General features: G+C 31.9%; 12 protein-coding genes across 18 annotated transcripts; 6 read left to right on the top strand and 6 right to left on the bottom strand.

The window, feature by feature from the left end:
• The first annotated feature begins 6,393 nt into the window (after positions 1–6,393).
• On the top strand, positions 6,394–11,775 carry LOC124834692 (U-box domain-containing protein 4-like). 2 transcript variants are annotated; one of them, XM_047309449.2, is made up of 4 exons: positions 6,394–6,499; positions 8,332–8,617; positions 8,939–10,921; positions 11,375–11,775. In XM_047309449.2, the coding sequence occupies exons 2-4, from the start codon at positions 8,342–8,344 to the stop codon at positions 11,432–11,434; spliced, it is 2,319 nt and encodes a 772-aa protein (XP_047165405.2). In that variant the 5' UTR covers positions 6,394–6,499; positions 8,332–8,341; the 3' UTR covers positions 11,435–11,775. The 2 variants fall into 2 exon arrangements, with proteins under 2 accessions (XP_047165405.2, XP_087948352.1); XM_088092226.1 differs by having other exon boundaries at positions 6,399–6,531.
• Positions 11,776–13,973: 2,198 nt separating this feature from the next.
• On the bottom strand, positions 13,974–17,257 carry LOC124834694 (peroxidase 4-like). Its single transcript, XM_047309452.2, has 4 exons — positions 16,979–17,257; positions 15,761–15,943; positions 15,261–15,429; positions 13,974–14,648 (listed from the first exon to the last, which is right to left on the bottom strand). The coding sequence occupies exons 1-4, from the start codon at positions 17,201–17,203 to the stop codon at positions 14,251–14,253; spliced, it is 975 nt and encodes a 324-aa protein (XP_047165408.1). The 5' UTR covers positions 17,204–17,257; the 3' UTR covers positions 13,974–14,250.
• Positions 17,258–26,750: 9,493 nt separating this feature from the next.
• BLOS1 (GCN5L1 family protein) lies at positions 26,751–33,629 on the top strand. 3 transcript variants are annotated; one of them, XM_088092223.1, is made up of 4 exons: positions 26,751–26,966; positions 27,051–27,256; positions 28,389–28,509; positions 33,375–33,629. In XM_088092223.1, the coding sequence occupies exons 1-3, from the start codon at positions 26,852–26,854 to the stop codon at positions 28,476–28,478; spliced, it is 411 nt and encodes a 136-aa protein (XP_087948349.1). In that variant the 5' UTR covers positions 26,751–26,851; the 3' UTR covers positions 28,479–28,509; positions 33,375–33,629. The 3 variants fall into 3 exon arrangements, with proteins under 3 accessions (XP_087948349.1, XP_087948346.1, XP_087948343.1); XM_088092220.1 differs by lacking the exon at positions 33,375–33,629 and adding an exon at positions 30,054–30,198; XM_088092217.1 differs by lacking the exon at positions 33,375–33,629 and having other exon boundaries at positions 28,389–28,699.
• LOC148204457 (phytochrome E-like) lies at positions 30,258–33,365 on the bottom strand. Of its 2 annotated transcripts, XM_088092206.1 has the most exons (2): positions 31,099–33,365; positions 30,258–30,919 (listed from the first exon to the last, which is right to left on the bottom strand). In XM_088092206.1, exons 1-2 carry the CDS (start codon positions 32,006–32,008, stop codon positions 30,852–30,854), a joined length of 978 nt encoding a protein of 325 aa, XP_087948332.1. In that variant the 5' UTR covers positions 32,009–33,365; the 3' UTR covers positions 30,258–30,851. The 2 variants fall into 2 exon arrangements, with proteins under 2 accessions (XP_087948332.1, XP_087948326.1); XM_088092200.1 differs by having other exon boundaries at positions 30,258–33,365.
• Positions 33,630–37,488: 3,859 nt separating the features above from the next.
• LOC124836925 (peroxidase RIP1-like) lies at positions 37,489–40,733 on the top strand. Its single transcript, XM_047312172.2, has 3 exons — positions 37,489–37,982; positions 39,694–39,888; positions 39,983–40,733. The coding sequence occupies exons 1-3, from the start codon at positions 37,740–37,742 to the stop codon at positions 40,541–40,543; spliced, it is 999 nt and encodes a 332-aa protein (XP_047168128.2). The 5' UTR covers positions 37,489–37,739; the 3' UTR covers positions 40,544–40,733.
• A 4,416-nt stretch (positions 40,734–45,149) lies between these two features.
• LOC124836923 (peroxidase RIP1-like) lies at positions 45,150–48,349 on the top strand. Its single transcript, XM_047312169.2, has 3 exons — positions 45,150–45,381; positions 47,046–47,240; positions 47,412–48,349. Exons 1-3 carry the CDS (start codon positions 45,163–45,165, stop codon positions 47,970–47,972), a joined length of 975 nt encoding a protein of 324 aa, XP_047168125.1. The 5' UTR covers positions 45,150–45,162; the 3' UTR covers positions 47,973–48,349.
• A 1,660-nt stretch (positions 48,350–50,009) lies between these two features.
• LOC124836924 (cationic peroxidase 1-like) lies at positions 50,010–51,982 on the bottom strand. The gene is made up of 4 exons (XM_047312171.2): positions 51,748–51,982; positions 51,242–51,433; positions 50,837–51,002; positions 50,010–50,711 (listed from the first exon to the last, which is right to left on the bottom strand). Exons 1-4 carry the CDS (start codon positions 51,958–51,960, stop codon positions 50,326–50,328), a joined length of 957 nt encoding a protein of 318 aa, XP_047168127.1. The 5' UTR covers positions 51,961–51,982; the 3' UTR covers positions 50,010–50,325.
• A 3,510-nt stretch (positions 51,983–55,492) lies between these two features.
• On the bottom strand, positions 55,493–62,519 carry TIC110 (translocon at the inner envelope membrane of chloroplasts 110). The gene is made up of 15 exons (XM_088092225.1): positions 61,932–62,519; positions 61,778–61,837; positions 61,454–61,577; positions 61,282–61,350; positions 61,071–61,169; positions 60,713–60,779; positions 60,298–60,362; positions 60,064–60,158; positions 59,735–59,862; positions 59,543–59,643; positions 58,921–59,137; positions 58,559–58,713; positions 57,386–57,511; positions 56,319–57,296; positions 55,493–55,951 (listed from the first exon to the last, which is right to left on the bottom strand). The coding sequence occupies exons 1-15, from the start codon at positions 62,387–62,389 to the stop codon at positions 55,709–55,711; spliced, it is 2,985 nt and encodes a 994-aa protein (XP_087948351.1). The 5' UTR covers positions 62,390–62,519; the 3' UTR covers positions 55,493–55,708.
• Positions 62,520–66,627: 4,108 nt separating this feature from the next.
• On the top strand, positions 66,628–71,043 carry LOC124836927 (putative tRNA pseudouridine synthase). 2 transcript variants are annotated; one of them, XM_088092196.1, is made up of 7 exons: positions 66,628–66,934; positions 67,064–67,099; positions 67,624–67,736; positions 67,835–67,983; positions 68,141–68,285; positions 68,965–69,402; positions 69,933–71,043. In XM_088092196.1, the coding sequence occupies exons 1-7, from the start codon at positions 66,724–66,726 to the stop codon at positions 70,338–70,340; spliced, it is 1,500 nt and encodes a 499-aa protein (XP_087948322.1). In that variant the 5' UTR covers positions 66,628–66,723; the 3' UTR covers positions 70,341–71,043. The 2 variants fall into 2 exon arrangements, with proteins under 2 accessions (XP_087948322.1, XP_087948324.1); XM_088092198.1 differs by having other exon boundaries at positions 66,732–66,894.
• A 3,240-nt stretch (positions 71,044–74,283) lies between these two features.
• LOC124820910 (putative tRNA pseudouridine synthase) lies at positions 74,284–81,246 on the top strand. Of its 2 annotated transcripts, XM_088092190.1 has the most exons (9): positions 74,291–74,651; positions 74,735–74,770; positions 75,108–75,220; positions 75,334–75,482; positions 76,136–76,280; positions 77,233–77,655; positions 78,076–78,514; positions 78,758–78,814; positions 80,798–81,236. In XM_088092190.1, the coding sequence occupies exons 1-8, from the start codon at positions 74,399–74,401 to the stop codon at positions 78,760–78,762; spliced, it is 1,563 nt and encodes a 520-aa protein (XP_087948316.1). In that variant the 5' UTR covers positions 74,291–74,398; the 3' UTR covers positions 78,763–78,814; positions 80,798–81,236. The 2 variants fall into 2 exon arrangements, with proteins under 2 accessions (XP_087948320.1, XP_087948316.1); XM_088092194.1 differs by lacking the exon at positions 78,076–78,514 and having other exon boundaries at positions 74,284–74,651; positions 80,798–81,246.
• A 21,667-nt stretch (positions 81,247–102,913) lies between these two features.
• On the bottom strand, positions 102,914–104,213 carry LOC124837773 (uncharacterized). The gene is made up of 4 exons (XM_047313237.2): positions 104,064–104,213; positions 103,703–103,831; positions 103,462–103,632; positions 102,914–103,233 (listed from the first exon to the last, which is right to left on the bottom strand). The coding sequence occupies exons 1-4, from the start codon at positions 104,139–104,141 to the stop codon at positions 103,141–103,143; spliced, it is 471 nt and encodes a 156-aa protein (XP_047169193.2). The 5' UTR covers positions 104,142–104,213; the 3' UTR covers positions 102,914–103,140.
• Positions 104,214–118,367: 14,154 nt separating this feature from the next.
• Positions 118,368–125,006, bottom strand: LOC148204455 (uncharacterized). The gene is made up of 2 exons (XM_088112770.1): positions 124,579–125,006; positions 118,368–118,574 (listed from the first exon to the last, which is right to left on the bottom strand). Exons 1-2 carry the CDS (start codon positions 124,973–124,975, stop codon positions 118,543–118,545), a joined length of 429 nt encoding a protein of 142 aa, XP_087968896.1. The 5' UTR covers positions 124,976–125,006; the 3' UTR covers positions 118,368–118,542.
• Between the last annotated feature and the right edge of the window lie 19,173 nt (positions 125,007–144,179).

Raw genomic sequence — 144,179 nt, 5'->3', positions numbered from 1 at the left:
GGAGTTTTTTTTTTTCCAAATTTAAGACTTGCTCGAATTCTTCCACTGGTGGCACTAGTTGGAAATCTTGGAAAGTGAAGCACCTCAATGGTGGTTCATAAGACTGGGCTAAAAGAGTAATGGCCGGTGTTTGAACTTCCACCTCTAACAGGCTCAACAAATTCCCATACTCCTTCCTGAATGCATCCTTTTGGGTTGTCTCCATTTTCTTCAGCAGTTCTCTCAGGCCATCCATATTACCCTCCCTTACCTCAATGGCTAACCTTTCCTTTAAACTGTCTGAACTTGAACCCCCCTTGACTTCAGATCTCATGTTAATTTCCATTTTATCTCAAAGGCTTAGTCACAAATTTATAATTTTCTGACTAGAACCAGTGACAAGACCATAAAAATGCATGAGAAAAAGAAAGAAAATAAAGAAAGAAAGAAAAGTATCAAAAGACATAGTGATATGTACAAGGTGTTGGATTTTATTAAGCAAAAATGAGGGTTATAAGACTGCACACATCTCCCTTTGTGCCCTAATAAAGGTTCAGCGCTTCAGATTGAAGGTCAAGTATATGGAATCTCACAAGGATGGTTACCTGAACCTAAAGATCAACGGTCACTAGAGCTATGGCCCACTTCATAGCATTTCCACAACAGTCGAGTAATCAACTAGGTGCGGAAACACATATGAAGAGAACAGACTCTAGCTGGAGTTCTCACGATAGCCAAACAGGAAGTACATCCCAGAGTGACACCGCTACACAACTCCTCTAATTCTAAGCTACGCTCAGACCCGGGTATAGGGCCCCACTCATGATATGCCGAAAGTGCGTGTGTGAAGGGAGAATCCAATGCATACCCAAACCCTCACCTGCAAAACAACCAGAAAAATTCCCAGGCAGATATAAACATGGTTTCTACCCTAGGGTTCAATATTCAACAGTTATTGCAGTTATTCCAAATATCAAGCATAAAATAGAAAAAAGGGAAAGAAAAACACAAAGCAAAACCACATCGAATTCGCGCATCTAATTAAATGGCTCGACTCTCTAGCAGTCCCCAGTGAAGTCGCCATCTGTCGCAACCGGAATCGCGACGGGACGACGATCCAAAAAAGAAACGGGTTTTAAAAAGAGATTTGGAGTCGCCACCATAGTTTATTATGGAAAACTATGGAAAAACCTCAAAACGATAAAGCACGGTCCACGAAAACCAAAGATTGGGTTCGGGAGTCGGTTACGCGTGGGGAAGGTGTTAGCACCCCACAACGCCTGCCCTAAGGCAGTACCTTTAACTAAATGCACGAATATGATGTGGTTTTTCAAAATGTTTAATTATCCCCTAAAATAAAATTCTAAATAAACAAAACATATTTTTTTTAGTTTTTTGGGCCCGACAAGGATTGACCTTGCTCCTACGTATTCTCATTCAAAATGAGAAATCAGGGTTACGTAGTTCTAGCTAAAAGATTGTTTGTTGTTTGGAAAAGCATATGTTTTTAATTTTTGGAGATTTTTATGTTTTTAATATTTTCGAGAAAGTAATGAGTACTAGGCTGACGCGAACGGTCGCACGAGTACTCATACCTTTAAAATGATATTTAAATATTTTTAATTATTTTTGAAAAGAGAGATAACGATATTAAGCACTAGGCCGATGCGAACGATCACACGAGCACTCATACCGTTATCTACTTATTTAGGAAGACTTAAAAGTATTGAGTGCTAGGCTGATGCGGATGATCGCACGAGCACTCATACCATTATTTAATTTTTTAGATTGAAGATATTAAGTACTAGGCTGATGCGGACGATCGCACGAGTACTTATATCATTATTTAATTATTTAGATAAGACCTGAGAGTATTGAGTGCTAGGCTGATGCGGACGATCGCACGAGCACTCATACCCTCGTTTAATAATACGTAAATAAGAGAGAAAGGTATTGAACACTAGGACGATGCGAGCGATCACACGAGTGTTCAACCTTTAAAACATATTTTTGTAATTTTTATTTAAGAAAAAGAAAAGGTTTTTAGCACAAGGACGACGCGAGCGGTCACACGTGTGCTTAAACCTTTTCAAAATATTTTTATTTGATTTTTAACTTTTGTAAAAGAAAAGGAAAAGATTTTCAGCACAAGGCCTACGCGAGCGGTCGCACGTGTGCTTAAACCTTTTCAAAATATTTTTATTTGATTTTTAACTTTTTGTAAAAGAAAAGGAAAAGATTTTCAGCACAAGGCCTACGCGAGCGGTCGCACGTGTGCTTAAACCTTTTCAAAATATTTTTATTTGATTTTTAACTTTTGTAAAAGAAAAGGAAAAGATTTTCAGCACAAGGCCTACGCGAGCGGTCGCACGTGTGCTTAAACCTTTTCAAAATACTTTTATTTGATAAAAATAAAAGACAAGATCTAGGAGTGGGGTTATCATACAAGGGGTTACATACAGTAAAAACTAATAACCAAACAAATACTAATAAAAACAAAAGCATAAAAATGAAGCAAGAGAAACAGCCCAACAAAACTAGGGGTGTAGAGATCAAAAACCAGAGGTGCGGAGTAAAGTTGAGGTCCTCTGGTTTGGGTCAAAGTCCTTTTTCTCCAACTTTGAATCTGCCAAGGTGTAAAGATGAAAATGGAGGTGTATCCAGTGTCCAGGTCCAATTCTTTTTACTTGCAGAAACAGAATGGGTTTCAGCCCATATGGCAGGGGGGTGCGAATGGAGTTGCGCGTGTGGCAGGGAGTAAAAGGAAGCAACCCACACCAGGCCCAAGGCCTCTTAACCCTAATCAGAAACCCATTAGGGGTTCCTCCAACTTCATCTCATTTGTGAGAGCAGCACCAAGACCCAGGGTCTTCTCCTCTGAAAGACAGAAAACAGAGACGCTCATCTCTGCCACCCACGGCCATGACTCAGCCTCCACACAAACCGGCCACCGCTAGCCGCGGTTCGCGGTGTCGTCAACGACGACACCCGCCACTGGAACCATCGCCGGCCACAACACCAGGTTCCACTTCTTCTTCTCTTCGCGCATGAGAGAAAAACGCTCCCATTCATCGCCGACCAACGCTTCCACCGAAACCAGCCACTGCGCCACCACCTCTTCCAGTCTTGGCGTCGGCGACAACCCCAAACGCCACCGGAACGTCTCCAACCGCGGCGCCATTGCCTCTCTCTCGTCCCTCTTCGAAAACGACGACCCAGGGAGGGGTTCGCCTTCGTCGCGCATGCACATGGGTCGCCTCCTTCGATCAGACCACCGCGAACCTCCTTCGTGGCGTCGCCAGTAATCACGCGCACCGCCAGAACCCGTGTCGGCCCAAGTTCCGCTCCGCCAACTCCTTCTCTTCTCCGCCTCTTCGCGTGCGAGAGAGAGACTCTCGCCCCTCGATGCCACCCTCAGTGAGGTCAACCACCGCAGGCCGTCGCGGCATCATTCCTTCTTCCCCTCCTTTTTATCAATTATTGATTGGTTCAGTATTGTTTGATATTTTGTCTACTGGATTGGGAACAATTATTGTGTGTTGTGCGCATATGGGTCCATTCTGCTCTGTGTATTGATTGAGTGCTTGGATTGATTCTCTTTTCTTTGCAGGAAAAAGGTATTTGGGGGATTTTGGTATTAGAAGTCAAGGCTGATGATGATAATGGGATTGGAGGTGATAAGGGGTTCTTTCGGTGTTGACAGAGTATGGGGAAGGGTAGAGAGGAGTTTGAAATTAGGCCATGGTTGGGGAATTTCCAGCAGCCGTGAGTGATGATAAATGAAGGAGAAAAAAGATCAAAAAAATGATCCGTGAGGTAATAAGGATGATGTGATGGATATGGGCTGTGAGTGTGAGTATGGAGGATGGGTGTTTGGCCATAGGTGAATGATGATGGTCATGGGGTGAGGGAATGAGGATGAAGGTTGGGGTGGTTACGGGTGTGTGTAGAGCAGAGAGGTGGTTACGGGTGTGTGTATAGCAGAGGGGTGGTTACGGGTGTGTGTGAATGATGGTGGTGTTAGAAAACGTGATGGAGTGAAAGGGAAAATGTGGTTAGGGTCGTTACGGGTCCCAGGAGCAGAGGAGTGGTGGAGAGCCAAAAAGGGATCTCTCTTGCTTCTTTTTTTTCTTTTAAAATACTGAAAATCAAATGAAATAATAAAAAAAAACACGAAATAAAATAATAATAAAAAAAATACGAAATAAAATAATAATAAAAACAGAATTAAAATCATAAAAAAACATAAAATAAAATAAAATACAATAAAAAAGAAAGACCCATATTATTTAGTTAACCGGACGAAATTGGGTGTTGACACCAAGCATTCGTTCTAAATAGCGCTCGGTCTTATACCAAGCATTCGTTCTAAATAGCGCCCAGTCTTATACCAAGCGTTCGTTCTAAATAGCGCTCGGTCTTATACCAAGCGTTCGTCATAATTGGTGCTTGGTCTCATATCAAGCGCTCGTATTATTGAATAATCACTTGGATAAATTAGCGTTCGTTCAATTGCTAAATATTCATTTTCTTACGTTCGTCAATTACTGGCATCGGTTTCCATATGCACAATTCTACAAAAAATAATTCTAAGTATTCTTGACCCTCCTTTTTACATTATATCTGGTCCAAGTCTTTATCACGAAAATTTTCTAAGTACCAGTATACTTCCAATTGAGTCAGTTCATTTCACTAACCAAACAGAAAATTACGTTCGTTATATATATTCCCTGTTTATCCAGTATCTTATCTGGACGTTCGTCCTAATTCTTCAGAGGACTGAACGTTCGTCATTTTATGCACTTCAATCTAAAGATGTAAATGATAATGATGATAACTTAAAGTGTGAATACTATATGGATCGATATTATGATATTGGATTTTGGACGAGCGTTCCAGGGAGGAACGTCTCATATATATTAAATATTGGATTGGTAAAGTATGACTGTGGATAAGTTAAGACTCGCTGTCCATCCTGATGTTCCGTGATACTCATCTTCATGTAGAAGAGGGTAGTCATGTGTGGGAACGGCAGGAGGTCCTTAGTCCATAAGTTAACATGGGCGACATAAGAACGGACTAACCTCGAGTGGCAGCTGTTTGGTGTATCCCAGTTACTACATCACTCGGGTGCAAGGACGCTTGTAACTACACAGATTCATACAGTCCGGACGGTTGGTCTAGTATATATATATATATATATATATATATATATTTCTATGTTATCTTTCGTTAAGTTACATGCTGTATATGTGGATTGTAATGTTGGATGAATATGTTGATTGTATGAATTAAATTATATAAACTTACCCTTTCGTTTTTCCTTGTGTTGTCAAACTGTCTATGTACGTTCGTCCTGTCTTGCAATGATCATCCGTGTGGATGTGAGCAGAAGGCGAGGCCACTCTGGAGGACGTCATTGAAGAAGAAAATCTTGTCGAGGTGGAAGTCAAGGCCGAGCCCTAGAGCGCTTGTTTAGATTAGGGTTGTAAATGTTAGTTTCAGTTTTGACGTTCGGTTAAATATTTTGTAAAACCGTTCGTTCCAGTTTATCCCTGTTTCTGTTTAGCGCTTGTTATTTTGTATCCAAGCTGTTCGGCTTTTGAACCTTGATCCATTATTGTAAAGACTGCACTGTTTTACTGTTTTAATGTAATTAATTCTGATTATGGTAATTACTGTAATTTGGGATGTTACAAAAATTAATAATTTGTATAATTTTTATCATTATATAATTAATTATTAAACATATTTAAATTTAAAGAAGTATTTATTAAAAAGATAAAGTGATAAAATAATTATTTTAGTTTAAAATAACAATTGCTTAAAAGATAAAATTAATATATATAATTCTTACACACGCTCTTGAGCAATTGCTGGTCATAACAAGTACATAGGAAATCTCTTAGAAGAAATGTACAAGTTTTAAAGTTGTTCTGGTTCAAGAAAAAACTAATATTCAAATGTAACAACTCTGACCATTACTAAATATTAGTTAAGTAATACTAAAATTCAAATACCTCACTGTTCCATCAAAAGAAAATTCAAAATCTGATTTTTATTTTTAAACACAGTTTTATTTTTTAAATTCCTTTATACGAAAGTATTTTTAATGAATTAAAATTAATTTATGTACAATTTAAGATATATATATATATATATATATATATATATATAAAAGTTTGAAAAATTACATAATTTTTATAAATAAATTTATATATAAAAAAATTAATATGCAAATTTTTATTTTTAATCATAGAAGTTCCTTGGAAGATATAATGCAAACATGTTCTTATCTTCATAACTATAATAGGTGACTTTTCACACGTTTTATTCCTACAAGTCCAAGCGTAGCTTAGAAGAATACAAATTCCCCAAAATTCTCTACATTTATTTTAGCACCACCACTGCCCATCCCAGCTCCTCCCATTCCAACGGTAGCCGGAGAGCGCATTTCTGCGGTGCTGTCAACCAATTCTTCTCCTTCTGTCACTTTCAACTGGGAACTATTTTCCTTATAGTACTTCTCCTCTCAATCTCCTTTTTTTTTTGGTAAAACCCATGTTTCTTAACTCTCAATGTTATTTTTTATATATGATTTTGAGTTTGGCACCTTATTTCGCCAGTTTGTGCTTTCATTCGGACAAAAGGTTGCATTTTTACCAAAATGGTTAGTGCTTGTGTTGAGTTTCTAATTGTGCTCTTCGACCATATGTTGCTGCGTTTGCTTTGTGTTGGTTATTGGTTGCTCCTTTCCTGTAGCATTTTATTCATTTTTTATTCTGGAAATTGGTTGGTCTTGCTTGGTTTGGTTCACTGTTGTGCAATGATTTTTTTTTTCTGCTTGAAACTCAGAACTTTTGACTGGTTTTATATTCCCAACTGCACTGTACTTGAGCTCAAGTAAACTACTCTGGTTATCAGTAATTTGGAGTGAAGCTGTGTTTGCATGCCTTTTTTTCTTCCTCCGATTGAGTTGAATTGAGCCTAACTTTGCATATGTTGTGCTTGGTTGTTGACGAGTGTTACATAGCATGTGTCTTGCCTTAGTACAAGAGGTTGGCTGTGTTGCCTAATCAATTGTTAGCATACAACTTTTTTGAGATTTTATGACAACAGATGATGTAGACAAGATAAAAAAAAATGTGATATAGCACTTGCTAAGGAAAAGATTACGATCTTGCCATATCTGATTTAGTCATTTGTTGGAGAAGACCAATAAATGCCCCAATGATGAAATGTTTAGTTGATAGAGCCATGGGTGATAATCTAATGAATAAAAGAAGAGAAAAAAAAAACAAGGAATACTATAAAGAGAAACCGTTAATAACGATAGGGATCTAATTAGATTTTCAAAGAACACAATGTTGTTGTTTTATCCATATCATTAGTGTGGGAAAAAGATTTTGTTAATATTATTATTGGAATTGTGTTAAGTTCATCCTAATGTACTTTTAGCTTAACTTAGCTAGCATTTCAAGTTCTATTGTTTCCCAATGATAACAGACATTTGCTTCATGTGCACAAGAGTGAAATACTTCATGGTGGGAAAATGCATTATAAATTATTTAATTATCTGTGTTTTGTAAAACCCAATGGTCCATTTGATCAACACTACAATTTGCAATCTTTTAGAGTGGCAATCTTATGCATTGATTCTCATTTTCATTGAATTTCTTTCATCTTTTCATTGGCTATTTAGACTCTATTTGTAATGTTCTAATGGTTCCATACTGATTAATTTTACTCTCTAATAACACTTCTTTCCCTGCCTTTGCCGCAATTTGATTTTTCCTCTTCTAAAATTGTTTTTCTAAATTTACATGTAATTGCATCATTAGGTCATGTAGAGTCCAATAACACATGATTAGGTCTTCACACAATCAGTTCGCTAATACAGTTCTCTAGTGTTAAAGGCTTGTCAGTTTGTTATTATGTTAGGTCTTAGAGTTTCCTCAAATCTGATGTTATCCTATATAATTTAATTGCCGGAGCTGTTAAATTGTTGTCCATTCAAATTTACATACGTTAAAGATTTCAAATACTAATAATTTCAAATTAGTTACAATAAATGGCCAGGCCAATTAGTTAGTCAGTTAATTAAAGAGGATGGAAAGACATAGATTTAACTTAAACAGTGTAGATAGAATAGAAGGGGGTTGCATTCTTTTTTGTATCAACTGGTAACTTAGTATTAGATCTGTCATAGAAAGGGGATACCTTGGATGAGAGACCTTTCTCCTTGGCTTGTTCATTTTCAAATGAGAAATTAAGTTTTTTTATTTATTTTTTTCTTTTTTCCAGTGTCTGGTCTCCTAATGTAATACAACTGAACAATTTTTCTGTTAATAGTGCAGGTATTATGGAGATATCTTTATTGAAGGTCCTATCTGATGCAATATCCTCATTTTTGCATTTATCATTTTCTGAAAAGATGAAGTTAGTACCTGTATCAAAATGTTACCAAAAGGCAGAGAAGATGCTTAAGCTGTTGAAGCCTATTGTTGATACTAATGTTTTTTCAGATATAGCTTCTAATGAAGTACATAGGAAACTATTTGAGGAACTTGGTCTGGCAGTTGATGAGTTGACAGAGCTTATTCTGAACTGGCATCCGTTATCTAGCAAATTTTACTTTGTAAGTTTCGTTATGTCTCTATATTATAATCAAGGGTTTCCCCTCCATTATTCTTTATGCCGTTTCACTCAGTGCCTAGACAAAGCTCTGCTTTGTACTAGATGTTCACCCAAGTTCTAGTTTTTATTGAGTCTAACTACATATCATTATCCTTGTACGAGATGTGCTGAGGTTAGAAGTATATTTATTTAACATGGGATTTCCATCTGGTATAGAAGTATATTATGTACAAGTTTTTTTTTTTTTCAGGCCTGCATATCACAGATGTTATTTGGGTTAACTATTGTATATTAACATGCTTTCCTCTTTTCTAATCTCTAGGTTAATCAAGTTGATGCCATAATATCAACAATTCAGGCATTGGGTCTAAGCATTTTACAACAGCTGGAGGTTTCACAGCAAGTTCTCCCTGATAATTTGGGAAATGAAATATCATCAGCCATTAAAAAAGCTATTATGGAACAACAGGAAGGTTTAGTATCAAGTTTAGAGGTCCTGGAAAACATTGCTGACAACCTGGGTCTAAGGTCTAATCAAGAGGTCCTGATTGAGGCTGTAGCCCTTGACAAGCTGAAGGAGAAGGCTGAACAAATTGAAAACACTTCAGAAGTTGAATATGTTGATAAAATGATCTCAATTGTAAATCGAATGCATGAGCATATTGTTATGCTTAAGCAAGCTCAGAGTTCTATCCCAGTGTCAGTACCTGCTGATTTTTGCTGTCCTCTGTCTTTGGAATTGATGACGGATCCGGTCATTGTGGCATCTGGTCAAACATATGAGCGGGCTTTCATCAAGAACTGGATTGACGTAGGTCTTACTGTCTGTCCAAAGACACGCCAGACTCTTGTCCACACCAATCTAATACCTAACTACACTGTAAAAGCATTAATTGCTAACTGGTGTGAAACACATGATGTAAAGCTTCCTGATCCCATTAAGTCCAAAAGCTTAAATCAACCATCTCCCTTTCATGTGTCTATGGAGTCTGGTTTGACCAAGGATTTGCCTGGTATAACTAGTGGTGAACCCCACCAAGAACAAACATCAACATTGCATCCCTCTTCTATTCCAGGTGGTTCTTTGAATGGCACGGTTCATGAGCCATATGTGGATCTTGAAAGAATATCACACACAGGTTCAGATGATGGATCTGCCAGCTCAAATGAAGGGAGTGTCGATTCATTTGGTGAATCATTAACATCACCATCCAGAAATGCCTTGAGCTCAGAACAATCTCGTAATGATGTTAGAACTACTTCTGATGTCAACAATACTCTGCTGTCAACCAGTTCAGTCCACAATCGCGATGCTTCTTCTGGGGAATTGAATTCAGGGCAAGATGCTGTTCGCTTGCCAACTCGGCATAGAGAATCTGAGTTTTCTTCCCAATTAGCAGTGCCAAGGTCTCAAAGCCAAACTATATGGCAACGATCATCTGAGTGGCTTGTTCCTAGGGTAGTGTCTACTATTGAAACAAGAGCTGATCTTTCTGCTGCTGAAACCCAGGTTCTGAAATTAGTGGAGCAGTTAAAGATTGATTCTCTTGATGCTAAGAGAGAGGCAACATCAGAACTTCGCCTTCTTGCTAAGCACAATATGGATAACCGAATTGTGATTTCAAATTGTGGAGCCATTAGCTTATTAGTTGATTTACTGCAATCAACTGATTCTATGATCCAGGAAAATTCTGTTACAGCTCTCCTTAACTTATCAATCAATGATAACAACAAGGCTGCTATTGCAAATGCTGGTGCAATTGAACCTTTGATTCATGTCCTCAAGACAGGGAGTGCAGAAGCCAAGGAAAATTCAGCTGCCACTCTTTTCAGCCTCTCAGTAACTGAGGAAAACAAAATCAGGATAGGGAGGTCTGGGGCTATTGGACCACTTGTTGATTTGTTGGGAAACGGAACCCCAAGGGGGAAGAAAGATGCTGCCACTGCCTTGTTTAATTTGTCCATATTTCACGAAAACAAGGACCGGATTGTGCAAGCAGGTGCTGTGAAACACCTTGTAGAGTTAATGGACCCAGCAGCTGGAATGGTGGACAAGGCTGTGGCTGTTTTAGCAAATCTTGCTACAATACCAGAAGGGAAAGCAGCCATTGGTGATCAAGGTGGGATTCCTGTTTTGGTTGAGGTTATTGAGTTGGGCTCTGTGAGAGGAAAGGAGAATGCTGCAGCGGCTCTTCTACATCTATGCTCAGACAACCACAGATATTTAAACAGTGTGCTCCAAGAAGGAGCTGTGCCACCTTTAGTAGCATTATCACAATCAGGCACCCCAAGGGCCAAAGAAAAGGTATGGCTTCTTTATCTTTTCATAATGGAAAAAGGTTCTTTGACATCATTTGGCAACCTTTATACGGATAAAATGGTCTTCACAAAAGTTAACTTTTGTATTTCTAAAGAAAAAGACCGAGTGAAGGATAGTGTCAAAGGATTTTAAAAAAATTCTAGTATTAAAGTGTTAGGTTTATCAAGGGAGAGGGTTTACCAGGGAGACCCAACAACAATGAGACTTGAACCTAACCATATAAGAAAATGATACCACTCTCAATCCAAAACCTTAAGACAATGGATTAATGGGTTTTCACCCTTATATGGCGTTCAAATTTTTCATTTCTAATCGATGTGAGATTTAGACTCATACTTGGATTCCCAACATAAAATATCATTGTTCTTTCAAAATTTAATTATCTTATTTTATTTCATTTGATACTAATGGAGATGATGGATTTCTTTTACTTTTTAGGCCCTTGCGCTCCTTAATCAATTTAGAAGCCAAAGACATGGTAGTGGTGGGAGAGGTTGATCTCAATTTTGCAACCAGGTAGGCCATCCAAAGTTTTTGAACCAGTTGGCAGAATATGTAGGATTATACGCTCCATTGTGCACATAATATTTTTTTCTTCCACATGCTTGTAAAGGCGTGAGGGGGCTAATATGTATGTATGAGGAGGATTGATTGTGTCTCTCATGTGGCACACCTCTCTTTGATGCAAGTGTAACTTTTGTATTTGGCTTGTTTGCCGATGTCCTAACTATCTCTTTTTCAATGAGATGTCTTCTGCCTTTGATGAAAGCACTTAGCAGGCGTTTTAAGAAAAAATAATTGATACTGGTGTGGTTGGTTGTTTTTTGTTACCAGATTCATATTCTTTGTCTATTACATTCTCTTGAATATTGTTTTTTTTTGGAGTGCATAAACTAATTAGAAGTGACAAAAAGGATTAGTTTGGTGACTGCCAAACCAACCTATTATAAATGGGTTGTTGCTTCTTGCACTCCCACAATACTGAAAAAGACTCAAACACCCTTAACCATTGCATCAGACATACCACTATTGTATGTGTTTTGGAAAGATCTTTCCGAAATGAAATTTATGTATTAGTATTCTGGAAAACTCATTTTGGAAAGCATTTTATAAATTCTGGAATTTTTTTCAAAAATGTTATTCTGGAAAATTTATTTCAAACATTATTTGTTTCGGAAATTATGTTCTGAAAATTGTTTCAGAAATGTTTTGAAAATTAAAAAAAGCTTGTTCGGAAAGCTTCCAAAATATGTAATGGGATGTTACTTTTCCAAAAGAAATAAAGTCATTTTGAAAGTTTGAGGGGGTGCGAGAAGAAATTGTGGGGAGTACAGGAAGTAAAATCCTTACAAATGACAGATTAAGTTACATGAGATCATAAGACAAGTTGATCTGTCAACCCAGTTTTGACATTTCATTTTCTATTTGAAAACTTAATATCCAACTTGTATATTTTCTATGCTTGTTATCACCACTATTTTTTTATCCTTCTGAAAAGAATCACCACTACTTTATTAAGAAATAAAATAGAAAGAGAAGTTGTAAAATAAGCATCAACAGTTAAAGCGATATATAAGTTGCATTCTTATGCTAAACTGATTATATTGCTTGCAATACGCAGTTGAGAATCTCATAATTTTATTCTTCAGCAGTAATAAATTGAAGCTTTTGGCTGGGGTTTGAGTGCATTTTTAAGGAGGAAGATATACTTTACTTTATATGGATTATTTTACTTACTTTTACCATACTCAATAATCTTATACTCAATAATTTTATTCTCAATAATCTTATTTAAATTAAGGTTAAACATAATTTAAATATTCATTTTTTTTATCTTTTATGTTTTTAAAGACAAAACTGTAATAAAATTTCAAACTTTAAAATAAATAATATTTCGAAAATATGATTATTAATTCAAAACGATGTCGAACTTGTCATCCCTAACATTACTAATAGTAAACCTTTTTATTAATAAAATAAAAATTTGAAAATAGAAATAGAAAGAACTTTAAAAGCAGACTTTTATTTCGGTTTTAGAGTTTATCGCAAATTATTCTATAATATTTATCCAAGTTACTTAGAATCAACAGACATTGGGTTTGATAAGAGACATCAAACTAAACTAATATTGAATAACATTTATTTAGCTTTATGAAATTAGGGTATCTATAAAAATTAATCTTCCTTTTTAAAGTGAGCGATGATAAAGTAAGCAATTTCATATAAAAAAAATTAAGATTTAAAGTTTTAACATGTTCATGATTTGTTATGTATGTTTATACATAATATCAGTCATTTATTTTCCTATCAACTAATAAAATTATTTACTTTATCCCTCTTTTATGTCACATATTCTTATGTCATTGAATGTCAAATCTTTTTAGCTAGGGTTTGATGGATTAGAATTAATTAGATTGTAATGTCGTTGACTAGTACTCTTAATCCAACCTTTTTGTTTATAGTTTGCCAGCAACCTTTATTAACTATTTGAATGAAGTAGTTAGTTATGACTATGAAATTGGAAAATATAGTTTTGGACCATGCTTCCTTCAAATATATTGGGACCATAACCATAGATATAATTTAGTATGCTGGACCACAGGCCTCATCAATCTTATGGAATAAAATAAGAAAAACATTTTTTCTATTATATGAATTTATTAAATTTTTTTTAAATATCTTTTTAACTTTTAAAACAAAAATCAAAACATATTTTCTTCTCTCTTCCACTTAAGCTAATACAAAATTTTAATTATGGGATTATTAATCTGAGAGTTTGAGAGAAATTAGAATAGCGAGTTATTTTAAAAAACTTCATTTCTAATCACAAATGAAATGCTGTAATTAAATATATCTTAACTACTAATCCATATCAGTTTGGTGAAACCTAACCATAACATAATGATTTTTGTCATTCGAGAAAACTCTTTGCATTCCTCTGTTCTTATACTTTTGTTTAGTCGAACAACTTTATTGAATTTAAAATTCTCTTCAATCTTCAATAGCTTTAATTCAGTAAACTAATACACACCAAAAGTAATTCTTATAAAAAGCAACATTCCACTTTATTTTTCTGAAACAGTTACAATTGTCTGTATACATCCTTAAACTGAAATTACATGTAAGAAACATGCTTTAATTACAATTGATTCCTTACAGAAACTGAAAACTGAAATTGAACTCAACAAACAAAAACAAAAGTACATTTGAAGGCACATGAAAACACCTTAAGAAGAACTGATAAAAGAACTACCCCACTTTTAGGGTGTATACATATAAAAAACACACTTTATAATTTATTTGTTGTTTCTCCTCTAATTAGGTCTACTGCAATGCCTCCTTATCTCCCCATTTGAGCCGGTTAAAGGTTTGATGTTTCCCATCTTGATCATTGCAGTGACAAAATCAGACTCGAATGCCCTCTGATTGTTGCTGTAATCTCTAACAAGTGAATCTGTGGATCCTCCATCGAAGAGAACTTGATCAGAATGAAGAAGGCCCTTTTTGTTGATGAGATTCTTGTAGTAGCTGTTGTCAAAATGGTTAGGATTTTTGAAATCTAGTGGTGCTACATTGTTGTCCTTTGGTGTCCCACTGCTGTCTCTCGGACAGTTCTTTTGCCTTGCCTTCGCAAACAAACTGTCAATGTTTTTTTCATTGTATATGCGACTTCCATAAATTGCACACCTTGCCTTCCCAATTGTGTGTGCTCCTGAAAAACCACACAAAAAATAAATCAAATTAAAATCATTACTCTATATGGGTCATTTTTTTCTTTTTCAACTGATATTTTATATCAGATATTATTTGAGTATATATATATATCATGAATATACTTTTTTTTCGTAGCTGTGCAAACATTTAAACATTACCAATCGATAATGATGTATATATCTTTTCGCAGTTAGTTAAACAAGCTTTTCTTTTAACTTGACTCTTCTATGTTCAGAAGTCACACATGGCTTTTAGCCTAGAGGAAGAGCATGACATGCATGCACGTAGTTGTTTAAATGTCACATCTGGTCCATGTATATCCACTATATGTAATTATTAAGTAAAGAGATACCGTATTATACAATGAAATTTGTTTTCTTTACTTTGCTTTGTCAAAGTACTCATCTATATATTAATATTATTCACATTTCTAACGTTTATTTCTTGTAAGCGTTGTAAAAGTACTGTATAGATAAAGAAAATTTCTTCTTATCAGTATAGTACACTGTGGTCTTGAAAAGTCCGAATGGTATTAGCAATAATGCAGATTGTGTCACGCAATTGGAAGAGAAATAAGGGCAAAACTAGATAAAGAGAAAAGGACGTATACCAGATAAGGCTACCATGTCCGTGGCAGAGAGGCCTTGATCTTTGAAGTTTGAGATAAGGGTGCTGAGGGAAGAAGATGGAGATGGGAGAACACCACTGCTTGCAAGTTGGAGGAATCCAGTCTTGGAATCCCTTCTACCAAGTTTAACCTTCCAAAATGGCCCTCCAAGCTGCATAAACCATAAATTAATCCTTATATTTTCTTATTCACATATCATTTTACTCATACCTATGTTCTTTCCTTTCTGTTTTTTCCCTATATGTAGGTGTTGAATAACCCAGAGTCTATTGAAAACTTTTCATGTAGGTGATGTATTATATATTATGAGAAATGGAAGGAATATATCATCATAATATATAATCATGCACGATTTGTGAAAATTAAAACATAACTACTGATCAGTTATAAAATGTGTAAGAGTTTTTCTTTTTAATTTTAAATTTGAATATGATTTGGTTTCTCATAACAAATTAACATATATATGTTGGTTTAGTACTCACAATAGTGACAGAATCACGAGCAGCAATGGCTGTTATATCAGCACACGAGACTATTCCGGGGCAAATTGCCTCCACCTTTGACTTGATGTCGTCAATGACTTCATAGCCTCTCAAAGAATTAGCGTTGGGTGGTGCAGTCTTCTCTGAGGAAGGCCCATCAAGTAGTACTGATGCATCACAACCCTATTTCCAGTTAACAACACACAATATATCACCAATTAGTTCTATATATATGTAATCATGAAGCCTTTTTAAACTAATAAAACGCATGTTTAAAGAGCTACAAAGTTTAATTATAAGGATGCTATCAATGTTTGTAACTTAGTTCGACAAATTATTGTAATTTTGATATTGTATATAAATAAACTATTTCTATATATTTACTTAAACAAAATAACATGAAGTTTTCAAAAGTTCACGTAATGATGTGTGACAGAACAATGTTTAATAAATCATAGAATTTACAAAAATTAGCGGATTAAAAGTATAACTTAAACCAATTCATTTTTACAGATTAAATAAGTTTACTTCAATTTAATCCATTTTGAAATCCATGGGTGTTGGCAAATAGTGCTTCTAATTGATTGTCTTTTCCTTCTGGTTGGAAATACTAATGAAACTTTACTTTACATAATCTAATCAGTGTGTTGTTTTTAATTAATATATTATTCAAAGGAGATATTCTGTGTATTATATTATATTACATTACATGATGATTCTAATTGATTAAGAGTATTAAATATGCTCAAATATTTTATCAGAGATTTTCGGACCTATGGCCTGTGGGCGGAATAACCAAAACCCCTATGTTTTAAAAAGAAGTGGTTTACATGCCATGAAAACATTGGATAAGAACATTTTCACTTAATTTTTTTATGCTTTGAACGTGTCATATTATTGGTGATGTCACATCATCGAATACGACCTTTGAAAGTGATAGAAACTTAGAAAGAAAGAAAAACAAATACGTATGATTTGTCAATAACGTACGTAACACAAAAACAACATAGTATATTACACTATGAAATACTTGTATTTTAGTGTTACAATTATCCATGCTCAACGTCCATTATATCCTTCATGAAGGAATACGTACGTGAAACATAGAAAAACATAACTTGGAAATTTTTGTTGCTAAATATAAGGAGCAGATAAAGTATTACAGTATATATAACTATGATAAATAAAAAGTAAAGATTTTAGGTTAGAGTAATTTACATTGACAAAGCAGTCATGAAAGAAGAGGCGAAGGAGAGAAGCTCCCATGCGAGGTTCTTTAGCCACAGCAGATAGAACCACAGATTTTACAGCAGATGAAAGCTTGGGACATGTTTTTGCGTAGAAGTTCTCAGAGAGTTGAGCTGAACAACTTCCAATAAGAAAAAGCGTGAACAAAGCTATAGCAAAAGTGGTTGAAGAAGAAGAAGAAGAAGAAAGTGCCATTTTAATTGCAAAGTAAGGCTCAGAAAGATGGATAAATGAGTTTATAGATGATGAAAGGAAAAGGCTACAACATATAAATAGGGTGACAGAGGTATGTGAGAGTTTTGAGATGGCAACTCACCTAATCATCAAGAACTTGACAAATGAATGCATGGCACATAAAATTTGTCTGAGTCTGGAAAATGAGGATTGAATTGACCAGTTGAATTGAAAAGAACGAAACTATTTACTTAATACCTTTTCTTTTACTTACTTTTTTTATTTCAATTTGGAAAGTTAAACATAAGCTTGTGGTGAAATGAACTTGGTCGATGCATTGCCTATGCATATTTGTCCTTATTATCATTGGAACTTAGGGTCTGTATATTCCCAAGGTTGACTATTCAAAAATTGCAAAAAAGCACATTCTAGCTGTTGTTTTACTATTATATAACAAAGAGAAATGCTACTTGAATAAGTATTGATGTAGATGCTGATTAATATATATTATATTATGAAACGAATGATTAATGAAAACTGATTAATATATTTAATCTTAACCAGTTATATATATATGTACCCCACATACTGGCAAGTTGATGAAGATCATGCAGTTCAGCAGTGAGAGCTAGAAAATTTGTTACCCAATCAAAATTGCCTGCATTTATATATATAAGAATTTAAGTGTTTATCTTTTTTTTTTTTTTGGTTGTATCATCGTCAATCATCATCGTTACTTAACCATATTTTTCATTTTATCTAAAAACACTTAGAAAGCAGTGGTGGAGCTTTAATCAAAATTTTAAGGGCATAAGTTGGCAGAAAAGATAATGGAAATTTCGATGCTTGTTTGCTAGCTTTTGTTTCAGTATACTGATATCACTGCACCACCAACTACAAGATGTCTATGGTGCAAATTTAGCCACAACATATGAATATCCCTTCAACACGAAGCTACATATAGCATTATATAGTTTCCATTATTCACTTTTGCTGTGTACAGCTTGTTACCACAAGAATTTCAGAATTAGAGCATAAATTTCACTGTTGCATACCATAATATCACCCAATTTTAAAGTATTTTTAATCTTCAAATGAATCCAAGATCGATTGATTTATAGTATATAAATAACCTGCTTAAGTTAAATTTTAAAGTTACTTCTTAATATATTAATATGATATATGAGTTATGTTATGATAAAGTTTATCTTTATAATTTGTTTTTATTATATCTATTTCTCTATTTTATAGATATTTAATTCAATGTTTAATATGTAATAAAAAAATTGCATTAAATTTAAAATCTATTTGTTAATATTAATAATATTAAGAAAAATAATTTAAGGTCAAATATGAATTATAAGAAACTAATAATTTTTTTACGAGATTATAATTTTTTAAAAATGTTTGTCTTATATTTTTATGTAAGAAATGGTGACTAACTTTTCACTGCCAGATCTTGATTTCCTGTTGTTCATTCTTTCAGCAAAGGTTATTTTCTCAGGCAACACATGTAAGAGCTCGTAATATATAATATATTAAAAAATATTTCATTTTTTTTTTTTCAAGTCACTTTATTGTTCCAAACATGACGTGTTGGATTTGGGTTTATGCAAAGACTTTATCTAAATGCTTTAAAACATGTGAAAGATGTCATATTATACTTCTCATCTATTTTTACACACTGGTAGTATCACATGAGATAAAAGAGTATGTGAAAAATATCAAATTTACTGTGTATATATTTAGTATTTGCTTATATTTATTATTGTAAATATTTTAATATTTATTTATAAATGAATTAAGTATGGTATTATATTATTAGTATTTATGAGTATCTATTGTTTGTAAAAGTTAAAACAACAATTTAATTTATATTTTATTTAATTAAAATTAAAATCAATATACATTTTAATAGATTAAATTTAATTAATTAAAATTTAATTTATATTTTATTTAATATTTATTATATTTTATATTTTTTTATAATTTTACTTTAAAAATTTATAAAATATTTTTTTTAAATATTTAGAATAGTCTTAAATTTTAAAATATTTATAAATAGTTTTTAAATAAATATTCGATGAATAATGAAATAAATAAAGAATATATATTTTGTTTGGCAGATTGGATTTTGGATAGAGACTAGGTCTAATCCAACCTTTGTCATCCCTAAGAGTAATATACTGTTTATTAACATGGTTTTTTGTTATAAAGAAAATTAAAATGATACGAATCACATTATAATTCATGTTATAAATTGAAGTAATAAAGAATCTCTGTACATGGAATTATCTTTTAAGACTATTCATATGTCAGTTATCATTATGAGAGACACACCTTCCAAATTCCACCATCTTCCTAATTAAGCTACAATGACACCAATCTCTTAGGCATCATCTTCTTCTTTTTCTAGATTGATATGGAATAACTTTAACAACTTTCAGAAAAAAATAAAATTTGCAAATAATAATAAGAGCATTTCTACTGATTGATTATTATAAGGAAGGCATCAGAATTCTTAATTTAGGTAGGATTTATTATATCACATCATTTTTAAAGTAACTCATAATAAATTTTTACATACAACCGAAAAATCTCAATCCCAAACCAAGATCAAAACAGACCTAACATATGCCAAAATGTACAAAATTTCTTCAGTGGGCTGGCCTCAAGAACAATGCCAAAATCTACAAAATTTCACAGATCTAACATGGTTAAACTTCTGCAACGAACAAGATATGAAGAAGAGGCAGACGAACAAGAGTAGATGGACGGCGGTGGATCTGGAGCGGTAGATGGATTGTCGGTCTTGGGCGGCGGCTCGCGGTGGATCTGGAGCGGTGGATCAGATCTGGGCCAGGCGTGAAGAGCGAGGTCCTCCCTCGCACGCGAGAAAGGAAGAGTTGGAGCGGCAGAGCAGATCTGGGCGGCAGAGCAGATCTGGGCCAGGCGTGAAGAGCGAGGTCCTCCCTCGCACGCGAGAAAGGAAGAGCTGGAGCGGCTGCCGGCGATGGTCTCGTCCGAGGTTGTTGGAGATGGCGATGTTTCTGGCTGGTGCGCGGTGGCCGTTTCTGGTTGGAACTCTTATTTTAATAGATAGATTTTATAAATACTCATATTTTTATAATTTTTTAGTTACAGTTCACCTTTTAATAAATTAGCAATGATTTAATTATTCCTTTTTTTTTTCATTTTTCTTGCTAAATACCATTTTTTGTAAAACTAACACTGTTAATATTTTAAAAACTCTTGTTGTAATGTAAATCAATTTTACTGTAATCTTTTATAACATGCTTCTATTTTTTGTTAAACAACATATTATACCCTCTATGATGTATTTTTAATAGCACTTAATCATACTAATACGTACAGTTTAATTAATTATATATTAACCTAAAGTTACAGCCAAAGTGGGTTATATTTTATCTACGGCAGAAGAGTCATCCTTAGATGACATATTTTAACATTGTTTATTTTTATTTTTCCAATGATGTTAGCTTGGAATCTCTCTTTCCTTTTGTCGGATATGTTATTTTATTCTTTGCTTTTAGACTTTTATTCTTCTAACTGTGTGATGTTATCTTGTTGTTTAGTTTCCAATCAACACAGTGACATGTATATAATCTCCATTACCTAAAGAAATTATGGTGGTATTTGCTTGGTCCTTTGCATTGCATGATAAGAGTACACAAATGGAACAAAAGGTTAAATAATAAAGCCAAAAATTAAACTTTCATGCTAATGGAATGTTTGACATGAAGAGATTAAAATAAGTTTGTACATATATAGCATTAATTTCATAATTATCACCTTTACTTTGTCAAATTTTCAAAATCAATAGGAATATATCTTTTTCCTTGACGTGCGCCATTAAGTTTATAATCTATAATTAACTGTTAAGAAAAATAGAAAAATAAGACCAACGAAAAGCAATATATGATGGCTATCTCCAACCCTCTCCAAAGAATATAAACAACATGTAAAATTAGAACAACATGACCTTATGTACTAATATTGTTTTTACAATATCTGATTGGACTATTCTACCCTTTGTAACGTACCAGTCAAATGATTGGTTGTTGGCTGAAATAGCAGCCAGCTTTGAAGTTCTTTTATAATAAAAAAATATACTCTTTCTTTAGTGAACATCATACTTATTAATTAATTATAATTATAACTTTTCTTACAATGGTAAATAAGACTTTCATGTGAAAATAAATGTAGTAAATATACGATCAATGAATTATATATATATATATATATATATATATATATATATATATATATATATATATATATATATATATCGGAATTACAACCTCATCATACTAAGGAGTGTTTTTTATCAATATAGATTTTGGGTAAATATATAACCTTCGCTTAATCAAACAATCAAATTACATGTTTAAATGTTCATTACTATACTTCATCAACATAATCAAGTTCAAGACATTACTAATTTATAAATATTGCTGAAAGACTTAATAGACCGATAATATCTTAATTTATTGTTGATTTTTTTTCTCAGCAAAGAAAAATATAACAGGAGCACTAGAGATGTTTAAGTTTTTATGTAAGTATATATTATATTTATCATTTATATACATGAATCTCTTAGTAAATTTAGTAAATATATATTTATTAAGAGTTCTAGGATGCGTTTGTTTCTTTTGAATATATACAGCAAATTTGTTTTACTTTCCAGAAAACGTAAAAAAATGGATGGTAAAAAGTGAGAAAAAACCTTAGTCTTTGTTGGTTTATGGAGAATAAATAGTAATTAATAATTATAAATATATATATATATATATATATATATATATATATATATATATATATATATATATATATATAAGTGATGTATAACAAGGAAAATAAATCTAGTTCGGATTTTTCATTAAAAGCTTTGTACTGCTTTCTTTTTCTTTTTCTGTTGTGTAAGAGAGATTTGAGTGAGAAATATTCTACTAAAATGTATAATTAGTTCGACTGGGTAATTTTAACCTCGTTTTATATTACGAAGGTTGTTAGAATTAAAAAATACAAGATTATATATAATATTCTACAGTGATATATTTTCTTAAAACCAGTGATACGACCACATGGTATTTTCCTACTTTAATAACATTTGTTAACTATCGTAATCATATATGTATTATTTAAGAAAAATTTCAGCATGCAAATTAGTCAAAGAAAAGGTAATCGGGAAATGATAACTAATCATGACTTTAAGAGATACGTACCATGCATTGCTAATATTTAGGTAGAGACTGGGCGAAATTTAATTTAATTTATTTGCATGTTGGTGTCTTTTACATATAACTATACCTCCATAATTTCTTACGTGGGTGCTTGTGTATAAGAGCTTATACGCAGCTTAAGTTATATTTATTACTCAATGATTAATTATCGTGGTTAACACAAACTTAATTTGACATTTGCCTATATATATTCATATGAAGAAAAAAGATTGAAAATCTTCATAAGCAAATTAATGTTGTTACATGTTGGGAACAATATTATGGGTGTAGTTTAATAACCTAAAGCTTCATTAATAATATAAAATATTACATGTTAAGAAATGAATTTTAAATATAAATTAACATTATATACACTCTAACTGTTTTTTTCACTTCATTAATCCCAGTTTATCGTTCCCATTATTATCCTTGCTAAGTGGTCAATTTTGGGTTCATGTAGTTGGTAAATTATAATATTACGTAGAGAATAATTGTTAGGTATATCTTCCATGTTTAGAGACATTAAACAATTAATAAACTTCAACATTTGAAGAAGAAACTGGATAAACAAAATAAAAGAATTCAATAAATTAAACTCAACTCTCCTATTAAATTACACTTAAATATATTTGTCCAACTCAGAAACTATTAGGTTTATCTCATTGTTAGTTGTTAATTAGTGACGTTGATAGTATATAGTGCCTCTCTTTGAATCTCATGTGTGGCACGCAGAACAAGACACCCGAAGTTTGAAAAAAATAAGAAAGGTATGGCTGCAAAAATAAGGCCATATATATGGTAATGCTAAAACTTACGTGGGATTTGAAAAAGACAACTTGGTAAAGTTCAAGTCAGATACTTCATCATCAACCAACCATGGATACCATACATAATTGTTTAAGAAAAACAAATGATAATAATGCCACGTATATATATATATATATATATATATATATATATATATATATATATATATATATATATATGAATAAACATTAATAAATAATTTAATAATTTATAAAGTAATAAGCTTAACAAATATAAATAATAAATTTATAAATATATTTGTTCTATATATTATAAATTTGATCTTATCAATCTTATTTAATTGATAGGAAACTTCCAATAATAATATAAGAGTTATTATGTTTCAAAAGGTGAGAAATATCATCGTTGAAGCCAAAAGAGGCTGCTTCAATCACATACCAACATTTGCTTTTGTTCCTCAATGCCCCTCAAACTTGAACCAGAATTAAGAAAAAGGTGGCATGCTTTCAACGTCGAATTAGTTAACTTATAATTCCATAACACAATCATTGTTCTGCTACAAACATATTGATTAGAAGAGACTTAACATTATAACGAATTAGGTTGAATGCGAGAAAAAAAAATAGAAAATTAATTTTTGCACGTGTATGACTAATGCGTAATGGTTCTTTATAAAATTCACCATTAATATTCATATCTTGTTTTGAAGTCTAGCTTTTAAAATTCGTCGTATTCCGGCGGGATGCATATATTCTCTCCATTGACAGTGATAAAGGTTTTTGGAAGAGAAGCAATTGGTAGCTATCGATCACATCGTTTTGCAACTCTCTTTCTCATTTTCCAAATAGTAATATGACAAATCATTGAATTAAAGTGATGAATGTACTGTTGTTCTAATCACTCATTTTCAATCGCTTATTTTTGGACCCAAAAAACTAAGTCTTTTTCGTTTTTATCATTTTCATAGAAGAAAGAGAGAGAGAAAAAACAAATACAATGTCTATGTCTCCATAATTGCTATACGTGATAATCTTAACTTTAATGTTAATTGAAAATTGATAACAATTCCAATAAAGTGGTTATAAAAAGCTTGACCTCTTCCACTCTACGTACCAAGTACCACCAACTCCTACATTACCATCTTGTATAAAATAGAGCTTTTTGAACTTTGGAAGATGAAATAATTGTTCATTCAGCAGGCATATATCAAACCTGTTAGGCTAAGTTTATCTTTCAAGTTTAAGACTTGTAAAATGTAAATACGTGAAAGATTCCATTCAAAACAACTAATTAGGTGTGATTTTTTTTCTTAATATTTTAATTTAACATGATATATTCATACTTAACTTCAGTTCATTATGTGCTATATATTGATATATATGCGATGGAATTTTTGTAAAAATAATCTGAGTTATCCTTAAATATTGTAATTAAAATATTGCAAAAAGAGAGAAAAAAAATTCTTTAAAATATAGTATAAGTTGTCTTCTTTATTTTTTTGATTGGAAAATAGAAGTTCAACAGAGTTGGCGCAGAAAAATTGGTTCTTATGTGTCTTATACATGCACAAAGTATTTATACTTAATGCTAAATTTAGAAAAATAATTGTTACATGAAAGAATGTCATTGTGGATTATTATATATGGCACTGATTTATATCTTAAAAATAAAAATGAGCTTTTTCAGCCTTAACATTACTACTAAATGAATACGAGTGTTACTCCGTGTCCCTTTCCACTTTTTTCCTTATGTTCTCGTATTCCAAAAATATCATTCTTCAATTAATTTCAAAATCTACTGAAGTTTTCAAAAAAATTTAACAGATTTTGAAATCCGTTTAAGAAAATAAATTCTTCAACACAGGTCAAAATCTGTTAAAGAATTTTTAGAAAGTTTCAACGAATTTTGAAGTTTGTTAAAGTTTTTGAAAAATTCTTTCAATAAATTTTAAAATCTGTTAAAATTTTTTTAAAAAGTTTCAACGAATATTGAAATTTGTTGAAAGCTTAAAAAAATTTTCAACAAATTTTAAAATTCGTTGAAGGAATTTTTCTTCAACAAATTTTAAAATTTGTTGAAGAAAAAAAAATGAGTGTAAGGTTTTTTTTGAAATATAGAGACAATTTTAAAATTTAAAAAAATATAGGAATGCATAGAGAAACGTAGAGTGGTGTAGGATGTAACACTTAAGGAATATACGTGACAAAAGTGATCTGTGATGAAGCCAACATGATTCCTTTTGGTTACAGCTTTTGTAGGCCGAATGAAAATGGAAGGCCTTTGCTATTTACACTCTTGAAACTTCAATCGTGTCCTGGATGCTTATTCATGCACCTCTCTGTTTTTCTTTATGCACCCCATAAATGAAAGTGGTACTTCCCAAACTATCTTCTGTTTAAAAATATAATAAAAATCCCATATTTTTAATATTTTCCACATTGGATGTTTAAGAAGATATTTTTAGATTTAGAAAATGTCTTTTAAAATAATTGATCCGAATATAAGAAGGAAATTTCTGAATGACTGCCCTCTAAGGCAATTTTGCATCCTAATCTTTTTATATGAAACCAATATTTTGAAAAGTGTTTTCAGATTTAAAAATGTCTTTTAAAACATTCATTTTGAAATTATTTTTATATTTTATATCGACTATTTCAGATTTAAATATACATTTTACAACCGTCGTTCTAAATACAAGAAGAAGTGTTGCAAAATATATTTCTAAATTCAGAAATATTTTTTAGAACACCTATTTCATAAACTTTTATTGCATTTTGGAATGTATTTCTAAGTCTAAAATATATATGTGAAAATATAACTGTGTTTTCAGTTCTTTAAATTTCAGCGAAATTAAAATTAGTTAACTTTCAAATTTTTTTAATTTAATTTCTAAATTATATATAAATGTGTAAATTTAATTTTTTAATTAAATTTGGTTAAGTTTATTTATAAAAAATAGATTAATTTGTAAAAAATAAAAAAATATAATATTTCTGCTATATTGAATAGACTTATCATATAAAAGTAATCGAAATCAAACATAATTTAAATTTTGTTTTTCTTTGATTGTAGGCGCAAAACCAAAAGTCTGATATAGCAAAACCGATTGATGTGGTTAGGGAAGACCCAAATCGATAGTTTATGTGACTTTCACAGTAACTAACCAGTGCCAAACGTAATCTTAAAACAACACATTTGTTCTACGTTTAAATAATCTTAAAAGTAATCTTAAATATATGACTTTGATTTTCCAAATTTAAGAATTATTTCTATCACTTAAATTTAAAAAGATATGATTTTAATTTTTTAATTTTATCGTCAAGATTGAAAACAATTTAAAAAAAAAACGTTTTTATTTAACAAAAGGAACTAAATATTTTTTAAATTTGATGAATCAAAATATTTTTCTTTTTAATTTCAGAAGCAAAGTTCGTTAAAAATTCTACTTCCATAAAGATAATTAAACCTAAAATAATAATGATAATAATAATTTTTTTAATCTAAAAATATTAATTTATTCTCCTATTCTTTTTTGTCTTGTGGGTTACTTTCTTCTATTTTGCTTTTGAAGCAAAAACAGGGCGAAACCAATACTGCATTGGGAAATTTGCAGGGAAAGTTCTTGCGACGAACCGGAAGAAAAGGGGCTCAGAATCGAATGAATGGAAAAGGGTCTGTGGGAATGGAGGGAGAACCAAAAGGGTTAGAAGCTTCACTGCACCATTTGCTCGAACTCCACCATCACAAATCTCTCGTCCTTACCCAACGCACAGGTATCTCTCTTTCCCCCTTCTTCTCCTTCCATCAAAATCCAATCTTGTTTCGCTAGCACCAACTTTCTTCATCTGGGTATGCAGAGAAAGCCAAAAAGGACGCCATCAGGAAAACTGCGCGCGTTTCTGATCTGTTGGTGGAAGCAGTCAATGGCGGGGTGCATGAGTCCTTCATCAACCAGAAGCGAATTGAGCTCGAAATTCGAGCCCTTGCTGTCACCATCACAAGGTTCATGAAGCAAACTGATCAGTGGCTCGCTACCACTCATGCCCTCAACACTGCTCTCAAGGTGCCACAACTTACTTTCTTGCATTCATCGTTTTTAACATCGATCAATGTGCTGCTTTTTGTTGAAATTTGGGATGGGTGCTTTTTAAATTTGTTGTTATCGTTGTTACTTGCAATCAACGTTTTAAATTTATGTTAGTGCCATAATTGTGATCTTAGAATCTCTAAAAGCCTTGACAATGCCGATGTAGACAGTATTCTAAAACATTTTTTGTAATGTAGTTATTATTGTTCTGTTTTGCATTGGACACAGCTCTGGCTAATTTGTGTGGATAAGAATTAGAAGGGACATGTAACAAAACAACCTTGGTTGTTATTATTGATGTGTTTTAGACAGTTCTATTTGTAAAAGATTGTTTTGTTACCGTCATCATCTAATTTCAAATGAGGATATAAATTTAGGGGTGTGATTGACATGCCTGCTCTTGAAATTACTGGGCAGGGTTTTAAATTACAGTGGTTGCAGTTTTATCATAATCTTTTATATTTCAGAAGAATTGTAGACAGTGACTAATGGGTCACAAACTATGGCCACATTGCGCATGTGAAGACCACAAAATCATTGGTCTGCAGTTGCTGTTGCTGACTGTTTTCTAAACAACCTTTGTTATTGAGTTTTTAATTGGGCTGGTAAAAAAATTAAGTAATCCTAGACTGTGATGATGTTTCTTCCTGCCGGATGTTCATTGTGCTTTAGATAGATGACACCATTTTTGAGTTTCTCTTTTGGCAGTTTTTGACTTATGAAAGAATTGAGAGGTTTGGTTCTACATCTATGGTTAGGGATATCCCAATTATTAAGATGGTTGTAATTTTAAGATAAGTGCAGGAGTTTAATTCTGGCAATAGGCATCCATCAAGTTTAAGGTAGCCGTGGGGTGGGATAAATGATTTAGTACCTAGAATCCCCTTTTATTTTTAGAGACTCCTTATACAAAATTATAGAATGGAGTATAAAGAGGGAATTGAAGGAGAGGATTAATGTATAGTTTCTTCTCATAAATTTGGCTCATGTTCTATGTATTGTATATTTTTGTTTGGATTGCAATGCTAATTGTGCTTAACTTATTATTTAATTTTTGACTTTTATGAAGTGTGGTTAACTTGCTGTGAACTTTCATCTGAATTCATAGGAAATTGGGGACTTTGAGAACTGGATGAAGATCATGGAATATGATTGTAAAAATATCACCACAGCTATACAGAATATTCACCAAGAGTGATACTACTGCAATTGTTCGTGCATGTCACCATGTAATTCTAATTATCTAATCCCTTTTCATTAGTTTTTTTTCTATTCTAAGCATAATACCAAATATCATGCATTAGTTTTAGATAACCATTTGCCTTTATTTTCAGTGTAGTAATTTCCTTGAAGAAGGAAAGATTGATTATCACCCTTATTCTTAATAAGTTATGTGCTGCTATCATTTGCCTTTGTAAATGTTCAAATTTGAAATTTTCTTCTCTACTAACTATAAAGCTTTTGAGTGTATAAAGGAACAAAAGAAAAAATAATGATGCTTTGTCTTTGTGATTTTGTCATAGAGCATTGTGTATTTGGATATAATAGATAAATAGAGCAAAGTTCCCGAAATTTTAGCAATAATCATCTCCCGTCAGCAATTCTGCTGAACAGTCTTGTATTCCAGTTGTTTTGCGGGCCTTTGCCCGTGAATATATTTTTGCAAATTTTATCTATACATTTTCTAGTAGTTTTTTTAAGTCATACTTGCAGAGGGATTTGAGCTATTTATTCACTCTTTCCCCTGTTTCTGCTTTCTTGTAGCACTTGAAACATGTTTGTCAAATTTAAAAGTCTATGCATACTCATGGAGTGTCAATGGACTCTACTAATATACTCACATCACATAAACTCACAAGTGTTTGTGATATAAAATCATTCCTAAAAACCAGGTGGGAAATATTACTTCAGTTTAGAAATGGCAAATGAATCCTTCTTCGTGGTATTGTCTGAAGCAATCCTAATTTTGACAGAAATTTCCGATTGATTGAATATAGATATGAGTAATATTTGATTTTGTAAATTAGATATTTGGACAAGGATGTTTATATACATATCCTCGTTTCTTTGTCCTCGTTTTGGTATCCGTCTTTGTTTTAAATTACTAAAATATTTTTAGTTTATAAGGTAACTTAAAAAACTTATATTAACTTCTGGGCCTTAGTTTCCTAACTTAGTTTTAAGATACAGATTTGATCATTTTTATTCTTTTCTATAATTATTTGATTTTTATTTCATTGTTATTTGATACTATGAATTGATATTTATGTAATTAGAATTATTTATTGAGATTTTGAAATTATATTCTTGATAGTATCATGTTTATTTTATTGAATTTTTTAAAATTATTTAATAAATATTTGGAATAGGAGCCTGTTTGAGTATACCTGATATTTGATTAAAAATAGGAATAAGACAAAACTTTCAAATCGGCAGATAAATATTTATTTCAGAATAGTGATGGAAAAGTGAAATCCACAACTGAAACGTCCCTTTGTAAATAATATGTGAAGTCATTTGATGAACTAAACTTCTAGATAAATCCCAAGTTCACAAAATTTAAAAACATGTAAATATAAAGACAATCGACCTAACAGAATCATGCAAATAATTTAAGCAATGACTGAGCGGTTTAAAGAATAGAATGCATAAGTAAGTGATATAACAGTTTGCTGATAGCATTGATAACATAGCAGATTAGTGAAACAATATTTGAATTTTTGTCTGGGTTCATTGCCACTATCTAGTTTGCAATGAAATGCTGGTTTTGCAGAATAACGTTTGTATGTTGAATGCTGGATCACAAGCGTGCTGCTTTGTTGGGTCAGAGCTTACTAAGCCATGAGTTGGCTGTTATAATTGTGCAACAAGCTTGCTGTGTTACTATAAGCAGAAACAGTGAATGTGTTAGGTTCTTTTGTTCAGGAAACCAAACAGAATACTCTCTTCTCACAATAACGCTCGAAACAGCAAGAGATGAAAGTATACGTATGTATATTATTAAATCTGTAATGTATATAAAGAGAAATACAATTATAAGTCCCAAGGAAGCCTTCCTTCCTCCACTAGAAAATGTCCAGTCTATACCTACAAGGAAAATATCTGATAATCCTCTCTCCACCTATTCTGTTATTATTTATACCCTCTCTCTACTAACAACTAACTTCTTTTATTCCTAACATTACTCTACCCCTCAAAATCAACATTGTCCTCAGGGTTGAAGTCAGGGAACTGTTATTTGAGGTAATGCTCCTCTTTCCAGGTGGCGCCCTCCAAATTCTGGTCTGGAGGCTTGGGTGGTGGCAAATCCTCCTCCAATGTCTTTCATTCTTCTCCGATTCTATTGACTTCCCACATTCTGGTCACCTCTTTTCCAAAACTATAAGTCCGGAGAAGATGATCTTTGATGTCCTTAAATGCTTCTAGCAGCTCTCTCCCCTCTACAGGTCCCTCTTTATTGGGAGTTAAGTCACCCTCTTTTGTCTCCCCCTCCACAAATTCCGCTTGGCTCAAGCTCCAAGTCAGAGTCATGGTTTCAATCTCTTGTAGTATATAAGCTAACTCTTTGGATTCAAAAATGTTTTCTCTGCCTATTGGCTTGTGTTCTTCGGAGAACTGATTCAGATCTGGCGTTACAACCTGCAAGAAGCAAAAACAACCAATTATATTCCCACCAACATCAATTCTCTTGTTTGTTGTTATAGAACTCTCAACAAATTCTCCATTTCTATCAAAAAATTCAAATGGTAACTTCTTAGAATCTTGGCCACTTATTCCACGGTATATTAAAATCATAAAATTAGTCAGGGTATCTTGACCTTTTAGTCGACAAAAACTTCCAAATATTTCACCAGGAAGCAATTTTCCTATGACTTCATCTCTTTTCCAACCAGTTAGCCTTTCCATGGCTGCATTCCATTCAGAACAGCAGGCACTCTCATTAGAATAAAATATGGGTGGAATCAGTAGACTGAGACTCTGCACGATTTCTTTGTAATCACCTCCCAACTTGATGAATTTATCTTGAACCATTTTCTCATAAGTGATGTCTTGACCTACAAAGCATACCCCGACATCAGAATCTGTGTAGTCCCTACTAGTGCAAGTATTGACCATGAGATATACAACTTTCTGTTGTTGTTGAAGCCCAAAGTGCTTTATTTTAAACTCTACACGTTTGTCCTCATCTCCTTGCAAGGCTCTGCTTAGAGTATTTTTAAAAGTGTCACATGAGTCCACATGTATAATTTCATTTACCATGGATTTCCCCATAACTTCACTGCCTTGTAGACCTGTCAATTCAACAATCTTTGAATTCCATCCATTGATTACCCCACCTGAATCAACCCCAAAAATCGGAACTGTTGCATTTTCGATTAATCTCACCATTTCAAGTGCTACTGAACTGAGTTCATCCATCACTCCAGTTGAAGTGTGAGTTTTCTGCATATAGTTTGAAGTCTTTGGACCGGTGATCTTAGTGTCTTGGAAAGAATCTCTTATCATTAGTTGTAATGAGTGAATAACATTGATTTCTGACACTTCCCAAGGCAAAATTTTGCTTTTGACTACTTCAATAAAAGCTTTGAATGATGATCTTGGGTTCATTTTTCCTCCATCATTCCTATCCTCTGGATGGTGCTCGGCTCCTCCCCATTTGACTTCCTTAGCAGTGTGAGACATGAACCAGAACAAAAAATGTTTTGAATTGATTCTTGTCGTGGCCATGCCACAAACGACATCACCCAGTGAAGCAGCACCTTGATAACCAGCATTAGCTAGACTATCAGTTATCAAACCTGTTGAATCCCCATGATTACTAAGTAGTCATTCTGCAATGTCTTTTACCTGTGCTTCAGTTGGGGATGTACTTAACAACCAACAATTTCCATCATAAGACAAGGCAACCCCATCACCTAAATATACATCATAAGGGAGCGTATCCTCACTTTTCAGCCATAATTCCTCCATAAATCTGGTGGAAATAAGGCTATGACTCGCCCCATTGTCAATCAACACCAATACCTTTCTCCCTTGCACCAAACCTTGCAGTTTCATTGTTTTAAATTGTGTTACACCACCTGCAGATAATACAGACAACTCCATGGTCTTTTGTTTGATTTCGGGACTCTCCTCTATCTCATCTTCTTCGTCTTCCTGCCCTCCGCCAGCGTTGGCAGACCCCTCCGACGATCCCCGATACGTCTCCGTCCCCGCAACTGTCCCCGAGCTTGAGTTACATCTTCCCCATGCCGTACCTCCTTTCCCCACCATTCCGCCAAACCTCCGCGTCAGATCGTTGGTGAACGTCTTCCAAGTCGGGTGTCTGGTTTTCTTCCGCCAGAAGCGGAACCAATAACTCGCCAAACCTCCCTCCATGCATCTATAGACGAACTTCATCTTCTCTTTCTGGAGGTTGAAGATTTTCTCCGCCTTTGCGATCCAGCTCATGGGATCCGTACCTTCAAAAGTAGGTAGTTAAAAGTGCTTCCTCCAACTGTGTCGAACTTCTCCTCTGTCTTCTTCCGATTCCTCCTTCGAGTTTTCCAGCGGTCGTCATTCGCGTCCAACATTGACGGACTCACGACTTCCTTCGAAGCTCTGATGCTGGTTCCAGATTCGTCGTTCTCGAGCGCGACCAAACGCTTGGAATTTCCGAGTTACCGCTCTCATCTCCGCTTTCAACTCTTCTACTGTTGATTCAATCGCGACCATCTGTCCCTCTATCCTTCCTTCTAGTGCGTTTAGTTTCCCCTCCATTCTTCTTCTTCACACGCTCTGATTGCTCCTCCGATACCGATCCGGCAGGTCGGACCAACTTGTTAGGTTCTTTTGTTCAGGAAACCAAACAAAACACTCTCTTCTCACAATAACGCTCGAAACAAGAAATGAAAGTATGTGTATGTATATTATTAAATCTGTAATGTATATAAAGAGAAATACAATTATACGTTCCAAGGAAGCCTCCCTTCCTCCATTGAAAAATGTCTAGTCTATACCCATAAGGAAAATATATGATAATCCTCTCTCCACTTATTTTGTTATTATTTATACTCTCTCTCTACTAACAATTAACTTCTTTTATTCCTAACCGTATGTGTGAGGGTTCAATCTACATTGTGTTCAGTTGATGCAGAACAACGCTTTCAAAGAGAACCAAAGCATGACCCTTTTAGAAAGTTGGCAGCATATATTGATTAAAAACTGTCTAGTTAACTCAGTTGTGACCTTAAAATTCAGTGAGTTAGAAAGAGTTTGATTGTCTTTACTTCATTCTACTAACAAATGTATTATCCTCCTGCATTATGCACACCTTTTGTGGAAGATGGAATATCGATTAATTTTCCAATTGCTTAGAATTTCGTAGACTCAATTTAGTTTATAATAATTTTAAAGTATAATGATAGAATTAATAAGATTTACTTCTGATGAAAAAAATGTTTTTGAAAGTATGGTTTACTTCACATAACAAAAAGTCCTTTATAATAATATTTCATTAGTAATTTGGTTTTTATGTTTAATTTGTTTTCCTCCTATATTATTTTTTTGACTCAATTGAAACTTAATTTTTGTTAAATAGAGTTAATGTGATATTTTCTGTTAAATTGGTTTGTTTGAAAGTAATCACATATCATTTTAATAAAATGTTTAATTAGTAATTTGGTTTATATATTTACTTCTCATTCAATTGAGTTTTTCTATTTTTGATATAGAAATAATATGGTCTTTTTTTTTTTTCAGTTAATGTTGTCCTTAAAGAATTTAAAGAATGAAATCAAAAAATCAAAGTTTTTAGATAGGTAACTTTGGATATAAAAGAGGTAATTTTGGGAGATGATTGCGAAGAAATTGTGTTGTGGGAGGAAAAGGATTTAGAGAGGAAGAACAAAATTTAGACATATATACATGATAACTTCCTAATAATGTTAATTATGATTTAGAAAAGAACCGATTGTAATAAAAATACAAGAATCACATTAACTTCCTAAATGTAAAAATTAATTTATTAATTAAGTCTAGTAATCACTTTTCAAAGAATGATCAGATAAGAAATCACATTGTCTTTATTTAATAAAAAACGAAACTTAATTAAACCAAATAATAATATAAAATTAAAATAAATTAAAAAGGTAAATATAACAGCCAATTTTCTCTATGCTAACCTCTTTTATAATTTATAAAGGGTCCCAATTGATTATGTAATACACAATTATGCAGATGCTAACTTTACTATCAACACTTTCTATAGAACAAAATGTAAAAGATGGTCAACTTGATTTTATTATCTATTAAAAAAAACATAGTTTTGGTAGGACTGAATGATGTTGTCGGTTGGAGAATTTAACAGACTTCATTGACTAGAACATGGGTCCTTGTCGTTGTTCTGTAATTGATCACTTTTAGATATTCCCCAAAAAATAAAAGGCCTCTCTGCAACAACTTTTGGGAATATTAGCTGTTCCCTTCATAATTTCTAAACAAAATAATACAATACATGGTGTGCGATGAATCCGCGAGTTAGGTTTATGTAGCCATGCTATGCTAATCTAATCTCTTTTACTTATCATCCACGTAAGTTGGTGCTTCAAATCGCGGTAAAACTTATCTATAATGTCGAATATGATTGCATCTCATTCATTTCTCAAACTTTTAATAATCAACCATCTTAATTATTCAAGCATCTTCAAAAAGCTATTCTTCAACAAAGATCCCCTATTTAACTATTTTCTTTTAGGGTAATAAGATCATTACTAATTTATAAATTAGTTTAATCAACACAAAAATATTTGATAAATACTTAAATTATCTTATTTTAAGAGTTTTTACTTTATAAATTATGTTATTTCGTATAATTTATAGTTTGTAACTTGTAACTTATTTAATTTAATTTAATTATTATTTTTATATTTTTTATTTTTAATATTTTTTTTTGGTTTAATCATTGAAATATTAAATGTTTTATTACGTGATGTTATATGAAAAATTTAACAAGAGGAAATTTAATGTAACAATAGTTTAAAATGGAAAGACAAATAAAAAACATATAGTTTGGAAAAAGAAAGTATTAAAAAACTTAACAAGAACTTAATTATTTAATAAAATATAAAACTATAATTACATAATAATATGTATCCTAGAACCATAAATTTATCCTTTTTATATCATAATTTATCAATTAACTTACCAAACACTTTTCTTAACTCAAAACTCTTAAATTAGGAACTTAATAAACACTCTTATTCATGTAATAGTTTCAGAATCAAGGTCAATGACCTTTTAAAGATCATTCCCTTTTTTCATTTTTTGAAGACGTTTTTTAAAGATAAAAACATGAGAGTACTCAAACTCCAAAATGGATAATACCTTGAATGTGGTGATTGACTCTAATGATGCTATCTTATTAGACTTGGGATTAAACCATTGATGTCATTTATGGGAAACGAAAGCGATTTTCCTTAACCACTAGTACATATTTGACTTTTCAATTTGAGTGATATGCTTATTTTGGCTTCTATTATTAAAGAATCGAAACAAAAGGTGCACGGAATTTTTAAAACTTTTCAAAAATTTTGCTATTTTTTAATCATTTTATCTGAGAGAGAAGATTTGACTTTGATTTTTAAATAATCGAAGCCAAAAGATGTGTTCAAATTTTCAAAAATCCATTTATTTATTTAAATATTTTATCTAAGAAATGAGATTTGGCCTCGATTGCCAAAAGTATACCTATATGACTTTAGATTTCGAGACTCAAGTTCAAAAAGTTGAAAATTTCAAAATCGTAATTATTTTTATTTAAATATTTTATCTAAGAAAGGGGATTTGGTCTTGGTTGTCAGAGAACTGAGGTTGTATACCTTTATGGCTTCGATTTTTCCAAACTCAAGACCAAAAAGTTGAATTTCTTTTCAAATTTTCCACAAAAATTAATATTTTGTAATTTTATTTGCAAACATTAGGCTTCAACTTCTAATAGAACCAAAGCTATACAAGTATTATTGCTTCAGTTTTGTAAATAACTTGAAACCAAAAGTCTGCTTAGGATAAATTCTTAAAAAGTTATCATTGTTCTCTTGTCTCTAATGTTGTGTAAGTTCAATATACGCACATATTTATAAATTTCCACAGATTTGTTTTTGGTACCACTCCAAAAGACTTCTTATCAAGGGATGTATCTTATGTGTATATAAACTCATGTCTATTTATTATTTTATTCAATGTAAGACTTTGTTTATACCCAACATCTACAACGCCGTTTTCCAACATCTTTTGCTCCATTCACCACTGTTTACTACTATTAACATTGTTTCTTCCAAACTTCGGCTACTCTCCTTTCTCTCTCTTCCCTTCCCTTTTCCATTATGAATTCCCCCATTTTCCATTTCCCCCTTTCATTTTTTTTTTCGATGCGCCATTATCTTTGCTACTACCATTGCACCATTCGCCCATTTTTTCGTTCTATTATCCTCAAATCCCTTCTCTTAATCTCTTCGTTGTCGTTATTGTCACCCACCATTCTCCTCACTACTTTTTCTTTCCATTGCGAAAGTGAAAGATCTATATGATATTTTTTTTCCTTATTTTTTGGTATCTAATATTGCAACGTTTTTTGGATTTTTTTCCAGGTTTTAGTTGATCACTTCATACTATAAACATGTGAAAGTCTGGTTACAACTAATTTTGCTTTTCCAAGTTCATAAAAATTTAAATTTGTATATATGTTTTTAATATTTTTTTAGCATATTTATATTAAAGCAATTCTTTTATATTTAATGTATTTTTTTTGAAGTTTATGTTTAGATTAACAATCGAGACCAAAAAATTACCCTTTTTATCTTGTCAGATATGTCTCGATTGTTAAATGGAGGTACAATATCTCAAATAATATGTGGTGTCCGTCCAACTCATTACCATCTCTACTTGCACCTATTTACCAAACATATTTACAATGTTAGACCCGAAGAATGGTACAATGTTCAATACAAATCATTAGGAGATGAAAAGAAAAAGTAAAGGTCGAAAACCAACAAAGATCCAATAATGGCATATTTCTTTCCATTGTCATTAATTTTATTTGTTAAATATATTATATAGCTGTATACATATGTCTTACTACATGAGTTATTACAAGCATGACAAATAGTTATGTACACTAACAAGCACGGTGTGTAAGAAATATGATACAGATATAAAAGTTGGAGGCGATGGCAGTCTACTGTATTTGAATCAACTGGTTTTAATGCTGAAGAGAATATATTAGCTGTGGGCTTCTTCCTCCTTTTCTATTTCATGTTTTATATTTTGGTCAAAGGTAGCAGACAGAATATATATTGAAAAAAGATACAATAATGTTGTTGACAGTAAAATTGATTAAAGTAATGAAAAAATGAGAGCATGAGGCTTGTGGTTAGCATGCTCCTTCCGTCTATATAAGTCATTTTGTTTTGGTAGGAAAGGTATGATTGAGAGGTTGAAGATGGGTTCTTCCGATGATGGTGTTCAATCATTGGTTGTGTTTGTGGTTATTGGCATGGTGACATTAATGATCCCTGTCAATGCAAACCTCTCTCCTCATTTCTATGATAAAGTTTGCCCTCAAGCATTACCTGTCATAAGATCAGTGGTTCAAAGAGCTATTAACAGAGAACCTCGCATTGGAGCTTCTCTTCTGCGCTTGCATTTCCATGACTGCTTCGTCAATGTAAGTCACTGCTACTGTCATATTAAACATTCTTAGTACATGCTATGCTACTATCACACCAACAATATTAATATTTATCTTAGATTTCAACATGTCTGCAAATATACTTTGGCAAACAAAGCTTATTCCTTAAACATGTGCTGTGCTGGAAGTTTGACCTATTTTGTGCATACAGAGAAAAACATTGTTAAAAAACATCGACTTTCAAGTGATTTCAAAGTAATTTATATTGTATTTTCTCGAATTATCTTGAATTATATTTATATATTTGTTGGAGATCATCGATTATAAGATCAATTTAAAAATAAATGGATATCTTAGAAATTTAATATGTAACATTGAATTAGATTTATTTTTTACTTTTTAAAACGGTGTTAGAGTAACTGCTTTTTGTTAAATTTAAGTGGTATGAATGTAATGGAAAAAAATACTTCATTGTAAAATATTCAGCAATATTATTTCAACTATATGAATAAAAGAGATTATTTTTTCTTTTCTAAACTATCTGTTAAAAAGTTAAACTTTAAATTTAATTTAATTTTCACAAAACCAACTTACTTGTACATAGAATTTGTATGTATTTATATATTCTAAAATTAATTTTATTTTTAATTGATTGTATTGGAACTTTGGCCGGTATCCGTTTGCGAGAACTATTTTAGTGATGCATATGCGATATTCATTCGATTGTATGGGATCTGAGATTTCTTAATCTAAGAACAAGTAAAATATTTACATTATGTTGGAAGAATGCGAATGTGGGTGGTTTAATTTTGTAAAGGAAATCATTGCAATCTTGGTTCCAATAATATGAAGATTAAATAAAAATATTACTTCTTCCTTTGGTTCTATTCACTTTTTTACATTATCATTTAATTATAAATTATGGTTGATGTAATTTTAAAATATTTATTGTAAATTTTTTTATTATAGATGATGATGTGTGATTAAATCATAATATAAAAATGCGTTTCACAATGTTAATACGTAACTTTTCTTCAACTTTTGATGTGTCTCCACAGCAATTTTATTTAAATTTATTTATTTTTCTATTGTGATTTTTTAAGAGTAACTTTTACACTTATTTTATATGATTCTGTTTTTCCTATCATATCACCTTTATTATCTTTCAAGATTCTCTTTCTTCCCTTTTAAAATTGTATAAATCCACAAGAGTCTGAAATTTTCTTTTGCACATTTTTTTAAAGGTTTGCATGCATACATTGAAAGGAACTTTATAACAAATAGCACGTAGAAATGCTTTCATATATATTTTACACTCTCCTTTTTCAATCATTGTTCCTATACCACTTTCAATCTTATCATCCACGAACCAGAACAGTGGACCGGCAAGCAATAATTAACTGAACTCTATTATTCTGTACGCTAGACAAACTGACAGAAACCATGTTATCATATGAAACTATACAGAATAATTTAATTGCATGGAGAATAATGCACACCTAACTCATGGCTGCTAGCCTCCATTCATTTTTCAAATAAAAACAGTACCTTACTGTAATCACAATTTAAATTTTCATGATGTCCAACACTATTTAAAGACTTTTACGGCTTGTGTGCTGTAAAATGGGGTATAGATAAAAATATTATATTCCAAAGATCAAAGATAATACTAATCACCATGTCATTTCTGCTACAGTGCTATGATTTAATTTACTGAAACGTAAGACAACTGCATTTGAAACAACAGGGTTGTGATGGATCAATTCTGCTAGACGACACCAGAAACTTCATTGGCGAGAAGACAGCTTTTCCAAATAATAATTCAGCAAGAGGGTTTTCTGTGGTTGATGAAATCAAAGCAGCAGTTGACAAGGCCTGCAAACGCCCTGTGGTGTCATGTGCAGATATTTTAGCCATAGCAGCTCGTGATTCCGTTGCCATTGTAAGTGTTACACAAACATTTCACAGAAAGTTCGTATACTACATTTCATGAGAGTTATTTCAAACTGTAATATGCTTCTCTTTGCTGTTAACAGTACGGGGGAAAACACTTTTGGTACCAAGTGTTGTTGGGTAGAAGAGATGCAAGAACTGCAAGCAGGGATGCTGCAAATTCCAATCTTCCTCCACCAACCTTCAGCTTCTCTCAGCTTGTTTCCAACTTCCAATCTCACGGATTGAATGTGAAGGACCTTGTGGCTCTCTCTGGAGGCCACACCATTGGCTTTGCAAGGTGCACTACCTTCAGAAACAGAATCTACAATGAATCCAACATTGACCCCAAGTTTGCAGCATCCTTGAGGAACATATGTCCTCGAAGTGGTGGAGACAATAACTTAGAAAAATTAGATGCTACTCCTGCAAGAGCTGACAGCAGATACTTCACAGATTTGCTGCAGAAAAAGGGTCTCCTCCATTCTGATCAAGAACTGTTCAAGGGACAAGGCAGAGAAAGTGACAAGCTGGTGCAGCTATACAGTAGAAGCCCTGTATCTTTTGCTAGAGATTTCAAAGCTTCAATGATCAAAATGGGTAACTTGAAGCCTCTTACTGGGAGTAAGGGAGAGATCAGATGTCACTGCAGAAGGGTGAATTAGAATCACAAATTACAAGGTGTGAATTTCAATAATGGTATGCAGTGGAAAGAATAAGAAGCTGTATGTATTGTACCATATTGTATAATATGCTTGGTCATGTCTGCGTTGTTCAATGAAACATTTTGCGTGTTCTATGTGTTGTTTTAAGCAACTCCAATGGTAATCTAAAACCTGAGATCTTTTACACTTATATTTATGTTATGCATTTCAAGCCAATACTTTCTTAATTATACGTTTATTAAATACTTGAAGGTAAATAAAATGAAACAATATACGAAATGAATCCTTTCAATGCTCTAAGAAAATACTATAATTTGTGTCTTTCATATAATCAGTGATGGTGATGTACAAACCTTGCTCAGATTATTATGCACAAACAATTCAATAGAAGGATTTATGATGTATGGAATGGTTTGAACTATCCAATCAGAAGCATACACTTGTTAAATTTACATATATATAATTTATAATATCTCGTGAATTGTATCAGAGAATAAGAAAATAGTTATTTATGCAATTGCATTTTATTCTTTTACTTGGTGAAAAAAACTCCCGTTTTTTCTTCAAAGTTTTTCCGTGCAGCAGATCAGTATTTGAAGCCCAGTATGACAATTACAAGGCCCAACTTCAATTTAATTCAGCTACTATTTTAATTCATTAATATTCTGGTAAGGTTTGAAAGCACATTAATTCTTGTATGTCGGGTTAGATAAATAAGGTTGGGTAAAATAGATAATAATAATAATAATAATAATTAAGTTTGAGTAACAGTTATTTTTTAATATTTATAGATATATTTTAAATTTTAAATATTATTTTTAATATGATATGTTTTTGGTTAAAATGTAATAGCTAATTATAACAATACTTATTAAAATTATAGATATGATTTTTAAGAAGATTCAGTATATTTATTGTATTTATTTAAAAATAATATAAAAACTATTTTGAAATTGATACAATATGAATTGGCAACTGACCTACTCAAATTTGGCTCAATCTCAAAGAACCCCTATCCGGCTTATTCGATAACTTAAATGACCAAATATAAATTTTGAAATATTAAATTCAAGTTATTCTAAATTGATCAAATTGAATCTGAATTTGATGTAACCCAACCGATCTTCATGCCTCTCAATTAATTAACCAATAATTAAACTTTATCAATTAGTATAATTTTAATATTTAAACATATTTTATTAAACATATATATATATATATATATATATATATATATATATATATATATATATATTTAAGATCATGATTTATTAATTATTGGCTCTGTTGAAATTAAGAATGAAATATAGAAAGTGGAGAAGTGACATGAATTATGATCCGATTCAGTGAGGTCCAATTCTTTAATTAGGAGCAACAATTAAAAAAGAAGTGAGTTTTTTCAGCGATTAAAGAGAGAAAAGAAATAAACATATTCAATCACAAAACTTCTTTGTCTTTATTTATTTTCTCTGTGTGATAATAATTTATAATAAGCATCATAATTGTTTAGATCCCAACCCAATTAGATAATGTTGTTTTTTATACGTTGAAAACTAAAGTCAAACTTGTGAAACAATCAAAATAAAAAAACCAATTTTAATCATTACAGCAATCTCTTATATTTTTTATTATAATTTTGGTCTTTCAAAGTAGTTTAAACTTCTCTATTTGGAAATTTTTAAATAGCATTTATCATTTAATATAAATAGTTTTAGATATTGACTTGCTAATGCTCTTCATTTTCACTCTGACTTCATAATGAATCTAGAACAGTTCTTCCATACAATAATTATCTATTGCCATTACAGTAGTGCAATTTACATTTTCCATGACACTTTTTTATGTTTTATTTTTATTTTTATTTTTATTATGTGAATTAAAGTATGATGAAGGTATTGATAGATTGTCAGCTTTAGTGCCGTTTTAATTTATTAATATTGTTATGTTCAATAGTAATTATTTTAAAATTATATCTTAAAACATTTGCATTATTTTTTTTTCATATTATGACTGTTTCTCCTGCCTTTTATTTATTCTCACAGAAAAATTTATAAATTGTATTAAATCTTCACTTGTCTATATCCTAATCATCTTCCCTCTGTGTATATGAAAAAAAAAATATGATTTGATTACCAATAATCTAAACTAACAAAGATCACAAAGCAACACGACAATGTTAAAACATAATTTAATAACAACCCGAGATGAAAACAACTTATTAAGAAAATAAATAAAACAAGTTATAACTATTTGAATATATTTTTAATTCTTCTATCAACTTAAGGTGCCGAAAGACAAATAAATATGCATTTTTAGATATTCTGTCAATATCTGTCGATATTGACGGAAAATAACCAAATTAATTAAACACAACTATTAATAATATTTTACTTTATAAATTAGATAGAAGTAGAGGGGATAAGTAAGTATTTATTAGTTTTCATTTTTTTTTCACCTCAGATTTAAATTATTAAAATACTTATAACTTATTTTGGTATTATTTTTCTAAATTTTTATAATTATAAATTTTCAATATTATTTGGTATTGGTGAGGAGAAAACGTGTTTTATTTACATTCTACTTTAGCTTATTTAAGTTTTAAGTATTTTATAAAAAGTGAGTATTTTTAATTGAGTTTTTATTAAAAAAACTTATTATTCTTACTGTTTAAATATATATATATATATATATATATATATATATATTAATTTAAATATCTTATCATTTGATTTTTTTCTGTTAAGATGTAATTGTTGTTTATATTGTTTTTTTTTTTATCAAACTCAGTCTTTTTCTTCTGCAAACTCTTCCTACTCTTTACTTATTTCGTTTTTTACTTTCAAAGAACGCGTTGACTAACGAGTTAGAGAGAGAGTTAGAAAAAGAAAATGTGAGAGTTGATAAACAAGATAGAAACCAGAAAATAGAAGTAATGACAAGTTATATGAACCCACTTAAACAAAAAATAAAAAAATATTTTGAATCAATAGAGTAAAATATTTTAATATGATTCAACTGGATTGAAAGTTTTTTAAATTTAAATATTAAACTTTACTTTTATAATATCATGATTCATTTGGTTAACTTTTTTATTTTTTACAAAAAAATATTTAATAATTACTTAATCACGTGTATTAATATATTGGCACGACAATGATGAAACACAAGAAGCGGGATGATTAGAATCGTTTACTTCGAAATCTCTCCATGATGTATAAATTTTCTAACATAAAGGATATTGTTGTGTTTATCTTTATTTTAATTTTTTTTCTAATGTATCGTATTATGATTACATAAGAAGTGTTTGGGGGACTTTCCTTTTCCAACAACTGCTTAGAAGTTTAGGTGTCCCTTTTAACTTTTCAACTTATATATAATACATATCCTTCTGTATAGTTAATTAAGAAAACGTGTTGGGTAATTAGCCATCTAATTAGTGTGTTTTGTCATGCCACTTTATTAATTATATGTTCTTAATAATTATCACCCTCAACAACTACCCATATCTAAAGAGGCTTAGCTAGACCAATTTCTAGATTCGAATTTTCATTTTATATGCCATCAAATTTCATTTTAAGTAGTGCTTTAATTCAAGAGATTAATTTAAGCATTTTAGCTAATTTGAAGTTCAAGATTTTTGAGTGAACTTGTTTTGAGTTTAACTGCTAGAAGGGACTCGTAGGATTCAAACCCTAATTAATTCTATTAGTTGTCATCACTTAATTAAAAAATCATAGTAAAATTAACTAGTTTTTCATTGTTCTTAGTCATTATATTTAATTTCATACTTAATAATACAAACGGGTAGTAATTAGAGGCTTAGTTTCTCACTTAAACTTTCCACTTGCCAACTTTCACAATTTGAGACGAGATATTTAGTTCTCAAAAGTTATATTTTTGTTTTTTTAATTGCAAAGATATCATATTATTTTATTTGTATTCCCTATTTTTTAAAGTTTATTTTTTGACGAAACAATAATAAAATACATTTTCCACTATTTCTTATACAAATATTTAACACTAATATATAAATAGTCTTCAACCAAACAATATTCTATAATTAATATAAAACCATACAAAAAGGGCAGTTTTGTTACTAAAGGGCAAATTTTAAAATAATATCGTATTTAAAAAAAAAAAACATAAGGGATTTTTCTATTTAAAAAAAAAGACAGAAAAATGTTTTCTTTAAAATAAACACAAACCATAAAAAACTGAAACCAAGAAACACATTTTTTTTATAAAAAAAAAATGCAACAAACTCATCCAAAATTATATATGCTATTTCCCAAATATTACAAGGTGTAGACCTCCCAAATTTGATCAGAACCAAAGTTTTTATGAACAGTGATATTCTTTTCTGCAATAGTATATAATTGCAACATATATGTATCTATATATTATATATGTCTGCATCTAAGAGTTGGTGAAGCAGTGCTTGAAGAATTGTAATGGGATAGTGGTGAATGGCACTGAGAAGAAAATCACTTGGTCTACTATGACCTACAATATTATATATGTTGGTAACTAAAACAAGTTTCTCTACATCATTCCCTCTTATATATAAATCCTATGCACTTTTGTTAGCTACACTCACAAAGCAATATCTTATCAGCACAATGATTTTTCATCTTCAATCTCTTCTTCTGATTTTTATGGCCACTTTGGTGCCAACATTTATGATCCCTACCTTTGCTCAGCTAAGTCATGATTATTATGACCAAGTTTGCCCTCAGGCATTGCCAATCATATACTCACTTGTAAAGGAGGCAATTCTTCATGAAAAACGCATCGGAGCATCCTTGCTGCGTTTGCATTTCCATGACTGCTTTGTTAATGTAAGTTCCACATTATTTTATCCTCAAACTATTCTTACATAATTAAAATTAATTTTCATTCCACCAAAATTTCGGTCACACGTAGACCTGTCAAAATAGATTAAAACTAGTGAATCAATCCAGTCTATTAGGAGTTCAAGCTTGATTGGATTAACAATAAATTACAAATTTTGATATGGGTAAAAAATGAACTTAATCTATTAAAAATCTAGTTTCATAAATCATAAATATTAAATTATATTAAAAAAAGAAAAATCCTAAATATACTATCTTATCTTTAAATGTATTTGAATTATATTCTATTTTTGTGATTTTAGATTGTATTTGAAGTTTAACATCATTTTGGATTGAAATTAAGTTAGATTTCAATTAATTTTTTTAAAATTTTTGTTGGTATTGAAAAAAATTATAATTAAGTGTGTCAATCTATTTAACTTATCAATCTATGATAAATCGAGTCAGATTTAAAATTTTTAGACTCTCTGAGTAAGTAAAATTAGGTTGTCTCATCAAATGACTAGTCTAGTTGAATAGGATGACCGGATTTAATAACTTTATATGATCTAGTATAAAATTTAACACTAAAATATGTTATGTTAATTTCATTTTGGAAATCACACAATAAAAAAATAAAAATATAAAGCATATCCACATATCAAATTTTCATATAATTGCAAACCTTGTCATATATTTTGAATAAAAATTTCAAACTTTCTTATATGATTTTTTCTTGGAAAAAATTACAAACTTTCAACACACAATTACCAAATTATTTTGTGGTGAAAACTCTAAAAACATATGTTTATTTATTGTAATACTTTACGTTTACTAATCTACCCATAAATCATAAATATAAAATTATATTAAAAAAGATTCTAAATGGTCTTTTATCTCTAAATGTATTTAGATTATATTTTTTTTTTTTGATTTTGAATTGTATTTGAAGTTTAACATAATTTTAAATTTGGATTGAACTTTATTTAAATTTTAATTAGGATTTTTTTTAATTTTTGTTGGTGTTAAACAAAAACTTATAATTAAGTAAGTCAATTTATTTAACCTATTAATTTGTGATAAATCGGACTATATTTGAAGTTTTTGAACTCTTTAATTTAAGGTCGATTAATTCACTAAACGTTCAACTCACGATAAATAGGATAATATGTATTAACACCTTTATATGATTCATTATAAAATATAAGACTGAAATACCTTATGTTATAGTTTATTTTGGAAATCACGCAATAAAAAGAATAAAAGAAAAGAATATCCACATATCAAATTTTCATATAATTGTAAACCTCGTCGTATATTTGTCATAAAAATTTCAAACTTTCTTATATAATTTTTGTTTTTCCAAAAATTACAAACCTTCTGCACACAATTACCAAATTATCCAAATGAGTTATTATGTTATGGCGAAAACACTAAAAACAAATATTTATTTATTGTAGTACTTTAATATTAATTACTTCCTTTTTTTTCTTATAAGTTGATGTGAGACTTAGATTAATTAATATCTATTTTAACAGCAAAAGGAAACAACTATTTGTGATGTATATGATGCGTAGGGTACAAGTCAGAAGCTAATAGCAAAATTTGAAGCATTATAGTATTAAACAAACGTAGGATGAACCTAAAATATCCACGTGGGAAAACTGCAGGGCTGTGATGGATCAGTGCTGCTAGATGACACACCTTTCTTCTTGGGGGAGAAGACTGCATTCGCAAATCTGAATTCAATCAGAGGATTCGAGGTGGTTGATAAAATCAAAGCAGCAGTGGATAAGGCTTGCAAACATCCTGTAGTATCATGCGCAGATATCTTGGCTGTAGCTGCTCGTGACTCTGTAGCCATAGTGAGTGCAATCCAAATCTTTCATCAATTCTCCTTCTGCAAGAAATCATTCTGTGGTTAAAACCATGTTCACAGTGATATCTATCCAACTTCTATATACATATATAGCAAAATAATAAATGATTTTTGTTTTGCATACACATATTTTGCTTGATGTGTTGATTGTTAACAGTTGGGTGGTCCACAATATTGGTACCAAGTGTTACTAGGCAGAAGAGATGCAAGAAATGCAAGCAGGGATGCTGCGAATGACAATCTTCCAGCTCCATTTTTCAACTTTCAACAGCTTCTTGCTAATTTCCAAACTCATGGACTAAACCTCAAGGATTTGGTGGTCCTCTCCGGTGGCCATAGCATTGGATTAGCAAGGTGCATTAACTTCAGGGACAGGATCTTCAATGACACCAACATAGACCCCAAATTTGCTGCCACTTTGCGTGAGTCATGCCCTCGAAGAGGAGGAGACAATAGCTTAGCACCCCTTGATGCCACTCCTTCAAAATTTGACACCACATACTATAAATCTTTGTTGTACAAAAAGGGTCTCCTCCATTCTGATCAAGAGCTGTTCAAGGGTGATGGTTGTGAAAGTGACAGTTTGGTGAAACTATACAGCAATGAACCTTATGCTTTTGCCAAAGATTTTGGAGTTTCCATGATTAAGATGGGTAACTTGAAGCCTCTTACAGGGTCCTACGGAGAGATCAGATACAATTGCAGAAAAGTCAATTAGCACTGCATATTATTTCAATGCCTTGGTCACAACAGGAGAAGGATAACGGTTTGAGCAACTGTTTGATATAAAGTCGTATATTTGTGCAAATTTTTATACTCTATACATCACCTTGAATACTGTTTATCAATGTTGATAATAAGACTCTTGGTTCAAAACTTCAGATAATGAACCCCATAGAGTTAAGAAAGTGCGAGATGCGTTGCTTGCTGTTACTATTAATATTTTTCTTTGGTTCTTTTGTGAGACCAATTGCCTTGTTTCTTGGAAATGTTTATATTAATTAAAATTTCATGTGGTTACTAATGTGTAATGGTTTACTGAACTTTCTTTCATCAGGAAACCATTGACAATGTGCTGATTACTTTTCGAAGCATTATTTATATTTTGACCAAGCTCTTTCAGTTTATTAATGTTCATTTCCTTTTGTAGTTCAGTATTCCGTATGCATCAACTGTTTGACCAATCTTTTGATATTTATTATGTGACAAACCAAATGTTGAATGATTCATTTTAATGATAACTAAGATGGGTATTCTGTGTTTTGCCCCTACATTTTGGACTGCAGTGACCATAAAAGAACAAATGGTTGTAATGCAAATTAAGTATGAAAGACAATGAAACCAAATCCATCGTATTTAGACTTATTAATTACATATTCTTTATTGTTCACTGTGTTAAATATGTTAAAGTTCGATACAACTAAAAAAAAATATTGAAGCATTTATGACATATTCGAGTATTCAAAATTTAATTTGGGTATTTTAGTCCAAAGGATTTATATTATATCTCTAATAGTTATGAAAACGTAATGTTTGTCAACACAGAGCTATGTTCTAAATTATAAGAGTGATTCTCCCTGCACCTCACGGTCTTCCTCCTGCACCTCCAAAACATATTTTAATTCCAATGATACCCTTCACAGAGAAACCGCATTTCGAACTGCGGCAATTTCCTCCTGCACACCGCATTTCGAACTGCGACAACTTCCTCCTGCACCTCCAAAAGCGAAAAGCACAAACCCACCGCATTTCGATCTTCGGCTGAGACAAACCGCACTTCGAAGTGCGTTAGATTTTTAGGGTTTAGTTTTTTAATTTTTTTATTAGGTTAGTATATATTTATTTTATTAGGTTTTATTTTTATTAGGTTAGTATAATAAATTTAATTTTTTATGTTAGTTGTTAAATAAAATGTTTTGTTTTAATATATTTTGAATTATTTTATTTGTTTGTTAAATTTTGTTGAATTTTTTATTTTTCAACATATTATTATTTTCTTAATATATTATTTATTATGTATTTAATTTTATTTAAGTTTTTTAATTTTTTATGAAATTGAAATAATTATTAAATTGTTTATTGAATTAAATAATAATTATTATATGTAATGTTAAATATTATTTTGGATTTTAATTGCAACAATTAATTAAAACGCACTTCGAAGTGCGGTTATTAAAATAGGAAACGCACTTCGAAGTGCGGTTAAGAAACAATTAAATAGATAGGAAACGCACTTCGAAGTGCGGTTAGGAAAGAAACAATTAATTAAAATAGGAAACGCACTTCGAAGTGCGGTTAGGAAAGAAACAATTAATTATAGGAAACGCACTTTGAAGTGCGGTTAGAAAAAAATTAATTAAAACGCACTTCGAAATGCGGTATTAATTTTTAACTTTTTGTTAATAAAGGGTAAAAAGGTAAAATTGGGGGTGCAGGATGAAGGCAGTGAGGTGTAAGAAGAATCACTCAAATTATAATGGACCAGTCACTCCCCTTACTTAACTCAACAACCCCACTAACCAAAATGTTGATTGGAGAGTAACAAACAAACAATTTATGAATTATTGACAAAGGCAGCGTTTCATGTTCTGATATAGATGATATAGTTTATTGCATTTCAGATAATTACCAGGAACTGACCAAATTTAGTTTAAAAAGAATGACATAATAAGCTGTTCTGCATTTTCAGCTGGTTGAAACGATTGTCTAATCAAACTTCTCTGTTTTTCACTGGTATATAGTTAGCCACTATTAATGCATTATGGTAATTATAGTAGTAAATTGCAAAAATACACTAATCTGATACCAGTGAAATTTTCAGCTTGTTAATGTGATACATTGATGCAAAGACTTCAATTAACAAGCCATAGAATTTCAATACACCACTTTCCTTTATTCCCCTCTATTTTGAGAGGACTGAAGCTTCTAATCACAACGCCTTACACTTAAATTCTTAGAGTATTATCTCCAAACATACACAAGGAAATACAATAATACATGAAAGATCACATATATTGTGACTGCATGAGCATTGTTTTTTTCTTTTGCTCATCTTATTTTCTTGGTAACTTTTAATTAACCTTGTGGCAGTTAGTACGAATTTGGCCACTTTTCCCTGTTAAGGGGCTAAGATTTCCCATTTTGACCATGGCACTAGCAAAGTCTGCATAGAAAGCTGAAGGGTCATTGCTATAGGCAGTGACCTGAGAATCTGTAGAACCACCACTAAACAACTGTTGATCAGAATGCAGAAGCCCCTTTTGGTTGATGAGATTCTTGAAATAAGCATTGTCAAATAGAACACTTGTGGTGACATCTAGTGGGGAAAGGTTGGTGTCTCCACCAGTGCTTGGACAGTTTGACTTGAGTGATGTTGCAAAGTTTGACTCAATGCTTGTTTCATTATAAACCCTGCCTCTAAATAGCTGACACCTGGCTAGCCCTGTTGTATGAGCTCCTATATGTACATCAAGATTTGAAAGATGAAAAAACTTAGATTACTCAAGATTCATCACATCTGATAATGTTGCATACATAATCTTACTTTGATGCATAGTTAACTAGAGAGTAGTTCTAATTTACCTGACAGTGCTACCATTTCCTTGGTGTTAAATCCCTTGTTTGCAAAAGCAGATATAAGGGCACTAAGATCCATAAGTGGGGATGGAATATCCTTAGTGGCAGCATCTTTACTTGCCGTGGTTGAATCTCTTCTGCCTAACCCAACATTCCACGATGGACCTCCCAACTGAGAAAAAATCCATACAATAACAACAGTTTTATACTATCATATTCATATCATCATAAACAATTCTATATCATAAATTTATGTACTTTTATGATAACTATTTTAGTTGTAGCAACGACAAAAGTTTAAGAGTGTAACAAGCAAACAAATATATGAATAGAATTACACTATATATTGTCTTTGTCTTGTTTATCATTATATCATAGATATTCATATTTATTATATGGTATTAAACTTACTGCAACAACAGAATCACGAGCAGCAACAGCTACAATATCTGCACAAGAAACAACTCCGGGACAAACAGCCTCCACTTTAGTTTTGATGTCATCAATTACTTCAAAACCTCTCAAAGAATTCACATTTGCACCAGCTGATTTTTCTCCAGTAAAGCTTGAAGTGTCATCTAGCAGAACAGAAGCGTCACATCCCTACACAAGTTGTATCTTAACAAATTAGTTCGCAATACCAACAAGGATAAAACTGCAACCTCGTACTTCTAATGTGTATTAAACGTATAATCATTAGTTATTGTTCAAGATCGGCCACTAGATGCATGCTACTTACATACGTTTTACAAGAGTTTGTAATATTTCAGAATGATGTATAATTTGTGCAAGAATGCTACTATGAAAGAATTCTGTATGAAAAGTTCATGAGAGTTGATGAATTTTGAATGATATATGCATGAGATTAGTTGAAAGTGAGAAAGAAAGAGGAAGGTAGGAAGGAAGAGAAAACATGCATTGACGAAACAGTCATGGAAATGAAGACGGAGCAATGAGGCTCCCATGCGATGCTCTTTGGCAACTGCAGTGATAACTGAGGATCTGATGATGGAGAGGGCTTGGGGACACGTTGATTCATAGCAACTTGAAGTTAGCTGAGAAGTAACCATGGCAAACATGCAAAACAAAATGGAGAAAGAAAAACTATGACCATAAGAATGAAATGCCATTGTTTAGTAACGATGCTTCTGTCTTTGCACTTTGCACTTATGAAGCAAACACTGCTTCTCAAGCTCTATTTATAGTCAGGCATGAGCACTCCATTTTGGACCCTATGCATGGACAAATTAGTTATCTACGCTCAATTATGATCCACTTTAATTTTGGTATGATTACTGTGTACTAAAAATACATAATAATTACTTTTTAGCATAATTGGTGTTAAAAAATTATTATAAGTCTCATGGTGTGATATTGATTGGTACTATGATTCTTATATTATGTTACGAAATAAATTTAAGATGAGATTTGCGTTCAGTTTTTTATTATGAAATTATTTTTATCTTTAATGGATGTAATAGGTCTAATACTTTTTAACATTAATGTAAAAAAATCCTTTAAAATATGATGATGAAGAATTATAAGTCTCAAAATTAGATTTTCATGATTTGCTGGAGAGCATACCGATAATTAGTTGAGTAGCCATATTATCAACTTTAAGACTTTATAACTGCATAGTAATACTGTTTAATTATCTTATGTAAGACATAGTTCTACTAAGATTAAATAGAACTACAATATGAAACGTAGAATTCTTCGTTCTAAATACTTCACTCAGAACTTAAACTCTAAAAATTAATTACTGATTGTAACATACTAAAACAATCCTGGTTAGAAACTCAATGCCTTATATTATTAACTTTTCAAATTATTTTATATCTTTTGAAACCTCAAAGTTAATAATCAAGGTGTGCAAAACTAAAATCTAATATCATTTATCTCATTTATTTTCACCCTGTTTGAGTAATCATTTATCTCATTTATTTTCACCCTGTTTGAGTAACTGAAAATTACAGATAAAACCCATAAAGATATTAACCAATGATTGAATTTTTTATTTACAATACAATAAAAAAAACCTTAAATGTATAATATTGTGGATAAAGAAGGCAAAACGTTTTCCAAAAACAATCATAGCAAAATGTTTGACAAAAAGAGAAAAGAGTTTTTGGAATGGTGAAGCAAGTTGGTCCATCACGCTTGGACTATATTGCCTATAATCTTCATGAATGCTGCTTAGTAGTTACAAATGCTACCAAATTTCCTTTCTGGTCAAATATTCTTTCACTTTTCCCTCCATTGTCATAAGAGTCGACTTTTATGCCAAAATGCTCGATTAGGTTGTAAGCTCTATTACTTTCTATATTCTTATTACTAAAAACTAAATCCTAAAATAATAAGTGATCTTTTAACCCAAAATATCGATGGAGGGACGATTCTCATATATCTTTAATGAATTTATATATTAAGAAAAAGTTATATATATATTATCGAGTCATTTAACATTTCTTTTAATTAAAAACTTATGAGATATTAGGTTTATGAGTTTTTTTTACATTGTCATTTCTATTTTTAGATTTGTACTTGAATTATTCTCAAAACAATAAATTAAGTTGAAAATACAATGTTTTTACACGTTTCAAGAAATATTTTGTAACCATGCAGAAAACTAAAGTGTATGTGGTATTAAAATGCTTGGTGTAAGTTGGTGGTGTTTAAGAAAGTATATGTGATTCTTATATTGAAAACAGTGAAACTATACATGAATTCGGAAGCCTAAAAGGACAAACTCAAACATTTTATCCTTTCTTTGATAATTATAACTATGCAACATCAGTATTGTCATATAGTATTCAAAAAAATAGATAAGATTGAAATAATTCTGAGTCGTCTCTCAATGGAGACGGAATTGTTTTTCAATATTTGACTCTTAAGAATAAAAAGAAGAAAATATGCTAATGGAATTAATGTTTAAAGAACAAATAGAAAACTTGGAAATAATTATAATAAAATAGGCTTATTCCAATGTTTTTCAAGATAAATTCATCATCGATTATTCAGATATCATTATTTAATTAATTATTGTTCAAGTCTCAAATTAATTAAAATAGAACTTTCTTCCTTTTTTATGTGAATTATACAGCTTTCCATTTCAGAAATAAATAGTTTGTTTGGAGTGTGAACAGATGATAAAAGGAATCAAACTATAGTCAACAAAATTATTTGAGAAAGTTAAAGAAATAAAGTTTTGCAAACCCGCCAAACCTTGCAACTCTCGAGTGTTGGCTTCAACTATGACTTCCAAGTGACTATTGCCTGTCTTCAAACGATGAACATAATAATAATAAATAATAACAATTCCCAAAAGTAAACAGAACATATTTAAATTTGGTTTGTGAGAGTAAGTGAAGAACTTAGAAGCAGGTAAAAAGTGTATTGGGTGATAAGTCAATTCTAAAGCAAAAGTTGGAGATAATGTCACCAATTTGTACTTAATCATTTTTTTTAATAATAGTAGTAATTAGAGTATGTTTGAATAAATTGCTTTATAAATACTTGAATAAAATAAAATAAAATCATTGTCAAATATTGGATACATTGTGCTGAGAATAGACTTCTGGGAATTGAGACCTTTTCATTAAAATTGACTTACAGAAATAAAAATAGTCATTCATTTTTTCATCATATCATTCAATCTACTATAATAACTTTTATTAATAGAGAAATTTGTTCCAACTTATAATTTTTAAAAATATTTAGGAAGAGTTTATATGAAAGAAATAAAAAAGACTAATGAATGGCATATATTTGTAAGAGATATGTGGTTAATGCTTAGAGTGAAGCCATTAAGGCGAGCTTTGACTATTTTGAACAGTTAGATGCTACATTTTCATTAGAATTTGGCTATATGCAATAATACCTACTCCAAGTACTTTTAATTCCATTTTGCTAACACCCCACTAATTCTTATTTGAAACCATTAATCACTTTTCAAATTCCAATGCATGCACTTTTAAAACAAAAATATCATTCAAAGCAAAAACAAATTGTTGCTAACTTTGGATAAGGTTCAGTTTGACTATTTAGTATAAGTATTGTAAGTATCACTGTCACTATCCTAAGGAAATTTAACTTATGATATAATAATAATGTGCATGCTATTATTAGTTAAGTTTTAATTAATTTTTTCTTATCTTAAGTACTTTCAATTTTTTTAGTAATTAGATGATACGAGTGTTATCTTTCATGTCTAAAAAAATATAAAATTTTATGATTAATATAAATAGGTTAACCTAAAACAACAAATAATTTTCTTATTTAATTATCAAATACATTCGATTAGCACTCTATTTTTAACTTATCTGCTTTTATTTTCTCTTTTACCTTATGTTTTCTCCATTTTCTTCTTCTCTATCAAACACATTTTAAAGTATATATTATTATTTAAACTATATATTACATTTTATAATCCAAACACGTCTTAAACTATATATTATAATGTAACATATAGAAGTCTGGCGCAATTGGATGGAGTAAACACAGGATGAAAAAGAATTCCTTTTCCAAACATATGAAGCGGGGATGGCGTATACGTTCCCTATCACGATCTCATACTTTGCAACTTAAATGTGGAATTAGAGTTGAGCTGAGTCATAAACTTGGAAACAACCAATGGTTCACAACTCTGAAAAAACTTGTCTATGCAAGATAATGACAACTTATTTTCATTCATACACAATAAACTCAACTGTCTCAAAAAAAAATCATCTAAGATTTTTCAAGACTGCACTCATCTCTAATCCAAAGATTATACATCGTGATATTCTGTTTCTGCTACCGATAAAAAATGGCAAAATGAAGAGGACTTGCGGCCACTCCAGTATGTATGCCTAATGACAAAAACATTTAATGAGGAACCTAGAAGACAAAGTTTTCTTCCTCCGCAGTAGAATTGAGCAATCTATCTCCCATCTGCCCAATAGCAGCAGCTGTGGAATCATTTATACCCAACAGATACTGCAAGCGAGAAAGATTCTCAGGAGCCGGATCACTGTTCAAGTATATGCTGTATAGATCGGCAAGCTCTTCTGGCACTTCCCATGAAACTGGTTGTGAGGGTACTGCTTTGTCACAAGCCAGCAAGTCATTCAGTGAAGAAACCTGCACCAAAAGGCAAGAAGCAATCACACCTGGTTAATCATTCATGACAACCAAACCAAAAAATCTGTTTTAATCAACATTTGCAAAATTGATTTTGAATCAGGTTGATTTTGCAAATTCATTTTGGATAAAATTTATTTTAAAGTGAAATGTTTTATTCTGAAATAAAGTATTACTAAAATTTAGTATGGAATCTTCTACAAGTGCAAAAACTACTAAAACTTGATCAAGTCATAATACCGTTTTAGACACAATAAATTTCTTATAGTGTGAAACCTAAAGACGTAATCATCTACTTAAGATCTGTTACCAAGACATTCCAACTTGATTTTAGATAATCCAACATGAAGCTTTGAGTATTACTTACCACTCCCCCACGATTTCTCTGTCTCAGTAGAGACACTGCCTGAACGAGCGAGTTGGACAGTCTACCTCTTGCAAGCTCGTGAACAACCCCTCTTGCTTTCTCTTTGTTAATGTTGAGATCTGATGGAATTTTTTCAAATACCTCCTCGTCATCAAACTCTCCAGTACCAGATGAGAAAATATCATCAATAGTTTTTTTGAAGAGGATCTCTCTCAAGTTCTCAGATACCATACTGTCTAAATCAACATCGGCTTCCTTAAGTTCCCTTATCTGCTTTATATTGAGCCTCCCTTGGGTTACAGCAGTTTCAATGGCAGCTGCCATTTTTGTAGTGGTTATAGTCTTGATTATTTTCTGAGCATATTCTTGAGGTAAGCCTACCTGCTTCTGGAGGTTACTAAGCTGCTCCACCCTGGCCTTTGTCAACTGTCCATCAGCTAAAATTACCTCAGCTTGTTGCCTAAAAGCTTGCTCAGCTAGACCCCTGTGCACTTCCACTATTTCATTACCACTCAATCCCAGGATCCCACCAAGCTGATTTAGAAGAAGATACTCAGAATCATCCTTCTTTGTAGTGATCTGAGCACCAAATGGAACCCTTGTCACTTCACCAGTAAGACAGAAAAGTAAGTATGTCTTGTAAAGATCAGTCCTATCCCTTTCAGGAAGATCATCTTTAAGATTAATTTCTGTCTGACCAGGTTTGCCCAACTTTTCCATAAGATCTTCATTAGGTCTTATTTTCTTCAGTGTCTCAAGCGTCTCCCATTCGTCATCGTCATCCTCATTTAGTGTAATTTCCTCCTCTTTCACAGGTTCTTCAGCTGAAATCTCACTTGGCTCCCCTTTAATGTCCTCCACCAACTTAGTTACGACTAAGGTGTTGAAAGCTATCATCTTCTTTAGTTCTTTTGCAGACTCTGTACGATTTCCAGCTGCTCGGGCACGTTTTATGTAATTAATAAATATCTTCCTTACCTGTAATGCCAAAAAAACACCATAGTAAATTTCAAGCCTACTCAAATCTTGATAAAGAGTATTGGGTTTCTTTGTAACTTGATACTCACTGCCTTGCTCGCAATAGACATAGCAACCTCCCTAGTAAGTCGCAAGCCATGTGCTGCTTTTCTTACTGCTTTCTGGATTTCAGCGTCATATCCATCAACCCCTGATGCAATTGCCTCCTTGACAACCTATCAAAGAAACATGAATTAGTAATAACTGGAAAAGCTTTTGAACATTCTGGCAGAGATTGAAACATATGTCATGCTAAAACAGAATGAAAAGAACAAACCCATTTCCTTCACATCATTGTCATTAACTAAGTAATTTAGACTTGTGCAAATTGAAAACACGGCCTAAGTAACAGCAATGTATCTTTCATATACGTTATAAAAGGTTAATCACCACATTGAAATGTAACAGTTGTAACTTCTCATGCAGTAATAGACCGACCCTCCAAAGTGAAAACACATCCCCAAATTTCTCTTTCTTTTTTGTTTCATTCTCTATTTCTTTCCTCCTTGACAAGCATATCCTGAATGAACCCCCTGCATACGTCCTACAACCGGGGTTTTATTAAATATTATGCTTTAGAGGAGTGGAAGGGCTCAAAGAAGCCCTGCTACCTCCAGGGGCTGGCACAGCAAAGCAGTTAGTTACAGCCGTAGCAGACCAAATAGCTGGCTGAACAACAGCTGTAGTGGCATTTTGTTTCAATTCAAAATAAGCCCTCTGAACAAAGAAGTTAGGGCTATTGCGGGATTTCAATATCTAAAATGGAAATCTCCAACTGTAATACTAGTGAGAATTTTAAAAAGGTTGTGGATTTAGATGATTGATGATTTTTTTTTCTACAAAACTAGTATTTCACTTTTGATGGCATTTAGGCAAATGTTTTGTTCAGGACACGTTTTTTTCCAATAATTATGAATGTAATTCATTTTTAAGTAATGTTTATCATAACTATATAAAAAAATCCAAAATAGTGGATGTATAACATTTTTGGGTCGGACCAAGCCTCGATCCAGGATTTAAAATATTGTACAAACAGCAAACCACTCCACTTGACATGTCAACTATTGTTGACAGTACCATTAACAAGATTAGATTGTATTGTCAGCCTGTATAATTCATGGATTAATCCTACTTCTTCATAGGAGGAAATATGTAACAACTTCACTAATTTGACACCCATGGAGGACCAAGAAATTCGAGAGGGAAAAAGAAACATTAACTACCTTTTCAAACAGACTGCCACAGATATCCGAGTGAGCTGCTTCAACAGTCTGTTGAGGTATGCATAGCATTACACGTAATCTCAACAATGAAGCAACATCCTCCTCACTGAGCTCCCCATCAACCACAAATTTCTGAAGCTTTTGCCGGTAAATTTCTTAAGAATAACAAACTAGCATTAGATTGTGTTATAATCTAATAAATATGTGATATTAAAAATAGACAACTACGCTATGTAAAATGTTAACCACCTTGAGAAAGCAGAAACAGAATTGAATATTGCATCACAAGTTTTACAATCTTAAGATTTAAGAATTGCACATAAATATAAACTGACAGAACATAAAAACATGATGATTTTTACCTTCATGAAGTTCACTAGCCTTTTGTGGATCAAAATGAAGTTCATCACATAGATTTTGAAGGAAAGCTGCTTTGCTATCTGCCATTTCTAGTTCACCTTCTGCAGCAGCCTGTACAAGTCGTTTGCGATATGCCTTCGATGTAATATCAAGTGAAATGGCCTCTGCTTCCCGTTTACCCAGTCCAAATATATTTCTTAGCTGGTTTAGTGCAGCAAGCTGAAACATAAAATCAATATATTCAAAATATAATTTTTATGTTAAAACAACAGTGTTCTCAAGGTCAAGTTTCACATCTTATATCAATAACAACTCTTTAGAGACAAATATCATGGTTTTCAACATTGTTGCGTCTTTGTTCATCTGAATGGTAACTCATGAAACGAAGATTAGGAAACATATCTATTTCGAAGGGGAATATTAACCTTGTACATAACAGTCAACAAATCCAACCAACTAACCCAAAATCTAAGTTGTTAGTTGTTAGAAAATAAATTACTCAAACAGAGGGCAGAACATAAATCTGGAAAACACTAGCACAACCAAAACTTCAAAATAAATTAGTTTATTGAGAAAAGAATTGAACAAGTTCACACTTAATATCCAATTGTAATGGTCATTTACCTTACTATCTTCCAGGCGACCACCAGACAAAGCATCTGAAACATAGGCCTTGTAAAGGAGTTTCAAGTCTTCTATCTTTCTGTCACCATCATACTCACCGCCTATGTCAAAAATGAATTGGAAAACATCAAGAATTTAGATTAAAAACAGAGAAGAACATACACACAGACACTGAATAATCACATCACTTACCAACTAAAGAAACTGGACCAACACCACGGGCAAAGCGATCCACATTTGGATGATTCTTAAATGAGATAAGTGAGTTATTAAATTCCAGTACCCTATCAAGCTCTGCAACTGCTTGGCTAACTCCAGGACTGAAAAACTTAAAGATGATCAGATATTGAAAATCCTATTTTTGCGTCATTTGTAAAAGTTATTAGTAACTCTAATGAAAAAAATGTCCAGAATTATAATTTTTATGTGGAACCACCTTTGGTTCAGCAAGTGATGAAAACTGGCAATGAACTGATCCCTCAAAAAAGAATATTTTAAAGCAGAAGAATCATGAATCTTACACTGCTCTGGTGCGAGATTTAAGTATGCCAATTGCCACTGAAATATTTTCCTCAACCAATTTCCTTGCTTGCTCTCTAAACAGGTTCTCAGCAAGCTTCAATGGAAATTTTCCTTTAATTAATAAAAAGATTACACCACACCAAGGAACTATTTTATAGCAAGATAAAGGGGTTTACCCCATACAAGTTGAAAACTATCTATGACTTATGAAAGAAGAAATAATGAAAATGAACCTCATCAGAGAGGCGACATAAACGTTGTGCTTCTCTCAGTGCAACAAGTTGTTCTGCATCAATATCTGGCAAGAAATTATTGGTTAGCACTTATGAAGCAAACCTAATTTAAAATTTCTACAAAATTGCTATAAAAAGAATTCATTAATTTGGATAGCAGTAATTCTAGAGAATTACAGAATAAATACAAAGTTTAAAGGCAAAACTTAATAAGAAATAGATGCACTATAATAAAAAAGGGGTACCATTTACAGTCAGTTATCCACTACTATATACATATGACTGTTAAAAGTGTGCAAGACGAACTTGCATTAATAAGAAAAATTTTAAAGCATAAAATTGTGACTTCAGAGAGTTAGTTCATCAATTTTGATACAGTAGTAGTAAAAAGAGGAATCACTGACTACACACTTACCTCTGCCAACTGATTTCAGCTTGGAAGCATACAAACGCTGTGCATTGTCACGTACAGCAACTTCAATCTGGTAAATAGATTATAACCAGCTAGTCAAATGAAAAATAACAAAAACACTGCAATTGAAAAAATGACAATGAGGACAAATAAAAATTATTTGAGAAATGTGATCACATTCATCTCAGCGTGCCACTGTTCACAAACATGGCAAAAAGCATTTTGTGAAGCAAATTAGTTCTTGCCTTTTAAGCAAATGCCTAAAAACAACTATAAGCCTATGCTCCAAATCTTACTACAATTGCATAATAATATCACACTGCACAAACCAGCATACCATTACCACATAAGTAACAAATACCTGGGAATCGGTGACCTTGAATACACGCTTCCAAGGTAAAAGGAAAGTCGATGCATCTCCAAATACAAGATTTGACACATATATCAACTTTTGAAATGCCTGCACTGAAGACTCTAACAATGGTCAAGCTCCAAGTATCCATTATTCATCTAAACCCCTGATCGTATTGCCACCACCCCTTTAAGATAACATTACAACACAACAAACGTACCCGGCGTTGTTCAACATCAGCTTCACGATCCCCAACTTCCAGCCTTTGCCTGAAAATTTTCCTCCCGATCTAGGTAATCAACAAGCACCAAACCAGTAAGAAACATAGCGCTTTCACTCTCACAATACACACTCAATCTCCACCGATGCCCATAAAATAAACTCAAAAATACCTCCATGTGCATAGCAGCAGCATCCGGGTCATCAATTCCCAAAGAATTTTTGAAACCAACAATCCTATCAACCTCGTCACCTTTAAGTTCCTCACCACCAGGAGGAAGCACAGAAGAAACAAACCTGAATAACACGTTATAAACAAATTAATCATTCAGTGAAAAAATCAAACAGCCAAATATCATAACTCAATATCCCTACACGGACTACATATTATCAAATGTAACTCATTAACAATTAACAATGACAATCATAACTTGTCAATTTTTTGAATAAATCACAAATTTCAACTTAAATAACAACAACACTAATTTGTCACTCACTCAGCATATATATCACAAATCTCAGCTTTGAATGCCTCGTCTTGTTTGCTCACACCATACCTGAGAAATTAACCAATTTTAAATCAAAAACCCAACCATCAACAAGATTACCAAAGAAAAATAGAACGGTCAATTATTAGAAATGGAAACTAACTTCGACGCAATGGCATCAATATCTTCCTTCTTCAACTTCGAAGGGTCGTCGAACGCGGCGACATAGTTGTGCAAATTCACTGCGGCGACTTGCGGAGCCGAGGCGTTGAGAGCGTACGCCGCAGCTCCGCCAGCCGCTCCGAGAGCGACAGCTCCACCGAGCGCAGCATAGCGATTACCGCTGAAGCGGGAGCCGAGGCCATAGCCGGCAGCCACAGCGCCAGCGACGATGACGGCGGAGGTGGCGAGTCTGGCGGGCGGCGAGAGCTTGTCAACGAGGACCTCGATTCCCTTGAGGTCCTTGGGCGGGCTCTGCTGCTGCGTGGAAGGAGGAGCGGAGGCAGTGTCGGAGGAACAGCGAGGAAGGGAGACTCTGAAACGACGTCGTCTGGAGTGGAAGGGAGAGGGTAAGAGGAGGGGACGTTGGTTGTGGGAAGAGGTGAGGGTGGAGAGGTTCATGTTTTTTCCCTCTTAAACGACGTCGTAAGGAGAAGAGGGGAGAGTGAAGTGCAGTGGTGATTATAGGGTTTAACGAAAAGAGGAGAAATGGAGATAGAAAGAGGGAAGGCTAGATTGTTTTGAAGATAACGTCCTTATTGGGTTGGGTTGGGCTATTCCTATTTTATATCATCTTATGAAGAATGCAAATCGTACACGTGGCTCAATAAGAATTATTCAAAAGTTTTTTCGACCCTTCAATTTCACATTTCTTCCTAATTCAATAGAATACATTCCTAGAGTGTGTGGAAAAGTGTGTTTTTAACATTTTTTAAATATTATTATTAGTGTTACACGGATAAACTTTATATGAGAGAATGAAAGTTCAAACTACAATCAAAAAGTTTTTGCTTTGAAACTAAGAGTGAAATTTTAATATTGAATGAGTTTGGAATTTGAGAAACTCTATAAGTTTCACTGAAAAATGAAAATGAGTTTAGTGATATATTTCACACTAAAAATTGTTCACTAGTGTTTCCGAATAAAAGATGACGAAATTTTATCGGGAAGAAGGTGAATATTATCCTGTTTCCCTTTTTAATATTTTTCATATAGTTATAGATCATTGAATTCATAAAGTGGTAAATAAATGTTACTTATAAATAGTTTTTTTATATAACTAAAAATATGAGTAATTTTTATTCTGATTCATTTAGAATCCCGTGATCTTGTGCATAAGTATTGGGATTTCTAGATGTCTTTGGTTATGAAGTTGATTTTGTGGTCTCGATCACAAAAAAAGATACTAACAAAGCATTTGGGAAATTATTTTTGTTACTTGGTAATTGATGTATTTGAGTATCGAAATAGGATGGAGGAGACTAACAATATTTATATTACTTTGATTTCCTAGAAAGTAGAGATAACCTTTGATAAAAAAATATATTTGTTAATTTTTGTATATTACAATGTTATTATTCGAAGATTGTGTTTATGGTTTGACAAATTGGTTGAGTATTTTAATATAATTGGGAAAATGTTAGAGTGGCTCAATAGAAGCTAATAAGTGAATATGAAGAATAAAACACATCAATTTAATTAATTCAATTTCGTAATACATTTGGTTGTTGTGGATGATAGAGTTTTAGGTGAACTTGACCTTTTAACTATATCTGTGAAGGAATATTTTTCCCGATGAGTTTTAGGAGTGTTCTATTTCTAGTTGGGTTTTTTTGGTGATGTTATTTGTTTAAGTTAATGAAGGTACCGTGGAAGGAAAAGAGATTAGGATGGAAGATATGAGTGAGCTAAGGTGGTGGAGGAATTAATCCCTCATTTCAAAACTCTTTATTAAATAAACTAGAGTCACCTCTATAGGTTAATTATTTAAATAATATTAATAAAAAAATAAATTAAAGAAAATTAAGATTTAATTAAATAAAAAATAATATTAAAACGGAAGTGAAAAAAATTCAAAAAAGTAAAGACTAAATTAATATTTAAAAATAAGGAAAAAAATAAAATTTATAATATATAAAGAGAAAGATCATAAATTTAATGTATAAAGTTGTGAGTTGAAAGTAATATTTCTAGTATATTATTTCTCTCACGGGAGAGACCTCACATTACAAAGTATAATTGATCTTTTAAATAAAAACAATTCTCTAGGTAACATTCCATTTTAATAGTATAAAATTATCAAAATGAAACATTACATAGATGCTAAAAGAACAACTAGGTAAAACAAACCTCCTTCAAAGAAGAGATATACTTTTGTACATGTATCTAACAACTCACCTGCTTCTCCCTCACCTTTAGCTGGAACAACTGAAAAGTTGAATCCCTAAGCTCACACCATTAGGTGATCATAGCAAAAGAGAAACAACATATAAAGACAAGCAACAAAAAAGCAAGGGTAAGCTAGTTTACAATTGAGGATCGATATATATATATATATATATATATATATATATATATATATATATATATATATAAACTCATTTAAAACATGTTACATACAACAAACATATCATTACACAATCATCAAACACTTTATGCATGATACTTATTATGAATGGACTGTTCGGACTTAGAATGATTGTCGAGCTATGGCGGGTTGTACACTTGTGGTGACTTATCTTGCTTTGCAAAGTCATTGCCAACGGGTTTTATCCTACCACACTCACAAGATTAGTCTGTTCCAGGCCTTGGAGCATGCTGGAAGCCCCCAAGACTAAGACCTCATGTTACTCCTCACGACATGGATCAATCCTCTGTGTGAGAATGAAAGATCATTGGAGTTTCAAGATAACCTCCAAGAGTGAGCTCCTGCATTCATTCTAAACGTACTTCAACCTCACCAAGAAGTTCCACCTTGGAACTTACTTTTATCACTTTGAAACCACATACTTTCACGTTAAATCACAACACATAATTTTGAACACCTTTGAAACCATGTACATATGTCACTTTACTTTTACATTGAATACCAACATATATCATGTTTAATCATACATCAAACACATACATAACTTCAAGAATAAACCATCATAGAATACTATAGATATTTCTACACCATCCTCAAAGTCAAAACATAGCTTAAAGTTATCATAAAATAAAGAAAGAAATACTTAAAACAGATTCTGGACTAGTCGCTCAGCGCACCAAACTCGTTGTGCGAAAACAGAAACAGTGGGTTCTGCTCACTCACCTCTTGCTCAGCGCACCAAATCAGTTTGCTCAGCTAAAGCCCATTCGCTCAACGCACCAAGTCTGTTCGCTCAACGAGACTGCATAATTCTACAACACCAAAACTGCAGAATCTGTGCATCTCAACCACTCCTGACCAATTTTATGCACCTTTCCCAACTTCTAACACTCCTAGATTGTATTATACCATCAATTAGACTTAAACAACTTCATACAAACCATCCTCAACTCATTTTTAAGTGACTATTACAAGGATATACTCCATAACTTACCAAAATATCATTTTATAGACCCAACTTGGATTCTACTAGTTTTAGCTTGTTTTTAAACAAGTTAGGGACTCTAACAAGTCCCAAAAGACTCAATAACATAAACCAAAATGACCAATTACTTACAGAACCCCCAATTCAAGTTTTCACTAGTCCAATCCCAAAAATTTAGTTCTAAACCAACATTTACTCTACCTAGTTACCACCACATACTCATAACTCAGATTCTTTCCACTTTAAATGTTTGAGCAAATCACAAAACAGCTCCTAAACACTCCCAACTGCATCAAACTAGTTCACCACCCCTTCCTCACAATTTCACTACCTAAAACCTCTTTTTTCCTTCAAAACACTACTAAACTTCAACTATAAACTTCACTTTCACTATAGCTCAAATTTCAATCCCCAATATACATTCAACAAGTCCCAATCTACCTCATGACAGTACCTAAACAATGCTTCACTCCCAAAAGCCTCACTCATGCAAGCCCCTCATCTTAAACTTAAAACTCAAAGATGTAGCCATTTCTCATCACAATCACCTTGAATTTAGTTTCTAATACAACACATCTTCATCAACCACATTCACAACAGTATAACATATCAAGAGCATACAATTACAACTACACTCAACATCATACCATCCAAATTAACAGTTAAACATACTTATAAAACACCCAATCACAGTAAATTCTTCAAAATCAACAACAATTCATAGAAATATCAAATTATTAATATAACCATACTAAAGCAAGAATTCTAGCTTCCCTTACCTCTAAACCAACTGTCAAACTTCTCAAAACGCTCCGCCAATTACTTAAACCGCAAAGAATACCTAGACGAACCTACGAAACAACAAATTGGAAATGGACAGAGTTTGTAGAACTCTAGATGAATCAAGAACGTGTAAGAGAGACATGATTACACATGCAACAATACTAAATTCCTCTAAAACAGATTTAGGAACAAAAGGGGAAAAATGAGTCGAAACTTATTTGCTCTATTGAAGAAACTGATCAAACGTAGAATTCTGTTTTAATCAATTAAGTACCTCCTGATCGTCAAATAAATAACTCAGGAATTAGAACTCTTACAAAAAAGATAAAAAACTCTAGAAAAGTGATTTCTAGAAATATAGTAGATTTTAAAATAGTAAACTCAAGTTTATAACAAAATTATTTATAATAAAATAATTTAATATTAAAATAATCTAGTCTCAGTATTTTTATACCACCACCTCTAAAAATACCATTTTCTTACTAGAGTTTTACAAGACAATAATCAGATATCAATTTTTTGCAAAGATACCAAGAATATAATTTTTGTCAAAAATATTTTAACAATGTTGTTAGAGCACTGCTCATAATTTACTCTGAGATGTGGAGTGCGAAGATGGCTAGTTGGTTGCGAGTGCCATTGTTTCCTTTGCTCAGGAAAGCTCCCTTTAGAGTATCACCCGCTTTTGGGAAGAATAAGAGAAGGACACGATTCCATGCTTGTTGTTGTTCTACTTCTTCCCAGTCATGGCAACCTTCTCGGAAAAAAAAGGTTGTAATGCGCGTTGCATATGTTGGCACCAATTACCGAGGTCCAATTTCCCATCACCCCCTGTTGTTCTTGCCTGTTTAAATCACCAACATTCTCGTACTAGGATGCCCTTTTGTCTCATGTTTAATTGTCTAATTTCTTGTTTGTTTGTTTGTTTTACACTCTTCAGGTCTCCAAATGCAACACGATGAACATTTTCTCTCCAGTATGCTTCTTTGGCCTGTCCTAATTGCTCTATGCATATGGGTTGAAAAGAGAAAGAACAATACTTGTTTTTTTTTGTGTCCAAGATGTTTGTAGAAATGCTCTACCCGTGGGGGGAATACAATTTATTTAAAGTTTATATTTTTTTTAATTTGCATGATTCTTGGAAATTTAGTAAAAACTTTTTACTTTTAAATCTTTGAATATTCGTGAAACAGTTTGTTTGGTGTCAACGCATTAGTGACTGGGAGTACCGTGTGTTCCAGGAGTACTAATAATAACATCTACAAAATCATGAACAAAGAGTGAAATCATACAGTTTACTGATTTGATTTTCAATATATTTTTGCTAATAACAAAGGAGACGCTTAAGAGTGTAAGTTAAAGAGTGTGTTATTAGCATTTCTCTTATCTGTATTGGCTGCATATTATGAATTTGTAGAGTACATGTGTGGTTCAATCCACCTAGCTAGTTGGGTCGACCGTTTGTTTCTAAAGTGTCATGATTTAAAAAAAAAAATGTAGCTATTGAGAAAGAACTAGAAACTGCCGTATTCAAGGCTGGTGGCATTCGCGAAAGTAATTTTGGGGATCTGCAGAAGATTAGATGGGCTAGAAGCAGCCGGACTGACAAAGGAGTAATTTGTGAATTGTCATTTTGATTTGTATTGTTCACTATTTTAATTTTGGTGCATATGTAGCCTGATTTTTCTATTTGATGCTGCCCATATATTAGGTTCACTCTCTTGCAACGATCGTATCCTTTAAAATGGAAGTCCCGGAAAATGCTTGGAATGGAGACCCCCATGGCTTTGCCCTTGCAAATTATGTTAACTCTTATCTTCCCTTTGATATAAAAGTTTTAAGCATTTTGCCCTCACAAAGGTAAGGCTTGGAATGAATATCATTATTCAGTATTCATAATATGGAGTAATCTCTCGACTGATATCTGTTGTGAAAATTTTATATAATGATAGCCTTGTGAGGTCCTGCTGCTCTTTGGTCCTGTTCTCTAATTATTAGATTTATGCCTTGGACCTAGGAGCTTTGATCCCAGGAAGGAATGTGTTTTGCGAAAGTACTCCTACCTTCTTCCTGCTGAAATTGTTGGTATTCAAAGCCATTCCAGCAATGATGAAATTGATTACCACATATCAGAGTTCCATGATATTCTCAATGTATTTGAGGTGTGGTATTCTAGTCTCACTCCCCCCATCCCCCCTTGTCTACAATGAAAGCCTCCATTTATTTTTGTTCTTAATTACTGATGTTACTCCATGTGTTTCCTTTTAAGTGTAGTTTAAATTTATTTTGGAGAAACCATAAAATGTAATAAATGTTATCTTACTACATTTTTTATAAGATTTTCTATTTTAACCTTTTCGTTTTTACGTCACAATAAATACATATGCAAAAGATTAGGTGAAGAGTAAGAGATTACAGATGACAGCAAAGTAATTAATGCTGTGATGAATTTTAAAAATGACAGTTAAACAGAATAAAAAATCTTTCAAAAGTCTGTCACTTAAAAGAGAAAAAAGATAGTTATGAATCTTTTTTCCCTTGTTATTAGTTAATTTCTGATAGTTTATACATGTATTAATGTATTGCATTATTGTCTCCTTCCTTGCCCAACATTTTGTACGGACCCAACAGTTAGTTTAAAAGCTAACATAAACAAGACATTCATTAGTTATTCCTCTTTCTGTTATCAGTTTTTTTAGTTGGGACATGGATGCCGGATGACTGTGTTTCCTGAAAGTGTGCTAGAAATTTTACATTTATGACTAAGTTAGGGTCAGCCTTTCTGATATTTTATGTTGTTTCTCTAATATTACTATTTCTATCTATAATTGCTTTTCATAGGGGGAACATCCTTTCCATAACTACACGGCTAGGTCAAAGTACAGGAAACATTCTCCAAAAAGGCAATTGTCATCAAAGAGTGTAGAGAGGTTGCCACTGAATGAGTCTGAATGTGAGTACAGTGATGAGGAAGAAAATTTTGAAAATGACAAGGCATTTACAGAAAATATGGAGTGTCAAAGCCAGAAGTGTTCAGAAGCTCATAATTTTGGTAAACCTGTTGGTGGCTCTAACAATAAGAATGGAAATAGATTGCCTGGCCAAGACTCTAGATTGGTTGCTCGTGCTAGATGGTTATATGAACCTGATGAAGCAGACAGATTAACTGCTTCCCATTTCAGAAAAGTTTTTCAGTGTTCTTGTGGAAAGCTGGAAACATCACTGGGACATAATTACATAGAGATATCCATACAGGGAGAGTCCTTCATGTTGCATCAGGTATTTCTTTTTCTTTTTTTTCCCATATTATTCTTTAATATTTTTATTCTTAGAGAATACCCCGGGATTAAGGTTCAAATGCATAGACACTAGTATGCATTTTTTTTTGTCATAAACCTTTTATGCTTTACTTATATTGAGTTATGAAAATTCTAGATAACTTAGTCCCCTTTGATCTAAACAATTTATACCCACAGTATTTAGTTAAGTTGAATTTATTTCCTAGTTGAGGATTTCAATCATGCTATTTGATTACTTAATATGAAAGTTGATATACTGACAAATGAAGTTACATATACTATTGCAATAAACCTCCCTTTTCATTTGTTACAATACCTGGTTATTCAGTAAGGCTCGTGATTGACAAAACTAACCTCCATTTTCTTGTTTTAGTGATGTCTTGATCTGTCAAACCTTATATTACGGAATCCACTGTGATTTTGTTTCCATGTATTGAATTAAATTGGTTGATGTATTGTACTTCCTTGTTTTTATAAGCTTTGTGATTTGACCTTTTATACTCTTTCCAGATAAGAAAAATGGTTGGGACAGCAGTGGCAGTAAAACGCAAGGTACTGCCAAAGGATATTATAAAGCTATCACTGGCAAGGTTCTCTCGAATTATACTACCCCTTGCACCTTCAGAAGTTCTAATATTAAGGGGAAACAGATTCTCAATAAGAACACGACCAGGAAATGAGACAAGGCCTGAAATGCAGACAATAGTCGAATCAAAAGAAATTAACAAGGCAGTGGATGAGTTTTACAAATCAGTTATGCTACCTCAAGTTTCAAAATTTTTGGACCCATTAAGATCTCCCTGGGAAGAGTGGATTGAGAAACTGGATGCTCACACAAGCATACCAAATGATCAGTTGGACGAGGTCAGGAAGGCTTGGACTTCGTTACAAGAAAATCTTGAAAATAGAACGAACTAGAAGTCAAAGGTGGTGATTGTTCTTCCTGTTATGAATTTGGTTGCTTAACACGCCTTAATTAAAGTTTCCATTGGCGTACCTGCATTTTTTAATTCAACCCTTATTATTACATGAACAAGGAATTCAATACTTTTGCTCTGATTGTCCTGTCCTATTTATTCAGCCTACTTGGCCTTGGATCTATCAATGGAGAATCATGTTTGCTCAATACTTGCAGTTCTGGAAGATTTTATCTTCAAGGATGAGTTTTAGTTATTTGGTTTCGAATGGACTGTGGAAATGACTCCTGAGAATTCATCAAATTGAACATCTGATAAATAAATGACAACTTCAGAGGCTGAAAATTTCACTAGTCAATGATAATAACCTCAGCTACAGCTTCTACAAACAGATTGAATAATCTTTCATACTGAGTTTGAGAGATGATGTTTGATTTCTGACTTGCTACAGGCAATCATTTACCCTCTGAAGTGGATGTATAGTTTCCATGCACATCACCCATTCTTAGTTTCTTTAACTATGCTTAAAGTATACAATAGCTTGTGTGATGCATATATCACTCTAATTTGTTTTAGTTTATTTATTTATTTCTTTATGTTGAGGGTAGTATACATTGCTTTTCCTAAATTCCTGGTATAAAATGTAATCTATTTTGTATTTATTATAAAAAATAATAATATAAGAAATTGCATTATATCCTCAACGGTCACGCTAGATACATTCTCACCTCCCCTAATTTTAAAATAAATCACATCTCAACTATATTTTTAATAAAATGATTTACACATTTTCTAATTTTTATATAGATATTTAATTTTTTTTTCATGTTTTTAACGTATGACATTTGTTTTTCTTATATATTTAATTCAATAAAGTGACACTTACATCTATTATTTTATTAAAAATACATTTCTAAAACTTAAATAAAAAAAAAAGTTTAAATAATAAAACTAATTTTTTTTATAAACAAAAAATTAGTGATTTTAGCATAGAGATTTTTTTCCGTAGCTTGCCGTGTCTTCTTAAAAGATGTTGTAAGGAGAATGGAGTATTGATCTTTACTTTATGTGAAAATTAAGGGTGTGTTCGGTTGAGTGGAAGAATGTGAAGGGGAATGAGTGAATGAATTTGAGAGTAAAATATAGATAATGATAGTTTGACAACACTTTTTTGACAACATTTTAATATCATTTACATGTGTGATTGGTCCAAAATTACTCTACAATCAATAATAATAATCATAAACACTAATATGGACCAATCACAGAATGACACGTAGATGATGTTAAAATGTTGTCAAAAAAATGTTGTTAAAGTATCATTATCCTAAAATATATGTTGATTTTTTAAAAGAAAGGTAATTGAAAATAGATTTGGAAGTAAATTCTGTAAAAGTTGATGTAATATTGGGCTGATGTGATAAATAAATAAATATTTTAATAAATAGAAAAAAAATTACTAAATTATCATTAATGATAATATTGATGTAAAATGATATTTGTGAATAAAATATTTTTTGATAAAAATTATTTTGAAATATTTAAATTAATAAAAAAATAACAAATAATTAAAACAATACAATTATTTATTATTATTATTATTATTATTATTATTATTATTATTAATTCATCTGTTACATTCAAACCGTCATAAATACAATTGTATAAGGATGAGATTGACAATTGATAATATATCGTTGCAAATATGAGCAGAGGATGAAATATTAGAAAAATCCTTTATCACACTGCGCTTTTAATCACGCGCAGATAGTTTAAAACGAAAATGCAACTGATCCGAAATCCATCGTCGCAAATAAACGTTAACAATATATTACTTTAAAACGAACACAGTATAAGGGATCACTGACAAACACACTGTCACATGAGGAAACCATCATAAGAAAAAAAATTGACATTATATATCCCTTATGTTATTAATAAAGTAGTAATCATATTCTTTACTATATTTATATTTATACGTGTGATAAAACTATATGTAAATAGAATAATATTTTAGTCATTATAGTTATTTATTTTTATATTAAACTATTTTCTAACAATATTTTATAAGACAACTGAAAATATAATTTTCATTTTATTTTTTAATGTATTTCACTTAAATAATTTTTTGGTTTAAACCCTTTAGTTGTTCCTATTTATGTAGGGTTTTTCCATTTTGATCCCCTTCTTGTTAGAATCCCCAATTGAGTTCTTAAAAGTGTTAATTTGAATCATCTGAGCCCTTGCCGTTAAATTTGCTTAAGTTGAAACGTGGCATGGTGAGACCTGAAATCTGGTAAAATGTAATAATTTAATATTTATGTGGGTAAATGAAGAAAAATTATCTTCCTCAACAGTAGAAACCATTTTCAATGGAGAAAAATCCAACAGGGGAGCTCTTTTGCTTGAAGAGATTAGAGCAATTCCTAGCGGCCATTTCAGATTGAAGAGGATTCTCAGAGGCCATGGAGTTCACCACATCAAAAGAGCCACCAAAAGCATTGTTAGAAACATTGGAAGAACCATTTAACATTCAGATCACCATAAATTCTCTATCCTAAACAAATCCAACAACCCCATTTAACATTCAAATCAAAGCCCACAAAACTGTTCTTCTTCAAGACATTCTCAACAAAAAACAGTTAACTTTTTTCTTCTAATTTGTATTTTAATCCACTCACATTGGTTTCAAATCTCCTACCATACCTATTATCCTTCTTTGTTTTAATTTTCTCGAACTAATGCTAATTTTAAAAAAAAGATACCCTCTTTAACGTGAATCGATTGAAAAATTGGAACCAAAGGTGAACGAAAAATGATACCTTGGAGTTGAAGGGCATTAAGGTAGAAGGTAAAGATGTCAGTTTTAGTGTTGAGAAATGATAAGAATAGATATTGATTTTGTTGTTTGATTGTTGATGATGAGAACCACCATAAGAATATTCATTCTGTTGTTGTGGTGGTGGTCCTTGTGGTAGTTTTTGGGACTAGAAAGACCATAAAGCAAAAAAGGGCATACATTAGATTTTGCAGATCAAATCCAAAGTTACTCCTTGAGTCTGGCTCTGAACTGAAAAGTACAGACACGAACAGAGATGAGAAGAGGAAGAAAGTAAAGAGGTGTGAGGGTAAACGAAGATTATTATTTTGTCTTTGGATCTAACTTTGCCTTTGTCTTTGGATCTAACTCTTGTCGTTGACCACTAAACTTCTTCAACATTGAGGCGCGACGAGATGATGGATGCGTGAAAAAGGTGGCGTTGCAGCGAAGGCGCTACTAGCATTCTCACGATGGCTTCACGGTTGCGGCGTAGGAAGATGGTGACGACGAGACTGAAGGCTTCGCAATGACTTTACGACGGCGACACTAGGGAAATTAGGTTTGTGCTGTTGGAAAAAATGACTCTGATGTAGTATGAGTGATGTGGCAAAAACTGGCCACGTCAACGTTCTAACCTGTGCACAAACTTAACCCTGTTAAATAAATTTAACGACAGAGACTCAGTTGATTCAAATTAACACTTTTAAGGACTTAATTGGAGATTCTAATAAGAAAATGATCAAAATGGAAAAAACCTACATAAATAGGGACAACTAAAGGGTTTAGATCTAATTTTTTTTACACTTTAATACTTTAATTTATAATTTTTATGTCTATTTTGAACTTTTAAAACTTTAAGACAAAATTTCAATGTAAATCTATGACTAATGTAAATTTGAATATTCGTCGTAATAATACGAATTTTTTGCTAGGCCATTATATATTAGTTAAAACGAAATATTAAAGGAACCAAATTTATACAACTAAAAATAGGAGACTCAAGGTTGCATGATTGCAATTAATAGTTTTTTTTTTTAAATTTACAAATCCAATTAAAAAATTTTCTTGATACACCTACTAATTAATTAGTTAAAACAAAATTAAAATAGATTGAAAGAAACAGTACGATAATTGCAGGATTTAGCTCTGGAGTACCAGGAACATTTTAGCGCAGCAGGAATCTTATGTTGGGGCTGCAGAGCTTAACAGATAGATAGAGTTGAAAGCAAGTTTCGAAAATGATGAGTACCTGTGTTTCTTCTTCCCCTCACTTTCTTTCAATTCCAACTCGTGTAAGAGAAAGCAAAATATCCACTTTGGTATCAATGTTATTCCCTTCTTGTTCGCTGCCATATCTGCTTTTGCCTCCGACTCTCTTCAACTGCTTCTGCTCTTCGGCTCACTCTCTTCCAACCCCTTCTCAGAAATGGGAACCGTTCCTCAAGAAAAAGGTTGTAATGAGAGTTGGATATGTTGGAACAGATTTTAGAGGTAGTCCTCCAGCCCTTTTTATTTCTTCTTTCAATTTTTTTTTTTGAATTCCGCTAATTTGATTTCATGGGGGTTATTTGCAGGCCTGCAGATTCAACGGGATGAACACACATTATCCAGTAAGACCATTTTTCTCTATTATCTTGTTGGTTATGGTAGAAAATCTCCAAAAGTATTAGTTTTTGTTTGAAAGTTGAAATTATGAGGATGGGTCTAGTTCTATAATGTGGGGACGTGTTTTTGGAATTTGGAATCATGTGGTGTTATGAATATGATATAATAGGTGCTGTGGAAATTCTAATGTGTGTTTGTCATTTGAATTTATTATGTTCTGTTTCCAAATGAACATAGTTTTATTCTTTAAAGCAAACTCTGCCTGCCGGCATACACTTAATCAGCCTGGACCGTGTGAATGATTGGAGTGTTGCTAAAGTATAGAATTTTGACATGATGTAGCTATTGAGAAAGAACTGGAAACTGCGATTTTCACTGCTGGTGGCATGCGTGATAGTAATTTTGGAGACTTAAACAAAGTGAAATGGGGCCGGAGTAGCAGAACTGATAAAGGAGTGAGTATTCTTCTGAAGTTCTTGTTATTCCTTTTATGAATTGGTTTGGTTGTTGTTATTGTGTTTTTACATATCTTCATTTTTTTTCCCACTTGTATGATGTGCTTGTTTAGGTCCATTCTCTAGCAACGATGATATCCTTTAAGATGGAAATCCCTGAGAATGCATGGAAAGGTGATGACTATGGCATTGCTCTAGCAAACCGCATTAACACTTATCTTCCTTACACTATCAGAGTTTTTAGCATTCTGCCTTCGACCAAGTAAGATATCTGGCTGATTATATTTACATTGTAATGCTTGATTTCTTAAGATTGTTTCATAATTGAATTTCTCTTCTCGTGTATTGATTGGTATGCATATGTACCTGTCATTCGATAGATTAAATGAGTATTTTTTTTTCCTGCATCTCATTATTTGTCCATTCTTAATGATATTTTATAAGGTATGCTACGCTAACATTTGCCACTAGGAAACTGATAATGTTAATATAGCAAGCTTAATTTAGAATTGACTACTTAACTAAGATCTGTAAAGATAAGTGATTTGTATAGTAGTAAGTACATGTGACAAATCTATGTCGGCTTCTAATCAGTATGAAAATTGAAAGCCCCAATTTGTTTCACAAACCATGCAAGTATTATGCAAATCATGTATGCTTAATTATGTATTAATATGTTCAGATTAAAATTGTCATCTGTGGAAAAATTGTAACGGAACCAAAGCTCTTTCCCCACTAAGTGGGAATAGAACTAACCCGTAGGATTATGCAGAAAGAAAAAAGAATATTTTTTTTTGGACTATTGGTAAGGCTATATTTTTTTCAGATGACTCACAAATTGTAAGTGTTCCTTGATTTTCAGTTACTGCTATCTGACTGGTATTTATTGCTTCATGATTTTGGCTTGTTTTTTAGGAGATTTGATCCTAGAAGGGAGTGCAATTTGCGGAAATACTCTTATCTCCTTCCTGCTGATATAATAGGAATCCAGAGTCATTTTAGCAAGGATGAAATTGATTTTCATATTTCGGAGTTCAACAGCATACTTAATGTTTTCGAGGTATATTCATTTTCATTTATATTTTGCGTAGTTGCCGAATGGTTTTTCCTGACATTAATTCTCTAGTTTTCATCTCAGTTTGTTCTAGGCATGCTCCTTAATGAAAGATTTTTCTACGGCTCTTTAAATTTATGTGTTGTTTAAGTTTATTTCTTGTTTACAAATACTGAACATCTTGCTCGACTTGCTTTCTTCCACAAGATTTTTATACAATGTACATAATAATGATACTATGGTTTGAGCTCTTGCATGCTTACACAAATCTTTCCCCACTATACCTCATCCTTTATAGTTGTACCCCTCCCTTGCAAACAATGTTAACCTTGTTTACAATTCACAGCATGTGATCTGCACGTGATTTTTAATGAAGCCTCCAATGTAAAAAATGTCATTATCTCCTTCATTAAACACCCATGTCCTTGCAGTTTTGAAGTATTGGGCACCTTGTGTTTTCTCTCCACTTTTTTTGTGGATAATCTGTTTTCTCTGTTTGTAGTAGGTGTTTTTGAGTGGGATATTTTAATTCTGGGCTGTGTCAATGGTGTCAATATTCAAAGTTTGTAATGCAATTTGTTTCAACAATGTTTTGTGAGAAACATTTGTGGTCCATATTTGACAGAGGTATTGTATGTTAGTTTTGTAAAATATAGGGGATGCTCATGTAATATGTTTTAAAAGAAAGGGGATATATGTGTAATATTTTAAAGAAACTGAGGGATACCTGTATAATATTTGTAAAACACAGGATACTCATGTAATAATTTCAATAGTTCAAGGGGTACACGTGAAAACTAAGTGTAAAAAAAAATCAATTTTAATAACTAACTGTCAATTAAAGAAGTCATATAGTAGGGGAGGCTAAGGTATTGATTTTAAAGTTGTTATAATTAGGTCTAACGTTTAAAATCAGGTATTTATTTACTTTTTGTATTCGTTGATGTTATTATTTCAGGGAGAGCATCCTTTCCATAATTATACTGTTCGATCTAAGTACAGGAAAAAATACCAAGTAAGGCAATTATCTGGAAGTGATGTCATGTCAGACAGATTAGGATCATCTAGTTTGGCATCAGGTTGTGAATCAGAGGGTGAGGACAGTGATGATTATGATTTTGAGGGCGGCATTCCAACCACATTAAGTGATAAGGAAGAGAGCCACAAGCCTCCAGAGTCTAGTGAATCCAATGGCTTGAGTAGTCAAAATTCTAATGTTCTAGTTCGTGCAAGATGGCTACACCAACCAGATGAGAAAGATAGATTAAATGCTTCCCATTTCAGAAATGTTTTTCGTTGTTCTTGTGGGAAGTTGGAAACATCTCTGGGATATGATTATGTAGAGATCCATATATGGGGGGACTCCTTCATGTTACATCAAGTAAGTCTTCGTTGATTCTGACATGTAAGAGTTTAATGCTAATTTAAAACTTAATTACATAACTAGTGGTCCTTTATGACCATTCATAACCTTAATTTTTGCTTGCCTATAGGACATAATTCAAATGACTTGTCTCTTCATTCTTGGAATTTGACTAGTGGTCCTTTATGACTTCAACACTGGGGTTTCTTAACAGGACACTGCAGTGTATTTGCTGCATTTATACATTGTTCTCTTGAAATATTTAGTATTCTGATGATCTGTTCTACATTGGGGATCTAAACACTGTAAAGGGCTATACTTTGGGCGCTTTTCTATTCAAATAATAAAATATAGCTTTATGCACTTCTTGGTTGGTTCTGATGACCTGTTTTGCATTAACCTTAATCACACAATCACACTAACTGGATGAGTAATCAGATACGCAAGATGGTTGGGACTGCGGTGGCTGTAAAGCGCAAGTTAATTCCAAAAGATATCGTTCTGTTGTCACTCAACAAGTTTTCTCGGATTGTCCTCCCACTTGCTCCACCGGAAGTTCTGATTTTGAGGGGAAATGCTTTCAAAATGAGATCAAGTGCTGGAAACTTTACACGGCAAGAAATGGTGTCTATGGTTGAATCAGAACAAATTCTCAAAGCAGTTGATGAGTTCTACACTGGTGTTGTGTTGCCTGAAGTTTCAAAGTTCCTAGACTCATCAAACTCTCCTTGGGCAAAATGGGTCGAGAATTTGGAAAACTATTCAAGCATTCCAGATGGTGAGTTGGATGAAGTCAGAAAGGCTTGGAAGACTTGGAAGGAAAATTTCAGGCTAAAATCAGCATCCGACACAATGCATGTAGACATGTTGAATCATGGTATACCAGTCCTAGTTGTAGGCACATTTTATCTGTTCTGCTTTGTGGGCCAACTGCATTTTTTTTGTCTTGTTCTTCTTGCTTGATCATATAATATTTAGTGTAGGGAATGAAAATCATGCCGCAGTTAGTCAAGTCAGTTGAACACAGCTACATGCAAAGCTGTCTAGATAATGAAGTTTTGTTTTCAATTGCTTAATGCTAACTAGTTTCCTTTTCTATTTCAATGGCATGAAATGAAAGGCTAAATGGACGACTCACAAGCCAAGTCAATGCACCACTCCATCGTTCTCCAGAAAGGTATGGCTTATTCCAACTTTCCAGTTTCCACCATATGTTACATGCACAGACTATAAGAGATATGTGTAATTTGAATCATTAAAATAAGGTAAAATGAGGATGTAATCGGATAGGTTTCGTGAAAATTGCAAAGAAAAGGAGGCAATAACTCGTTTCTATTGGTTATAGCAGAATTTTCTTACGTTCTATTCAACATAAAATCAGTCCATTAGGTTAATTTGTTTTTTTAAGATCATATAGCTAAAATTTCATATTACAAGCTTCTTTTGGTAGAGACCACAACTATTTTTTATTGAAGACAATTCTATCCGACACTGGTACCATCACTGGGAACTACAAAATTCTCTTTTAAGATTTAATATGATTGTATATCTAAAATTTAAACTTGAGAAAACTTGTCATGTCGACCTACACTTTCAGTAGTTCATTTCATATTATTGAATGATTACATAGTTACTTTGTCTCAATGGAATGATTTATTTAGATAAACTATTATGTACCTACTAAATTACTAGTATTCATAAACATAACTGGTAGAATTGAATCATCATACTAAAAGGGTCCACTTTGTGAATGGATGGATAGAAATCGAAGATGTGAATCAAAGTAAAAAATAGAAAGAAAATAAAGAACAGTTAAAGAAAAATATTGAACAAAATATTAAGTGAAAAGAGATAGACGAAAAAAAAAGGATAAATAAATTGTGGATCTTACACTTGTTTATTTGTCAACTCATTTTTCTTAATCAAACTCTTAATAAAGTAAAATTTAAATCTAACTCAATTTTATAAAATTGATTTGTAAAATGAAATTTGCATGCATTTATACACTATAATTTGACTTTATCTTTTATTGAATTCCTTACATTTTTATTTTTCACCAGTTTCTTGCCTCTCTCCTTCACCAAACAAAAAGTTCATCCTTTTCCAAGGAATATTGTGAACTGTTGGAACCAAAAAGTCATAAATTTATTTAATTTGTGTAGATAATTGTAGGTCAGTCAGTAGATAAGAAGCAAGGAACTGATATTTCTTTTATTTTCTCCTGCTGTCATCGTAGGACAGGTAAACTAGAGGAAACAGAAACTTAGAAAATTTTTGAAAATAAAACCATTCCTACTTAAAAGAAACTATTTGGCTTGTTGATTGGTGCGTACCTGTCATCCATGGAGCATGTTTTATATCCCAAACTAGCATGGAAACAAGATCACTCTGTACCATTAACTTCGTAAAGAATCTAACAGTAAATTAGTACTACTCATACAATTCTTGAAGGTAAGTTTAGTTATTACTTAGAACTAATATTCTTGTACTAAAATATAGTTTTTATTCTGTTTCAAACCCATGGATTTTCAATATTTACTGACAGCACCAGTAGGTAATTAACAGAGGTATTATTATTACACACGCAACAAGAAAGATCAAACTTTTTTATACATATATAGCTAAAGACACGGTAGTCTAGGCTTATTTCTGGTGAAGAAAAAGGTTAAGAAGAAAAGAGATAGTACTACATATAGAAGAACCAAACTTTATATATATAAGCTTGTCTAGAAATTCTTCATGGGCGTGAACCAGAGACCTTGTGTTGCAGTCGAGGGGGTGCTTCTGGTACCGTCAAGTCACCACTTGAAGGAGGAGCTGGTGCACTGTTACAAAACAATAACCCATCTCATTACAACCATGAACTTAGTTATTTATGGTTAAACAAAATTATATATAAAAGTTTGTTTTTAATGCTTTTAGGATTTGATAAAGAGTAAACCCTATTTTTAGTTTCTGAATCTGTGATATATTGTCATATTAATCTGAGTTTAGAAAAATATCAAATAGATATCTGAAATTGAAATCTGCAATCAGAATAGTTTCCTACAGTTATATCTGTGGGAGATTGTATATAATAATGGTAGTAACTACAGCAATAATAAATTATATATTTCAAAGACAGTTATTTTATTTAAAAAGTATTATGACAATGTCTCAGATTCATAAACCAAATGAAGAGTTACTTGATTGTGAGAAGGGTTGTTGAGAAAAGTAGTTACTTGGGAGCAACAGAGGGATTGATGAGAAGCATAGCCATGCAGAACAGACATTGAAGAAACCACAAAATTTTCATGTTTGCGTTTTCGTGAGGATGTGAAAATGAATGAAGACAACACCCAAATGGCAACACATTATATATATATATATATATATATATATATATATATATATATATATTATGTATGTATCTATAGGTATGTATATAATTTCTGGTGTGCCTGGCTTGGATGACTTGACTTGATAATCACAGCAGCTCAAAGTAATTAAAAATTGTGAATTTCAACCTAATTAATTGCAACTTGTGTTCTTGTTCAATTATTGTATTTATCATTTTCAATTCAAACTAACTCTATCACTACGTCAGATTTAACTTTTTAAATTTTAAATTCTGCAGTTTAGTGTTTAAGCTTTTCTTCTATTTTTGTCCCTTGTTTCACCCACTTTGAACTTATTTATTGTTGTCATTCAGTCTTCAGTCAAATGAAAAATTATATCTATATATAAAAAAAAAACATTATCAATTCAAAGAAACCTAATGCTTAGAATTGACTTGTGTTTTCTTATTAAAGTACAAAGAACTTTTTAATTTGTACTAATATTATGTAAGATAAAAAAGCTAGGTAGAAAATGTAATATTAACTTTTTTAGCTTCCTTAATTCAATATCTCTATCCAAATTATACCCATTTTGATTTGGTTCAATATCAATTAAACAATTGTACAAGAGCACTAAACAAATTAGTGTGCTGCTATGTATTTTCTGGACTCCTTTATTTTAATAACAAAATTAGAAGTTTTGGTTGATTTCTTTTAAAGCGGGGTTAAAGGTCCTTCAAAATTCAAATTAGTGAGTCAAAAGTTGGATAAGAAATAGTTGGAGAAAATGTGTCAGAATTTTCAACATTTGTCAGCATCAACTCATCTGTGTTTTCCAAATCCATCCATTCTCAATGGTTGGTCTTACACTCATCAATGGTCCTCTTTTCTTTTACAAAAAGTTGCTTAACCTTGTTCAATCGTTCAATACACGAGAATCATAGATGGTGAAATTATGGTTTGTGGAATTTGTGGAATTGAGTGTTACATGAGATTTTAATTTCATGAGTATAAACTATTTGAATTTGAGCTTGTATACTCAAGCTTGAATGAATTATAATATATAACTATTTATAAATATTATTTTATAATCAAATTTTATGAGATTGAGTTATGGGAAATTATACAATAAAAAAATCTATTATAGCATAACCATATTCTCAGTAGAAATAAAAATATAACATAAATTTAACATGGGCTTTTACTTCAGAGCCAACTTTTACAAATACTTAAACTTTCATACATTTTTTTTTCCAAAAACTACAAACTCTTTTCTGTACAAATTTTCAGACGAAAATTAAAAATTTTCACATCTAATTTATTTTTTACAAAAATTACAAATCTTCCAATAATATACAACTATGTAAGTCCCTCCTATACCCATTATTTTCAATATAATATTAATAAAGTTTAATAGACTTATTTTATCGTATCATCACTTATAAATATATGAGATCTCATATATAAAAGACGTGTTTAGTGTATTCAAAATTTCACATAAACCTAAAATAAGACCAAAGTAAATAATTGAACATAACTATGCTTTAAATATTAATTATATAAGATTAAATTATACTTAAAATTCATTCATCTAAATTCTTAATGAAAAAATATTTCCAAAATCCTCTTTTCAACAATCTTAACTTTCAAGTGAGTCACTTTTCCACTATATTTTTTTAGTGTTATCAAACTTCTCAATGCATCTAAATGACCAATCTTCTTCGTGAATATCTTCTTTCTTTGCTAAACTAAGTGCATTTGGTAGGAACCAACTAAAGCACCACTTTCTAAGGTAAATTATTAAATCTCAGAGTCACTATTTATTCAAGAATAATTTGAAGACAAATTGTTATATTTTTTAGTTTATTTTTTGTTAGTGGTCATATAAGATGACTTCGGAGAATAAACTTATCATTCCACCACTATTTATTTTTTATATTCTTCTTCAATTCAACACATTCAATGGTTTCAGATTTTTTAAAACTTGTATAGCTATTTGTTTTAATTATATATGATATTCAAAATACCTTTTAGTATATTATTTAACTATTAGACCTCGGCATAGATATAATTGAAAATTAAACTTTATATAACTCAAATTATAAAAATATTGTAAAGTTGTACAGTTTTTCTATAATGATGATCCTCAAAATAAAATTATTAGAAAATTAGATCTTAATAGTTAAAAGAGTTAAATCATAGGAGAACACATTAAAAATTTCTAATATAAGTTGTTTTTTTCTTTATTTTAATTTCCTCTTATTTTTGTATGATAATGATATTTAGAAAGTATTTTTTAGTCAAAGGTAAATGTTGATTCACCATGACTAAACTATATTAAAGAGGTGTGACATGGTTGAAAATATGAAGAAGGTATATAGAACAAATATAGTGTCCAAAATTTGTTAGAAACATCAACACATTATTTTATAGAAATAAGTGTGTTTCCTGAGTTATCACTCAATACTGGTGGTTATTATATACACTTTATTAAATCGAATATATCTTTGTAAATTCTTAAAGGGATAACTTTCACATTTTTATGTATCCATAGAATCCTTAAAGAGAGATAACCATCGTATAATGTTTTATGTTGTGTGAGACACATAATTTATTAATTAAAAAGGGATCAATAAGTAAATAAATTTAAAATAAAGAATAAAATAATAATTAAATTAACAAGAAGTAATTTTTTGATAAAACTACTATTGGTCTACTTAGAAAAATAGTAGAATTTATATATAAATCCCAAATATAGAGATAAGATTTTCTTCGTGACAACTACGTGTGTTCCTCTACCTTAAATGCTTAAAGTAAGAGAGATAGTACGATACTGAATTAAAAAAAGTGAAACATTGTATCGTCATTAATCTAATTGGATCTTAGAACCTTGAAGAATAATCTCTCATAGAGAGAAAATGTCAGAGTGATCTATCTTATTTCATTTTTAGAGCATATGTTTTTGTTTTAAGAGCTACAACAATCATTTACTCATAAACTATAAAAATACTCCAAGTTGAAAATATCATATACGAAGAAGAGATTGTGAGATAAATAAAAGGGAAAAAGAAAATAACAAGAGTCTTTATGTGTTTACAATGTCTTATCAACATCGTTTTTTTGTTGAGATATCGTCTAGCATATTCGAAGAGTGAGAGAGTGAAACCTTTTTCTAATTTCCCTGTGTGAAGTTATCTTTTGTGAACTTTATTTGTTCTTTCTTTTTTTAGAGTTTTCTTGTTATTGTGAGAATTCTTAATTTTAGGAGAAGATTAATTAAGAAATGTTATACTTGAAGAGGTTGTATTCACGTAAACTAGAGAAGTTTGTATGCGGATTGTAACTCAGAAAGACTTGTATACTTATTTTAACTTGGGTGAAATTTATTGATTCCTTGTATTGAAAGTTTATTTGGTTACTTATTTTTAAGTTGTGTCTTAAGAGAGAACTAGATATACACTAGTGCAAAAAAGACCTTTAACGTCACCCTTTAGACGTCTGACCCTCGAATATCCAATGTAAAAAATGATCGGTGGCATTTTTCGTAAATAAAACAACTATTTATATGGGCCCGACATCTAAATACTCATATACGTCGACTCTCCCGAATAGACGCCAAAACTAAACGAAAAAGTTAAAAAAAATAATTTTTTATTCTATTTAGACGTCTGTTATGGAGGGAACCGACTTCCAAAGCACTTTAGACGTCTTTTAATTGGGGGAATCGACGTATAAATCCTAAACCCAGAAATTTAAAAAGTCACTTTTTAACTCCATTTAGACGTCTGATCTCGCCACTCCGACTTCTGAAGCACTTTAGACGTCTGTTAATTGGGGAACCGACGTTTAAACCCTAAATCTAGAAATTTAAAAAGTCACTTTTTGACTCCATTTAGACGTCTGATCCCGCCACTCCGACTTCTGAAGCACTTTAGACGTATGTTAATTGGGGGAACTGACGTCTAAACCCTAAATCCATAAATTTAAAAAGTCACTTTTTGACTCTATTTAGACGTCTGATCCCGCAAATCCGACTTCTAAATCACTTTAGACGTCTGTTAATTGGGGGAACCGACGTCTAAATTTTGGCATTAAAATACCGTGAACGCGAGACAGCCGTTACGCGCACTCATTGGTCATAATCTTCGTCGCGTTTTCTCTCTACGGGTTACGCTTTTCAGGTTCGTTTTTTCACTTTTGCACCGTTTTAAATTAATTTTACTCCGATTACATCACTCTTTGATGCGTTATCTTTCATTTGAACCGATTAAAATGTGTTTTGGTTGGGTTTTGGTGTAGTTATTCTCGTGTCTTTAGGCGACGTTCTATGGCGGCGATTTCTTGCGTTTTGTACTCCTCCAATTCCCTCCACTACGTTTTTAAAACCATCCAATAAAAAAAAATGTACAATACATTCTCTTCAACTAAAATATAAAGTTGTAAACTCGAATCACCATGAGTCAGGAGCAACCTCAGAGACGTTTAACCTGTATGGATCGAACGTCTATATAGACGTCGGACCTATATAGGTCCGACGTTTATAGAGACGTCTGACCTAAAGGGTCCGACGTCTCATTAACGTCACCCATATAGATGTCGGACAGAGATCAGACGTTAAAAGCCCAAAATAACATACGTCTAAAGTCCTTTTTGCACTAGTGATAATTTATAAATTTCGGTGAATTAGTATAAAATTATTTTTATGATGTTCGTTTCAAGTTGTTTTAGTTTTATGTTGCGTGAAAAAGAGTTTGATACTCTAATTAACTCCTTCCTCCTAGAGTCTATTGTCGTAACACCAAGGAAAGCCCTAAAAAGTGATATTTAGGATTAATTTTGGATAAATTACTCACTAAAAGAAATTGTTAATAAAATATAGGTTTAATGTTTCGGTAGGTCTCTTTTTTCGTCGAGAATCTCAAATAGGTCCCTTACTTATTCGGTGTCTCAATTGGGTCCTTATTTTTGAAAAATTGAAACAAATAGAGGCTTGCCATCAAATTGAACAAACACCGTTAGACTGATGTATACGTGGCATGCTGACGATAGTGTTTTGAATGATGTGGCAAGGGTTAAGTTAATCTAACATGGATATTTGTTTTTTTAAAATGAAAGAAATTGAGAGAAGTTAATTAAAATGAATTGTTTATGAAAATTAGGGATTAGAGAAATCTGAGTGCTTCCTCAAATTAGGGTTCCTTTGGAATCTGAGTTCGTCTAGATACCTCTCTCCCCATGAGTCAATTAGTACCATCGTTGCGCCTCCGCTCCAACAATCCTCCCTTCCTTCACCGCCTACTCCCCCATCGTTCCCCTTTGACGACTGTTGAATCAGAAACGCTAATGCCAAACTATTCAATGGTGTCAGCATTCCAAGAGTTAGCATTATTCAACCGTTCGCCCTCAGAGAAGATATCGGGGATTCGCTCGTCGGTGACAGATGAGACTGGATCTCTTCCTCATCGTCCATATCCTTCATCTTTATTTTCGTTTCTTTAAAAGAAATTTGGGTGAAATTGGTTTGGAACCTTTTTGGAGGTTTCGTTGTGATACGCTGTCGTTGAAGCTATCAAATTAATACTACTTTTCATGGCAACTTCAGTATTGCCAAGTAGTATTCAAGAAAGTAGACAGGGTTGAAGTAACCCTGAGTCGTCTCCCAACGAACACGGAATTGCTTTTGAATATTTGTGACTCTTATGAATGCTATGCAATGCTTATGAATAAAAGTAATGATTGAAGAGTGTTTAAAGAATAAATAAGAAACTTAAAAATAGTTACGATGAAATAGGCTAATTCCACTGCTTTTCCAAGATAGATTCATCATCGGTTATTCACGGATAATTGTTCAATTTATTATTGTTTAAGTTTCAAATTAATTAAAGTACATTCTTAATTAATTTGAGGGCGATCATGCATTTAACCAAAGTAAATTCTCAATCAAATGCAAAACCTTTCTAGATTATTCACAATAAATTCAACCAAAGTACATTCTCAATCAAATTCTATAGTGTTTAATCATGTCTATTCTTAAATCTCCTAACCAAATTAAAAGCTAATCAATCAAAGTAAATTCTCAATTGATTATAGTTGAAATTATTACTAATCAATCAAAGTACATTCTCAATTGATAGTAAAAACCATTTAATCATATGAAAGTTCCTAAGTTAAATCAAAGTAGATTCTCAATTTAAACCTAGAAACCCTAAAACTCATATAATCAATATGCATGTAGATTCAAACACATTATGATGCAAAAATCTTTGCTTTTAACAAGATAGAGAGATGAAAGACATAGAGAGAACAACTTAAATCAATAACCAAAGTAAACAATTGCATTAACTCAATCTAACCTCAGAATCCATAATGGAATCAGTAGAATAGCCCTAGATGCTTAGCTCTCCATGAATGGAGTTGAATACAAGATGAAAGAAAAGTGAGAGGAGTATGAGAGAATGAATGAATTAAGTGAAGTCCCTGGGTCTTTATATAGGGCTTGATTGGGCTTAGACTCTGAGTATTCAGTTGATAGAATCTTTTATCTTATATCTTCCAAATAACTAAAAGATTTAGATAATTATAACATTATTTGAAAGATATTTTCGGTTGATATTCCCAAATTAAATTAATTCAACAACTGAATTTTATCTTTTAGCTTTTCTGAATTTCCAAAATTGCACAAATGCCCTGAAATTTCCTCTATCTGCACTTTAGCCCCTTCTGAGTTTCTGAAATTGCAAGAAAGCCCCTCAGTTGACCAGACTTTGACCAGAGAAGGCTTATTGACCAGCTTTGACCAGAGGAGGACGCGTCCAATGGGAGCTCGACACGTGTCAGGCTCCTCCCTACCCAAAATTAGGGTTCAGAATTGGGGAAAGGGCTTCCCCTTTGCTCCTGCGGCGGCTTTGCGTTTTGTAGATCCGGAGATTTGCTATTTTCTGATTGGGTTTCTACAGGTGTGGATGGCTGCCATGGTTCAAGGAAGAAGATGATTCGTGCAGTGACTTTCGAACAGCGGCGCGATTTTGATTTCTAGTGGAGATGCGAGGAGCTTTGCATGATGAAGATGGTGGCGGAGTGGTGACCGGCGACCCGACATCCATGGCAGAATCGCGATTGGGTTCCGAGAATGGAGAAGATGAACGGAGGTTGCGGATGATGCAGTGCAGCGTGGATGAGAAGATGAAGATGGTTGTGCGATGGTGGGGAACTCGCGATGAAGGAGGAGGAGTGCGCGACGGCTTCACGGCGGCATTGAGATGGTGGCGCGGTGGTGATGGCGAGACCGAGGCGAGGCGTGGAGGCTGCGCGTTACGGTGGTTGCTGTGCGTTGAAGATTGGTGGCGGAGCGACGTTGGGGCTTACGGCGGCGGCACGGCAGTGGCGGCACGACAATGGCGGCTAGGGTTTCAGTGGGTGGAATTAGGGTTTCTCTGTTAGAGAAGATGATGATGTGGCAAGAGAGGTGATGTGGCGACATGTGGTTGGCTAGGTCTGTGTGGGTAGGATTTGGACACGTGGCATGATCTGGTGGACTCTGGCTTAGGAGAGGTATGGATAGGGAAATTTAGGAGGTATATTTAGAATAGGGTTACTGTTTGGCTTAGTATTGGGCCGGTTTAAGAGAAGAAGGGTGTATGTAGGGAAATTGGGAGGTGCAAGGGTAAAAGTTCCCTGTTTGGCCCATCTGTACATTATTTTCCAAATAAAATCTGATTTTGGGCCTTGAATTGCCATTTGGACCAATAGAACTTATAATTTCAGCTGCACAAATAAACGTAAGAACATCCAAGAATATTTTATGTTCTAAAACTCACTTTTTACGTCTCTTTAATTCCCAAACCCAACAATTCCAATAATCACAAATTCACTTAAAATCAATCATTTAAGCACAATTATTCTATCAAAAATTTGAATTTTAAAGCATAAATGTGGGAATAAATATGCACTCATCACGTTGACGGAAGGGAGCGAGTTGACGGTGACTGTCGAGATGTGCTTGAAGAAACTTTCAACAATGGCTTCTCTTATATGTTCCCTTTACTAGCCGAAGGCTCATCCAGAAACTCTGCAAATTATCCAATGCACAATTGTAAAGGAGCTTTCTATTAATGAAACCACTTTGACTCTACAAACTAAATTTTCATATTTGGGTGCTGATTCTCTTGAAACTGTGAGGCCTCAAATTCTTCCTTCCTTCCATGTTTGTGAATTTCTTCATTTACAGATTGCTCTTTCTGATTGCTCTTTCCTGTTTTTCAATTGCTCTTTTTGATTAGGGTAGGTTACGATGAACATATGATGGAGCATATAAGGATGATGAGATATGATAGAGCAGATAAGGATTTTGGGATGGAATTGGTGAAGATGATGATGCTGTAAAAAGGATCCTAATTCTTTTTTAATTTTTTAATTTTAAAATAACTCAAATCCAAATCATTTAACCATGTCATTTAAAAATAAAATCCAACGTGCCACGTCAAATATTCAGTAACTGTCGTTAGGTCCAATTTAACGGTAAGGGTCTAATTGATGCAATTTTCACAAAATAAGGACCCAATTGAAACGCCGAAAAAGAAGGAAACCTATTTGAAATTCTGGACAAAAATAAGGACCTACCGAAACATTAAACCTAAAATATATTATTGATGAATTTTACTGACGAATTTTAGAATTTTAATTTCTCATGAATATTTTTGTTGATAATCTATTTGTCAGTAAACTATAATTTTTATTATATTGAAAAATATTTGTCAGGACTTGATCTCTTGTTAAAATTTGTCGATAAAATCAGTCAGAAAAATGGGTGTCAAAGTTTCTGCTTTGAGTTTTGACCATGTTATGGTAAATTCTGTTGATAATGAATTTTTTTAAAAGCCCATCAGTAAAATGGAATCCAACTTTCTTACTAAATTCAATGAAATATTTTGATAAAAACCAATGATGGCAATGACAACAATCATAAAGGAAGAGGAGGGGTAGGAGGAGTTATATGTAGTCTAGTTTGTTGCATTAGTGGTAAAGGGAGAGGAAAATAAGAGGAGAAAAAAAGAGAGAAGAATGAGAAAGAAAAAACCTAAATCACAATATTTATTAATAAATAATTACTGAAGATCAAGATTTATTAATAATTACCAACAAATAGTTATGCATAGATAATTATCGACAAATTTTGACCATCAATAATTAGCAGTAGATTTTTCTAGTTACCAATTAATTTATCGACAAAATTTTCTTAATGAATTTTTAGTTGTCAATCTTTTGATTTATAAACAAATTTTGATGTAATTGGTAGATTAATTTTTTGTAGTGACGTAATTGATAACGGTTGAAAATAAGATTATTTGTGATGTAATTTTGATACCAAATGCACCATTTTCTACTTAGAAACTTGCTTGGAATTATGTTTTTTTAGTTTTGTGAATAAGAGAGTTGAGGTTATACTTGATGATTTTATCACTAAATTCCCTTGATTTTGTAGGCTATTGGAATGATTTGAAGGAAGAGTTCTAAGTACCAAATAGTTGGAATGCAGAAAAGTCAACCAAAGTACAGAAAAGTCAACCAGAGTGTACAAAAGTCAACCAGAATGCAGTCTGCGAGGCTTGGGCGCCCGATTTTGAGGCTTGAGCGCCAGAAATCGACGTCCACCGCCCGGGCACCCTAAATGGGGCGCCCGTGTGTCGTGGATTAGGCCTAGTTTTTGCTTTGTTTCGACTCTTTTGGACTGGGCCCTGTTTCTACTCTTTTTCGACTTTATTTAAACGATCCTGACACTCTAGGTTTGGTATCTCTGGCTGGAGCAACACAGCAACACATTCTTCTACTCTCTAAAGGCGGATATGGAGGCGGGAGCTCCCTCTTCTACTCTTAGGATTTCACTATCTCATGCTTTTCCATTATTCATCTAGTTTCTCCATGTCTATGGGGAACTAAACTCTATTTGTTGTTGGGGAATGATGTAACATTGTGAACTCTCATGTATTTGAATTAATTCTTAATTTATATGCTTTTGCATTAATTATTAGGGAATTCATCTGTTTCAATGCTTGCTTTATTTAACTCATTTAGTAGCATGATTTATGAATTGCATGAGTGTCGGGAGGTTCCTTACAATTTAGGTTCTTGTTGAATTCTCCCAAGGGTAATATTTCTCCCTAGAGAGGAGTGCACAACTATTGTTACTTAAAGTGGCAAGGTTTTAGATGAGAGAAAAATAGAGAGAAGGAAGAAGAAAGTTTGAGTGAGAAAGAGAAAGATGTAAAGGAAAAGAAAGAAAAAGAAGAGAGTGAGAGAAAAGAAAAAGAGAGGGAAGAAAAGAAAGAGGATGAGAGAAAAATAGAGAGAAAAGAAAAAGAAAGTCTAAGTGAAAAGGAGAAAGATGAAGAGAGAAAAGAAAAAGAAAAGGTTGAGAGAGAAAAGAAAAAATTTGAGAAAAATCTTTTGTACCTTAAGGAGTGTTCCAAAAAGGAAAAAGAGAGGGAAGAAAAGAAAAAGGGAGAGAAGGAGGATGAGAGAAAAAAGAAAGAATCATATGAAAAACCCCTTCCTCACCCAAAGAATTATCATAGGAAGGAAAAAGAAAATCAGTTTGAGCTCTTCTTGAAAATCTTCAAGAAATTGGAGGTTAAACTTCCTAGGATTCGGACACTGGAACAGGTTCCTGGTTATATTAAATTCCTAAAAAAATTCAACAAAAAGAAAAAAATATCTAGAAAAGGGAACAATTGAGACACAGGACAATTGCTGTGGGTCAAACGATTTCTTTTTATCTTTCTATTTTTTATCTTTTTTTTTATCTTTTCTTCTTTTCATCTTTTTATCTTTTTATCTTTTTATTTTTTTTATCTTTTTATCTTTTCAATTTTTTGTTATCTTTTTATCTTTTATTTTTTTATCTTTCTATTTTTTCATCTTTTTATCTTTCTATCTTTTATCTTTTTATCTTTTTAACTTTTTATTTTTTTTTTAATTTTTTATCTTTATCTTTTTATCTTTTTATTTTTTTTATCTTTATCTTTTTTATTTTTTTTATTTTTATTTTTTTATCTTTTTATTTTTTTATTTTTTTATTTTTTTTATCTTTTTATTTTTTTTATCGTTATCTTTTTATTTTTTTCTTTATCTTTTTATTTTTTTGTCTTTTTCTTTTTTTCTTTTTATTTTTTTATTGTTCTTCTAATGCTAATTGGGTGCTCTACTGTAGTGTTTTTTAGTGTTTTTATTTTTTTAAGTGATTATTTGTGTGGTCTAGATTTGATTTTACTTTGCAGGAATGACAACATCTACTGATGGATGCTGGACAACATCTACTGAGGGATGCTAAGAGGATTCAGATAACAACCTCTATTGATGGATGCTGCTACGATGAATGATAACCAATTTTTCTGAACTTTTCTTTTTAGTTGATTTAATTGTGTGGTTTTGATTTGAATTTTTTTCTTTGTGCGTTTGAGTTTTTTTTAGGTTAAATGCTGCTTCTGATGGCAGTAATGATAACATCTACTAATGGATGCTTCTACAACATCTATTGATGAATGTTGCTATGATGAGGATGATGGATGACAACATCTACTAATGGATGCTGTTATGGAAGAGGACGTTGACTAGACATCTACTGATGGATGTTACTAACAGCATCTACTGATGGATGTTATGATGATGAAGTTGGTGTCAAGCTAGTGACGTTAAAGAAGCACTTACTAGGAGGCAACCCAACTTTCTAAACCTTTCTTTTTAATCTTTTGTTTTGTTATTTGTTTTCTTTTTAATTAATTGTTTTGATATTGTACTTTGCTTGAATGAACTACACTGCTTTAGTTCAACTATGTTGTGTTTTTGTGATAAGTATTGCTTTGTGATATTCTAGTGTATTGATTGATGTTGAGATGAAACATGATGTGCTGATATACAGGTGATGGCTCATAGTGTATGAAACAGGTGCTTGAGGTAAAATTTGATTGAGATATTGAGCAGGGTGTTTTTTTGAATTTTGGGACTTGAGAGTTTAGCTGTATGAGTTTTGGGCTTCAGAGTTGTTGTGAATAATTGCTATTACTTTGGAAGCATGAATGATTTTGCCCAAATTTTCTGTGATTGAACTACTTGCTTGCAGTTTTCATATGATCAAGGCCATCTTTTATTATCCTTTATTCTTTTAGCCTTCACATGATTTTGTCCACTAAAAAGAAAATAATTTGTTTTACCCTTTGAACCTTGAGCCTTAAGCATGCTTTGAAAACCCTTATTGAAAATCTTTACCTTGAGTTAAGTTGAGAACATTTATGAGGTATTAATAAAGGTTCAAGTTTGGGGTTGCTAGAATGATTGAGAAAGGAAAAGAAAAAGCATTGAGCTAAGCAGTGAATACTTGAAAAGAAAAAGAAAAATGAAAAGAAAAGAAAAGAAAAGCTTAAAGCAAGGGAAAGATGAAAAAAAAGAGAGTTGTGCTTGAATGATAAAATCATAAATGTCTCTCTTAACTCAAGGATTTTGCTGACTAGAAAAACCAATTTCCTTCTTAGCCCAACCAAGTTACAAGCCATGAAAATCCCTTGTGATGACAACATTCTTGTGAGTATGTTTGATTGTGGTTAAATGAAAGGCAAAGTTAATTTGTGTGACATTGTCATAATAGAGTGAAAGAAACACCAACACCTCACTATACACCTGTGAGTTGAGTGATACACTTTTGAGTGCTTGAGTGATACATTTTTTAGTGCTTGAGTGACACTTTTGAGTGCTTGAGTGAAACACTTGCCTTGGTGAGGAGTAGTTCGTTGAATTTCTGATTACATCTTTGCTTGGTTGATTGATCATTCTTAAGGATAGCATCTGTTGAAGTATATGAGCATCACATTGATTTTGATTGGAATAAGGCATCTGTACATCTTGACTGACATATGTATGTTGAGTTGATAAAAGTGATCTCTTGTCCTGGAAGAAAAAGTTTTTGAAAAGTGTTGAGTCATTGTAGTGATTGTTTTGAAAAGATGAGTTACATTCTGTTTTTCTTGAGGGCAAGAAAAGTTCTAAGTTTGGGGTTGTGATAACGGTTGAAAATAAGGTTATTTGTGATGTAATTTTGATACCAAATGCACCATTTTCTGCTTAGAAACTTGCTTGGAATCATGTTTTTTCTTTAGTTTTGTGAATAAGAGAGTTGAGGTTATACTTGATGATTTTATCACTAAATTCCCTTGATTTTGTAGGCTATTGGAATGATTTGAAGGAAGAGTTAAAGTACCAAATAGTTGGAATGCAGAAAAGTCAACCAGAGTGCAGAAAAGTCAACTAGAGTGTAGAAAAGTCAACCATAATGCAGTCTGCGAGGCTTGGGCGCCCGATTTGGAGGCTTGCGCGCCAGAAATCGACGTCCACCGCCCGAGCACCCCATTTAGGGCGCCCGAGCGTCGTGCATCTTGGTTTAGGCCCAGTTTTTGCTCTGTTTCGACTCTTTTGGACCGGGCCATGTTTCTACTCTTTTTCGACTCTATTTAAACGATCCCGACGCTCTAGGTTTGGTATCTCTGGCTGGAGCAACACAACAACACACTCTTCTACTCTCTAAAGGCAGATCTGGAGGCGAGAGCTTCCTCTTCTACTCTTAGGGTTCCACTATCTCATGCTTTTCTATTATTCATCTAGTTTCTCCATGTCTATGGGGAACTAAACTCTATTTGTTGTTGGGGAATGATGTAACCTTGTGAACTCTCATGTATTTGAATTGATTCTTAATTTATATGCTTTTGCATTAATTATTAGGGAATTCATCTACTTCAATGCTTGCTCTATTTAACTCATTTAGTAGCATGATTTATGAATTGCATAAGTGCCGGGAGGTTCCTTACAATTCAGGTTCTTGTTGAATTCTCCCAAGGGTAATATTTCTCAAGGATGAGGGTATGAGTACTTGGTCGTCTTAAGCTCTTGATCTTCAGACTTAATTTTCTAGGAACGTTAGGAATTGCACGAACTAGGAATTAAGGCAGACTTATTGTGTCGAGGGATCGGGTTATAAGTAATTTAGTGAGTGACGTTAATATTAATGTAAAAAGAAGAATTCTTATATACATGAGAGTAAACTTGGTGAAATCAAACCCTAACAACATACTTATCTCATTTTATAAACAACCTCCGCTCATCTTTGTGTTACTCTACTATTGATCAATTTGCATTCATATTTAATTTTATGTCTTTTGCATTTGAAACCAATAATTTCATTTTATTTAAGTCTTAATTAATTGAGTTATCACACAACTGTTTAGTGCCGAGAGTCTTATGGGATACGATACTTGGTCTTACCATTTTATATTACTTGTGCGATTTGGTACACTTTCCAATCCATCAATAGTAATATATTAAGATTCATTATAACATCCATTTTGAAGTGATAGATATTTATATGAATATTAATATGTTTGTTGTTTTTAGGTCAAACCTCTTTAGTAGACTCTATTTATGTTGTTTTTTCCCAGTTAGATTCCCATTTTACTAGATTCCTCAATTTAGTTCTAAAAAATGAAAATTTGAGTCAATTGAGTCCCTACCGTTAAATTGGCTTAACGTGGTTAAGTTTTTGATGAGCTGGGACATTGATGTCGCCAGTTTTTTGAAACCATTGGTACATCACTCTTGCCACGTCAGTGTCATCTTCCCCAACACCAGAAACCCTAATAGGGATTTCGAAATAGGATTTAGGGTGGCTGCACGATTTGGTGATAGCGACACTAGAGCACTGTGTGTGAGGAAATCGCGTTTTAGGTGGCTACGCGATTTGGTGATAGCGGCACTGGAGCGCTTATGCGTTGCGACAGAGGGGTGATTGTTCGTTGCGGAGTGCGTTTTTGGATGAGGGGAGAACTTGCGGTGGAGGTTGAATGTTGTAGAGGGGATTGCGTTTACGGTTCTTGGCATATGGTTCGCGAGATGATTGATTATTTGCAGGTTCCTGGACCGTGGTGGTGCGAGAACACTCACGGTGGTTGCTTGAACGTTTGCTGGCTTGGTGGTGTTTGAACGACGGCGAGGGAGGTTGTGCGATTTTGGATTTCTTGGCGGATTGATTTTCTTACTCACGGTGGTAGATGGTTTCATGATGGTGAAATTGTTTCAAAGAAGAAACAGTGGTGGAAGCAGATGGAGGCGCTACTGGCGCTCTCAAGGTGGCTTCACGGTTGCGGTGCAACAAGGTGGTGACGGTGAGACTGAAGGCTTCGTAGTGACTTTACAGCAACGACGCTAGGGTTTGCTCTTGAGGGAAATTAAGGTTTCTGCTGTTGGGGAAGATGACGCGGACGTGGCAGGAGTGATGTGGCAATGGTTTCAGAAATTGACCATGTCAATGTTCCAGCTCATAAAAAACTTAATCTCGTTAAGCCAATTTAATGGCAGGGGCTCAATTGACTCAAATTTTCATTTTGTAGAACTAAATTGGAGAATCCAATAAAACGGGAATCTAACTGGAAAAATCCAACATAAATAAGTCTACTAAAGGGGTTTAACCTTGTTTTTATTTGTTAAATCATCATAAAAGGTAGATTTACTTAAAGTTAAATCATCCCAAGAATTTCCATGCACCACCAATGCCCATATATAATCACCACACATCTTGCATCAATATTAGCAAATGTCCATGTATAAACACTATACCCTTACATCAATGCTAGCCAATGCTCATGCATAACCCTCATACACCTTGCATCAATATTAGTCAATGCCACATGTATAAAATTACTGCTAGAAAAAGTCATCCTAGTACTCAGAGTCTTCCTAACCAAGAGTCATCCTAGTATCACAATCCTTCATTTTCAAATAGGCCAACAAGGAGATGCCACATGTCACCATCCTCCACTTTCATATTTGACCAACCAAGAGCTTTCATGTCATCTCCTTCTTCCTCAAGTAGATTTGTAAACACAACCAGCCTTCACCGCACAACCATGGCGAAATAACATCGAATCTTGCACTAGCAGCCTTCGCTGGAGAAGTAGCCACCATCGCACTACCACATGACAAAATAACACCTGCTGGCGACGCAACACCGCGCGAGCCACTCGAAATGCCCCATTAGAGATTGTACACACAATCCATCGTGAGCTTAACCCTCGCACTCAAAGGAGACCACTGCAAGCTTCGCACGCCAGCAAACACTCCATTATTCGCAAATTAACGTCCTCTCACGCAGGTTCAATCACCACATCGAAGGTATTGCTTGTTTTGGAGTTTGAAACTCTTGATACAATTTTTTTCTTAAAAGGTGTCTCAAAGGATTAGAGGAGGAATGTATACTTAAATTGTATTGACCTCGACTCCTAAGTGATGTGATGCTATTGAGTGTATCAGAACAAGCTCCCTATCGAGGTATAATAAGAATGGGGATTCATCTTTGTTAGATATATTATTTTATTAGATATCTTAGATAATAAATATTTTATCTTCATCTTTTATCTCTAGTTAGTTTGTTATTATTCCTTATTTGTATTTTGGGCTTAATCCATATTTATTCTATTATAAATAGAGTACTCTATTTGTATATTCAACAAAAGGGAGATTAATCTCATACGTAGCTTTTACTATATTGAATATGGTATCTAGAGCCTAATTTTAGGAAAAACTTTTCTTCGCTTACACCTATCGCCGCCAAAGTTTCAGTTTCGACCAGCTAGGTGACCACCCTGCCTTCAACGATGCCTTCATCGAATCTTCTACACGCTCTTAGCGCCTTTCGAAGTTGTAGATCTTCTTCCTTTTTTTTTGTGCATGGTTGTGCGTCTCACCTCCTCTCAAGCAGTGATTCAGAACTCAAGGTCACTCTTTTTCCTCTTTCAAGTCAGTCGTATGTGGTTGCACATTCCGTCTTCTCTCAAGCAACCATTCAGAGCGTCGAGGTTGCCTCTTTTTCCTCTTTCAGGTGCCTTGACTGGAGAATCTTGAATTTTTAGGGTTTATCTCTCTCTTGTTCGTCCATGGCTTCTTTCGCTGTCTCTTCTGTCACCAGTGCGTTTGTCTCGTCCATATATGTTTTTTCTCTAGTTGCAAAGATGAGTTTTGTTAGTTTATTTATAGCCATGGTGGCTCTTCAACAATGACCTCTTTATCCACTGGATGTCAATAATGCATTCATCAACTGCGATTTGCAAGAAGAGATTTATATGGAGCCACCTTATAGATTTATTATTCAGGAAGAGTCTTATGGGTTGATATTTCATCTTCTATGTTGTCTTCTTAAATGATTATCAATTTGGTGTCGTTTTCTATGTGCGAGCATAGACGGTAGACCTGAAAGTGGAAAAAAAGCAACCTCGACACTCTGAATCGCTGCTTGAGAGGAGACAATACGCGCCACCACACAAAATAGAAAATGAAGTAGATCAAAAACTTTGAAAGGCATTGAGAGTGGGTATGAGTTTTGATAAAGACATCGTTGAAGGCATGGTGGTCACCTAGCTAAGACGATCAAAATCGTGTGGTTGCCAATCAAAACTAGAACTTCGATTGGGCAGTAAACGACGTTACCTTCGACAACAACGGGTGTAAGCGACAATTTTTTTTCCTAAAAGAACCTTAGGCTCCGATACCATCTTAAATATAATAAAAACTATGTATGAAATTAATCTCTCTTGTGTTGAATATACACATAGAGTACTGTATTTATAGTAAAAGAAATATGGTCTAAACCCAAAATACAAAATAAAGAATTATAACAAATTAACTAAAGATAAAAGATAAAAGATAAAAGATAAAGATAAAGATAGAATATCTATATAAGATATCTAATAATATAATATATCTAATAATCATGAATGAAAGTTCGTCTTTTGAAACGTGGTTTTCGTTTTCACAGACAAATACAATGTTTGATATATCCAACAATTTTAGGTAACTTTATGAGTTGAAATCAGATCAAATATACATTCCTTCCTTAACTCTTTAAACCATATTTTAAAAACAAAATCATAATATAATTTCCAAATTCTAAAGTTAATAATATTGTTATAATTAACTCTAATGATATAATCTCAAAGTTTATATAAGAGGAACTTTCTTATAAAATATCACTATTTCCACTTTTGATTTTAGAAACTTTGATAGTGACGATCTTATACATTATAGCAATTGGGTAAGGTCTTCATAGATAAAGAAGTTCCTTACGCCTAATTTAAAATTATGTGAATTAAATCAATAAAATCCCGGCTAATTATATATATTAAATATATGAAATATCATCTTGATCGCAGTGTTCGTGACAATTATTTCAAATGAAAAAATGTGTTAATTTTTTTAATAAAGATAATTAAGCATTATGTAAATTTAGGATGTGCTTCGAAAAGTTTGTATAAATGTTTTTTAGAATTATCATTTAAATATATTAGTAAGGGTTTGGATTGTTTATAAAACAAAATAAGACAGATTTTATCACATACTCATAAGTTAGAGCACAACATTAACTCTAAGGAAGGTTTCATGTTCGGATTTATAGTAGAGTTATCCAAACGAGTAATCTGTTCGATTCGGTCCGACTTATTACAGGTTGGTCACTTAGTAAGCTAGTCCAACCCGACTCACTTATTAGTAAGCTGAAAAAATTTGAATCCGGCTCAACTCACCATAGGTTAACTCACTAACTTACTTAATTGTAATAATTTTTTAATATAAAAAAAATTATAATTTTTTTAATTCAAATATAAATAAATTTCACTCTAAAATGATGTTAAGACAATTCAAAATAAAAAAAAATCATATAATCCAAGCGTAATCCAAAAATAAGCACAAAATGCGAACAAATAAGTATTTAATATTGATAATTTTGTATCACTTGTCAATTTGTAATACTAGAGTCTTGAATAGATAAATCTATAATATTTTTCTCTCTTGAAATATTTTTTTTATCTCATTTACAATATAATAAAGAAATGCTAACTAATAATATTGAAATACAAAATAATAAATAATTAAATTAAATTAGATGGGTTGGTGAGCCAACTCGATCACCACGGGTTGAATCCGGTAAGCCGGGTTGAAAATTAACCCGCATAAAAAAATTACAGATTTTTCAAACTTAACCAGGCTCAAACCCGTGGTGGGCCGCCGGATTGGCTCGCGAGTTACAACTTATTTTGACATCACTATAAAAAAACATTATCAGGAGAAACAATTATACTAAAAATGATAAATACTCGGTATGAATAAGGTAATTAAAAATAAATGTATTTATTGAGTTATTATATCTTTTAATGCTTTTTTTAACTAATTCTAATACAATTTATAGTAAAATTTATTAAAATAATATTGTTAAAAGGTTCTTTAGAAATATATTTTATTAAATTAGTAAATTCTCACTCTAATTAATAATTGATAAGCTTAAATAACTTTTTAGTCTCTTTAAATAATATTTCTTTTTGGTTTTGTTCCAATTACATTTATTTATTTATTTATAGTGTCTTTATCAATATCCAACAAGTGATGATGTGTATATTGATGGACGAATACATGTATATTAATTGACACGTCCGCATATGAGTATGAATTAACCTACACGTGTAATTTCTTTATTCTCAATAAATTTCTACACTTCTTTTATTCCTAATATCTTTTTCTCATTTATTAGTTTTATTTATTTTTATTTCTATAGTCTTTATGTTTGTTGGCATCTTTTAAACAGGGAATTTTCATTTAAGTGATTATGTCAACGATGGAGTAGAATAATTTATGTATTTTTTAAAAGTATTTTACTAAAATAATTAATCAATGTGATGGAAATATCTGTGTTGGTTAAGTTTATTCCCCCATTTTTCAAAACTTTTCACGAAAATGGCGACCTTAAGGAGGATAAATATTGATATATATTTTTTCTTGAAATTCTTCATCTTCTTTAAATTTTATCATCAAACACAGAATGCAAAATAGTTGCGAAACCGAAGAAAATTGAATTACTGCACCATATTAATTATTCTTGTTTCTTTGAAATAAAATATTGTTTTTTAGAAAAATGTGCATGCGTCAATAATAATTAATTACTCTTCAAAATTTAGAGTGTGGACCAAAATAAAAGTAAATGGGACCAAAAACAGAAATTAAAAGTTATTGAGAAACAAAAAAAAAATTAATACACATGTCTATGTATGTTTTATTCCATCTTTGACGTGTCACTAAATAAATATTTCATCAGTGCAACATATTAATTACTTTTTTTCCTTAAAAGAAAATGATTTTAGATAAACGTGTCATATCCAATAAACTACAAACTCATGGTCACCCATTTCACCACTTTGGTCCAATTTGTTTTAGCAGATGGAAAAACATATCGATTTATTGTTCATGGACAAAGTACATAAAATAAAATAAAATAAAATACGAATGAAAAACACAAAAGAAATTCTTTGCTTACCTTTTTCTTCAATAATAAAGAGATTAGTAAAGAAAGTTGCATACACTTTTATTTTTTAAATAAATAATTCAAATAAAATTATTAAAATAATAAACATTTTATTTGCTAAATTTTATAATAATTTTTATTTTTATTTAAATTTATTTTAACTTTAATTTATATTTCTAAAAATTAATTTTAAAAATTTATTTCATAAATTATGTTTTAAATATATAATATATAGAAATAAATTATTTATTATATCAATCAAATTAATTACATTGCTTCTCACTTTTTATTCTCTTTCTTCTAGTCCAAACAATTTCAGTTTTATTTATTTTCCTTTCAAATTTATTTTTTTTCACTCTTCTATTCAGTATCTCATTCAAACACAAACTAGTCAATAAAAAACATAAACTAAAATTAAACTGGGATTAAAAAAAACATGCACATGTCAATCCTATCTATTGATATATTTGATTAAGATATGGAAAATGTATTTTTGACACCAGTTGCACCACTTGACAATTCATTTTTAGGAGTATTATGATTTTTAATAAAGTTAACTTTTATATTTATAAAAATAAAAAGGAGATTAAACTAATGGTATAAAGTGTATGTTAAAGTTTGTTAGGTTTAAAAATAATACTATATTTAATATTATATATATATATATATATATATATATATATATATATATATATAATCACTTAACACTGCTAATAAACGGTATGGTTTGCATCACATTGATTAATTGTTTTCTTTAATATAATTTAAAATGTGTCAATTTTAGTGAATAACTCACGTCGCCTAATACCCAATTCATCACTTAAATAACTTTAATAAATAATATAAACCAAAAAGTTTTACAAGAACAAAAAATAAGATATATAAAAATTTAGACCAAAATCAAATAAGAGAATACACACCAGTTCCTCCTACCTTTCTATGTGTTAGTAGAAACCAAAACAAAAAAAAAGTTCTTTTATTAAAGACCAAAAGAACTTCTTACTCATAATTATACAAAAAATTCACAAATATAGGTAAAGTTAAAATGTTACTTAATTGTAGTTGATATCATTCAGTCCTTTTCGTTTGTATGCACTTTTACGTTATATCATGAGACTTGATAAAACTTATTTTATATTCATTGTTGTCATTAATGTGAACGAGCAACCAACATCAATTGCGTTTTCTATAAAGAAGCAACACCAATTCAATTCTTTTTTGAAAACCCGAAAGAGGGTTTTTCTGGATCTGAAATAATCACATCACTTCTTTCACATATTCAAAACATAAAGATTTTAAACAAAAATAACACTATACTGTATACTGTATACGATAATCCAATCTCAAAATTGGTTACCATTGTCACAAGATGTATACCAAACATAATAGATTGAACTAATTTATGATAACACTTTGAACGATGAAACACTGTATACGATAATCCAATCCCAAAATTGGTCATCATTGCCACAAGATATATACAAAACAGAGTAGATTGGACTAATTTATAATAACACTTTGAACGATGAAACATTGTATACGATAATCCAATCCCAAAATTGGTTACCATTGCCACAAGATGTATATCAAACAGAGTAGATTGGACTGATTTATGATAACACTTTGAACGATGAAACATTGTATATGATAATCCAATCCCAAAATTGGTCACCATTGCCACAAGATGTATACCAAAGAGAATAGATTGGACTACTTTATGATAACACTTTCAACGATGAAACAACAAAATCAACTGAAAAATAAAGAAAAGAAAACTTGTTCTTATCATAAACCAGATTCATTGCAGGATCAACATTGCTTTGTGATTTCCCTCCAGTTTTTTATAGCTTGAGACACCTTTTCCTCAATCATTTGTGCATCCACTTGAGGGGCCTTGTTCTCCTGGAAGATAGATAAACACAAGAATTTCAATTGGGGTCGCATTACATTGACGAGAATTTCTTCTCATAAAAAAATATGTTGAAGACATCATCTGAGGTTAAACATGGACAACTTTCTAAAAGACCAATACGGATCCTATATAGTGACAATTCATGAGAATTGCATGCATTTTATTTTCTGTCTGAAAATGTGTTTGCATGTTTTGAGCGAGTGTTTGACATTACTTACTTTGATTCCAAAAGCTTCTAAAGAGAAGCTCTCCACACAAGAAGCCCTAGCCTGAAGAACATCAAGACCAAGCTTTTCAAAGGCTTCCAAGATGAATGTCAACAACCCCTGGCAACTCTTTTCACACACCACCTTGATCGTAAACCCCTCTTCTTGAGGTTCCACTTTAATCTGTAAAAAGCATAAAGAAATCACACAAAAAGATTCCTTTCAGTTCAAGAATTTGTCAATTATCACATACCACAGGCGTTGGATTGTTATCGATGGCATTTTGTGCTGCAGCAACTGCTAATTGGTTCAATTCCTGCAACTTTTGCTTCAAACTACGTATGTACCTCGATGCATTCAGTATCAGAGAGGTTTTACGCCGCTGCATCAACGAAGCAAAACAATCCACCATATTTCAACATAAATCTCGATCAGTTCTTCAAGGACAAAAAAGCAAGAAACAAGAAAGCAAGTAGAATGAAGGACTGTATACAAAGTTTTATGGTTCTATTCAAATAAGAATATTATTAAAAGTGAAGAAGTTTTGACTAAAAGGGATGCTGAATAACATCAGATAATTAAAAGGAAGAAAAGAGAAATGAGTAATTAATCACCGCATGAGAGTTAGTGATTGAACGAAGCTTTTGTATGCTCCTATACAGTACTGTTCTCCTGTGAATCCTGTAAACCATTTTCTCTCTTTCTCTCTTTCTCTCTCTCTCTCTCTCTCTCTCTCTCTCTCACCAACACACACTATGAAGAGAACTATATATAAAGAAATCCAAACAGAAGTGTATGGTTAGTGAAAAGGACGAGAACAAAGAATCTTGTTGGTCACATGTGAAACAGATATGGAGTTACCGTAGGTAGCAACTGTTTTAACCTTTAACTTATAGGGACAAACTTGTTTTTTTTTTTCTTTTTTTTAATCCTGCTGAACTCATAATCATCAGAATCAAATGTGTTCTATCAGCAGATTAAAACCGAGCTACTTTGATATGAAACCATATTTCACACTTTTCAGTTTAAGGGCTTAATAAATTGCTCAAGGGAATATCATGTTAAGGTTAGAAAAATCAGCAGATAATGCCATGACATTGTACTGGTTGCATTGTACATATATTAAAAATTGTGGTTGTGGAAAAGTGATTGTTCATTAAAATGTTGATTTTGCTTTATTAGAGTAATTCAGAAAAAAGAAACTCATTATGATATGAAGTGGTCCTACCCTTTGGAGACCACCATAGACACTAATTGCAGATAAGATACCACGTTCTTCAAGGCATATTAAGATCGACTCCATCTTGTGATCCTCATCCATATCTAACATATAACAAGCCAACACCATGGTATGCCAACATCTTCTATCTTGATTTCACCAATATCGAAAGATCTCTTATTATCGTAATTTTAATTCATTAACATATATATATATATATATATATATATATTTTACAGATGGATTTTAAAATTAAAAGTTTACATTATTTAAGATCATTTATATTATAAGATATTTTTTTTAATAAGGTCCAATGAAATTGTAAAATATTAAGATATATATTTTTGAAATGTTTTTATTTCTATGAGATGTCATTTTCAAATTCAAACCAACACTAAATTATACTTTTGCCCTTCACCTTTTCTTTAATCATTATACAAGTAAAATGAAAAGTGATATAAATATTTTATTAAAATAAAGAAGAATTATTATACTTCTTGGTAGCTGAAGAACATATTTATAAAAAGATCTAAAGGATTAATGCTTTATATTTTTGGACCAAATTTTGCAAAATTGATTTTTAATCCATGTTGTGAATGGTTTTATAGTTAAACTAGGTAAAATTGTTTTAATCTAGCATAAAAACTATCCCAGATTGTTTTAACTTAAACCAGAGTTGGATTCATGATCAATATCTTAAAGATAAAAAAAAGACAGAAAATTATGTATAATTATTGGCATGGTTTTAGATAATTGAATTATATATTAAAAGTTTGAAGTGATTACAAACCTTATTTTACAAATCGATTTATAAAATAAAGTTAAGTTTAAAATCCACATTTTAATATATGCTATTAAAATAATAAGTAAGTGTAAATCATATCATAATTTCTTTTATCAAGAAAAACAAATTAAATTATGAAGACAATTCGGTTACCTCAACTCATATACATAAGAAATATTAACACTTATTAGTCGTTTTAAGAGATAGATTTTATGTGGTTTTATAAAGTTAAATGAGAGTTAAAATAAACTTTTTAATTATATATGTTTTGGAGGAGGAAGAAGCATATATAAGGAAATGAAGAATGTGCAAGCTGGTACAGTTGTGTGGCGTGTGAAATAAGGCTTGGGTGTATGCAGAGCAGAGATATATACGAAAGATAAAACGTGTGGGGTCAGTAAAAGAAGAGCATTGAGAAAAGAAACGTTCTTCTTTCTGCATGGCAACGTGATGAAGCAATGAAAGAGATGGTGATGCATTGGCGTGAGTGTGGTTAAGTTTACATGCTGGAAAGGAATCTCCATTGTTGATTGAGACAGAAATCCATAGTAGCAACTAGCCAAGCTAAGTGTCAAAAACATGTTACAGTTTTATGTGCCATCTTTGGATGCCTCCAAGCCTTTCTCACGGGGAAGCGATTCTCTCTCTCTCCCTCTGTTCTTCGTTTGGCTTCTGCTACCAACAAAAGTTAAACAAACTTTGTTTTTTATTATACATGTGTTCATCACAAAGAAAATTCCATGCCATTTGGCATTTCTTTTCAGTTTCTTTCCAAACCTTAGAGTTAAAAAGGTTGCAAGATATGTCGTGTTCAATCTGTCTTTTCTTATTTCATCGTTGTGGAACCATCAAAATTTAAATTATAAAAATAAAGTAACATTTTAGATTTTCTGCTGCCATTTTCTCATTTCATACAGGTAAATGGAAAAATTAATCAACCTCCTTTTGTCTTACCTATACCTTTTCACTTTGGATTCCTATCAAAATTCTCAATTCCCTTCACCGTTTTAAATCAATAAATAAATCTGAATGCTAGTAAAAGTACTGCACCCCTATGTACCTTATTTTCATTCAATATCTTTAATTAGGATCATGCCAACATATAAATAAAATTCAGAAACAATTAATTTACAATTTTAATCATAGAAACGTTACAATTTGAGAAAATCAGTAATGTATACCCCAATCTCAAATTAAAGGAATACGCAAGAGAAAAATGATCTTGTTAGATAAAATTATGTTAACTTTTTTGCAAGGGTTGTTTTATTAGTACATTTTAGACTATTTAAGGCATATCTAATGTCATTTTTTGCTTAGTAACTCCTCATAAATTGTAGGCATCATACTTAAAAGATTTCTATACTCCTCCCCAAAAATATGTTTTCTTTTTCAAGAATATTACAAACTATATAATAAATGTTTATTAAGCATCTTGGATTACAAATGTAAAGTTACGTTTGATATAACAATTTTAAAAATCATTTCTAGTAATCTAAAATTTCTAAAAATAACTTTTTAATTTAGTTTCCCACTACTTTCCACGTGGAAGGGCGGAAATTCAAGATTGCTACAAAAAGAATATTATTTTATAACATGTCTCTCAATTTTGAAAATATTTTAGACATATTATAACATTTTCGTGGAAAATATATTTTTAAAATTATAATTATTAAGAAAGATTCCAAGAATAAAAAGGCACTTTCGTACATGAAATGCCTCCTAATAACATTTCTGGCTGGATATCTTTCATTTATAAAGGCCACTAAAAAATATTTTTTGTCTCCATAAATAATTTGTTTTTAATACTATAAGAAAATCCTTGGATAACCAATTTAGACATTAATTTAATTAATATTAATTAATGATCAATTTTGACATTAATTCTTTTTAATAGTCAAAACTTTGGTAGTTAATTTTAGTGGTTTTTTATTCATATCGACAATTTTAGTGATCAACCACTTTTAGTTTATTAATTAGTAAAGTTTACACTCTATAGTTTACATTTTGTAAACCTATTCTTAAGTAACATATCTTTAATTATTATATTTCTCTTTGTTCATGACAAAATCAGTAAAGAGATTAGTTTAAATAAACATGAAATTCTCTAGCTTGTAAAGTTTAGTTTGCATCTACTTATATATTATAAATTGTAAAATTAATCTTATTTTTAGTCGATGTCGAGGTATAGAGATAATCTCAAGCGTGAAACTAGACATTACCCGATAGCGGATGGAATAGCACATCCAACAAAGATAAGTTCTAACCATAGCTTTGATACCATTTTAAAAAGTGGATTTTAAACCTAACTCAACCTTATAAAACCGGTTTGTAAAGTGAGGTTTGCACCCACTTATATATTATAAATTGTAAATTGACTTTATCTCTAGTTGATGTGGGACTTCCAACACCCTCTTAATCCTAATGGGTTTGGTGGAATATACTATCAAAAACACTAAAAAAAACCAGATAAGAATTAGTATTAGCCAAATTATAATGCTATTAGACTACAAAAGATATATTTTTTTAAAATAATGAAAAAAACATATAATTATTTTAAACTTATTCTAATAAATAAATATTTGTATTAACATTAATATAACATCGATTTAATGAAGGCTAGTTCACTTACTCTTGGACACTAATAAAGTCATCTTAACGGATGCTTATAGAGTCAATTTAGTTGACTCTAACAAGACAAAAAAGATTAACTTTTTAGTATTTGTGTTTAATTAAGGTTATATTATAAATTTGTATGCATTGGTGACAATAAATATGAATAATATTTCATTTTTAAACTAAAAGTCCGAATTTAAAAAAAAATAAATTTCTTCACACTTATATTTATCTATTTTATATAGACATACATATATCTCATTCATCCACACCCATCTTTCTTCAACATTCTTCTCATCTCCCTTAATTTATAGTTTCTCATCCTTTATTTACAATCATCATATTCATTCATACTCATCTTTTTCATTTACTATAATTGTTTTTTTCATTCTTTTAGTTTTATATTTTATTTTCGTTGGAGATGCGAACATTGTACAAAATTATTTTTTCTTTAAATTATTGTTATTAGTGTTAGAAAAATCAAAGCAAATTAAATTAATATGAAAAATATACTTTATTTAGTATAATTTAATTGATTCAAATTAAATAAATTTTAAAATTAAAATAGATAAGTCGACACTAAACTGCTTCAATTAAAAATTTTCAAATATATTAGTTTTAGAGACAAAAATAATGTTATGTGTTGTTAATCAGTGTTAGCTTTTATCGGTTAATGTTGGACTATGCTAAATCTATATTTTCTTGTATTGAAAGCATTGAAATATTATAGATGTTAATATATACCAAGTATGAATTTCAATATTATACCACTTATACCTAAAGTTGATAGTACTAAAAAATATTTTATTCCAAACTTATTGTCTTGGTAATTTTGGGTTTAAAATCATCTCCAAAATCTTAGTTGATATGCTTGTTATGGTTAGTAAAATTATATTCATCAACCAAAGTGGTATTGTGAAAGGTAAAATTATTATTGTGGCTTTCAGATATATCAATTTATCAAGTAAAAGAAAAACCTTAGGGGTAATGTTGCCCTTAAGGTTGATATCAAAAGGACTTTTTGATACTCTTAATTGTACTTTCTCAAAGTGCTTAAAGCTTTTGATTTTTGTATTTTATGTTTTTTTCAATATGCACTAGTGTAGTCAAAGGAAACGACACCGGTTATTTTCGCCTATAGGCAGCGGTTTCACAACCGAGGTATATACAGGCGAAGTAAAAAAGAGTAGACTTTTTGCCTCGGTTGTGAACTGAGGCAAAAAGTGGTAGGATTTTGCCTCGGTTCATCGGTAACTGAAGCAGTAAAGTCTTTTCTTTGTTATTTTTTTTTCGAAAGACTTTTCACCTCAGTTCCTACTGAACCAAGACAATATGCCAGACTCTACTGCTTTGGTTGGGACCTGAACCGAGGCAGTACAGTGTTTTTTATTTTTTTTTGCTTTTTCGCCAACTTTTCTGCCTCGATTGTGACCTGAACTGATGTCATAGAGGACTTTCTGCCTCGGTTATGGTCACAACCGAGGCATATTCCCCTATTTTTTTTAAGAACATGTTTGTTTCTGCAACATTCCCAATGTAGAAATAGACCTGCATATATTTAACAACCCAGAACAGTCCAGAACAATCCAGAAAGCATATATTTTCAATAAAAATTATATTAAAAACATAAATCCATTCAATGTAATCATAAATCAACTTCTTAGAAGCATAAATCAATTCAATGTAATCATAAATCAACTTAGAAGCATAAATCAATCCAATGTACAAAGTTAAGCTAATAATAAATATGCTAAGGTAGAACTTACTATATCCTAATATCTATATACTATTATACATTTGAATTACATATTAGCAAGTGCTTTCCTTATGAGTTTAAGTGACTTTTCTGGAATTGAAGTAGTAAAATTGAATCTCTACATAAAACACAATTATTTCAATTAGTGTATATAAAATCTAAACTATAGAGAAAATAAAATTCAAACCAAAATATTACCGTTTCCCATCCACTGGTAACATGTGCACGAATAATGGTCATCATCTAGTACATGATGTAGTAACCACACTCATATGACCTGATTTGTCTATTATACTACAATATATCATCATAATTATAAAATGTTAAGTAATATCATTGGAATGGTACAAAATGTAACAAAGTATGGACTAAAATATCAAACCTTAAGGTCCAACCATGCAAGCTTTTTAGCTTTAACAGTTAATCTCCCAGACAACATCATATGTGCTGCAAGGGAACTATTAAAAAAAATTGCTTTAGCATACATTTATATAACAAAGAAAGTTCAAATATTGAGGTTCTTACCAATCTACTACTTGTCTAAGAGGGTTGGGAGGATACTTGTGCAATGAACAAAACCATAGTAGTGTTTTCCGGTATGGAGATCACAAGTAGCTGCCAATGACGTCTGAAATTGGTAATAACTTAATTGTCATATACTAAAATCATAAATTAAACTTTAAAGTTAACAAACTTCACTTACCCAAGTATATAAGGGAAAAATATATCTCTTTTCCCATTGCAAAACAACTAGTGATGTATGCTTGGATGTCATTAAATTTATTTCCTTCGTGAGTCATTTGGGGGTCAATGAACTCATATACATCATTGAACCCCATCTTGTTACTTATACCAAACATATACTTGAAATCAAGAAATTATCTGATAAAAGTAACTTGATAAATCAATTTCATATAAAAAAATTCTCATAAACTTACATCATGCACAACTGAACGAGTGAAATATTAATCTCTTCTCTCCCCAACACAAGCTCCTTAACATCTTGCTGATGCAAGTACAATGGGATCTTAGCGTGTCTTCCAAATGTAGTAGAATCCCATGGTGCAATCATTGGTACATCTACAATGATGTTACAAAGCTCGTCTAACGCACCAAGAGGGTCGTCCTGAGATAAATGAGTCTTCTTTGGTGTAGGACTTCCCTCTTTTTCTGTCTGTTGTTACATGAAAAAATGGTTATGTTCTAACGTCAATAAGAAGTAAAGTTTAAAATTGAGAAGTATATAATAAGAGTGTTTACCGGGGGATCAGATACAGCATCAACCAAATGTCTAGGTCAGGCGGCGAAGCACTTAAATGTCTGTGCCACAGTGCCAAACTCCTCTGTAGGCACAGGAACAAAGGCATCTGGTACGACAACTTCATCGACCATGACCGTGACCTTGACCTCATCTTCTCCTAGCTTCATACCATGTACTGCCTCATAGACTATGCCACGAGCCACTAATATGGTCCCGATAGGAGAGATAATATATACCTGACATGGACGAGTGTCGTCCATATTGTCCCTTGGGACACCGACAGTTGAGCAACTTCCTTTGCCGCTTCTACCTGTCAAATTAAATGTTAGGTTATACAAAATGTAAATTAATAAACAAAAATAATTATTAAGTTTACCTGTAGGAGGCAGATGTTCCGCTACAGGAGATGGTTGCGGACGCATGCCATAATTCTCAAACTGCTGCTGGAACTGGTGCATAATCATTTCAGCGACTTCATCATACAACTCTGCCCTGACCTTCGAAACGGCGGTTGCAGCGAAATGAACGGCGAACAGCTAATGGCAACGGTGGTTGCAAGTTCAGTGAATGGTGGTTGGAGGTTCGATGAAAGGCGTCGCACAATCCTCTCTCTCACGCAACCCCCTCAAAACCCACGTCAATAGTGGTTTTGACCTTCAACAATGCTTTGAAATGACGGTTGCAACGAAACGAAGAGTGCATGGTAAATGACGGTTAGAGATTCAGTGAACGAATAGTTGTTTGGCTCTCTCGTAATTTCCAATCCAAAGATCACAAACCACAAAAATCAAAACCCCTAAAACCCCTAAATTTTATCTATCCACGTTAATTTTTTTTTTAAAGTTTAGCCTTGTGAATTTATCACAGCCTGATGAAATTAAAAAATTATAAAAAAATAAGAGTAAGAATATCATTATCCTTTACCAAAACAACCTAAAGTTGTAAAGTTATATTATTATATTTTAAACTATTAATTTATGCATTAGAATTTTATTGTAGTTTTATATAAACAATTCTCATATGTTAAAAAAAGTGTCAAACTGACGCAAACCTACTATGATAACCAGCTGAATCAAATGTTCCATCAAACAATCACTCCAGACTGATTATTTCATAACACCTTCAAATTATTTTATGCAACAACCTACCTAAACCCAAAGAAAAATATACTAGGAACTTCAACTTAATTATTGATGACATCAACCTCTTAACACATTTATAAGTCAAACTTTTCTTTTATGGGCAAATAATATATTCTTTTGTATAACCAAACATGTCATTTCTGCTTTATTATTTCACTACTCTGATGAATGGTATTTTTTTAATTAATTTATACAAGAAACACATAGAAAGTGAAAAGAGAAAAAGTTGTAGATTGAGACCTAAGTTCAGCCGTCTATTAAAATTTGAAACCACACAACCACAATATAATGATTAGATAATTTTTGTTTTAGGGTTTTCTTGTGTCAAATTCTTCAAGCTTGACAAGATTCAACATATCAAATCTTTTATTAATAAAAAGTAATACAGATTCCTCCAACCAAACCAGAAGAATATCATTGTGGTTTTTCTTCCTTCTCTGACACAAATGATTGCATCTCCATTCCAATTAAAATCTTCTACATGATAATTACATTGATTATTGATTCAGCAAAGAGCAAAAATATAAGTAATAATAACCCAAAATCTGAAAAGGAACAGGGAGATGCACATGTGTACTCGATTGAGTAGAATATGAGAAGTTTCAATCATCCATTTTTGAAATTGATAGTGGACACGAATAAACGAATAGAAGGAAGTGGTCCAGTAAAGGGTGTGTGGACGCAAGAATCGACATGTCTGTTGCATGGTTCCATTTTATGAGTCTGTTGTTGCAGAAGCTTTTAGCAATCTAAAACTCTCGACACATCCAATCAGATATATGTCATATGCGACACACAGTTGTGTATTAATTGCTCGGCTGAGATATGATCACAGAATGAGAATGCCACTCCGACAGATAATAAGATAATATGAACTAGCATGAATGTGACCGCATAAGGCGAGCAAACTCATTATCACCATTTGGCTTGTTGCGTGAACACAGACCTGTTTTAGGAATGGGAGACAACTATTCTCTCAGTAAAATGTTTTAGGATTTAGAATCTTCACTGTTATTTTTCTTTAAAATTTCACATAATTAAAATGATGTATATAGATGTCAAACTAATTTTTATATTGTAACATATCCTATTTATAATATTCTGTCAAAATGTCTGTCAATTCAATAAGTTACATTTGAGATGTGTAACTTTTGCTTACAGAAAATATAATATCAAATAGTAGTGTATATAAATAAAACAATAATCTTTACTTTTTGAATTTGTTTTAGGATGGAGTTAAATCTTATATAAAATTATTCTTTTCCAGTAAGATTGCTTGCTAAAATTTAAGATTTTCTCTTTATACATTTTAGCTGTCTATTAATTATTATATAAAACTTAATAATGATTTTTTCTATTATTTTAGAATAGAACATAAAATAATTAATAGGTTTTTATTCTCTTTTTAGTATTTAGTGTAAGTGTAATATAAATGAATAATAGTTTTATTGTTGTATTTCTTTTTATTTATTTACTTATCAACACCATATTATTATCAAATCTACACAAATTTGCACAAATTATTATTTACACCATATATCATTATTGTGAACACAATATAAATAAATAATATTTATCTGCACAAATATACACAAATTACCTCACAACTATAACAATGCTTAAATTACAGTTAATTTAATATTTGATTATTTAATATTTGTTAATATAATATTTCACATATCTTAATTATATATATATATATATATATATATATATATATATATATATATATATGCTGGTTTTAATATTGCTCTGCATACCATCATAAACAAAAAAGCCGATAAAAATTAATAGCAGGTTGATTGATGTATATCAACTAACATATTTATATCCTTTATTTGAATATGTTACAAAGAAAATGCACTAGACACTGGTTGGTGTTAGATATGAATAGCTAGGAGGATAGAAAATGAGTTATTTACCTGTAAAATTACTCTATGAGACACTCAAAGAACCAAGAGAAGAAGACAAAGACTAACGATGAAATTTCAGAGTAATCTTGGGACTTGGCTATTTGCCCCAAGTCATTCAGAAACATCAAACTTAGTGTTGTACCGAACAAATACACAGAAGTATAACCAGAAATCTAGTCTTCTCAGTCTTAACTTTGTTCCTACTTCTTCTCTTACACCTACATCATGAATTTCTTTCCTTTCTATTTCACCTTCATTCTTTGTTCTCTCATCATGACCATCCTCCACAATGAAATTATAGATTATTTTTTTTCTATAATTCGAATTTAGGATGGTGTAATCGATTATCGGTAAAGTCATGCACCTCGATTTCAACATTAAATAATCGATTATAGCTTAATGTAATTGATTACCAGACTAGAAAATGTGTGTAGGATGCACGACTTCACCTTTTAGAATGTGTTACTACAGAAGTGTGTACCTCCGCAAGGGCTGCATGACTAGCCAATAACTAGAATTTACAAAAGGTTTGCCTATAATATGCAAATGGTTTTTGCCTAATGTAAAAAATCCTTCTTCTTCTCTTACACCTATGTCACGAACTTCTTCACTTATTCACTCTCTTTCACCTCATTCTTTGTTCTATCATCATGACCATCATTCACATTGAAATTATAAACTATTTGTTTTTTTTATAATTCGAATTTAGGATAGTGTAATCGATTACTAGTGAAGTCATACACTCCTTAAACAATTTCAACATTAAGTAATCGATTACAACTTAATATAATCAATCAATAGACCTAGAAAACGTGTGAGAGGTGCACGATTTCACCTTTAAGAATATGTCACTGTAGAAGCGTGCACCCCCTCCACAACTTTTTCATTTGAAGTCATGTGGGGGCTACACGACTTGCATATAATTGAATTTTTTTTTGCCTATAATGGTAATATTCAAATGGTTTTTGTCTATAAATGTAAGAAAACCTTTTATTTCTCTTATACCTACATCATGGACTTTTAATTTTCTTCACCCTCTTTTACCTCACTCATCGTTCTCTCATCATGGCCATCCTTCGCATTGAAATTTTAGATTATTTGTTTTTCTATATTGTTGTGCCATGATGTCATGACCATCATGAAATGTGGACCTAATAAAAACATGAGAAGGGACACTAGAATACGAATAAGGCTACCTAGTGGAGATATTTTGTTTGACACAAACTCTAAGCTGACGCGATTTGAAATCAAACGAATATGGTGCAAATTATTATTTGCACCATATTATTGTTGTAATTGCAATATAAATGAATAATATTTATCTGCACAAATTTGCACAAATTACTTCGCAGCTTTGTACAAATTATTATTTGCACCATATTATTGTTGTAAGTGTAATATAAATGTATAATACTTATATGCACAAATTACCTTACAATTGTAATAATGTCTAAATTACAGTTAACACAATATTTAATTATCTATATATATATATAATATTTTATTTTATTATTGAATTTCTTTTTATTTATTTACTTATATGCACCATATTATTATCAATTTTACACTTTCATAAAAGAAATTTATCACATGTTTTTTTCTTCTTCATTATTAAGGTATATTGTTAGTGGGATTTTGGATTTGAACAATTATGCACACATTTATAAAAAGTCAAATGTGAGATAATTATTTTATATAAAAGTAAAACTTAATATTTATAGTTTTTGAAATACATAAAAATTATCTTATGAGTATTAATTTTTCTAAAAGTAAATTTTAATTTGAACAGTAACTTTTAAATTTCAAAGTAGCCAACAGATATTTTGTAATATTTTTTTAAAAAATTAACATTCATTTCATCTTGTTAGTGACAATTCTCTTTAAATCATAACTGAATTTGATACATTAAGAATTAAAAGTTGATAGTGTATGAGTAATTTATTAAGAATTAAATGTGACATTTATTTAATGTAATTAATATTTTGATTTGACCATTTAACGTTCCAGTTAATACCCCATCCTTTTATATTAAAATACTAATTACAATTTCTAACCAAGTTATGTTCATAGAAAATATGAGGTTCATTTGTATTATTTTAAAGATGTTAGGGCAAATCATACACATATTATCCAAGGAAAGACAAAAAGGTTATATAACAGGACAAAAACAAAAAGCAATAATAATCATTCGTTCAAATGTCTCTATCACACACTATAAATAGAAAATATTGTCGCGTAAATTGTGAAAATTAATTTTATTATTGTGCTGTCTTTTTTATTGGTATAATAATAATTAAATAGGAGGTAAAAAGAATTACATAACTATTATGAGAGAGGCAAGTCATAAAATTTTCCATGATTGAAACAACATAGAAAATAGAAAGTGATCACAGGTGGTACAAAACTCATGGCTTAGCAACATTTAATAGGAAAAATATTAATAATTCTAAAATTATGTTTTTATTATTAATAATCCTATGAAAATTTAAGTTATATATTTGCTCCTTCAATTTGACAACTTTTAATTTAAGTTGGTAGAATGATATGTGTCAAAAGAAATATATATATATATATATATATATATATATATATATATATATATATATATATATATGTGTATATATATATATTTGAATGTGTATATCATTGATTGTTAATTTTCAAATTTGTTGAAATGTATTTAAAAATACAGTTCATTATTTCATTTATTTTTAATTTTTAAAATATGTTTGAAACTATGAACTAAATTATTTTGTTTATTTCGATAAATACTTTAAATTGTTTAAAATTATAGTTCACATTTTATTATGAGTAAACTTTTAAAAATTATAGTTTAGACTTCTGGAATAAATTTTTGTAATCCTTTAAAATCATAGAGACAAAATTATTTTATTTATTAGGAGTGGATATTTTAAATTGATTATAATTATAGGAGTTATACAAAAAAGATATAAGAACTAATTAGTAGTGAAATTATAGGAAATTATTAGTATATATTTATCTCTATGAGTAAATAAGATCTAAAACAAAAAGAAATACGTGACATTTTGTATTTATTTTAGTTGAACTAATTCAACTTAATTATGTTAAATATATTAATATTAATATTTATTCATTTGTCAGGCCTCCTTTTAGTCGACGTTTAAAACCAATTAAAATATTAATATTTTTATTCATTCATCTATTTTTGGCATCCAATTGCAGGAGCTGACGTTTAAATGACTTTAGAAGTCAGGTCAGCACCTAGCCGACGTCTAAATAGTGATTTTAATTACAACAATGTCACCGGTCATTTTTTACGTTGGATATTCGGTGGTCAGACATCTAAAGGGTGACGTTAAAGGCCTTTTCTGCACTAGTGGTTGCGTAATTATACAGATTTGGTGTTGTAGATTATGCAGACTCGCTCAGCGAGTGGAGTCACTCAACGAGTGGTTATAGAGGCTAGCTCATTGTTTGATGATTCAGACAACGAGAAGGTGCGCTGAGCGACTGGTTGAAATCTAGGAGCATTGTGAGTTTTATTCGAATAGCGAATGAGTGCGCTCAACGAGTGTCTGGGGGGCCTGGACCATTGTTTGGACTTTTGCACAACAAGTTGGATCGCTGAGTGAGAGATTTGGGGTTTGTTACCACTGGGAGTTTTATTCGCTAAGCGAGCTGGGTCGTAGAGCGAGCGAGTGGGTTGGAGTCTGGAGGCACTGTTTGTAGATTCGCACAGCGAGTTGGGTTGCTGTGCGAGGACACTCTATAGTCGCTTAGCGAGGGTATGCGCTGAGCGACTGGTTCATGTCTTTGAGTACTCTTTCTTTTCTTGTTCTTGTATTGTTTGAAATATAATTTAAATTGTTGTGAATGAAGTATGATTATGTATGAGTTGTATGAGTAATAAAGTCATGAGTTAAGATTCAAAGTATGGTTTTAAAGTGGTAAAAGTAAGTTCCAAAGTGAATCCTCTTAGTGAGGTTCAAGTATGTTTAGAATGAATGCAGGAGCTCAGTCTTGGGGGTTATCCTGAAACTCCAATGATCTTTCATTCTCACGTAAAGAGGATTGATCCATGTCGTGAGGAGTAGCAAGAGGTCTTAGTCTTGGAGGCTTTCAGTATGCTCCAAGGCCCGGAACATACTAACCTCATGAGTGTGGTAGGGTGAAACCTGTAACACCCGAATATTTTAAAGGGTATTACTGATAGTAGAGACTAAATTAATTTGATATCTCATATAAACAATCAAACTTTATTTCAATTACTTCAAAGTACAATACCAAACTTACAAACTTTAAACAATATAGTCTTCACCATTGAAATTTCAACTTATAAATTTTACACAACATAATCTTCCCAATACAAATTTATTCTTTTTACAAAAATCCCTGAAAGTTTTTCCCCGCATCTCTCTCATCTCTAAGCTTTTTCAACCGCATCTGCAACATTATCTAATCACATATAACATGAGTTATATGATCATAGTACAAACAAATAAGGGTAAGCCAACCATATCATAAAATCATTAAACTTGTAACAAAAATATTAAAATCAGGTATTTCTGCAATTGATAAAATATCATTATTCCGATGTCATTAATTCATCATTATCAAAATCATCTTTCTCATTTCCATAAATCTTACAAGTGTACCATGCTTACTCATGAAGCCTTATGGTCAGACCGCTCTCTGCCTGCTTCCTTAAGCCTCACTTACATACTATGTCTTACTTTCTGAAGCCTTATGGTCAGACCCCTCTCTGCCTGCTTCCAAAAATCTCAGGTGTTACTTTGCTCATACCAAACTCTCATGGTATAACTCGAACATACTACTCCCGGTAGTAAACATCATTTCATAAGTAATGATTTCTCATATCCACTCCAACATTTCATAAAAACCAACAATTCATACCCTCTTATCCACCTAACTCAATCATGTTCATTCTTTAATCATGAATTCATAATAACCCGTTTTGGTATCGATAAATTAAACACATTGCCAGATATCATGCTTCATATTATAAACTCATTTTGCCCATAACGAGTATAACTCAACATATTTTCACCGAACAAAGATCATGGATCAACCAAAATACATCAACATATCTTAGGAACTACATATTAAAGTCTGGGCTCAATGTAATGATAAATAAAATATATATGAAATTTTTACCATGATAATATTATGCATCTACAATCAACTTGTTTTATTTTATTTTCATCCTAGTAGAGATTTTTCTTTACCCCAATTGGTCACCGGAGAGGACCCAGATGTCTGAACGCATCAAACTCACCTTCGACGCCAGCACATATGACTAGTCACAACTGACTGGACCAGGCCAGGGCTGCTCTATGATCAGGGATGTGCCAACTCAGGTTTTTAAGGTTCCTCTATCCTACCAACAAAGGGAGGCCTTCAATAATTAACAATTTATTTATTTAATTTATCTACCTTGTTTTCTTATGCTCTAAATCTTAAAATGCCTAATTTTACTTCCTCTCACAACAACCTCAAACACTGTATATATATTTAATACCAATATACAAGCTATTACAAAACCCTTATTCCAAACCTTCCAACAAGATTAATTTCAGCCAACAAACTCATTCAATAAAATCATTACAATAAACATCCATAATAGAATTCATACAAGATAATTATAAACAATTAACAATAATAAAACATTACTATAAATGGTCATAGAAGAATACAATATTTGACAATCATAACAATAATCTTAATATAAAAATTCATGGGGAAACAAGAAGTTGAATCTGGCAGAGCCGGTTAGACAACTTCTAATCCATCCATCAATATAATATACTTAAATAACAAGAACAATACATGTCTGGGGAAATAAGAAGTTGAATCTGGTAGAGCCGGTTAGACAACTTCTAATCCTTCCAAAAATGCAATAAAATAAATAAGTAAAGAAATAAATAGTTTGGGGAAACAAGAAGTTGAATCTGGCAGAGCCGGTTAGACAACTTCTAATCCTTCCAAAAATGTAATAAAATAAATACGGAAGGAAATAAAAAAAATTTGGGGAATCAAGAAATTGAATCTGGCAGAGCCGGTTAGACAATTTCTAATCCTTCCAAAATACAATAAAAATAAATAAGGAAAACAATAAAATGTTTGGGGAAACAAGAAATTAAATCTGGCAGAGCCGGTTAGACAATTTCTAATCCTTCCAAAAAAAAAATAAACCACTAATAACATACAATTGACATAACATAATCAATATCACATTTTAAAATTTTCACACTTGGATATTAACACACAAAAAAACATATTCTCATTTAAAATTCAAAATCATACAGAAACAAAATACTCCATATTTAAGATTTAAAATCAGACAAAAGAAAAATATAGCATATTCAAGACTCAAGATAATACAAAAAGAAATACTCAAAGTTAGCTTCCCTTACCTCTATTCCAGACTTAGTTTCCTCTTCTCAAACCGTTCTCCGGAAACTTCCAGAATTTCCCCTCTTTAACTAGAATTTCCTCTAACTCTCTTCTCTCACAATTTCTCTAGAATTTTGGTGTAAATCTTCAGCCTCCCCCCCTTGGCTATTTATAGCCAAAAATTTTACTATTCATTTTTACTATTCATTTTTACTATTCACTTTTACTATTCATTTTTACTATTCAAAAATTATTTTTTATTCACCATTCTTATCTCTAAATGATTACTTCTACGTGGAGTGTTCTCTTCCATAATTTATTTTAATATTTTTTTTTTTAACTATTCACTATTCACTATTTACTATTTACTATTTACTATTCACTATTCACTATTCACATTTTTAAAAAAAAAAAAAAAAAAAAAAAAATCCTAAATAAGTTATCAAAAATTTGAAGCTCTCCCTCTAAAATTACTATAACTTTATATCCAAAAATTTACATTTTTCTATCCATTAAAATTATTATTACTAATAAAATGTTAAAATTTACTATTATAAATATTTTTTTTTTCATGGATCTTACATTTTAACATACAAATATTTTCAAGGATCTTACAATCTCCCCAACAACAATTATTTTCGCCCTCGAAAATTATTTATTTAAACAAAGACTATTTAACAAAAAAAAAATTACTTACAAAAGAGATATGGATATTCCTTTATCATAAATTCTTCCAATTCCCAAGTCATTTCCTGTGTGTCTTCATTCCAAAGTACCTTTACCGTGCGAATATCCTTCCCTCTTAACTTTTTCATTTGAACATCTAGTATACGCACTGGGCCAACTTCCATTGTTAAATTTTCCTTGACCTGAATTTCATCAACTTCTAACACATGCTTTGGATCTGGAATATACTTCCTCAGTTGGGATACATGAAAAACATTATGCAAATATGTCAATCGAGGTGGTAGTGCTATCTCATAAGCCACTGGCCCAATCTTTTTGAGAATTTGATACGGTCCGAGAAATTTTGGTGTCAGTTTCCTCATCTTGATAGCTCTCCCGACTCCTGTAGTTGGCGTTACTCGTAAGAATACATGATCTCCTTCTTCAAATTCTAACGGTCTTCTTCTTTTGTCGGCATATGACTTTTGTCTACTTTGAGTTGCTTTCATCCGATCTTGGACTAATTTTATTTTTTCTGTGGTTTGTTGTAATAGCTCGGGTCCCACTGTCAGTGCTTCCCCATCTTGAAACCAACACAACGGTGTTCTACATCTTCTTCCATATAAAGCTTCATATGGTGGCATACCAATACTGGAATGATAACTGTTGTTGTAAGTAAATTCTACTAATGGTAGTATCTCATTCCAACTTCCAAGATGATCTAATACACAAGTTCTCAGCAAATCCTCCAAAGATTGAATAGTCCTTTCTGTTTGACCATCAGTCTGAGGGTGATAAGCCGAACTCATCTTCAACTGTGTTCCCAGAGCCTTTTGTAGCGTCTGCCAAAACCTTGAAGTAAACCTTGGATCTCTGTCTGACACAATGCTTGTAGGTATGCCATGCAACCTCACTACTTCCCCGATGTATAACTCCGTCAGCTTTTCTAGTGACATACGTTGATTAATAGGCAAAAAGTGAGCGCTCTTGGTTAGTCTATCAACGATAACCCAGATAGAATCGTGACCTTTTGATGATTTTGGTAAATGTGTTACAAAGTCCATCGAGATACTGTCCCACTTCCATTGAGGAATGTCTAACTGTCGTAACATCCCTCCCGGTTTTTGATGCTCCACTTTTGCTTTTTGACACACCAAGCAGGCTGCTACAAACTCGGCCACATCCCTCTTCATTCCATTCCACCAAAATGACTCTTTCAGGTCCTTATACATCTTAGTCATACCTGGATGTATGCTAAGACGACTTTTATGGCCTTCGTCTAAAATTAAATGTTTTAATTCACTCTTTGCAGGGATACACACTCTGTTTTTAAATCGAAGTATGCCATCTTTACTTAGAACGAACTCCTTAGCTTGATCGGTGTCCAACAACCTGATCTTTTGCTGCAACTCTTGATCCATCGACTGCTCAACCTTCACTTGTTCTAAGAAGTCACTAGTGATTACTAAATGACTACACCATATGTGATCTGGGTTTAACTGCAACCCCAAGTTCATATCACGTAACTTTTCTAACAGTTCTAATTCCTTCACCATCATCGTTGTTATCTGAGCTTGTCTCCTACTCAATGCATCTGCCACCACATTGGCTTTTCCTGGGTGATATAAAAGCTCGAAGTCATAGTCCTTCATATATTCCATCCATCTTCTTTGTCGCATGTTCAATTCCTTTTGATCGAACAAATACTTTAGACTCTTATGGTCACTAAAAACTTGGAAACTTGCCCCATAGAGGTAGTGTCTCCATGTCTTTAATGCAAATACTACTGCTGCAAGTTCGATGTCATGCGTTGGGTAGTTCTTCTCATGCGCTTTTAACTGCCTAGATGCATAAGCTACAGGTCTCCTTCCTTGCATTAGAACGCACCCCAATCCTTGATATGATGCATCGCAGTACACCTCAAAAGATTTGCTAGAGTCTGGAATGATTAATACTGGTGCTGACGTTAGTCGTTGCTTCATATTTTCAAAACTGGCTTCGCACTTGTCAGTCCACAGAAATGGTTGATCTTTACGAGTTAACTGAGTTAGAGGACCTACAATCTTGGAAAACCCTTCGACAAAACGTCGGTAATAACCGGCTAATCCTACAAAACTTCGTACTTCAGTTACAGTTTTCGGCCGCTCCCACTTTAGCACAGCTTCCACTTTTGCTGGATCCACTGAGATTCCTTGAGCAGAAATCACATGACCCAAAAATTGTACTTTCTCTATCCAGAACTCACACTTTGATAGTTTCCCATACAGTTGATGTTTTCTTAAAATTTCCAACGCCACCCTCAAGTGTTCTGCATGCTTTTCCTTATTCTCTGAATAGATAAGAATATCGTCGATAAATACTACCACGAACTTATCTAAACATGACCGAAATATTCTGTTCATGTAGTCCATAAAAATCGCTGGGGCATTCGTCACACCAAACGGCATTACCACGTACTCAAAGTGTCCATAGCGAGATCTGAAAGCCGTCTTTTGTACATCTTCCGTCTTGACAAGAATCTGATGGTAACCAGATCTGAGATCAATTTTTGAAAACACCTCTGCTCCTCTCAACTGATCTAATAGATCATCGATTCTTGGCAAAGGATACTTGTTCTTTATTGTAACCTTGTTCAACTGTCGATAATCCACGCACAACCTTGAACTTCCATCCTTCTTCTTCACCAGCAATACAGGAGCTCCCCATGGAGACACACTTGGACGGATAAACTTCTTCTCCAACAGATCTTCGATTTGCTTTTTCAACTCTGCTAGTTCGGCAGGAGCCATTCTGTATGGAGCCATAGAAACCGGGCCAGCTCCGGGCACTAGATCTATTGTGAAATCGATCTCTCGACTAGGTGGTAAACCTGGCACTTCTTCTGGAAAAACATCAACATATTCTTCTACCACAGGTATTCCGATGATTTGTTCTTCAGTATTCTCTCTTTTCTCCTGAGCTAACACCACATAGCAGGTAGCTCCATCTTTGATATCCTTCGCAGCGACTCGAGTTGAGCTTAGTTCTAAATTGTTCAAATTTAGAAACTCTATCTTTTGTTTCCCACAATCAATAAGAACGTGATTGGCAGTCAACCAATCCATTCCTAAAATAATGTCTAGATTTTGAAGGGGTAAGCAGATCAAGTTCACTTTGAACTTGCGTCCTGCAATTTGGATCGGGCATCCGACACAGACTGAACTGGTCGTAACTGGTCCCGATGTTGGTGTAGAAACTACTAATTCACACCCTAGATCAAGCATCGGTAATCCGAGTCTTTCTAGACATGCTAGGGATATAAAGGAGTGTGTGGCTCCAGAGTCAAACAAAACATATACGCATTCTCCTAACAGCATACAGGTGTGTAAGATTAATGTACCTGGCTTAGTAGCCTCTTCTGCAGACATTGCGAATACTCTTCCTGTTGCCCGGGGCTTTACTTCAGCAGAATCTTGTTGTTGTGGTTCTCCCACCTTCTTTTTCTTTGGACAGACATTAGCAAAGTGTCCCGGATCATTGCAGATGAAACATCTCTTCCCTTCAATTCTTTCCCCAGTAAGTTTAGGGCAGTCACGTCTGAAATGTGCCCCTCCACACTCAAAACACTTCACTGTTCCTCGATATGATAATTGTGGTTTTTCATAAGGTTTCTTGTTGAATTTCATTGAAGATTCTCCCTTTGCAAGTCTGGAAACTCTACTTGGATCAAACTCCAACAATTCTATCATTCTGGCTTTCTCTACCAATGCTGGAAACTCTTGTATTTCCAATGGCATAAGTACCTTCTTCAGTTCATGCCTTAGTCCTCCCTCGAATTTTCGACATCTCCATTCTTCTGTGATATTCTGAGTATAAAACCTCGAGAGATAATTAAATTTTACTACGTACTCTTGTACTGATAACCTTCTTTGTTGTAAGGTCAGAAACTCCGCCTCCCTTGCAAATTTTGCACTGTTTGGAAAATATTTTTCCAAGAACCTTATCTTAAAGTTCTCCCAATTCACAGTCTCACCACGAACCGTCATCAACTGTTGCATACTTTCCCACCAATATTCAGCCTCACCCACCAAAAGAAATGATGCATAAGTTAATTTTTGTTCTTCTGAGCAAGTTATTACCCGAAAAATCTTCTCGTTCTGCCTTAGCCAAGAGTCAGCCTCATCAGGAGTAGCCTCCCCATTAAATTTAGTTGGATCATGCCTTAAGAAGTCATTCAAGCTAGAATGATTTTGAGGTACTTGATCAACTTGTTGTTGCTGCATCTTTGTCGAGTTTAAATGATTTCTTCAAAAAGATAACAATACAATTTAGCATATGATATCAATTTCCTCCAAATAGTCATTTTCATCATAACCATTAATAGTTTTACTAAGAATAATAATTTCACTCCCCATAGTCCCAAAATACTTTCGAAAACCATTGCTCTGATACCATAATGTAACACCCGAATATTTTAAAGGGTATTACTGATAGTAGAGACTAAATTAATTTGATATCTCATATAAACAATCAAACTTTATTTCAATTACTTCAAAGTACAATACCAAACTTACAAACTTTAAACAATATAGTCTTCACCATTGAAATTTCAACTTATAAATTTTACACAACATAATCTTCCCAATACAAATTTATTCTTTTTACAAAAATCCCTGAAAGTTTTTCCCCGCATCTCTCTCATCTCTAAGCTTTTTCAACCGCATCTGCAACATTATCTAATCACATATAACATGAGTTATATGATCATAGTACAAACAAATAAGGGTAAGCCAACCATATCATAAAATCATTAAACTTGTAACAAAAATATTAAAATCAGGTATTTCTGCAATTGATAAAATATCATTATTCCGATGTCATTAATTCATCATTATCAAAATCATCTTTCTCATTTCCATAAATCTTACAAGTGTACCATGCTTACTCATGAAGCCTTATGGTCAGACCGCTCTCTGCCTGCTTCCTTAAGCCTCACTTACATACTATGTCTTACTTTCTGAAGCCTTATGGTCAGACCCCTCTCTGCCTGCTTCCAAAAATCTCAGGTGTTACTTTGCTCATACCAAACTCTCATGGTATAACTCGAACATACTACTCCCGGTAGTAAACATCATTTCATAAGTAATGATTTCTCATATCCACTCCAACATTTCATAAAAACCAACAATTCATACCCTCTTATCCACCTAACTCAATCATGTTCATTCTTTAATCATGAATTCATAATAACCCGTTTTGGTATCGATAAATTAAACACATTGCCAGATATCATGCTTCATATTATAAACTCATTTTGCCCATAACGAGTATAACTCAACATATTTTCACCGAACAAAGATCATGGATCAACCAAAATACATCAACATATCTTAGGAACTACATATTAAAGTCTGGGCTCAATGTAATGATAAATAAAATATATATGAAATTTTTACCATGATAATATTATGCATCTACAATCAACTTGTTTTATTTTATTTTCATCCTAGTAGAGATTTTTCTTTACCCCAATTGGTCACCGGAGAGGACCCAGATGTCTGAACGCATCAAACTCACCTTCGACGCCAGCACATATGACTAGTCACAACTGACTGGACCAGGCCAGGGCTGCTCTATGATCAGGGATGTGCCAACTCAGGTTTTTAAGGTTCCTCTATCCTACCAACAAAGGGAGGCCTTCAATAATTAACAATTTATTTATTTAATTTATCTACCTTGTTTTCTTATGCTCTAAATCTTAAAATGCCTAATTTTACTTCCTCTCACAACAACCTCAAACACTGTATATATATTTAATACCAATATACAAGCTATTACAGAACCCTTATTCCAAACCTTCCAACAAGATTAATTTCAGCCAACAAACTCATTCAATAAAATCATTACAATAAACATCCATAATAGAATTCATACAAGATAATTATAAACAATTAACAATAATAAAACATTACTATAAATGGTCATAGAAGAATACAATATTTGACAATCATAACAATAATCTTAATATAAAAATTCATGGGGAAACAAGAAGTTGAATCTGGCAGAGCCGGTTAGACAACTTCTAATCCATCCATCAATATAATATACTTAAATAACAAGAACAATACATGTCTGGGGAAATAAGAAGTTGAATCTGGCAGAGCCGGTTAGACAACTTCTAATCCTTCCAAAAATGCAATAAAATAAATAAGTAAAGAAATAAATAGTTTGGGGAAACAAGAAGTTGAATCTGGCAGAGCCGGTTAGACAACTTCTAATCCTTCCAAAAATGTAATAAAATAAATACGGAAGGAAATAAAAAAAATTTGGGGAATCAAGAAATTGAATCTGGCAGAGCCGGTTAGACAATTTCTAATCCTTCCAAAATACAATAAAAATAAATAAGGAAAACAATAAAATGTTTGGGGAAACAAGAAATTAAATCTGGCAGAGCCGGTTAGACAATTTCTAATCCTTCCAAAAAAAAAATAAACCACTAATAACATACAATTGACATAACATAATCAATATCACATTTTAAAATTTTCACACTTGGATATTAACACACAAAAAAACATATTCTCATTTAAAATTCAAAATCATACAGAAACAAAATACTCCATATTTAAGATTTAAAATCAGACAAAAGAAAAATATAGCATATTCAAGACTCAAGATAATACAAAAAGAAATACTCAAAGTTAGCTTCCCTTACCTCTATTCCAGACTTAGTTTCCTCTTCTCAAACCGTTCTCCGGAAACTTCCAGAATTTCCCCTCTTTAACTAGAATTTCCTCTAACTCTCTTCTCTCACAATTTCTCTAGAATTTTGGTGTAAATCTTCAGCCTCCCCCCCCTTGGCTATTTATAGCCAAAAATTTTACTATTCATTTTTACTATTCATTTTTACTATTCACTTTTACTATTCATTTTTACTATTCAAAAATTATTTTTTATTCACCATTCTTATCTCTAAATGATTACTTCTACGTGGAGTGTTCTCTTCCATAATTTATTTTAATATTTTTTTTTTAACTATTCACTATTCACTATTCACTATTTACTATTTACTATTTACTATTCACTATTCACTATTCACATTTTTAAAAAAAAAAAAAAAAAAAAAAAAAAAAAATCCTAAATAAGTTATCAAAAATTTGAAGCTCTCCCTCTAAAATTACTATAACTTTATATCCAAAAATTTACATTTTTCTATCCATTAAAATTATTATTACTAATAAAATGTTAAAATTTACTATTATAAATATTTTTTTTTTTCATGGATCTTACATTTTAACATACAAATATTTTCAAGGATCTTACAAAACCCATTGGCAATGGCTTTGCAAAGCAATAGAAGCCACCACGAGTGCACAACCTGCCATAGCTCGACAATCATTCTAAGTCCGGACGGTCAATGTCAGTGTAGTGTCATGCATAAATTGTTTTTATGATGGAATGTCTATGTATGATTGTATGATATGAAGTTGATAAATAATATGTTTGTTCTTTTATTTAAACTAGCTTACCCTGTTGTTTGTGTTTGTGTTTTGTATGGGTTGATGTTCTTTTCTTTGCAATGATCATTCTAAAGGTGTGAGCAGAGGAAAATGAGGTGTCTCTGGAGCAGGCTTTGGATAACGGTGACGCGGCAACATAGATTAGTTAGAATAATATTGTATATAGTTTTGTAGTAGACAAGTTGTATATAAAGTTTAAATTTTATTTTGGATGACTGTAAGTTTATACTTTATACTTTAGTTGGATAACTGTTCTACCATATGAGTGTTGCTCCCTCCACCACCACCAAATGCTCCGTGCATCGTCCCATACCCAATTTACCCTTACTATAAAATGGTTGTCAACATCCGTTTCACCTTCAACAGATATTGACATCTGTAAACGGATATTGACATCCGTTTACTTATTTTAACTTTTTTTTTTATATTTTAGTTTACTGTTTTTATTTTAGATGTTATTTTAATAATATTTTTTATTTACATAATATATTATAAAAAACAAAAAATTAAATACTTTATAAAGTAATTTAAAATATAAAAAAATTAAATAATATTTAGATAATAATTTAAAATATAATAAATTAATAAACTAAAAACTAAAAAAAAATTAACGGATGTAAAAAATATTAAAATAATTAATTAAATAATAATACATAAATTAAATTAATAATAATTATTTTATTAAATAAAATAAAATTAATTTATATATGATTACGTAATAAATTTTAAAAAAATTAAACAATATTTATATATTAATTTAAAATACAATAAACTAATAAACTAAAAACTAAAAAAAAATAATAAAGAAAAGTGTAACATCGATGTAACACATCCGTTTAAGTAATTATATAAAAAATATTTAAATAATTAATTAAATAATAATACATAAATTAAATTAATAATAATTATTTTATTAAATAAAATTAATTTATATATAATTACATAATAAATTAATTTATTTTATTTAATTAAATAATTATTACTAATTTAATTAAATTATAAAATGTTTTAATTAATTATAATCAATGAACGTGGTCATATCCGTTTAAGTTTTTTTTTTTAAATTTTTAGTTTATTTAAATAATATATTTTAATTAATTTATAGATTATTATAATATATTACGTAAATTTATTTTATTTTATTTAATTAAATAATTATTATTAATACAATAAATTAATTAACTAAAAACTAAAAAAAACATAAAGCTTAAACGGATGTGGACACATCCCAAATGTGGCATATCCGTTGAAGAATTTTTCTTTAACGGATTACGACATCCGTTGAAGAAAAAAAGTGGAGTGTTGGATTTTTTAAAATATAAAGGCTAGCTTTAGAATTTTTAAAAAATGTGGTGGTGCAAGAGCAATATGTGGTGGTGTAGGGAGTAACCCTCCTACCATATTAGATGTATGATAAGTCTTCTATATAGTTTTTTGCTATATTTTTGAGACGTTACATTTATGTTCATTTTCAAATTTGTTGAAAGGTATTTAAAAATATAGTTAATTATTTCATTTATTTTTAATTTTTAAAATATGTTTGAAACTATAAACTAAATTATTTTGTTTATTTCGATAAATACTTTAAATTGTTTAAAATTATAGTTCACATTTTATGAGTAAATTTTAAAAAATTATAGTTTAGACTTCAGGAATAAATCTTTTTAATCCTTTAAAATCATAGAGACCAAATTATTTTATTTATTATGAGTGGATATTTTAAATTGATTATAATTATAAGAGTTAAATTATACAAAAAAGATCTAAGAACTAATTAGTAGTGAAATTATAGGAAATAATTAGTATATATTTATCTCTAGGACTAAATAAGATCTATAACAAAAAGAAATACGTGACGTTTTGTATTTATTTTAGTTGAACTAATTCAACTTAATTATGTTAAATATATATTATGTTTAATTGAACTTTGAATTTATTTTAATAATTTTATTTATATTTAATTTTGTATTTATATATTAAATCTTTTTCACTGTGAAATTTAATACAAACTGAAATTTTGCGTCTAAACTATTGGAGAAAATTATGAATTCTCAAAAAATTGCATTCAATCCTTATCATTAATATGGTACTTTGAACAAGAAAAATCGTATTTAAAATTTTCAAATACATATATTCTTATATTAAAAAAGTCTTGAAATTCCTAATATAATAGTAATGACAAATAAAAAATGTTCTTCCTCGTAACTTTAATGTTTGAAATCTCAAAATTTTGTCATAAATTTAACAAAGTAAAGATTACAAATTGATTAATTATTTGAGTAATAATAAATAATTAAGTATCACTAAGTAAAGAATGGTAATATACTAGAACATCTTGTTATATATTACCACTTCATCATCTCGACAAAAAATTATAAAAGTTTTGACTCCCAAATAATTCTTAAACTTAGTAGTATTTGACCTTTATGTCTCTTGTCCAAAAACATCAACATATGTCATTTCCCTAACAATTTCTCCTCTTGATGTCCTGAATGCTGTTTGATGAAGTTCTTATAATAATTGAGCATCAACATATTTCAAATATTTTGATTGTTTTAAGATTTATCTCATTACCCAAAGATCATATATTACAGTGTACACGATTTATCTCATTACCCACTAGTATCTCTATTAATAGAAACTAAAAAAAATATTAATATATAAATGTTTAAAAACTTAAACCAATTGAAGATTTGTTTAGAGACTTAAAGAAATAGAAATATGTAAAAGTTTAAATACTAAAAGTATATTTTGTCGATATATTAATATCTTATGATATTTTTTTTCCCTCACATGGTATTAGTTTATAAATAGGTTGAGCCTAAGGCAGCTATAGTTGGTTCTATTGTTGAGGCTGCTATTCTCTCCCTTTGAAATGTGATTCGCAAATTGCATGATTACTTTTATTCATAATCCTTCCCTTTAAGGAAAACCTGTGTGCCAACCACTTCGCTAAAACCTGGTGCCACTGCCAAAACTCCACCATTATAGAACCTAGTTTCGGAGATTTCAACTGTTTAAATTAAAAATTCTTTCTAAAATGTTTGCTTCAATTCAAGTAACTAAGCTTTAAACATAGTATCATGTTTTTTTTTTGTCAAATTTAGGGCATCTAATAGTTCATAAAAGTATTACTTGTATAATTATTCATTTGAATATCAATTTCCTAACATTTTTTATAAGTATATACAAAATGAGTTTTTTAATCGTATTTTTTATTCTCAATAATTTTAATTTAAAACCTTGTTTGAAAGAACTTATCACTATCACTTGTTGATAATTTTATAACATTTCCATATTATCTGTGCGAGCAATCACTATCTTATTTACTAAAAAATATATTAAGTACGGCTATTAAGATAATCTCAGTTCGCAGAAATTAAAAAACTGTTAATACCTTTCTTTTATGCATAGAAATTAAACTGTTGAAGTTTGATATTTTGGATGTATGATAAACAATGTGATAACTGCAGCTCACGGATATACATTTATCTTCTTTTTAATGATTTGCATTACTAGTTCTACTAGTAATGTTAAGCATGGCCAAAATACTACTAAAAATATTATATATTTAAATATCAAGTATGTTAATTTATTTTAAAACAACAATAAGCAAGTTGTTTAACTCTCTAAGAATTTGCGTGACATTTATTTGTTTTGACAAATTAATACATCGAATAAACTCTTAAACATTTAAGTTATGATTTTTTATATAATAAAATTAAAGCCACCCAAAATCTTCACTAAACTATATGTGAGTTATCTAATTGATATTTTTATTTTGCTTTTCATGATAATATTAAACTAGAGTTAATTGTAAATATTAAAAAACACACTATAAAAATGTCATGAATTTTAAAATAGTAATTTTTTTAGGAAGGCCTAAAACAAGAAAAAATTTTGTAAGGACCGATAATATGTTTAAATAAATCATATTTTTATTTTCAAGAAAAATAATAATATTATAATAATTTATATTTGTAAACACAATGAGATACATTATTTATGATATTTTATATTGATAATAATATGTACTACTTTTACTATATTTACTATTATTATAGTACAATATTAATCTATTTTTTTCTTAAAAGAGACGATTTATAATATATAGCTAAAATATATAAAAAAGAATACGTAATAGAGGGTTGTAGTTAAAACAATAATACTGCGAAAATAAAATTTTATTTTATTTTAAAATTATATATATAATTAACTTTTCAGCTTTGGAGTATTCTATGAAATTTATGTAAATAAAGAATGAGAGAGTTTGATTAACGAAGACGATGGAGACTAGATTTCTTATAGGTATAGAAGTAAATTATGAAAAGGTTTCACAGTTTAAACTATATTGTTGTCCATTCTCGTATCACAAATACATGACGGCACTTCACAACCAAGTAAACATATATGTCAATCATTATATTTGATAGGTGTCTTACTGTTTGGCCTATAATTTTAATTAATCACCATTGAAATGGTCTACATACCTATCTAAATCACTAATTAGTGTTCAATTAATATTTGCTATCATTTTCTCTCATTCTACTCACAATTTATTATACCTACATCACTAATATTTGATTTTGTTTTCCTTTCACTACAAGAATATTAGCGTATTACTGAAGGGTTTTTAAGGACGGCCTCTCGACCTTCGATAAAAGTGCATTACCGACGGTCAAGAAGATAATTACCGAAGGTCATGGTGAAATAACATTACAGACGGCTAAGAAGAGATTACCGACGGGTGTGTGGCCTTCGGTAAGAGGCTCGACCCATTAAACTAAGTGATTGGGGATATTCGTCGATGTCGTCCCAATTTCGTCAAACGAGAAACCCTACCCTACCTCTCTCTCGTCCTATCGAGCGTCCTATTCTCTAATTCTCCCTTCTATTTCACTTGCTCTCATTCGATCGTGGTTCCATTCTGTCCCTCTCCCTCTCTTTGTCCGCTCTGTTCGGTGGCATTGGGTTGTTCGTGCCGTTGTCGGTGTTGCAGCTGGGGTGGTGGTTTGTGGCTATGCGCATGAGGCTTGTGCGTCGACAAAGGTGGTGATTCGTGGTCATTGGCTTCAGGAGGTGGTTGCGTTCAGACTGTGAGCACAAGGGCGAGACTAGACAGGTTAGGACCTTCCATGTCATTCTGTGTATTAGAACTTGTTCTGGTATGGTTGGCCTGTTAGTTTTGATTCCTCTTCATTTTGTTTTGAGCTTGGAATAAGTTTTGGGGGCTGGTTTGGTCTTGCTGTAAGCATAGCGAAAATTGGTAAATCAAGAGGATAAGGAAAATATGTCCTGAGTAGGTTAAGGCTTTGTCATTTTTTTTCCAATTGCTATAAGGTCTATATCATATGTTCCAATTGCTATAAGGTCAATGCCAATTATTTAGTTGCTATAGAGTCCCTAACATTTTTGTTCAGTTGCTATAAGACAAAGTTTCAGTAGTTCCGTTATTATTATGCTTTAATCCAATGCCTAGTTATTATGGTGTTGTTGTCAAGTGTTTAAAGTATGTTGTAGTTGTTATAAGGTTCCTAATTCAATGCTTGGTGGTCAAAGTGTTTAAACCAGTGTTCCAATTGCTGTAAGGACTAATTTTAGTTGCTTAGTTTCTAAAAACCAATGTCTTTTTGCTAATTGAGTTATTTCCAACGTGCCTTAATTATTATAGGACCTAAGTCAACAAATTCAGTTGTTGTAAGGCCTTTGTACAATAGTTCAGTTCTTGTAAGACCTCCATCTCTTTGTTTTAGTTCATTAAATTTAACCATTGTCTTCGTTGGTATCTGCCTCATCCTTCCCCTTAGATTGGTTTCCTTTTACATCTCCTTCCTCCCCTTCGACCAACAGTAAAACATGTAGGTGTTTGTTGGCACACACATGGCCTGAACTAAGCTTTTCATCACACCTAAAACAGAACCCCTTTTGAGACTTCTCTTGGAGTTATTAATTATTGGAATTTCAGTGCGGAATGGGTGTAGGTAATGACAAGAACTTATACTCATTTGATTTAAATTTGGCACCTGTTGAAGTATTTGAATAGGAAAATTAGGATTGTCATTCTCATCAACATCAAATGGGAGATAAATAGAATTTAAATCCTCAAAGCAGTCCTTCTGAAAAGGGTGGCACCCTGCATACTGGTGGGTCGATCACGGTTCATGAGCATGCCATTCGTATGGTAAACTTTCATTACTTTTCTGTTTCTTTCATATATAACTTATGTATTTTTTATTTCATATGTACACTTCTAACTCTAAAATTTGTTACAAGCACAAGCTCTGGGACGCGCAGTCCATATTGATGAGGTCTTTGCACAGGCTCATGTTCGGAAGGGCACTAATAAATTCGTTGATGAAAGATCTCGGAAGACTCATGTAAGCAAATAACACTGTTACTATTAGTAATTTTTCATTTATGTTATTCTATCATTCCCTAATATTGTTTTTAATGTTTGAACATGAAGAATTTTCTACGAGACTTTCACAGGTTAGATCTGAACATGGGTCAACTCCTACATCGGATGATGCGAGTAATGCAGACGACGACATCCATAGGACACAGTGCTGGATCAACATCGTTGGTGGGAAGAAAGGGACGAGTGTACGGTGCAGGACAACTTGCTGCAAACTATACATCATTGAGAGGAGGTACTCTAAAGCACCAACCTTCTTCTTCCACCACTACTGCTGACGAGGTTGTTGTCCGCCTCACGCAGGCACTGGAGCAACGTGACCAGGAAATCACTGATTTGAGAGTAGAGTTTAGAAACTTTAAGGCCCTGGTCATGAGAGTGTTGCCTGAAACTTCACAAGATCAGTTCATTATCCCTCTGACCCAGCCATGACCCTTCCCGTCACCCGTAGTCCCTCAGCAGCCCACATCAGTCCAGCCTCATCAATCCAACCGACATCAGTCCAGCCCACACCAGTCCAGCCATCTACAGAGGAGCAAGATGATGAAGATCATTCTGATGATAACTATGTAGATTATTAGTTTTAGGTTTAAACCCTCATTTGGTCATCATATTTGTTGGTCAATCTCAAGTGAGTTATCGTTTTTTTTTCGGTCTTAATTGGGTCCATAAACTTGTAAAAATGAGCCAATTAAGCCCTCTTCGTTAACTTTTCACTGACACTGTCTAACTGTGTTGAGCTGTATTTTTTTTACATGACGTGGCATTGTATATTAAATTGAATGTGTGATTTGTTGTAAATCAACAATTCCATGTGGCGGTCTCTTCTCCTACTTCTTCTACGGCCTCCGGAAACCCTCCCAGAATCGTCCCACCGGCTGCGGCGGCCAGCCGTTGGTACCCGCCGACCTCGACTGCAAAAAAGATTTCAATACACAGTGACACACACTCATACTGGTAAAAAGGAAAAGCAACAACTTTCTTCCATTGTTGGTGGGAAGAACACACATCCCTTTCTTCCATTACGAAGAAATCTCTCGCAACCACTTTCCCTAACCATCGCCTACGACACGTTTTCAACAATTTGGCCTAAGATACATCGACCTTTTCCGCGTTTCGTGTCCTTGCTCGGTGCCTGAAGTCGCGGTTCTGGGAGAATTGATATGCGAATTGAAGATCGCGACTTAGGGTTTTGATTTGGGGCTTTTCTTGGATCTTTTGTGTTGTCTTGGTTGCAGGTTTGAATGGAGGCAGCGCGTAGAGATTGGAAAGGTTGGGGTTTAGGATTCTTCGTAATTTTGGGTTGGTGATGAAGGCGCGACTTGATTTTGGTTTTTTTTGGGCGGTAGAGATGGACTGTGTTGGCTATGAAAGCTGCAGCTTCAATCCAAACCAACGTACAGGTGAAGGTCCCCGTTAATTAGACCAGTGACGACAAGTTATCTAACGGATGAAAACCAACGTTAAATGCAAGTTTCCATAGTATTACAAATTTATTTTACTAAAATATTATAAAAATGTTTTATTTTGTTGTCAATTTTAATACAATTATGTCTTATACTGCAGAGACCAATTATTAGAAAATTATATATAATTAGTAATATTAAAATAACCCCAAAGAGAGATAATAACATATTAAATTGATTTAATATTTGCACTGTTTTACAGTTCTTAAAAAGAATCACTGTTTTGTTTCCTCGACTTCTAAAATATCATTCAATCTGTTTTTAATAATTTAAAATTAAAAATAATTCAAAAATTTATTATCTAAAATTTTTGGATCAAAAATAGTATTAATATTTTATGTGTAAATTAAACTTATATTTTATTTTGTTTTTTTTCTGATAATCTTTTCTCAAAATCACCATAAGGTATATTATAAAAAGAAAGTTAATTTCTTAAAAATTTATAAAAAAAATGAAAATTTTAAATAAACCTAATGTATTAAAGAATGACAAATGTTACAGTGTTTCAATTCTTTAACTAACACATTAAATAATTTATTTTTAACTTTCAATTAGAACACATAACATAAATGTATGTTTATGTTTATGACATTTAAAATGTAAACATAAATGTATGTTTATGTTTATGACATTTAAAATGTAAACATTTTGATTGAGTACAACTACAGCCTGCACAAGGTTTATGAGTTTTTTTCTTTTTATTTATTGTTTATGTTATGAGCATGATTTGTTGAGTATAAAATGAAAAAGAAAATCATTTATATTTAATTTTTTTCAATAGCTTTCTAAGAAAATAAAGAAGCCTCATTTTTTTTTAAATTAAGAACTTGAATTAGAGAAAATCTTCTCTTAAATTTCAATTAGGATAATTTTAGATAGAAAGTTAATTTCTGACTTATAACCTAAAATAAGCGAAATTAAATATTTAATTTTCAAATTTATAAAATGATCCTTTAATTATATACTTAGATAATCTAATTCAATAAATATTATCATTTTGCTTTTCCTTCTTGATTCTAGAACTCTCCTCCTATAAAAATTTCAATTTATTTTCTATAGTAACTATTTTTGTAACAAATTAGGAGTTAATTATATTTTTTTATGTAAAATGAATATATTTTCTAAAAAAAAGACCCATGGGTTGGCCTTGGCCCACTGGACTTTGGAAGATATTTTGATCCCGTGAACTTTTTCTACGGGGACTTTTTGGTCCTGCGGATTTTTCTGACCCAACCCACCTGGGTTAGGACCAAACCATGAGGGCCACCTTTGAGGGGTCTACTTCCTATGCATCACCACTTTTTCTTTACATAATCCATAATTGTTAGACAAACTCCCTTTGCATGATGCTTGAAAAGATTGTGGGGGAGGAATGGAATCTAGCTTAAATTATTATGAATTTAAGAGCATTTATTAATTTAAGATATTCTCCGGAGATTTTTACACTAGAAACAATTGGGATAACAAAATATTTATGTATTTAATTTCATACAATTTTGCAACACAAAAACTTAATTTTTTTATATATAAATTGAAAAACTTTATAAAATAGTTATAAACTATTTTCATAAGCCCTGTAATATATTTCAAACACTGCATGATTTGTCTTGGTGCAAAAGAGAAATTTTATCATATATATTAATTTATATAATAAGTTATATAATTAACATTAATTGTTATGTTTTTTTTAGCTTTAGGGATTATGGTGTATACGGTAATGTGTTTATTACAACAGAAGGGAATCAATAAAGATTTTTGTTTTCTCTTCTATTTCGCCCTAACTTCATGATAAATAATAAATGCTGAGAGAAAAAGATTACTATAATTTATTTTATAATTAAATTAAAAAAATAATCATTAATATATATTTAGCGATTTGGGCTTCAACCACTATGTTTTCATTTCATCTAATTCAGGCAGCTTCCTGCTATATACACTCCCCTTTTCTACCTTTCTTTTAAATTTTCTTTTATCTTTTTCTGTTCATTTTCAAAAAACACTCTTATTTCCTCTGCACTCATACTTTTCTATATATTAATATTTTTTTCAAATTAAATTAAAATAGATTTCTCTTTCTAAGTATCGTCTCTTCCTTTTCTAGTCAAACTATGGTTGAAAATGTCTTCAAAGAAAAATTCTCAACAGAACTTTTTGTTTTGTTTGGTTAACAGTATGAAATATTATTTATTTTAGAATATTATTTATTTTCATAAATTATAAATTCATCTCTCTGAAATAGTAATGAAAAAATGTATTAAATACATTTTGAAATATAATAAAAAATTCAAGGAAGTACTTTTTTGTTCAAAATGCACGATTTCCAATCTAAAATATACTTTTGTAATGTAATAAAAACTAGTAATGATTTGCATTACTATTTTTACTAGTAATGTTAAGCATGGCCAAAATACTACTCAAAGTATTATATATTTAAAAATAAAGTATGTTAATTTATTTTAAAACAACAATAAGCAAGTTATTTAACTCTCTAAGAATGTACATGACATTTATTTGTTTTGACCACTAGTGCAGCGAAGGGCTTTTACCGCGGTTCATTTTCACTATACGTCGCGGTTCTTGAACCGCGGCATATTCAGCCGCGGTAGTAAGTCAGACACTTTATACCGCGGTTCGAACCGCGGTATATAGGCTGCGGAATATGCCGCGGTTGTCTAGGGAACCGCTGCCTAAACCCTAAAAAAAATTTAAAAAAAAAATTAAAAAATGCACTATATGCCGCGGTTGAACCGCGGCATATAGGCCGACGAATATGCCGCGGTTAGTGTCAAAACCGCGGCCATATGTCTCGTTTGTAAAAAAAAACGAAGCACTATATGCCGCGGTTGTCCAAACGAGCATTCACTCCATCTTTTGTCTTTCCCTGAATGTTGAGTAATGTACCAATCAAGCTATCACACACATTCTTTTCTACATGCATCACATCTATGCAATGTCGAACATCTAACTTTGACCAATATGGAAGATCAAAGAATATTGATTTCTTCTTCCAAGGGGTCGTTACAGATGACTTCTTCGATGTTTTCCCAAATACATGATGTATTTTATTAACTTTTTGAAGAACTTCAAGGCCAGTAAGTGGATTTGGTGCTTCATCCCTCTCTTGATCTCCATTGAATGCTTTTTTTAACCTTCGATATGGATGATTACGTTTTAGAAATCTCCGATGACGCAGATACACCGTCTTTCTTCCATGTTTCAATTGATGAGCTGCAGTGTTTTCTTCACATATAGGACACGCTTTATGACCCTTGACACTGTATCCTGACAAATTACCATAAGCAGGAAAGTCATTAATGGTGCAAAATAACATTGCACGCATCATAAAAGTCTCTGAAGCGAATGCATCAAATATTTCAACCCCGTCAACCCACAAAACCTTCAAGTCTTCAACTAGTGGGCTTAGATAAACATCTATGTCATTTCCAGGCTGCTTTGGACCAGATATCATCATAGATAACATCATGTACTTCCTCTTCATGCACAATGCAGGAGATAAGTTGTAAATTATCAATATAACTGGCCAACAACTGTGATTGGTACTCAGATTACCAAATGGGTTCATTCCATCAGTGGCTAAACCAAGCCTAAGATTTCTACACTCTTTACCAAATTCGGGGAATTGTCGATCAATATTTTTCCATTGCTTTGAATCAGCTGGATGACGAAGCAGCCCGTCAATTTTTCTCTCATCTGCATGCCATCTAAGATTTTTAGCATCTTTGGGATTCGCAAACAAACGCTTAAGTCTGGGCACTATTGGAAGGTACCAAACTACTTTCAAAGCAGATCCATTTTTTTCTATCTGACCATTATCTTCACTATTGTTTTTTGACTTGTATCGTGATAAGCCACATTTTGGACACTTTGTCAAAAATTCAAACTCTTTCCTATACAAAATGCAGTCATTGGGACAAGCATGTATCCTTTTATACTCCATACCCATTGGACAAAGAATTTTCTTCGCATCATAATTACGAGTGGGCAGTGTATTTCCATCTGGCAACATTTCATTCAACAACGTCAACAGTTCTGTAAAACTCTTATCAGTCCATCCATTGCTCGCCTTCAAATTCATGAGCCTTAACACCGCTGACAAACGTGTGAACTTAGTTGAACCGACATACAAAGGTGTTTCTGCATCAGTCGACATCGTCTCATACACATGAGCTTTGGCAAAATTTTCCGCTCCAACATCGCGGATCATGTCCTCCAATTTGTCTTCATCCGGTCGATCTTCTTCCATGGTGGAATCAGTAACATTTACACTTTGAGAGTCAGTGGGAAAATCCATTTCTTCGCCGTGCCAGATCCATGTTGTATAGCATCTTAGAAAACCATCACATATAAGATGTTCTCTAATTTGAGTTGCGTTCAACTTTCTCCCATTCAAACAGTTCACACAAGGACATCTAAACTTCACTTCATCATCAGTTCTCCCCTCATTACGTTGCGCAAATTGTATAAATTCCTCTACACCTCTCTCGTACTCAGCACTAATACGTGGTAAATTAATCCAATTTCGATCCATATTCCTAAATATTACATAAAACGATAAGCTACTAAAAATCAAACTTGCAATTTCATACATATCATTGAAACTTAGTGAATAATATTCTAAACCTTAAATAATACAAGAACTACAACACACATTACCAAAACTATAGCAAAAACCATACCATACATTACCAAAACTATAACAATTTCATGCATTATCAAAATTAAAACAAAAATTATACATACATTACCAAAACTATAGAAACTTTATACATTACCAAAACTATAGCATTATCCAAAAACTAATGAAGAAATCACGTTAAAAATGCAAAAGGGCATAAATACCTGGAAGAGGAACGGCGGAAACGCTTGGTGCAAAGTCGCAGCGGAGAGGGAATGACGAGTTTCAAACGATTTTGATCGGCTAAAACTGTTTCAAACGCGACACAAATGAGAAAGGACCGAATATATTCAAGTTTAAACGGTGCAAAAACGCGTACCTGAGATGATGGCTGTCGCAGGAGAAGAAAAACGCGAAAACCAGCGCTGCGCGATGAAGAAGACGACACTGTTCCAACGTTTTGTTTTTTAACTCTGACTGGGGAATCTACCGCGGTTCACTACTTAACCGCGGTATAAAAGGGTTATATGCCGCGGTTTCACGTCCAACCGCGGCATATACTAATTTAAAAAATTATCAGAAATGGCATTTTTGAAATTATTTTCAAACTATATGCCGCGGTTCAGCGGGCAACCGCGGCATATACCTCGAAATATTTCAAATAAACATTAAATTAATTTCAGATAGGAGAATATGCCGCGGTTGCTCGTAGAACCGCGGCATATACCCCTGAAACGTGTTCAACACAACTGTCTCCCCAACTGCCTTTCAGAGAATTTCAGAAGTTACAGTGGGTATATGCCGCGGTTCTCTGGGGAACCGCGGCATATACCCCCTGTAACTTCTGAAATTCTCTGACTGGCAGAGAAGTTGAGACGTTACAGGGGTATATGCCGCGGTTCCCCAGAGAACCGCGGCATATACCCACTGTAACTTCTGAAATTCTCTGACCCAGTCAGCACCTGCAATAAATTGGCTGGGTATATGCCGCGGTTGTGCAGAGAACCGCGGCATATACTCTGTTATTTAATTTTTTATTCATACGTGGCGTCAAAGGCAATGGTTGACTGGGGTATATGCCGCGGTTCCCAGTAGAACCGAGGCATATATGTTCGTTTTATTTACAAAACTGCCACCGCGCACCATTATGCTGCGGTTTTCGTTGAACCGTGGCATAATGTGCGCTGTAAAAACCCGATTTTTTACTAGTGGACAAATTAACACATCGAATAAACTTTTAAACATTTAATTTATGATTTTTTATATAATAAAATTAAAGCCACCCAAAATTTTCACTAAACTATATGTAATTTATCTAATTAATATTTTTATTTTGCTTTTCATGATAATATTAACGTAATTAGAGTTAATGGTAAAGATTAAAAAAAACACTATAAAAATGTCATGAATTTTAAAATAGCATTTTTTTAGGAAGGACTAAAACAAGAATAAAAAATTGTAAGGACAGATATTATGTTTAAATAAACCATATTTTTATTTTCAAGAAAAATAATATTATTATAATAATTTATATTGTTGAAAACACAATGAGATAAATTATTTATGATATTTTATATTTATAATAATATGTACTACTTATATTATTATTATAGTACAATAGTAACCTAAAAAAATACAAGATTTATTTTAAAATATTCTTTTGCATGAAATAATAATTATTAATAAATTAAAATTAGGAAACACAATTCTACAACAATAATATAATATTTTGTCGGAATTTTTTTTAAAACTTTCGTCATTACGATATTTTTAATGTTATGTATCTCACAATATTAATTCAAAGATGGGTGAGGTCACACAGAAGCAAGTTTGTACATGTATCGTATATAAAATAAAATACAACATTTATTTCAGTTTCCTGGAAATGAATAATTAATGAGACGAAATTGAAAACAAAAAATAGTTAATATATTGACATGTTGCATTAAACTTGTTAATTTATTTGTTAAGCTTTGTATTATATCATCCAATAACGTTGTAATGGGTGAGAAATTTATTAGTTAATTTTGTTTGTTTTAAATAACTTGATAAAAAGAATAAATGAGGCAAATATATGAAACAAATCAAAATAAGTCAATAAAACATTATATATTAAATAATAAAACATTATATATTAGAAAGTTATAAGCTTTTTCAGTGTTTCTAATCATTTCATCTTATTTTTTTTTAAATTCTTTATTTTCTATTTTTTATGTTTCATCCAATTTCAAAATCTAATAAATAACTTTTTTATTGTTTTTATCAAATTTCGTTGAAATTTTTAAAATTTTTGTTATTAAATTTTAAAATTCAATAAAGAAAAAATATAACCTCTAAGATTATTTTAAAAAGATATAAGATGAAATTATATAAGATCAAGGTGAAACAAAATTTCACGATAGAGATACATTTTAATGATTTTTGGGTTAAACCAGACATAAGCCCAGACTCGTAAATAAAAATAAAAAAAATAATAATATAATAAGCTGAGAGCCTTTTTCATCAATCAAATGTTTAGTTTATAAAAATATGTTGGCATTAAGGAAAGAGTTAAATGATCTAATGCACTAGAATAAGTTCAAGTAATTTGTATAAGATAGTAAATTTACATTCATTCATTTATTATTTTTATTATTAGAAGTATTGTATTGATCTTTTTGTGATATTTTACTTGATTATATATATATATTAGTTCCCTTTTACTTAATTTAACCTATTTTACACAAAAAAGAAGAAGAAGAAATCTTCATAAATCTTTAAATAACCTCTTTAAACTAAAATAGATATCTTTTACCACGACGTATCCATTACGTACAAAAGGATGTTGACTTTTGTAATATTTATTTAAAAATTATATTTAGAGTGATTTTATATAACATTAATAATGTGTAAAAAAACTATATTCCTTTTTACTTATCTTCATGTATGTTTTCAGTGTTTTAATATATTTTTATATAATAAAAA

The sequence above is a fragment of the Vigna umbellata genome, chromosome 1 (assembly GCF_029865625.1).
Source record: "Vigna umbellata cultivar VRB3 chromosome 1, Vumbellata_1.0, whole genome shotgun sequence".
NCBI classification, from domain to species: Eukaryota; Viridiplantae; Streptophyta; class Magnoliopsida; order Fabales; family Fabaceae; genus Vigna; species Vigna umbellata.
This window is presented reverse-complemented; position numbering and strand designations above follow the sequence as displayed.

Bases quoted from the DNA above. Each gene is read 5' to 3' on its own strand.
- LOC124834692 (XM_047309449.2), top strand. From the start codon at position 8,342: ATGGAGATATCTTTATTGAAGGTCCTATCTGATGCAATATCCTCATTT. The intron at 8,618-8,938 runs GTAAGTTTCGTT...TCTAATCTCTAG, and splicing joins TATCTAGCAAATTTTACTTT to GTTAATCAAGTTGATGCCAT. The intron at 10,922-11,374 runs GTATGGCTTCTT...TTTACTTTTTAG, and splicing joins CCCCAAGGGCCAAAGAAAAG to GCCCTTGCGCTCCTTAATCA.
- LOC124834694 (XM_047309452.2), bottom strand. From the start codon at position 17,203: ATGGCACTTTCTTCTTCTTCTTCTTCTTCAACCACTTTTGCTATAGCT. The intron at 15,430-15,760 runs GTGAGTACTAAA...TGGTTTATGCAG, and splicing joins CTCGTGATTCTGTCACTATT to CTTGGAGGGCCATTTTGGAA. The intron at 14,649-15,260 runs GTATACGTCCTT...GTGGTTTTTCAG, and splicing joins GGACATGGTAGCCTTATCTG to GAGCACACACAATTGGGAAG.
- BLOS1 (XM_088092223.1), top strand. From the start codon at position 26,852: ATGAATGGAAAAGGGTCTGTGGGAATGGAGGGAGAACCAAAAGGGTTA. The intron at 26,967-27,050 runs GTATCTCTCTTT...CTGGGTATGCAG, and splicing joins CGTCCTTACCCAACGCACAG to AGAAAGCCAAAAAGGACGCC. The intron at 27,257-28,388 runs GTGCCACAACTT...CTGAATTCATAG, and splicing joins CCCTCAACACTGCTCTCAAG to GAAATTGGGGACTTTGAGAA.
- LOC148204457 (XM_088092200.1), bottom strand. From the start codon at position 32,008: ATGGCCACGACAAGAATCAATTCAAAACATTTTTTGTTCTGGTTCATG.
- LOC124836925 (XM_047312172.2), top strand. From the start codon at position 37,740: ATGATTGAGAGGTTGAAGATGGGTTCTTCCGATGATGGTGTTCAATCA. The intron at 37,983-39,693 runs GTAAGTCACTGC...TTGAAACAACAG, and splicing joins TCCATGACTGCTTCGTCAAT to GGTTGTGATGGATCAATTCT. The intron at 39,889-39,982 runs GTAAGTGTTACA...TGCTGTTAACAG, and splicing joins CTCGTGATTCCGTTGCCATT to TACGGGGGAAAACACTTTTG.
- LOC124836923 (XM_047312169.2), top strand. From the start codon at position 45,163: ATGATTTTTCATCTTCAATCTCTTCTTCTGATTTTTATGGCCACTTTG. The intron at 45,382-47,045 runs GTAAGTTCCACA...GGAAAACTGCAG, and splicing joins TCCATGACTGCTTTGTTAAT to GGCTGTGATGGATCAGTGCT. The intron at 47,241-47,411 runs GTGAGTGCAATC...GATTGTTAACAG, and splicing joins CTCGTGACTCTGTAGCCATA to TTGGGTGGTCCACAATATTG.
- LOC124836924 (XM_047312171.2), bottom strand. From the start codon at position 51,960: ATGGCATTTCATTCTTATGGTCATAGTTTTTCTTTCTCCATTTTGTTT. The intron at 51,434-51,747 runs GCATGTTTTCTC...CAACTTGTGTAG, and splicing joins TCCATGACTGTTTCGTCAAT to GGATGTGACGCTTCTGTTCT. The intron at 50,712-50,836 runs GTAAATTAGAAC...ATGTACATATAG, and splicing joins GGAAATGGTAGCACTGTCAG to GAGCTCATACAACAGGGCTA.
- TIC110 (XM_088092225.1), bottom strand. From the start codon at position 62,389: ATGAACCTCTCCACCCTCACCTCTTCCCACAACCAACGTCCCCTCCTC. The intron at 60,363-60,712 runs GTAAGTGTGTAG...ATTTCTTGCCAG, and splicing joins GCTGAAATCAGTTGGCAGAG to ATATTGATGCAGAACAACTT. The intron at 60,159-60,297 runs GTTCATTTTCAT...TTTCCATTGAAG, and splicing joins TATGTCGCCTCTCTGATGAG to CTTGCTGAGAACCTGTTTAG.
- LOC124836927 (XM_088092196.1), top strand. From the start codon at position 66,724: ATGTGGAGTGCGAAGATGGCTAGTTGGTTGCGAGTGCCATTGTTTCCT. The intron at 67,737-67,834 runs GTAATTTGTGAA...CCCATATATTAG, and splicing joins GCAGCCGGACTGACAAAGGA to GTTCACTCTCTTGCAACGAT. The intron at 67,984-68,140 runs GTAAGGCTTGGA...CCTTGGACCTAG, and splicing joins AGCATTTTGCCCTCACAAAG to GAGCTTTGATCCCAGGAAGG.
- LOC124820910 (XM_088092190.1), top strand. From the start codon at position 74,399: ATGATGAGTACCTGTGTTTCTTCTTCCCCTCACTTTCTTTCAATTCCA. The intron at 76,281-77,232 runs GTATATTCATTT...TTATTATTTCAG, and splicing joins GCATACTTAATGTTTTCGAG to GGAGAGCATCCTTTCCATAA. The intron at 77,656-78,075 runs GTAAGTCTTCGT...ATGAGTAATCAG, and splicing joins ACTCCTTCATGTTACATCAA to ATACGCAAGATGGTTGGGAC.
- LOC124837773 (XM_047313237.2), bottom strand. From the start codon at position 104,141: ATGGTTTACAGGATTCACAGGAGAACAGTACTGTATAGGAGCATACAA. The intron at 103,633-103,702 runs GTATGTGATAAT...TGCTTTTTACAG, and splicing joins ATAACAATCCAACGCCTGTG to ATTAAAGTGGAACCTCAAGA. The intron at 103,234-103,461 runs GTAAGTAATGTC...TCTATCTTCCAG, and splicing joins TAGAAGCTTTTGGAATCAAA to GAGAACAAGGCCCCTCAAGT.
- LOC148204455 (XM_088112770.1), bottom strand. From the start codon at position 124,975: ATGCCATTGGAAATACAAGAGTTTCCAGCATTGGTAGAGAAAGCCAGA. The intron at 118,575-124,578 runs GTACATTAATCT...ATATGTGATTAG, and splicing joins AGAAGAGGCTACTAAGCCAG to ATAATGTTGCAGATGCGGTT.